Source organism: Rhagoletis pomonella, unplaced genomic scaffold, assembly GCF_013731165.1.
Source record: "Rhagoletis pomonella isolate Grant_MI unplaced genomic scaffold, Rhpom_1.0 Rhpom_scaffold_00003, whole genome shotgun sequence".
In the NCBI taxonomy this organism is placed as follows: domain Eukaryota; kingdom Metazoa; phylum Arthropoda; class Insecta; order Diptera; family Tephritidae; genus Rhagoletis; species Rhagoletis pomonella.
The window spans coordinates 79861273-80005451 of record NW_023458557.1 but is presented as its reverse complement, the minus strand read 5'-3'; the positions used below and the strand labels follow the sequence as shown (position 1 = coordinate 80005451).

General features: G+C 35.1%; 3 protein-coding genes and 2 long non-coding RNA genes across 9 annotated transcripts; 2 read left to right on the top strand and 3 right to left on the bottom strand.

The window, feature by feature from the left end:
- Positions 1–27919: 27919 nt before the first annotated feature.
- LOC118736660 lies at positions 27920–28714 on the bottom strand. Its single transcript, XR_004992760.1, has 3 exons — positions 28610–28714; positions 28250–28441; positions 27920–28161 (listed from the first exon to the last, which is right to left on the bottom strand). It is a non-coding gene; the product is annotated as an uncharacterized LOC118736660 (long non-coding RNA).
- A 1515-nt stretch (positions 28715–30229) lies between these two features.
- On the top strand, positions 30230–108219 carry LOC118735609. 5 transcript variants are annotated; one of them, XM_036465460.1, is made up of 11 exons: positions 30230–30998; positions 63761–64669; positions 104155–104261; positions 104802–104913; positions 104980–105334; positions 105426–105640; positions 105709–105867; positions 105941–106374; positions 106446–106637; positions 106761–107470; positions 107561–108219. In XM_036465460.1, the coding sequence occupies exons 2-11, from the start codon at positions 63960–63962 to the stop codon at positions 107720–107722; spliced, it is 3156 nt and encodes a 1051-aa protein (XP_036321353.1). In that variant the 5' UTR covers positions 30230–30998; positions 63761–63959; the 3' UTR covers positions 107723–108219. The 5 variants fall into 5 exon arrangements, with proteins under 5 accessions (XP_036321353.1, XP_036321350.1, XP_036321354.1 ...); XM_036465457.1 differs by having other exon boundaries at positions 106446–107470; XM_036465458.1 differs by lacking the exon at positions 30230–30998 and adding an exon at positions 47954–48717 and having other exon boundaries at positions 106446–107470.
- LOC118735610 lies at positions 93398–98046 on the bottom strand. The gene is made up of 3 exons (XR_004992619.1): positions 97613–98046; positions 97221–97524; positions 93398–94223 (listed from the first exon to the last, which is right to left on the bottom strand). It is a non-coding gene; the product is annotated as an uncharacterized LOC118735610 (long non-coding RNA).
- A 3303-nt stretch (positions 108220–111522) lies between the features above and the next one.
- On the bottom strand, positions 111523–112706 carry LOC118735608. Its single transcript, XM_036465456.1, has 2 exons — positions 112691–112706; positions 111523–112628 (listed from the first exon to the last, which is right to left on the bottom strand). Exon 2 carries the CDS (start codon positions 112503–112505, stop codon positions 112008–112010), a length of 498 nt encoding a protein of 165 aa, XP_036321349.1. The 5' UTR covers positions 112506–112628; positions 112691–112706; the 3' UTR covers positions 111523–112007.
- A 4038-nt stretch (positions 112707–116744) lies between these two features.
- On the top strand, positions 116745–119058 carry LOC118735607. The gene is made up of 4 exons (XM_036465454.1): positions 116745–117190; positions 117244–117743; positions 117813–118351; positions 118828–119058. The coding sequence occupies exons 1-4, from the start codon at positions 116984–116986 to the stop codon at positions 118959–118961; spliced, it is 1380 nt and encodes a 459-aa protein (XP_036321347.1). The 5' UTR covers positions 116745–116983; the 3' UTR covers positions 118962–119058.
- Positions 119059–144179: the final 25121 nt, after the last annotated feature.

Sequence of the window (144179 nt, the reverse complement as noted above, 5' to 3'; positions counted from 1 at the left end):
AGCAATTTTTGGGTAGTTTGAACTAACAAATAACAGCAAACTTAAAAGTAGATAAACACGCAATTCCACAGAGAGAAAGATTTTCGTACAGCGAAGGAGTTAAGCCAACTCAAATTTAGATTTGGGGTCACTCGACCATAATCTCAAGCCACAATTCCCCTAAACAAAGCACCTACATATCTGAGATTACGTTAGGTTAGGTAAGGACGCAGCCCTCCAAGGAGCTCACTTAGACATTGAAAGAATATCCATTGTGGAGCTACCAAACAGAAAAAAAGGTTATACTAGAACGGTAAAGCAGGTAATCATTTGTGCTTAGCAAAGCGATCTAGAAAATTCCCCGAACAATTACGAAGTAGGACCCGATATGTTTAAACCTGAGCTTCGCAAAAGCAGGGCAGCCGAGAAGGTAGCGCTGAGATTAATCCACCTCATCATCTTCCAGACTGCTGTAGGTCCGCAGCAAGTTCCCCGTCCGAACCCCCACCAAAATCGAGGGTTGTCGCTAGTAAGCTGGAGAAGGTTCCGAGACCGCCCACGATCAACTACCGGCCAAAAGGAATTTGCAAAATTGCATGCCGTACTTTTGCCCCAGAGTTCGCAAAGCCGACTAAAATCGCATTTGTCCAGGCGGAGACCGCAGGTTGCCATAGGTACCCCAATGACCAACCTTTCATTGGTGATGGTAGCGGTACAGCAGTTTCCTGCAATGTAGGTGTGGCCGGCACCAAAGTCAGTTTTTAATTAATTATCTATCAGTCTGATGTAGAAGTAAGGCGAGGCAATAGAGAAAGGTATCAGCCAATTTTGACCTTACCATCAGCGATTCCAGGGCTCTGATCGCCGCTTGCCTGTCAGAACGGTATTATACAAGTGCGCAACCGATCGGCTCCCTATTTATGGAAGTTACATCTGCCTGGAATACGGTGCAGAAATCTTTTGCTCCAGAGACTACCCCTCTTCCATGCGTCCCTTGGTAGAATATGTATTGAGAAGATTGCTCCTTGAGCTAACTTCGGTACACACCGATCAGTTTCTATCCGTATGAATTTGTATTTTCCTCAGATAGCCGAGTCCAATACTCCGGAGAGAGGAAGAGAATGCAGCATGCTCCAGCCAAATGGCGAGAGTACCACAGCAGCTTTTCCTGCAATGTCCACTCCACTGGTACGATTCCTAGCATCACGTTTAGAACTTGGAGTGATGCGAGTGCCCCACTACATAATTCCAATTAGGGCAGCCCTTTGCACCTGTTCCAGCCGCTTGGCTAGTGTGGACCTTTTTAGTGAGTTCCACCAGACAATAACTGCATACAGCATAATAGGTTAAATGATGGTTTCATACAGCCAGGAAATAAGCTTGGGGGAGAGACCCTATGCAACCAATGTCTTCCTCACTCGCCCCTCGATATTTTGTCCTCACTTTAGCTTTCTGTCAATAATTACTCCCAAGTTTTTGACTTCATTAGAAAGCGCAGTTGGCGTGCCACCCATCTAGGGTAGCTGGGAATCAGGCACCCTGTATCTCCTAGTGAACAATACGAGCTCCGTCTTGGCAGTATTGTGAGCGATTCCGCAGCTTGCTGAACAGTTTATGACCACATTTAAATTCCCCTGACAAATATCATACAGCGTGATCAGAGACTTACCTGCTACATCATCAACATTGGCAATTACCCGACAGCCTCTCCTTAACATCTCCTCCAGCATGTCATTAATGACAACGATGCTGACGAAGGAAGGGAGAACGTCCCCTAAACCACCGAGTGCGCTTTATATATATAGCACAGAAAGTTAAAAATGTTCGATGAGTTCAGATCAGCTAAACAATTTAAAAAGTAATTGTTGAGGAATTCGTTGCGCGGCCTGGAAAGGATGGAATAGTGGCAGAGATAATGTTCGATGCGCGCCACTTCTTCCTCGTGTCTGCAGCGGCTTAATCGTTGATTGGGCATCCCAACGGCTTTCTGTGTCTGCCCACAAGGCAGTATCCGGTTACTACTCTAGCCATTAGTCTGATGGAGATTTCTTTATACAAAACAAATGTTGCCTTCTCATTAGGTTTGGGGGCTAACTATGTATCAGTTAGTGGCGGACCCACGGGGGGGTGTTTTAATACATAGACGCCATATTATACCTACATATGCGCCATATTAAAACAGGGCCCGTGGGCCCGCCACTGACTGACACGTAGTTTAACCCCCAAACGCCCTACTACTAGTCTTTGGACAACAGTTAATTAAGCATCAAATTTTATACCCAACTTTAAAATCTTTAAAGCTTCTCGTACGCTTACCAACTAAAGAGATATTCATTTTTTTGTTTTTTCAAGAAAATGTACGTTTTTCAGCCACTTGGGGCATTACAAACTTAAGTGGCATTTTCCACTGATAAGGTCATTGATGCTGTATTAAAGTAAAATGTGTACTCGTATATACGTAAACAGAAACATCAATACACATGTGTATGTATGTATATACATACATATTAGTATATAATGTAAATGGAAACAATAACAATAACAAAATCAATTCCAAGAATTTTATGATTACACAAAAACTACCAAAGTTACTCTCCATAACCTGAGGCCGACCAACAACAGCTGCTTGTTAGATGTACATACCTATACTACTTTTATATACATACTTTATATTTACAATATGTATGTACATATTCACCTTATAAATATGTATGCTTATAAGTACATTACTCGTATCCTTAGTATCATACATACATATGTACATATGTACATAATTTGTCTAATATATATAAATATGCGCCTAGTTTGGTGTGTGTACTTATGTACAGCTAAAAAAATAACAAACACAAAAGGCACAGCGCAAAGTCCAGCCGAAGACAAAAGAGCGATTCTGCGCGTTATTGACCCCACACAATACTCAATGGCGCTTGACACAAAAGGATGCCACATTACGGGAATTGAACTTTTCTTCACAAGCCAAAAACTTTGAGTTAGCTACCATAGCTTTGAAATTTTTCATCAAATTAAGTACACGTATTAAAGACATAAAGAGAAATCAACCTACCAAAAAGAAAAGCGATAGTTGATACAGAATAGGGATGGGTAAATTCGACATTCGAAACTTCGATATTCGATTTTTGATCGAATTTTAACTTTGTGTTGCTAAAATTCGGACAAAATTGAATTTTTCTAGAAAAAATCGTATTTCATCTTTACTCTCAACTTTCTTCTTTCTGATTAAATCAAAAAAAAAATCTATGCCAAGAAAGAATAACAGCCAAACTCAATTTTAAAAATTTTTTTGTAAAAAAAAAGACTTTTTGTTGAATTTTTATATTCAATTTGTAGAGACTAATACGTTGTTGGCCTGAAGCTTTAGCCTGAAAAGACCCCTAGTAAATAAAATTTTCCGAAAAATAATTTTCGAGAATATATCAATCCTTAAAATTAAAATTTTCTACGAAAATATTTTCCATGAAATTTTTTTATATGTATATGTCTTAACCTTTAATTTCGCTAACCATTTTTCGACTTTTTTGAAAACTACTTAGGCCGAGAAATGAAAACTTTATTAGGCTATAAAATAAAAATACGAGCTAACTTTTGCAAATCCATCGAGTTCTTTACTACTGGATTGGTGTTCTTTCAAAAAATGTTAACAAAGTCCGGTTTGGTTTCGGCTGTCGCACAGTGTAATTTGAGTTTAACTTTTTAAACAGGTGGCCACTCTCCTCAAGCACCTAACTGTTTTCTTTAACTAAATTCGATTTTTCAAACAGGTGGCAATCCTCCTATATGTAGTTAAGAACAAAGTTTATTCAAAACCAATTCGCTTAGTACCTGTATTGGGGAATTTTATTTAACTTATTAAATAATTTGAATTAGATTTTCTAACATATGGCATAAAAACTAAAACCATATTGCACATCTACAAGGCAAGCACTTTCATTTGACACATTATTTTTAAAAATCAAACGAACAATACAGGTTTTATGACTTGGTGTTAAATATTTAACGCAAATAACTCCGAACTCGATTAAGAAGTTTCACTTCACAAAAAAATTTGGAAAATTCGAAAAAAATTTTAATCACATCGAATTTGCAGCACCAAATTTCGAATCGAATAACCGAATTGTTGGGCAGCATGGTTCGAAATTCTGAAAAAATCGAATTTCCACCCCCCACTACCCATCCCTATTTATTTCAGTTCAAAGTTCCTGCAACGGTTTTCTGTCGCCACTTCACTAAATTATATTAAAATTTAATGGGCTATAAAACTGCGTACTAAATAAAAATTCCAATTAATTTGAAAAAAATTAAATTTTAAAATTTGGGTAAACCCAAACCGTTAAAAAAAACGTTGGAAAATGTATCACTAAAATTATTTTTGAATAACGGAATGGAAAAAAATTTTAATCATCGTGTGCACCTTGCAAATTTTCACACTGTGCATGCGTTGCCTCTTTGTAGCCTGATTGCTCTGTTACGAGATCTAAAAACTTGTATGGAAGGACCTCGAGAAAATTTCTCAAATTCAGATATCTTTTACAAATAAAGTCATTTATTTATAGAAACCTCTTTAATGAAAACCTACGTAAATAATATTTTTTTTAGAAACAAGTACATATACACAATTTGGACATCTCGATAAGATTTGGGGGATGTGTAACTCAATACCGTAAAGCTTGAAAACCCTCGAAATTCCTAACCATTCGCCAATTTATTAGATTGTCTACTTCGAACTGACTACTAGCTTTTATCAGCTTCGACTCTGTTTTTGAGCTTCATGTGTCGGGGAAGTCTATCATTTGGTTGAAGAACGCCCTATCTCAGAATTCGGTTCAAAAATGCCCTTTTTCATCTGCCGATTCAAAAACACCCTACCTCAGCACACTTGCAATATTCATATTTTCGGTGTTTTTGAACCGAATTCTGAAGTAGGCTGTTTTCAATCAAATTCAGCAACAGGGCGTTCTTGAAAAGTTTTCTGAGATAGGGCGTTTTCGTACTGCCTATTTACAGAAATGTTTCGACACGCAGAAATCAAAAAACGTTGTGTTGAGTAGTGATGTGACTTTCCTCATATATGTAATACTTCTATATTGGCAGTAAGCTAACTTCTCAATGTGTAAGCATTCCGAAATCAAAGCGAGGCAGTCTAGTACCATTTTTGTCAATGTATTGTGTACTTGAGTGCCGTTTTTGTATATGTGTTGTGTACATGTTTATTTATAAACGTATCCCTGTAGGGAAACCCCGAACTGGTGAACCAAATTTGTAGTTCCGTACTAGATCTTTATCGCCAAAAACGAACCAGTCCGATAGTAACTAGATCGCCACCAGTTCAAAATCGGCGATATGTGGTACTTTTAAAAAACAATTTTAGAAATCTATATCTAAAATGACGAATTTAGTTCAAAACTATAGAAAAAGGGATGCAGAACGAACTAGATCTCATCTGGCGAATTTTGAACTAGTTCGAGACTACTGAAAAAGGGATGCAGTGGGGGGCTTGTTTACATTAAATAGATTTTTGCTTGGCGGGTTTTTCGTTCAAATACGCTTTCAGTCTGCACGTCGCAGATGCTTTTTCATAGTTTGGTAATACAAAACTAATATTTGTGTTAACATCTTAACATTTTGGGACCTTCTGGAATATAACCAATAACAGTCAGCACCTCTGCAAATTCAGCTACAGCCAAAGGTAAGTAAATGTGTTTTCAAATGCAAAATTAAATTTACATTCATTCAAACAAATTTGATTTCAGATTGAAAGTACATTTCTCTGCAAAAAATTGAAAATTGCTACCATGGTAACCCAAAAATAAAACATCTTGTTACTTTTTTCCTTTACAACTGGTTCGAAACTATAGAAAATGGGGTACAAAGCGAACTAGATCCCATATGTCGAATTTAGGACTGGTTCTGAACTATGGAAAAGGTAATGCAGCGGGGGACAATTTCCAATTCCTATGACATCGCTGTGTTAAATTCGCCAGTTGTTTGCATGCAAAAGAGATTTATCGCGAACTAGTAGTGGTTCTAAATGTACTAGAAGCGCTCCAGTTCAAAACTAGAGATTTTCCCCACAGGGATGTGTTCCATTTCTTTCGTACGTGTTTATTGATATATCCGTACTGTAGTGTTTTCGGACGGTACTAGCTCTTACTGCCAATATAGGAGTATTACATATATGACTTTCCTACAATTACAATGTGCGACAAAAACAAAAAAAAATTAAATCATACGAAACAACATACTTACGAAACTAGGGGCCAAATATAGTAAGACTGCATTTTTACTTTTTCTCCGAGATAAGCATCTTTTTTTTTTAAAAAAAACTTTGAGTCTTCAAGGATACGAAAATTCAAAAAATTACTTTAAAAATTCAGTGCGGTTTAGAATAACAATATGGACACCAAATGAAAGAGAAAATCCTATAGAATTGAAAAATAGTAAATTTTTTTATGTAAAAGCGAATAGGTATTAAATTTCCTTTTTAAAAAAAGTTAAAAGGACAATTTCAATCCCATCTCATCCTTTTGAACCAAAACATTTAATTTTCTTTCAAACTTACAGAATTTTCTCTTTTATTTGACACCAAAATCGTTATTCTACATTGCACTAAATTTTTTTTAATAATTTTTGAATTTATCATATGTATGCTTGAAACTTCAAAGTCCTTAAAAAAAATTCTGACGCCAAAGAGAAAATCTAAAACCGCAGTTTCATGAATAAATATATTAATTTTTGTGTGGATAAGTGGCTTTCCCTTGCTTTGACATTCGATTCAATTTACCTATCTGGTTAAGATCTAATTGCGGCATTCTTTGATATTTAAAATAAAATAAATATTTCATAAGTCTGCAGAGAATTGCAGACATGCCGTATGCGTATGCTCACAGCCCGACTTGAATGCAATATTTTTCACTTCCAAATTTTAAATGAAAATACACTTTAATATGGGAATGAAACTAAAATCCCCTGGAAAACTTTTCAGCATCTTCTTCTTCTCACATAACTTCCCCAACCATAAATGCATTTGATCATTCCTGTCTAAACTGTCACATCATCAATGCCACCATCACAGTGATTTTGCATAAACGCAATTTTTCGGCGGCAATGACATTGATGTCAATTTATGAAAGAATCTTCCGCCATATTTTAATATATCATAAAACATTGTATTTGTAATGTGACGTGGCAAAACATGCGGCGGAACACCTATAAAGGGGGCTTAACCACAGCAAATATGATTACCACAATTTTTAGCCATTGACAACACTGAGCTTAGCGGTTAGGAGGGAAAAGGCGCGGAAGCAAGCGCAGGCAGGAGCGTGGCACTGCCTTGAAGCGGGCGCTTTCGGAGGAATGATGAAGATTTTGTTGTCAACTCTTTATCTAGAAATAAGTGCTGGCTTACCGCACATACATATGCATTAGGCTGACTCACCAGAAAAAAGTCGCGTTTTTCCACCTGAATTATAAAATTTATAATATGTATGTTAGGGCGGGTCAATATGCATGGCAATTTTTTTCGCGCATGCGCGTAGTGTAACTCTAAGCCAATTTGTAGAAGAAACCATGGGCCTAAAGTCAATTTGGAGTTTGCCAAATTGCGAAATAGGTTTCATAGCATTTTGCGGTAGTGTCGTAAAAAGTGCTTAAATTTTTTTTAGAAACATGCTTTAAGGAGCTTTTTGATATGAGTAATCCATTTCTGCATTTATCTTTTTCTAAAACTTCCACCAGAGAACGTAACAGTGAAAATTTTCACATTTTCTGAGAAACCTATTTTCGCAAATTGGCAAACTCCAAATTGATTTTAGACCCATGGTTTCTTCGGCAAATTTGTTTAGTATTACACGCAGAATCCTTCTATGCTATACGCGTATAGTAAAAAAAAAAATTGACCCGCCCTAATGTAAGTATTTAAATACATACTTCCGCCAAAATATTTCGGAAAAATATTAAGATTTACGTGAGCTTGCGGATGTGAAAAGACCTCCAAAAATCGAGTTTTTTATAAATTAAATTAGTTTTCAAAAATATTTTTTTTTTCCAAAAATTGCCATCAGATGATAGAAGAAGTCTGCATAATGTTTGAAAATTTTGGCAGCGGAATCAAAATTATGAGATATTTGAAGGTATCTTCAAATCGGTCCAGCTTTCGTAAACCTTAATATTTTTTCAAAATATTTTGGCGGAAGATTTTAAATACAAAAAGTTGTAAAAATCTGACGGAAAAACAATACCAATATTTTTTTTTGTGTGGAGAGTAATGCACACTAATATATGTACATAATGAAATATTAACATGCACATATGTATGTTTGTAGGAGAGGAATGTCGTTTTAACCGTGGAATTGCAGGCACGCGCATATCATCCTTATCATCGTCATCATCATCATCATCAACGGCCATCAATCGCAGTGACAACGCCAACGCGCACATCAACGGTGTTGATGATCATCATGTTGACGCTGATGCTGACAAGAGCAACAACTATTCGAATTTCCTTAACTACATTAACAGCAACAACAACTAACTACAACCGAAACGTAAATCACCTTGGCGCAAATATTCTGCTGATTTCACTTCGACTTCTTCCGCCTGGCTGCGGGCACAAGGCATACATACGCCACATACGCCAGTAGCACTAGGCAAAGGGGTTGCATAGAGCATGTGGCATCAACAGCAACTCCTCCAAATACGCGCACACACACTTACAACATATCACTGCACAGTTCATGGCCATATTTGCTTGGCTGTTTGTTTCCCGTCCAAATCCCTTGGGAGCAACTAAGGCTGATGAGGTGCTTATTGCTGGTACTGCTGCTGCTGATGAGGCGACTGGCGGTTGGTTGCTGGCTCACTAAATGTGGTGGCTGTGCCTTATTCGCATGGCATTTGCCGATGACAAGCGTTTGCTGTATACTAAGTAGATACTCACATACAAACACAAATATGTATGTTAGCTGGAAACTGTGTGGTAGTAGGTCTGTTGATGATTTGGTAGATTTTGTTGATTTGTTGGGCAAATACAAACACACATTCATACATCCTTCGCAATACCATGCGATGCAACTTTTCCTCTGGTAAATATTTCGACTTCCTTCTTTGCTTTTAATTGAGAGGGTGGCGTGTGGGAGCTTCTATGTATTAGGTCGTTGGCTATGGAAAGTGAAAACGGCGACTGAGCTAAGATATTTGACAATCACTTGCGCTTATGCAAATGCGTATGGAGGGAAGTTTATTTAAATTACCAAACAGCTGGTAGATATGTAGTTAGCACTACATTTGGTTAAATTTTATGACTTTAATGGGCTGATAGCACTTCGCTTGGACAATTTTCTTTGTACCAGCACTGGTGGCATAAAATTATACAGAAAACTGAGAACATTTAGAAAAAAGGGAGAATGTTTTTTTTTTTTTTGATAAAATTAAAACGAAAACGTTTTTTGAAAATATTGTTGAGACTAATTTCACTCTATTACAGCTGCCATGTAATGGAGCTGGTGGAAGAGAAACTCCGTCGCCGAGTACTGCAATTCACCCCGGTGGACGAACGTCTCGCCACAATCCGCATCAAAGCAAGATCCATCAACATCTCGCAGATTTGCGCCCACGTCCCGACGGAAGAGATGGACGAAGTGTCCAAGGATAGTTTCTTTGAGCGCACATATAAGACCTGCCCCCGCCAAGATATCAAAATCGTGCGTGGCAATTTCAAAGCCGGGATGGGCAAGGAAGAGAACTTTGGAACCACCGTCGGAAAATCCAGCCTCCACGGCGAAACGCCCGACAACGGACTGAGGCTAATCGACTTCGCCGGTGTCCGAAACATGCTAGTATGCAGCACTAGGTTCAAGCATAAAAATATCCATCAAGTTACGGGGCTGTCTCCAGATCGAAAAACGAAAAGCTACTGCCACGTTCGACAGCACTAAAAGAAGTTGCCTATACGCGGCGATAACTGAATTTAGCATCTCCGCGAAACTGATAAAAAATCTCCTAAGTAGTTATGCAGTGTTACCTTTAGATGTAGCAAGACAGTCAGCCCTATCGTTTCCTTCAAACCATTCATGTCCCGCAACTCACGACTGCGTTATGCTATTGTGGTCTCCCAGGTGAGCGGCTGCCATATCTTATTAGGGAGGTTTTAAGAACTCTCACCGGATACCTGACGAGTTACTGCAGATGAGGTCCCATCTACACAAAATAGGACTGGCTAAGGGGACGAACTGCAGGTTTTGTGAGCTGGAGCTGCAAACCGTAGAGCATATATTATGTGATTGCCCGCGTATAGCATGACATATATACATATACACGATGGACAACAATTATCATCTCCATTCAGAATCTGGAACATGACACTCTCCAAAGTGCTCAAAGTTCAATAAAAGCCCAAGGTTGGAGTGACTTCTTAAGGGTTAGTGCAATAGATGTGGTTAGGTCGCAGCGCTATATGCGCTAATAATAATTATTCTAAGATTTATTCGTCTTAGCGAATCGTCCCGGTCCGGGTCCTAACAAGGCACATCGCTTCCTACACCTATCGCATTTGTTGTTTGAAGTATAAGGAAGGGAAATTATCTCAGCACTTACTACTCAGCTGCCCTGCTTTAGGTCGGCTATGCTTTTTAAGCACCTCGGATTATATTCTCTTAAAACACCCGATAAACTTCCTCGGGCGGACAATAGTTACCCGCGAAACTTCAGCAGAAAGAAAAGAAGAATTCCAGCAAAAAAATTATGTTCAATGGCATCAAAATTGCCAATGCAAGTAACGTCTAACTGTGCCCTCGCAGGAATGCGCAACTAAAGGAGCACATTGACATTAGCGAGTTAGATGGTTAAAAAATGTACATACATATTTACATAGATAAGAGTATCGTAAAGTAGCGCTCATCCGCTTAGTTAATACCTGCAATCTTATGTCTTCACAACCTTCCACGTCTGTAGCGTTAAGTGTGAACTTGCAACATGCCGATATTGTGTCCATTACATGCGCTGGTATTTACATGACACATCATCCCAAGGCACTCCTCGAACGCCTCACTTCTCCGTCAAGTACAGGAACTTGCCACAAACGCGCTGTCACATAAAAATCAGCGAACACATTGCGCAAGCAGATATGTATTTTCAAGTGCTTACAAATGTGGCAACAGCATTGTTAACGCCATTTACAAACGCAAAAGAAGCCACAGCGCGTTTTTCAAGTCCAGATTGACGAAGCCTAACAAATGTGACACGAATGTGGCATGTTGTTCGAAGATTTTCCACTTAGCCGTACATATGAGAATTTGTTGAGCGCAGCAGGAGGCGCGTGCCGCATGCCACATATGCTTTCATATGTACTTATTTGTAAAAAAAAAAAAAAATTTACACACATCTAACAAGCGCCAAGTTTTAGTTGCAAGAACGTTGTGGCAAGTGTCGTGGTAAGTGAAATGTTGTGCGCTTCTGCTTTGTGTAAACTTTTTACTGCCCCAGGCGGCTGACGCATCGTAGGACTAGCAACAACATAAACAGCATGTGGCAAGAAGTCTTGTGATTTAAGTTCTTACATATGTTTGTATGTACATTAGGGTGGTCCAAAGAGTGTAAAGTGGGAATTTTAATGCGCTCGCTCACACCCTGGGATTATTCTGTACCGGAAAAAATGTAGCCCTGTTTTTGTGTTTTTATAAGATCAAAAAATATTTAGAGGTCGCTTAAAGTTTCCCATGTATTTTATATGGGAAAAACAAAAAAAAAATCGTAGAGATGGTACAGAGTCTTTGAAAATCTATATTTTTCAATCGGAAAATTCTATTTCTCTTCAGGAGACTCTAATTAATAATACACCAATGTTTGGTTAACCATTTTTTGATTCTGAAGAGAGAATTTTCCGATCGAAAATATTTATTTTCAATGATTCTATACCACCTCCTAGAAAATTTTTTTACGTGCCATGGGTCAAATATAATAAAACTACGTTTTTAGATTCGATGATTTGATAACTTCATTCCAAAAATTATTTAAAAAGTACACTGCAATTTGGAACAAGAATATGGGTATCAAAGAGAAAATTCTGTAGAATAAAAAAAAAAATTATAAATTTTATTTTTTTAAGCTAATCAAGTTAAAAGGACAAGTTTAGTCCTTAAGGTGTACATTAAAAAATAAATAAAATAAATTCCAAAATTTCAATTAAATTTAAGGATAAAATTTTAATAGGATATTTTCAATATCTACTCGTCCCTATGTACAAAAAACATTTAACCTGTTTGAATTCCATCGAATTTTCGCTTCAGTTTGATTGCACTGATTTTTTTAATAATATATTGAGTTTTTTGTGTGTAAAATTGGGCGCTCTGAGCGACCTCTAAACATTTTTTTGATTTCAAAATAAAAAATCAGAAGTTTATTTTTTCCAATATCGAACAATCCTCGTGGGTTAGAGCATTAAAATTCCGACTTTACTTTTCTCACATGCATGTTTGCACAACCCTAATGTACATGGATATACATATGTGTGTGTTCCATAGTTTGCATACGTGTGCTGCTCCTGTCTCTTTGGCACTTCTTATGCGTCGAAAGTTTGTCTATGGCAAGTGAAAAACTTCAAACGCGGAAACAGGAAAACGCGATTTGTCAGTCGGCGCGAAAGTCAATATGCATGCCACACGCTTTTGGATTATGTACATTCATACATGTGTTTAACTTTTTCTACACACAAACACACACATACTATGTAACTTTATACATTCGAATTTTGTATGCCATGCTTTTGCCTTTGTGGCGGCAGCGCAACTTCGTGGCTACATAGAAAGTGTGCTTTAAAGAATTGCAGGAAAATTGATATTTCTGTTGACAAATGTGGCAATATTAAATATTATGAGTTCAAGGGTTGCCTTCTGTGCAAATTTGTATTTGTTTGTGTGCAACTGTCTTACTTAACATATGTTTATTGACATTTGTGACATTTAAAAATTGTAAAATATTACAAAGTCAATATGGCGTGTGACGCATTACAGCTGCTGCTCTGGCATTGGCGTTAGCAACTACTACTGGCTTTCGTGGCAGGCAATTGCCAGTCTTAGCTTAGGAGTAAGTGATTCACAAATTTTTGTACCCAACGCACTATATATTACTAAAGCATTAGGATATCTACTATATTTTCATATAAACGTGGCTACGCGAATAGGTGGAACTATTTACAAAGGTCAAGGGTTCGGGTAGCGCAAGTTTTTAAATTTTTGTATTTCATTTTATTTTTTTTGAGATTTTTTTTTTAAGTAAAACATACTTCTTTTTTTATATTAATCTTAGGCACTTATTTTATTACTTTTATTATATTTTAATTTTTTTTCCTTTTTACTTTAACTTTCTTTTAATTTTTAGATTTTACTGTTTAAAAAGAAAAATATTTTTTATTTCATTAAATTTTTAGTAACTTATTTTATTTTATTTTTGTTTTTTTTTTCTTTAATTCTTAGCTTTCTTTGTTATAAAAAGAAACATTTAATTTTAATTTAATTTAATTTTCAGAAACTTTTTTTATTTGTTTCTTTTTTCAATAAAATTTCTTGAAGTTTATTGTTTTAAAACGAAAAGTATTATTTTATATTTAGAAACATTTTGATTTATTTTTACCTTTTTTCCTGGATACTCGGTATGATCTCATGCAAGGGTACCTGAACTTGGTCAAAATCTGGTCTTCTAGCTGTGGACTCGCTAGTAATCCTGTGAAGACGGAGCTCGTACTATTCACCAGGAGGTATAAAGTGCCTCATGCACAGCTTTCCTCATTAGGAGGTGTTTCCCTTGTTCTTTCTGACAGGTTCAAGTTATTGGGCGTGATCCTGGACAGGAAGTTATCATGTAAGCAAAATATCGATGAGCGAGTAAAAAAGGCATCAGTGGATCTTTATTGCTGGAAAAATGCTATAGGGAAGAGACGGGGACCTCTCTCCAAAAGTGATATATTGGCTGTATGAAACCATAGTCTAGCCAATCAGGGTATTTGGGGCCATTGTCTGGTGGAATTCACTGGAAAAGTCTACTCTTGTTAGGAAGCTAGAGCGCGTGCAAAGGGCGGCCCTCGTTGGAATCAGCGGGGCGCTGCGGACCACTCCAACTCTAGCGCTAAATGCTATACTCAGCGTCGCACCTGTTGACATCGCGAGAAAAGTAGCGGAGGTTCGCTCAGCCATTAGGCTCAACAACTCTGGGTTATGTTTGAACACAGCACACGGCCACTCGACGATTCTCAAAAGTTTTGACTTCCTACCGGAAGAATTGGACCGGCTTATTCCAAGGCTGGCCCCAAACGCATCCTTCTCCACACACATTCCTTCAAGGAGCGAATGGGAGAATGGCAGTCTCTGGAATAGGGGTACGGAGAGATCGAAGCTGAACGGGAGAGTCGGAGGAGGGGTCTACTATCGGGAACTCGCGAAAGCGCTGGGATCGCTTATGGTACGATCGAAACTTTTCGGGGGATGCCTGACCTCTCTCTCCTCGGAATAATTTCAAATCAAGCTGAATTGAGTACCAAGACACAGTTACATAACTGGAAATTGCAGGGCTGATAAATTGGCTAGGCAGGAAACCCTCGTGGCCATTCTGTTGGCAACCTGTGGCCAGCTTCTGGGCAGATGGGCTCACAGTCGGCTCAGCGAGCGCTGGGCGAAAACCCTGACATGCAAAGTTGCAAGGTCTTTCTGGCCGGTTGCCGACCGCGGGCGATCAAGGGAGCTTCTGCAGCTGGCTAAACGCCACCTCTCGATTCTCACAGATGTACTGACCGGACATTGTCCTTTAGGAACCCACGCGGTGCGACTTAATATCGCCACAGATCCCTATTGCCACAGCTGTTTGGAAGATGAGGTGGATTCATCCCGGCATTCGCAAGACTAATCATCAGCTGCCTGCGGAATTTTGTTCTGAGCACCCAGCGCTTCTCTTAGTTTTTAACACAGAATATCTTAGTTGCCTGTCAAAGAACCTGTGTAATGTGGTAACACAATGGACAATCTAATTAATGTCTAAGTGAATCCCCTAACCTAACCTACCTTTTTTAATATTTTTTTTTTTTTATCTTTAGTTTTTTTTTGGTTTTGAAAAGAAAAATTTTTTTTTTATAAATCCATTTTCCGGAACTTATTTTATATTTTGCTTTTTTATTGAATTTTTTTCTTTTAATTTTTCAATTTTATTGTTGTAAAAAGCAACATATATCTTGTAAAAACAATTAATACTTTTAAAATATTTTATGTTTGAATACAACCCTGTGTAATTTTGACATTTAGAAGGAGAAAAACCGCAGCTAACTTTAAGGGGAATCCGGTTGGAGGAATCGAAGAATAATTATGGCTTTTTGGATGCAATCTTAGACACTTTGAAATAAGACAAACATACTTATCAAAAAAAAGCTCTTTTTAGGCATCCAGTTAAGGAGAGGTAATTTATATGCATGTATGTACATCCCACAGAAAGGACCCTTGACTTCTGGTGTACAGGACAAGAATTTTGTTAGTGAATTTTTCTGACTTCTTATATGAACACCATTCTGTTGGTCTTGGTGGCGTAATTTCATTTCGACTAAAACTATTTGTACTCCACAGCATTCCGACTAGTTTTTCATCAACTTATCTAGCCGTAATCCTCTCTCGTCTGTTGGGTATACGATGAGCTGTTGGCCGTATTTAGATTTGGGTTTCGTTTTTGTAATTTTTCTTTCAATTAACTCATTCCACTTTTTATAGCAGTCCAGCACTTTAAAATTTTATTTGCACAAATAACTATTTGCGCTGGCTCATGTTGCAAGTTAGCGCTATAAGTATGCCTGCATCTGTATGTAGTGCTTCTTCACTGGAGTTTAGGGTTGCGGCGAACGTCCTTCCACTTAGCGTTTGTATTTCACTTTAAAGAGTTTCAAATTTTTTCGAATTTTCAGACCACTCCCTGCCAGCTACATAAGTTGGCAGCAAACTCCATAGCCGTTGTTCTCCTTGAAGTTTTCCAAGTATTTGCTTTGTTTTATTTTTTATTATTATTTGATTTATTTTTTACTGTCGTTTCGTTCACGCTCAACGCACCAATGCGCCCGTAGTCCTGTGAAGTAAGACATATTTAGTATATTTTTTTTTCAAATGTAGCAAAGTAACTCTTTGCAACTCACCGATGACTTTGTCTCCCAACTCTCACCGCTGGCACCAAGCGCCCCACCTAACCTAATGCTTTCAGGCGTATGTGCCTAAAGTACGCTTCAGTCCTTCAAAATTCATCTTCAGCGTTCACGCTCACTACCTTAGCGACGCCACTCTTCCTGGCGGTACCTGTGCTTCCTGTGTGCGCTCGCTCAAGCACCGTTACAGCGCTCAGCGTCTGTGTGTTAATTTGCAGCAATTGCACCGAAATCGAAATCACAGCTCAAAATCTAACACCTAGCAGTCAGCCGTGAGCCGTCAGCGGCAAATAAGAAGAGTTTTCATGGCCTCTTGAATGTTTGGTTACGAAGCGAGGATATTTTAATTGCGTACATCTCATGCCCAAGCAATACACTTTGGATTGGGTGCGCGCCCAACCACGTTAGAGCGACCACCTACACGGGTAGCGCCGCCGCGTTCTCTTCTCAAGCGCGCGCGCACTCACGCAAGTCACTTGTGCGTCCAGTGTGGCGTGGCGTGAAAAGTGGATCCTTGTGACGCAGGCGAGTTTTTGGGGAGGCTTTTGCTTTCTTTTTTTTTGCGTTTTCTTTTTAATTTGCACCCAGGCCAACCAACCAAGTCAGCCAGCGAGCCCAGTCAGCCTTTCCCCAATTTGTGCCACGGACGAACGCGCTAACTGTTTGACTTTGTGGTGCGTTGCGGGTGCGCGCTGCAAGTGGAAAGTGTAAATTGCATATATTTTTATTTTTTCTTAATGTTAAGTCTTTCTGTATATATATGTTTTTTTCTTATTAAATAAAAATCCGTAACTTTTCTTGTGGCAGCGTCGATTCTTTGAGTACTGCCTGCGCTACACACACACTTAAGGCGCGCTCGAGCCCTTGGCCAGCGGCAATAGTCGCAACTTCATCAGCATGCAACACTTGCAGTCGCAACGTTAAGTGTTCTAGCACCTAATTTAATTTTTTCAACTACCTTTGCTGCTATAGCAAATGCTTCTTTTCTCTGCTTTCACAACTCAAAGCGTGCCTGTGCGAATCCTTTTGCAATACGCGCCCGCTCGCGCTACTCACAAAGTAACTATAAGTGTTGCACCTTTCTAAGTAACGCTTCAAGGCGCTCTTCATAGGCGTGTAAGCATATGTGCGCGCGTGTGTGCGCGTAGCTAATGCACGTTAATGGCCTTAATAAAATGTTACATTTATTTTATTTTAATTCAATTTAATTTAATTTGCATTGCACGCCACTCGAGCAACTCCATTAGGCAGAAACGTGTCCATGTACATGTCAGCCAAAGGTAGGCATCATCTTCATCATCGTCGCCCAGCAGCAGCCAGTAGCATCTACAGCCACTCACACTTACCCATGGGTGTATGTAGCACCTTACTTAGTTGAGCGTCACAGCAGCGTGTCACACGTTTTTCAAATCAAATTACCGTTCATCATCACCCCACCTGCTTGCCTTGCCGCCTCTTCAACACTCTTATTGACTTAGCGCGCGCTCGTAAGTGTTGCAAGCCGAGAAGGCGTCTCGCCTCAATGGCCTCACATGCATGCGTGCCACATTGATTCTATTTGCATTTTCAACAGTCCTTTCGATAACTTCATTCAATCAGGCTATGTATGTATGTACGTATGCGTGTGCGCGGCACAGCACTGTTGTCACAACACTTCGTCAAATCGTTAAACAAAGCCCGCCACAAAGTGTCAAAAAAGTTCGAGCAGTCATAGCAGTGGAAACGCAATCTACTTTTTTTGTATGGCCTGCGCGCCCACCCACTTGCCGCTTACTTATTATCGGCTGCTCGCTACTTTGGGGTGCGGGGGGCGTTCAAATTGACCCACCTCCACTATTCACTCCCGCTCACCATGCACGCTACGCACTCTACGCATTTCCCCCCAAACTAAATCAATTTGATTAGATTTAAATTTAAAGTGGGTTGATCGTACGCGTACAAGATTTTTGTGCGTGTCGAGTCACGTGCCATGTCGCTCATCGGAACGTATGCTAGTGTGCAAGCGTAAGGTTAGCTACATGCGACCCACGGCTCAGCATGTGGCCGATGTTTTAAAGTAGTCAGCCAGTTTTAAGGCGCGGCTGCTGCGCTGTGGGTTCTGTGGTCCATCAACACCAAGTCGCCTTAACCGTTGGCGGTTAGCTGCTGGATGAAGGTTGTTTCAACTATTTGCCTTAGTTATTAAGTTGTCCGCTGCAGCTTGCCACAGTGAGTTTAGCGCATTTAACGCTGATTCGCTGGTTGGCTCACCCACTGACGTGATTCGGTGAGTATGTAGTACGTGGTAATGTGGCGATAGCGGAAATAATGTTTGTAGCTGTCAACAGATATTGGCAAGCAAAAAGCGTAGCAAATCGAAAGGGGTGCTTAAATGCAGATTTATGTGGATTTTTAAGATTTTTTCGGAGTTACTGTAGAACATATGGTTCCGTGAAGCTTTCAACCTTTTCGCAAAATAGTTCACCGCTACCTCCTTCCAACTACTGCCTCCTGTACACTCATACCTAGAGGAGATGTGCGTGGAGAAAGCGTTAATTTTTACCAGTCGAGTATTTTTATCTTCTTGATCTATTCTATGAGGAATAAAGTCGAAGCCTTCAAGAATACCAGATTATTCGAATTCTGAGTGAGCAAGTACCTTGCCTACGATGGCCACAGGCGCCAAGTTGAGGATGATGTTAAGTGCCAGAGTGGTAGTAACCCTAGGTGCCTAACTAAAGATTCAAACTCCTGCTTTGTAAAGTTTCCAATCCGAATGTCAATGGACTACTTCAGTTCATAAAGATGCTCCGATCAAGTATCAGTTTGTCCGGCTACTCCCCACATTAGCATCCGAGCTGAATTTCCTTGCTAAGTACATATCGTTAAAAAAATACTCGAAAGGACACTGGTAAGATTACACGCTTGGGCAAGAAAAGCAGTCAAAGGCAACAGGTGCAGAAGTAACGAGTGCACTAGAATCCTGCCCGACAAAAATGCTAAACGCTATCCTCAATTTTATCCCTACCAATCTTCTCCTCAAAGAAGTAGCAATGAAATCGGCGATCAGACTTATATCGTCAGCTCCGTGAGAAACTAGACATGGGTTCATCACCAAAGAATTGCACTTAGGAAGGACTTCAGGTATGGTATGGTAGCCAATCTTGACTATAATCTACATCGTGAAATTACTATTCCCATCTAAAAGGTTATTGAGAAAATACAAAGTGGCCGATAAAGAGGTTGTCTTTCTATATACCGACTGATCCAATATGTATTGCGGTGTAGGAGGGAGCGGGAGCTTACTTCGAAGAACTCGGTGTAGCTCTGTCCCCAAACAAATAACAAAACATATATTCTGAAAGCCAGGCTGGGGGGCTACTTCCTTCAATTAAAAAATCTTAGCTATTTAAGGATTGCAAAATGGAATTGCGCTCAATGTTTCAATCAAACGTCCCCAACATTGTCGGGGTTCTCGAACATAGGAACATAGCTGGCAATGGGCGGGCTGATGAATGCCTAGTCAAGGCAGAATCCTGTTTGGATGAACCCGAATTGGTGGCACTGGGTTATCCTCTTGGAATAATTCGAAGAATTTTCTATAGATTTTCTTGCACTGACTAAAAACAGGTGGTCGGATATACAAACTTGCAAGATATCAAGTGAACTCTGGCCTGAATATAGCAGAGTAAAAACCTTGGATCTGCTTAATAGATCAAGTACAGAAGTGGACGCAATTGTAGAAACCATCACAGACCTCTGCCCCTTAAGCAAACCAGCGGCAATAAAAAGACTATGGTGGTATTTTTCCACCATATTAGTGCTCCATACACTTTTAAGGGTTCGACTATCTGAGTATAAACCCAGAAAGTCATTTTGGAATTCAACCCCCATGTTTTTTCCATGAGCTATTTAGTGGCAAACAATGATTTCGTTGATATTTGACCTCTTTCTTTAGGCGAATCATATACTACGTTTATACGCACAGAATAATCGACTTAATTGAAAGCGCATTGACACCGTACACATTTCGCTCTGGTGTTTATACTTACGGCAAACAATGATTTCGTTGATATTTGACCTCTTTCTTTAGGCGAATCATATACTACGTTTATACGCACAGAATAATCGACTTAAAGCGCATTGACACCGTACACATTTCGCTCTGGTGTTTATACTTACGGCTTTATATCGGCATCAAAGTAACCGTCTTCAAAAGCAAACAAAATTAGCTTTTTTCATTTGACATTTTATAAGTTACCATAATGGAAAGTGATAAAAATCTAGTTTTATTCGGCATTACAAAATCGTGGCAAAGAAAAAGAACGATTATTATTAATCAGCTTTTAAATACTGATGCGATTATTTGGAATTTGAGCGGAACAGCTGATCTCCAATTCGCTTTGACTGAGAGCGGTGTTTATACACTCTTTCTAACTGTCTGGAGAAATAAACTACCGATTTGAAATGGAGTGTGAGCCAAAACACTTCGCTCTTTCAAAGCGAATTGAAATTCAGTTTATACGTATGTTTTGAATCGCGGCGAAATGAATTAAAGCGACTTATGCATGCGTATAAACGTAGTAATAGTCCCATCCATGTTTCGATTTGGAAAGCAGGACTTCCTTTTAAAGTGACACTTCTTTAGCGGCGGCTGGTTGGTTGGGATTAAATTGGCAAATTCAATGGAAATTGCACACGGAAATGGTTGGGGCTGAAACAAATGCTTCTTGTGTGTATGCACATGGTATTAATTCAACAAAAACTTGCTAATAATAGGTTAAAAAATAACTTAGAAAAAGGCCAATACAAAGTGAAAGTAAAGGTGATTACGTACATAGATAAAGACAAAGGTAAAAATAAAAACAAAAGCAAAGATGCGTAAAGGTAAAGGCAAAAATGAAGAACAAGGTAAATTTACTTTACTTATATAAGGGCAAAAGTGAAGGGGCATATGTAGATGAAGAAAATGATGAACATTAAAGTAAAAACAAAGAAAAAGATGAGGATGAGGATACTGATAAAAGTGAAGGTGAAGATAGAGGAAGAAAGATTAAAATAAAGGTAATTATAGAGAAAAAGATATAGAGAGAGACACAGAGACTCAATCTGGGAACTATTTTGGGATTTTAGAGATTTTCGAGATTCTCGGGACTTATCGATACAATAATCTATACTTTTATCGGTTTTGTTATCGATATTTTTATCGATTTTGTTATCGAAATTTTTATCGATAATATCTTCAATTTTGCTATCAATTTTTTCCAAAGTTATCGATATAATCGATATTCGTATCGATATCTTAATCGTTATTTTAACGATTTTGTTATCGATATTGTTATTGGTTTTGTTATCGATTTTGTTATCGATATTTGTATCATATTTGTAATCGATCTTTTTATTGTTTTTGTTATCGGTTTTTTATAGATTATTATTTGTCGATTTTGTCATCGATATTTTAATCGATTTTTGTAATCGATTTTGTTATCTATCATTTATCGATTTTCTTATCGATATTTTTAATAGATATTGTTTTCTTTATTTCTATCGATTTTCCAATCGACTTTGCTACCAATATTATTATCGATTTTTCTATCGAAATTTTTATCGAATTTGTCATCGATTTTGTTATCGATATTTTTATCGGTTTTGTTATCGATATTATAACACTCCTCCCTGTGGACAGCCTTTCACTGCAGTGTTGCTGAGTTCCTCCGCTCATAGGTTCGCCTTAATTGTCCTCTGGGTAAGCATATTGTCGATACATTTGACTATTTTTGGAATTTTCACCTCTATTGGAGAGTGTTACTTCCATGAATTTGAAGGTAGCATTTTCAAGGTCCCCCCCCCCCCCCCCCCCAATGTCCACGAATGAGCCTCTGCTTTGCCCTTTGATGCAAAACCATTTTTTTACACCTAGGATATAGTGATGTGCCGAAATTGTTGATTTGCCGTTTTGATATGCATATTGATGATACTTTGTGGAGAGCGATAAAGTACTACCGCCTCGCTTAGGTTGTGGTCCAGTAGTATTTCCAATGCTTTTTGCATCAAAGATGAAAGGCTAATCAACCTGTAAAAATATTACCTTGATTTCCCTCCAGCTACTCGGAATATGTTTCAGTGTCGGGCAAGACCTGAAGATTGTAACCAAACCAGTACCGAGAATATTCCGTCTGGCACCGGAAACGACTTTAGAGCCGAGTCTACTACACCTACTTTTTCAAAGTATGTATGTCATATACATACATATGTGATTGTAATTAATTGCGCGCTATAACTTCAAAAACATAACTCAACTTTTTTGCCTCCAGCCAACTTGCTCTGCATACATATGAAGTTTCATTGCCTTGCGAGTGGAGTGTGTGGCCCAAACATTTAACACCTCATAAACTTATATTGTAGATATTTTCCCCTTGAATAAGAATCAACCAAGCATCCCTTGAATATAAATACATTTGTGCATACATATATGTATATGCGGTAAGCCTTAGTCTAGCATCTAGCCTTCACTACGCAAGAAATTCTAAATCAAATAAAACCATAATTTTATGAAGAGATCCTTTTTCGCACCATCTAACCAAAAATTCTACGCATAACTAATTCTGAGCAACAACAACGAACGAACGAGCGGGCGGACTGATGGACGCGCCAGCAAAGTGGAATTGACGGCGAAGCGCTGCACTTCAGTGATTTTTCATAATTTCATAATTTAAATCAAATCAACGCGCAAACCTAACAGATAAACAAATAAATAATAAAATTTGTGTTTGGGTGCTAAGATGCAGACGAGCGGACGAGCCCTGTCGGCGATGCAGACACGATTTGGAGTAGCTGCAAGCGAAAGCATTAAATCAGCGATGCTTAAAATTTAATTGGACATGAAAAGCATATGCGTGCAACAGTCAAAAAAACAAACGCACACATACATATCTACATATACGCATTTTGCGCACCCTTGGCTCAGACGCCCACGGCAGCAGCAGAAGCAGCACCCAACAACAAGCCGCCGAAACCACAAGAGAATTCAAAACAGATACTGATTTCCTCCCCAAAAATGTGAGAAGGCGAGAAAGTAGTGCAACATCAGCCCGGATGGAGGGAGGAGTGCTGGGTAGGGGAGACATGCAGTTAACAGCTAACAAACAACAATCAAACATGAATAAATAAATACTCGTAAATAGACTTGAGTAATTCAATTTGCAACCTAACGATACACAACAACATCAACAACAACAATAACAACAACAAGAGGAACAACAAATCATAAACCGAGCGGGTCGTCTGAGCGCTGAGGGTGGCTTCGAACTGCTATAGTTGCACATTATGCACAGCCAGTCTGCACCCCACACACACACACACACACACATACACCAACAACCGCAGCATAACAACAATAAATTACATTAATTCGGTTGCAGTGGCGGAAAGATTTTTGATGTTTTGCTACAATGGAAATTTGAATGCAAAAAAGGCGCAAGTGGATGCTGCAAGTGGCCGGCTGTTTTGGTCGTTGGCGGCCAGTGGTCAGTGTAAGGTGCTCATACGTCGCGTTGGACACGTTTGCTGTGCTTTGTTGTATGAAGTTTTACTTTGTTGTTGAACTTTCTACTTAAAAGCCACGCGCTTTTACTGATTGTTAGCTGCCTGCCTTTTTAGTGCCTTTTATGTGGATTTTGTATTGCTGAGCATCTTCAGTCATAACGACGGTAATAATGGCAACAAGAAAATATGTAGCAGTGGAAGCGCCACTTGAGCATTTCACTTTTATGTTATTCTTAATTTCATAAAATATGCTGACTACTTTGAACAAAATGACCATCGTGGTTGCCGGCCATGGCGTTTAATAGCTGCAAAACGCTGTGGGTAAAGTTGGTAGCGAAGCAGAAAATCTGAGTTATTAAGTCTAAGCAGCGTTTAGACGGCAGAGAATACCTGCCTTTTTGATTAGGGAACGGAGTGTAGAGAGTGTGGGCTTGTGTGAATGGTCATTTCACGCACGAACATATCACTAATTGGAGCTTGATGAAAAGGAGCAAACGAAAAATATATCAAATTAAATTTTGGTCTGAGAGGATTTTTTTTTTTTTTTTTTTTTGGAAAAATGGTACAGTAAATATAATAAAATAAAACCCGCATACACTTGTTCGAAGGCTGGTTGCCAAAATGTATCTCAAACTTGCAGATTTTCTAGTAAAAACCCATCTGCTTACACACTTACTCATTTTAACCAGAGAACGTATGTATATGAATATACGTGAATTCGTATACGTTCTCTGTTTTAACTACCAAAGCATATCGGCGATTAGCTCTTTCTGACCCTAGCTGCTTCCTTTCTGTTGCTGCGGCTGATTACCAATGTTTTAGTTCTTTTTGCTATGCTCAATCCGCCCAAGAAGGTTTCGTCAAGAGGGTTCTGAATCGGCAATCCGAGAACGCAATGTTCATAGGTCCGGTACATAATGCTTCTGGTATCAGGTTTGTTGAGTTGGAGGTGTATGAGTAGAGCTGTTGAATAGCATGATAGCCAGTGGCGGCCACTTCTTAGCGATGAGTCAAGTGCTTAGGTCTGATCCTGGATAGAAATCTGTCGTCGAAGCCAAACTATTGGGAAAGGGGAGCTATTTGAAAGAAATGGCGTCTCTCGCCCAAAGTAATTCACTGTCTCAATGAAACCATAGTTTAATCTAACTGGTTCGGCGGAGGCTACACTCGCTAAGCGACTACAGCACGTACAGCAGACTGCCGTAATCGGTATAAGTGGGACACCAACAACCACTCCTACACTAGCGCTTAACTTCAAGCTGAACATTACGCCTGCAGATAATGTATGCAGAATTTTCGCAGCACCAGTGTCCGCTAGGCTCAGGGAAACCAGTTGGTTAACTGGTTCGAAAACTGGACACTCTGAAGTTCTGGCGGGCTTTGTTTTCATTTCTAATCACATAGATTACTGCGCCTCAGAAATGGCTTCCAGTAGCCCCGTTTCTACCTACATTCCCTCATGGGAGGACTGGGTGGGGCGGGATGTATCAAAACTTGAAGGCCGGGTTGGTGGAGTTGTCTTTTGTCGGAAGCTCTCCATTAAGGGAGGACTGGGTGGGGCGGGATATATCAAATTTGGCGGCAGGGTTGGTGGAGTTGTCTTTTGTCGGAAGCTCTCCATCAAAACTATGTTCGAACTTCGGAACTTCCGCCGCATCTTTCAAGCGGAAATAACTGCCATCAAAGAAGTGGTAGACTTACTGGTTAGCATATACTCCGATAATCAGGCGGCTATCAGTGTCCTGAGCGCTATGATGGTGCCCACGAAACTGGTCCAAGGAATGTCTGAGCTCAGCGAGCGCTGGACAAATACTGCCCGGCCAGTCAAAGGAGCTCCTTGTGATTTCCAAGCCGCAGCTCTCGCTGTTAGTGGGGGCTCTGACAGGGCATTCACGCCATAAGGTTGAGAATTCTACCTGATTCCTCCTGCATCAGCTGTCAAGTGGATGATAATTTCTTTTAATTTAAATTTATTTAAATTTTTTTTAAATTTCTTTCTATTAAACTTCCCCGGCCTCGCGAGGCTTAGTTGGAAACATTTTGACTTGCACTTCCTGACAACTCCGGATGAGCACTCCGGCAATAAAGTTAGCGGCATTCGTTATTTCGTAATCGGTTCACGGCGACCGAACGACTGCAAAATTGGTCTCCACTCAGTTTTCATGGTGTCCAAGTGCGTTCTTGTCTGGGACAACTACTATTACCTAACCTTAAACCGGAACGAAGCTGTGTTGCGGTGCTTATGGGTGACTGTTGGCCTCCGAGCAGCATGTAGTCGTTGCGGGTAATACGGCTCGTCTTGACAACATCGCTATCAATGTTTTTCCACACCGCTCTATGTCTTGCCCCATTGCACGGAGTATCTACGTACTCCTCGCTTATCCCACACCGACCGAGCGATCGCCTTTTAAGTTTCTAGCAGTATATTTTCATAAACTGACCAGATACTGCCGGTGGTATGCACTAAGAAAAAGAAAGAATTTCTAACGTGACTATCCTTGGTTCAAGTGCATAAGGTTTCATGGTGAAAATAATTAAGTTTCTGGTAGTGAAGAAATTGGAAAGATCAGAGAGGTAATCAGTTATTTTACCGCAATGGCTAATGATGTTCGTGTTCAACGCCATAATTGCATAATCGTCTGCATAGCTCACTAAGTTAAATAAGTCGGGCAGAAAATGCCACCTTAACGGATCACTTGTTTCAATCTACGCTACTTGGACTTAAAGTTTTGATTTTCACTGACGATTGCCAAAAACACAGATACTTCGTTATCCACCGGAACGTCCGACTTGAAAGCTACGAGTCTGGGATGTACTGATGCGTTCCCATGGCTAACCGTAGCAAATGTCTTTGATAGAGCAACCTATAGTAGAACGATGGTCGACGTTCGCTTAGACCTTGTTTATCTCTGCCCCAATGGTGTTCATTGCTGAGTTGCTGCTGCGCATTTTCTGGAATCATGTTGTTACTTAGAGATGCTTCTTTGAACTGGACAGGAGAAACGTTTTCATAATTTTTGGCCTTAGAAATGCATCTATTCGATTCTCTGTTCCCTAGCTTAGGAAAGGGAATTATGTTACCCGTTTTCACCATCTCTTTTGTGATCAGGGTAGACAGTGATGCGAATGGGATGTCTTGGATTCCCGCAGGTCCTATTTTTTTCGGATGTGCAATGGATTTCGGGCTCAAGAAGCATTCGTATACCCCGATCACTCACGTCTTCTAGTTAGTACCGCCGCTTGTGCAGGGAAGTATTGAAGTATTTTGGCAATCCTGCTGGCTGATTTATTAGCTGCGTGGCCACATGAAAGTGGCTTAAGGGCATTGAGTTTACGGTCAGTGTATTCCGAATCCCACGGAGTGTTTATGTATGTATGTACTTATATTTAGTTTTCGGAGAGGATGGAAATCATGTTAAACTAACAGAAGGCCATGGAAAGTAGTTATTGCAACGGGGTCAGATCAGGGCAGGAATGTTTAGAGCTTTTAGTGTGCATTTAAACCTCTCAGCGCTCCCATCATATTGACCTGGCTGGATTCAATAAATTAATTCCTTTCCAGGGAGCACACAGCCGATTCTGAATAGTTATGAGTTTAAACTACTGCAGCTCTCTCAACTAGCTTATGCTGAGCTAACGCGGGTCACACGAGACTACTTTGTCTTGCCTAGAATTGGCAGTGTTTGACCGCCCAAGACAGCGTTCGTGGAGCGAGTGCTTATAAAGATACTAGTTGCCTCATTGAGGATATCTTTTAAGATCTGACTGTAGTTCCGCAAACTCCGAAGATTACCGCTTAGTTTGGCCTTTAAGATCCATGAGATGTTTACTCAAATACATACATTGAGAGCGGTTGATGTGTGAAGCTACTTAAAAAAAAAACGAAACTCTTGTTCCGATTTCGGTCTGAAGCTTGATCTTCACACATAGGGCCTCATGCTTAAAAAGTGAACTTAAGGTCCGACTCGATTTTCACTACGAATTCTTGAATTTGAGCTCACCTCATCAGTGCAAGAATGAAGTCTGAGCTTAAGCTCATTTTTTATGCAAGAAGCCCATTGACTTACGACAGGATAATCTTCGAGTGAAAAATGTTGTCGAACTCCTGGGGCTGGATTCTTCTAACATATGCGCACTAAAAATTATGTACGCTCTTCATTTTGTGAATCAGGAAGTGGATGAAATAGTTTTAACTGTCAAGAATTGTGTATACTTCTCTTCTGAGAAAACTCACAACATTTTATTCGGTCAGTTTTTGGTTTGTGAGTTTTGCACTCGGTGTACAATGCCTTTTCTAACTAATTTAGCTTGCTTTATTCAGAAATTAGTGCCATCTATTTGTCCAATGCACCTGACTGTGATTATTACATTCTTCTTTTTCGAAAAATCTCCATGACAAAGCCGTAGAAATGAGCCCTTGGCAACTTCGGAGGTTTTCATTAGCTCTGCTGCTACCGTTGAGACTGGCGCAACTATTTTTCCTTTCGTCGACATCAAAAATATATAATATAGTCATCATTTGCAATTTATAAAGGAAAATACATAAATACTTCGATTTTATATACATACATATTTTTAAAGAAATTAAAAAGAAGTCCCGCAAGTACTACCATTTCCATGTTAATTGCCATTAAGGAAAATCACGACACTTCACGCTTGTGCCCATTAAATATGTACATATGTATAAGCCACGCCCAGCCTTCACAGCATAGTCAAATGCCTCCAACACAAGAGAAGCGTTGGCGCTTGAGCAATTCACAGCTGTAATTAAGAAATTGCAAAAATGACAATGAAATCGTCGAAGAGGAAATGCAACCACTTATCGAAATAAGTGCAATTACAACCTTAAATATATATATATACAAATATGCATACGAGTACATACTTGCATTTATGTATATACGATTGCATACACTCACACCTACATACATATGCATCTCGTCCTCCAGAGTAGTCTCTTAAGTGGCACGCTACTTTGTGCGTGTGTAGAATATACCATCACTGCTGACACTTCTATGTTGCACACATTTTTATTGTTTCCTTAATACAAAATTTTGTATAAATTGTTAATCCGAAAAATGTGCTAAATACCCTATGAAGATGCACTTACTCCGTCGGTGGCCAATGTACCTACGCCATTATGTGCGATCAACCAACTGTGTGTGAAAGCATCACCTTTTGACGCCGCTTAATCTAGCTGGATTAGCTTTTCCGTGCATTCCCCAATGATAGCGCGTTGTAAATTATTTGCAACCGGTTGGTTGTTTGGTTGCTGGTGGGTTTGTGGGTTTGTGGGTGGGCAAAGTGCCAGCCAGCAACTAGCGCGCTTACACGTCGCCCACCAACTAATTTAGCTAATTGCAGCGCCGTCTGGGATTGCTTGTGTTATGTAAGTGTTTACTTTTAACACATTGGTTACACATGAAAACACAAGCGGGGCGCGCGGTGTCCTTCCAGTGGGAAATATTCAAAGAAGCCGCATTTAATAGAGAAACAATTAAACAGCTGATGTGTCAAAACAAATAGAGGTAGAATAAATACTTGCAATTTTGTCAGAGAACTTATAGAATTCATATGCTTCCTTATTGCACTTCCGACGCTGGCACATTCATATACAAATGAATTTCCGTTGTTGCCTTCAAACTGCTAATACTTTCAGCAGTGGCAGGTAAACTATTCGCTTTTAACAGTTTGGATGGCACTAGATAGAAGAGCACGGTTTGTGTCGAACCTAAACTGTTTCATTGGAGACATCTGAAGCTAACTAGTAAACGAGAGTTGCCGTTGTTTACCAAAAATGCTTCTCGCAGCGCCCTCTTCTAGCAACGTCGACATTTAAATTTATAAATTTTTAACGGCGAACAATGTCGGTACAGCAGCGCAGAAAGAACCTGGTAATGCAGTAGACGGTAGGTGACTACGGTGCACAGAGTTGCATTATTAGTATTGCAAAACTAACGATAATCAGACCATCGATAGGATTTCGTATAATTTTTTAAATTATCGGTAGTATGGAATAGTGTTTTTGCCCAATTTGATATGCACATTTATTTAAACTTCCAAAATACATTCGAAAATTGTAAAGCACTGGACGCATTTTTTAATTTGTAACGGTTAAGTTAAAGGTAAAGTAACTAAAAATTTGAAATGATTTAAAATTGACAACAATCGTTGGTTCTTGGTGAATTTAATATTTTTCGGTTTGATATATATACTATACCATAAAGGGTATTAACGGAGCAAATTAAAATTTTAGAACAAAAAACCTTTGTTTTTATTTACAAATAAGTGGTTCTTGTTTACCTTATATTTACAAACAATGATGAGTGGTAGTGGAGTTTTTCTTTATTCTTTTAGAACCTCTTCATATCAATAGCTAAAAAAATACTATTTCTACTTATATGTATGGACAAGAGAAATCCATCAAATAAAAAAACTTTCATAAATAATGAATCACATGTCTGTCGGACTATCGATAGTGACTAAAAACAATCTATCGTGCCGAAAAAAAGGCTATCGATAATAATTTTACAAGCTCTAGCGTTTTGTGCCAGAGAACGTAAGTTAAATTTTACGTTCTCTGTATTCACGTCAATAAAAAAATATTTCCGTCTGCGTCAGCTAAACAATCAAGAAATTAATTAATATTTACATAGCACGCAATTCAATGGTTTTTTAATCGTCATAAAAATTACAAATTCTTTATAGTGAAATTCGGATAGTGATCTCTCGCAATGTGCTAAATTCATTTGTATATACGCATGTGCCATGTGTTTGTGTATACCTGTGCGCCCGTGTGTCTCCGCGTTCGCGTCCAATTCGGTGTATCTATTGTCGTCGTCCGTCCGTCCGTACCGTCGTGCAACCCGCACCATTCCCTCCAGATGCGATGAATCATACCATTTCGAATGAGTATAATTGTAAAAAATGCTAAAAGGCAACTGAAAATAATTCTGGCGGTCGCTACACAAACAACAAATCGAGAATCCAATTAGTGCAAACCAGGAAAGGAAAATGCATTTGAATGCAGTGTGACAAGGTAAACTGCGATTTGTGAATGTACAGCTTCAGTAGGTGAACTGCTGGTAGCAGTTGTAGCAAAAGTCAGCGTAGTAACAAATGCATTTGAATGGAGTCGTAAGTAAGTGCATAGCTACAACGGCGCAACAAAGTGCAAGGAAGCACATGTGGAAGCATTAGTAACCGAGTGAAAGTCATTAATTTAACGTGCAGTCAACAAAGCATACAGGCAGCTAAAATAATTGGACTTCATATTGGTGCCGCGAGCAAAAATGAAAATGGTCAAATTGTTCTTCAGGTAAGCAACATCATTTCAACTACATATGCAGGTACTCATTTATTTCTCAAACTTTATATGCTTTTGTTTATATGCCGTCGCACCATGAACGCTATGAAATTGTTAAAATCATTATGAATGAAAAGCGCAGCGTAAATAAAACCGCAAGCACCATTAAAAAGCCGTATACTACAAGCATGCTTTGGGAATTGGCGACAACTTCCAAGCCTACACACCGCCTCCCATTCTCAAAATGCTGTAGCTGGTAAACGGTTATACCGGTGCTGAAGCACTACTCTCAGCTTTGCGCTACGTTCTCTGCGAGTGTCTTCAGTGAATGTCGTGTTGTGGTTGTGCTTCTGCTGGCTATGGTTGTGCGTGCCTACGCGCTGCTCCGTGCGCTGGTTTATTTTCGTGAATGACGTAATGCCGTCAGCTAACAGCGAGCAAAGTAGTCGAACAACAAGCAATCAACCAACCAAATAGCCAAGCGACGCAACCCAACGGACCCAACAGCAAAAGCAACAACCAACAAACTGGCGCAATGATCCAACTAGCTATTAAACTAAATCCATGTATATTTTGAATATAAATGTTATGAATGTACACAAAGAACAAAGCCAACAACAAAAAGCGACACAAGCATGGGGCAAAAATGCGGTTGTCTTCGGTTGGCGTCTGACTTTTGCATATATATTTTTGGTTTGTTTTGTCGAACGAGGCTGGTTTCTTTCTTTTGCAGCGCTTAGTATGTAGCACGCTAACTCCTTTTATTGTTATTTGTTTTAATGTTACTGAAGCGGAGGCGCTGCAATGGCTGTTGTGTGGGTCGCCCATAATTTTTGGCTTTGCTCTTGCCATCATCGCTTTTCTTAGGTACTTCCTCGTTCTTACGGTTCCTTGCAGTTTGTGGTTGTGGAAAAATCGCCTGAAGTTTTGAAATTTGGTCAATGACCTACCACAGGCTGTTCCTGACGTGTTCTGCTGCTTATTATTTTTACGACGATGACGTAGTTAATGCTCCGGCAGTTAGATATCGATTAGTGGGTAATTTGTGGTTTGGTAGAAGGGGTATTTGCTAGCGTGGTCCCTTTTGCTACTTTATAAGCTTAATTTTTGATTTCACAACTTAATCATCATATCATATCTAATTGCATTTGTCTTAGTAATTCATTGATTTACTGATTAGTGCAAATACTGTCTATTGCCTGCAATTAATGTTGAGCTCATTTGATCATTGTTTAAAAATACTATATAATTACTGTGTTTGTGAAACTTTCCATAGAGACATTTTGCAGTTTGCATATTAAGCTCTTGCAGTCCAATTCATTCGTTGGTGCAGTATACGTTTAGCTGTGAAAGTGAATGGTGTGGTAACAATTAAACTAGTTTGGAATAATTCTTTGGGAGGATTTATGGTATAAACACTTGAAGGTGAGAAGTATCTAAACTAAAAGAGTTGTACGTCTATGGAGTGATACATCATATTCTCAGCTCATCGGAAGGATCAACCAACCAACACCAACAAGAATTACTTGTTAGAACAGTCGGGTCCACGTAACCGGAACGTCCCAGATTTGTATCTGGCCAAGGCCTGTCATTCCACTATCACTACCCAAAAAACTCTTTGGGGAATTTGTATGCTGTTACAGCAACAAGAATTATTGCATTTTTTTTTTAATATTTAATAAATCTTCAACTAAAAACAAAACTTTGCTCATTTAGAGACAAAGCGCTTGCATAATAGTTGGAATTTTAGGTCCTACGATAGTGTAAATCGTCATAGGCTGTGCTATTGTATAATCTTTGAATATCTGGTTTTTCCAAATTGAAAAACTGCTAACCATTACTTGGTTAATGAACAGTCGCTACTATATTTGATACACTTTTAATTTTTATTACATCACAGTTTCTTTAGATCTTTCCCCTTGGTTGAGAGCGTCTTTGGTGAAAGATGGGTAGCGAGTGTAGGGTCTGAGCAGATATTGGCAGTATTGTCGGGACTGTTTTCGCATGTGTAAAGAGTCGCTGACCTTCGGTCCGATCCTTCACCTTTAGGGTTTTAAGCTACTGCACAATAGATGCCATTACTCTGTGTGCTGAGTTCACCCTTCGCAAAAATTATCGAAGTGAGGGGGTCCTTATTTTAAGTGATAGTCAGGCGGCACTCAAAGCTCTCTCATTATTCGAGGTCGAATCCTTAGTTGTCCCTAGAGTGCACAGCAAAATACCAAACTAAAGAAACAGCGCTGGCGGAACACTATGGGTCATCGTTACTCTAAAATCTTACCAGGAGGGTACAATCTGAAGACAGGTTACTCATGGGTCTCTCTAAGAGCGAATCTCAGAATTACCTCACGCTTTTTGACAGGCCGTTGTAGGCTGAGGAGGTCACTTGTATAATCTAGAAATCTTGTCAAGAAATCTAATTTTATTTATTCACAATCTAGAAAATATAACAATTTTCTTACAGACTACGTACAATTAACAAAGATCAATTCAAATAATTAAACAACCCAAACAATAACAACATAAAATAAGTTTTTGATATTGAAAAGTCTACGTCTAAAGGTTTTGGAAACAGATTCAAGGTTTTTAGGCCCTAGGAATTGGGGAATAAGAGGCATATAAGGTAAATGTACATAATTCCGGTGTACCAATGATTTTTCTGACGATTTAATTTTTTTGCGTTAAAACTACCGAATGCAAATTAAAAATGTTACCTTTAAATCGATCAAATAAGATTAGTTTCCAATTATTGATAAAAGAAAATAACTATAATTACTATTTATATTAATAAATGTAATGACACCTTCATATATTTCTAATTACGTGGCAAATATTCTCTGATGTGACTAATTCCGGCCATGCAATAAATATACAGATTTCTTGTTATAAAAGGAATAATATCTTTGTTATTGAACTTAAAAAATAATAATTTTAATGTAAACAAATCAAAATCTGTGTTTACCAAAAAATTGTAAATATTTGTTTGTAGAAATGCTGTTTTTAAGAACTTGATCACAAAAAAAAGTAATTCCAAGATAATTTTCAAAATAAATAATATTCAATGTTATTAAAAATTATTTGACGAGCTCCGAACTTAAAGAAAAATGTAAAATCAATGGAATAATTTTACAATGCAATAGCAGTTCTTTTTCTACCAAGTACGTTTGAAAACTTAAATCATTAAATGTGTAAACTCCGCGGCTGTTGAGTTGTACTGGTGGTTCCAATCTTCTCAGGACATCTGAAGCGTCGTAGATGAGCTGTTGACGACGTCATTTTTTCCTGATTGGTCATCTATTGTACTCATTATCAAGGTACGGATTTTTAGGACCTAAAAACCTATAAAAAATGCAAAATCAAATAGCGAAGTTGGCTGGAAAAGGCACTAGAAATAGCAAAAAAGGCAAAAGAAGGCATTAAAAAAGGGCAAAAACTGAAAAATAACATTGGTTTACAGGAAAAATATTCAATGGACGCTACTATTAAATTCCTATATAGAATTGCTCGCTCATTCCGTTAATTTTTTATTCTATAGATAAGTTTTCGAGATATTTGGAGTTTATCGTTATTCAACAAAAAAAAAAATCACGTATATCTTACGGACCAATTGACGTCTGACGCACTACACTTTTCGAAATCCTAAAAGTTAACTATGGCATTAATTGTAGCTTTTTTGTTGTAAATTTGTTGTGGAAAGAAAAAATTTGTAGCTTTCGTTTTGCAGGGTTGTGGTCAGCTGATTAAGTCTTGGGACAACTTAACTAGTTTTGGCAATTTTCCTTTTGTTTATTTAATGTTTATCTTTTTTTATATATACCTAACCAGCGCCACATAAATCCACATTTCAAACTTGGTACAAAAATTATGAAAATTGAACAAACTTTAACATTTGCTCTCAAAAATTGTAAACTTTTTATTTAGAGTTTTTAGAAAAAATTTTGGGTATGCAGTTTGTAGCTAATTAAATTTTTGAGACACGGACGTGAATTTCTAAATTTTCGCTCCTTCGGGGATCTTTAGGATCCGAATGGATATGGCGTTCGGGCTTTGTTATGGATACCTCGGCCATAACAAGTAAGCGATGGTGGCAAGAATTATAGAAAACAAAATTGTGCTTTCCCAACAGCGATGTCATTTCACAAGTAAAAGTAAACAAAGTCGAATAGGAGTATGAAAGAAACGTGGTTTCAATATTTTAAATTGTAAAAATATATGGCTATGAAAAAGAATTAATAAAGAAAATGTTTATAAATAAATTTAAAACACATTTTAATATACCACGCTTCTATAAATGGACTAAGAAGTGGAAAATAATATTTCGCAGTCCCATCGAATTTGTTTTGATAACTTTTAATTTTGAAAATTTGCCAAAAGTCATTATAAACCATTTATGAGATAGAAAATGAAAAATGTGGCCTGCGAATTATATTTTTCTACTTTTTTGTCCGTTTATAGACACGTGGTGTAAGTACTAAACAGTTTACCTATGTGGTTTTATTTATTTTGTACTTGTCTGTATAAAATGTCTAAAAATAATTCAACGATATTCTGATATTTATTGTGTTTTATCACACTGGCTTTATTTTCTCTTACAAATACTTAACTGCTTCCGGCAAGGTAGATGTTTAGACTAGTTTTACTAATTCTATATTCTTTTAATGTGTTCCAGCACGTCTACGATTTGCAGGTTTTGCAGGATTTAGGCCAAAGTCGTTCCCGTACGCCAAAAATTCTCTATCTGGGAACACTCTCGTGAGACTAACTGAGCAACTGTTCCCAGAATGAAGTCCGCAGTTTTTCTTCTGGCAAATTCATGAAAAGTGTCAAACGATAGGCAGAGTTGCATTAGTATTCAAAAAAAAAAAAAGACCGCGGTGAAAGCAAATAACCTTACATTTGTTAAAAAATGGAATTAACAATGAAATATTCCGATATATATGCAATTATTATTAATTGTATAGATTTAATAGTTATTTAGTGATCTTTCAGCCAAATCAGTCTTGTACTAATTACAAGTAAACAAGCCAAATGACGTTTTTGCTGGAAAAAGTACTTTTCGCGTTCCCGTACACTTCTGCATCTGTTCTCCTGTTACTCTCACTTGAGAGAGTAAAATTCTAGTTTGCCATTTCCACAGGTTTTAGTCCGAAGAATACTGGAACAATTTGCTATGATATGTACCGTCGAGGTTGATGTCTAGGCTAGTTTTTGTATATTCTATGTCTGGACAAACAAGATTTTGAAATGATAAAAGCGTGGTAAAAAAAAAACGGAGCTTTTTATAAAAGTTTTAGTGCATTTAAAGTTGCTGGGGAGTTGTTTACTTTTACTTGACAATTGTCAAAACCATAGTAGTGATTTGATCATTTACGATCTGCCTAAACTTGTTGTCAAGATGGCAAAGTAACCTAAACTAAGAAAAATCAAAAAATTAAAACCCTCAAAATTGTTTCATAAGCGCTGCACGATTGTGCCCCAATATTCACATAAAGTAAATGTAAGATGATATCTTCCCGCATCTCAGATATGTAAGTTGAGCCAGCTAATGGTTATGAAAATCTGAGAATTATGCTTCTGCTCTACGACTTAACATTTTAGGCGTGCATCCAGCCACTCCCCCAAATAATTCCGTTTTTTCAGCCTTAAGAATGGGATGACCTCTGTAACACCTTTTATATGGCAATACACATTATGACCTCTTTTAGTTCCTATGCATATATTAAACTCTTGGAGCAGAAAGATAAAGAGCAAGAAAAAATACAAAAAAGAAAACCGTTTCTGCATATTTCCCCACTGATACGTCAGCCCATTTTATCCAGATGACGTCAAGCACCACAAATATGTCAATGTTTATAAAACCTGATAACCAATTAAGATAAGCGAAAAATTATCGCTTTTGTTTTATACTGTACTGATTTACTTTGTACTTTGCTATCTTGTATTAAAAAATAAATATATAAATATGTATGCCTACTTGATGTACTATCAGTTGCATGCGAAAAGCAGGAACAGCCATTCAATATTTGCTCTTTCGCCATACACTGTGGAAGATAAAGATATCGGGCAACAAAGAACTTCACGCAGTGGTTTAGTAAAAATTAAAAAAAAAAAAAAAATGAATTTAAATGTGAAGAGGGTCTCGGAAACAAAATAAGTCAGGAAATGATTGATTTTTAAGAATATCGATAGAAAATCCAGAGAACGATTTCGAATTGATATTAGCCCTTTTCGATCTGGAGAAGTATTACAACAGAACTTAGGATGGATATTTTTATGTTACTTCAGTACACAAGAGGATTGCTCACATAAACAATGTGAGCGTGGCTGAACGTCGTTTTAATGGATTGGATTCCGCTATTTCTGCCTGGACAAGATATTCATTTAAATAGCCATTATGGAAGATGAAAAATGTATTGGGCTTAAAGGGGATCCCACTCTCATCTTAATTCTCTGCACTTGGAGCTTTTTTAACTTCCGTCTTAAAAACGATTAATTCTATAAAGTGGTCGGCATGAAAGCATCTAATTACACAGGTCCACAAAAAAAAAATCAATGAAAGGTGCCTTTGACCAAACCTAGTCTGTTATACGTTTTTGGGGTCGCTGAACACGAATCTGAACACCTCAAAAAACACCTCGGATTTTCTCTGCCACGTAAAATCCGAGATGTTTTTTTGAGGTTAGAAAAAAATCCAGACGTGATGGAGCAAAACGGACTTCAGATTCGTGTTCAGCGACCCCAAAAAACATATAGCAGACTAGGTTTGGTCAAACGAACCTTTCATCGATTTTATTTTTTTTTTTGTAGACCTGTGTTATCGAGCGAAGATTACAGAAATTAATCAGCTGTTTACTGTTTTCCACTGAGTAGATGTATCTGAGAATGAACAATCGAATTTAACGATCGATAAATTAAAAATCGATTAACCGATTTGAATTTTTAATCGTTTTTGTAAACCGTTTAAAGAAGCGATGTTTTCTAAGTATCGGTTGTTAATCGATTAATCTCTATAATATAAGACGTCTTAGCGAAAAATTAATTGCGGAATTACTTCTTTATTTGCCTAATGCCGATTTTTTTTTAATATCTGTTAATCGATTAATTCACTGTTTGTTTGCCGATTTTTAATAGATTTTTCCCAAAGGTTAATATTCTAATATTCTAAAGAAACCGATTTTATTGAAAGTCTTTATTTATTGATCGATTAATCGCTTTTTACATTCCGACTACCGATTTTCTTTTTTGATCGGTAAATGTATTGGCTCTTCGATTTTATATTGTTTTCAAACTACTTAATCTATTAGTTATTATTCAATATCTTTAAAAGTAGGTTGTATAACGAAATGAATAAGGAACAAGAGTTTACGGGACGTGCTTATCCCAGCGATTAGCGACTAACCGTTAAACTTTGTTGCTTTTCCCATTTCACCTAAGAACAAAGGTGGTACATATAAAGCACAATCCCCTTTTTGAAGTAAATGAGCATAATATTTTGTATTTCTAAAAAAATATCTATAAAAAAAAAGAAAAAAAAAATTATTATAGGTCAGTGAAAACGAATAGTTTTCTATAAATGTCCCCAATGTCTTTGAAAACGCTATTAAAAGATTTTTTGCTTGCCGATTAAGGACTCTATTTTCTAACAAAGAATGGGTTCATCGACTTTTTGTGTGCCGATTGAAGAATCGATTTTTTCTATCTATCAACCGATAAACCAATAGATATACATATACTGTCGGCAAAAAGTATTGGCACAGCAAATTTTTTATAATATACATATGTAAAAATTTTTTTCTAATATTTTTCACCACTTTTTTATAACAATATGGTTAATTCTACAACTAAAAACATAATTCCTAAACTTTGTGCAAAACTCAGGAAAATTCAGCAGATTTTCATACAAATATTCAACTTTTTAATCAGATTTTTTAGAACTTTTTTTGAGTATGGAGATTTGTAGCCCAATCGATTTTATTAAAATAAGGTACAAGTTCTAAGTAGCTATGAATTACCGTTGTTTGTTTGGCAATTTTTTTTCACGCAGTCTCTTCCATACAAAAAAAATTTGTTGGAAAGTATTTTATATGGAAATGCAAAACACCTTCAAAAAAAAAAATTCTCAAAAATCAATGCGATTTTTGACTAACTCCGAACTTGCAGTTTTTTACTAGAATTTAATGAGCTGCAAAACTGCATACTCAAAAAAATTCTAAAAAAATCTGATTAAAAAGTGTAAAATTTGCTGAATTTTCGCGAGTTTTGCACAAAGTTCTGGAATTATATTTTTATGTTTTCTGTTGCAGAATGAACCATATTTCTATAAAAAATTGGCGGAAAAATATTAGAAATTTTTTTTTGCATATATTATGAAAAATTTGATGTGCCAATACTTTTTGCCGGCAGTATATGTATCAATTGGCACCTTTTATATGGTAATAAGTTCTACATATTGATTAAGTATATTTTTGGATTGTTTAAAAAATCTTCCAGCTATTAAAGCAAATTAAATTTATAAAATAAAGAATTAATGTTTTATACTTGAAATACGTTGACTTTATCAGAAAATTAGTTATTAATATCGATAATCGATGTAATAAACAGTGAGTGTCAGTGAAAATCGTTTAGTCTTTGTAACAGGCCGATGTCTGTACATAATAGATATTAAAGAAAAATTAATATGGTGGGTTTTATTAGCGCAACAGAGGCCAAATAAACAATTTTTAGAATATTTGTCTGTCTGTATTTATGTTTGAATGCTGTATTCACCGATGTATTTCTAGAGGTCTAACTTAAAATATAGAAAGCGAAAAATAGAGAGTTGCCACCTGTTTAAAAATTGTAGTTTAAGTAAATTAATAAGATAAAGTAAATACGGCCAATACGGCTGTTAGAAGAAAGAGGTTTAAGAAGACTTACAGCAGAAAATATTTTTGTGGAAAGTTACCACCTCTTTGAAAATTTTAATTTAATAATATTTGATAAGATTAATTTAATCAATGTGGGTATCAAATTGAAAAGGTTTAGGAAAGTTTACTGCCGGAAATATTTTTGAGGAGAGTTGCCACCTCTTGGAAAATGTGTATTCAATTGAATTGATAAAATAGATGAAATATTACCAAAACGACGGGTATCAAACAACACAAAACTACTTTTAAGGCGCAGTGAAACACGCTGGGTATTTGCTAGTTTTTAATAAAAATATAATTCACACACACAGCAACCAAAACCATAAACTCAAAGTTTCTAACTTTGTAACAAATAAAAAAAGTAAAATTTTCATCAAAATTTCACACTTTTTATGCAGAATTTTTATTTGTGTTGGTATGCAATTTTATAGCTGTACGCTTTTCACTGACATTCACTGTAATTGTTGGCATTTCTACATCATGATAATCGATTTAACTATAGTCCTCATTTCTAATTTTTTTTGTTGTTGGCGAGATTTTCACAAAATATTTCTCTTCCAACTCTCAAATCGTCGTCTGGGAAATATTTCTCTTGCTTTCAATTTCCCAACTTATACATTTCATTATTCCATGACAACACTTGAAAGCAGTGTTGCCACTTTGTGAGTAATTCCTCAAAACGTGAGGAATTTCGGATGCGCTTGAGTATTTTTTGAGGAATTTTCTCTCGATTTATTTGCAGATAACAAATGCAACCATGTTTTACACAACAGAGTTGTTAAATCGCTCTGCAAATTTTTGAACAAAAAGCTTTCTGAAGTTTTATAAAGAGCGAAATACACCACACCAGCGGCTTGTCAAAGCATTGTTCAAACCTACTTTTCTCATTTCGCCCTAAACCATGCAAACATGACTCAATCAAGCAAAGAATTTTAGTTTTCTTTTCCGGTTCATTCATTTTCATTCGGTAAAAATTCCATTGCGAATGAGGCGATTTTATCATACACAACGTAAGTAAGGGATTTGATCAAACGTCAACATGGCGGCCAGAAAATCAAAAAAATTTTGATTTTTGTTCACATTTCTCTCAAACGGCTTGTCAAACCTTCAAACAGCCCCATACACAACATAAATAGCTTTAAGCAAAGGGATATTTCGCTTGCATTTGCTGCTAAATTTTCAAAGTGTTATCGATAACTTTTCTCATTCCATCGTTATATTTTGAACTTGCAAAATATCGGTAACGAATGGAGAGAACACGCATTGTTCGATCATAAGTTTTTGAATTAAAAGATTCTTCAGGTTCATATAAGTTTCCCCATTTAAACAAAAAAAAAAATTATATCTGCATTACTCATATAGCCCTTTTCTAATACTTCAGTAGAACGTATATTTAGTAGTTTAAAAATATGTGTAGGACTGACTTGAGGACCTGGTTGAGCACTGATATAGTTGCAGCAATATTATATACAAACCAAGGCATAAAACATAACGGTGATACTTTGTTTGAACTGCAAGAACAAATGTACCAATTGAATTGGAGATTGTAATTAATTGTTATACTAAGTACCTCTAGTATGCAATAATCATATCTGTAATAAGAAAATTTTGAGTAATTTGTTTGGATTTTGAGGATTTTTAATTTGTTTTTGAGGAATTTGGTAATTTTTTGTGTGGCAACACTGCTAGAAAGTTATGTTACCTTCAGCACTGCTGAATAAGCTGAATAACAACAACAACAACTTCGTGATTTGAGCTTTTTAATCTATTGAGTTTGCTTTTATTGGTGTTGATATCGTTAAACTATTTGATGGCAAAATTTCTTGTGAATTTCTAAAGAATTATCAGTTGCCGTAAAAACCGTTTACAAAGCACACTCACTGGTCAAGAATGTGCAAAATATTTGTGTTGCAATGCAAATATGTTTGCCAAAAATGACTTAATAATCGTAAGTTATTATAATTCTGCTGGTAACGCTAACGAAGAAATGACTAGGCAATACCAAATTTCTAGGATACCAAAAATGATTCATTTATTTTTATATTCAAATCAAATTCGCTGGAATCACCGCGCTACTAGCGGTAGTCCTTTAATGACTTTCACTGTCAAAAAATATTCAGAAGAAGGGGAAAAATTCCAATTGCATTAGTCAGCATGATCGATAACAAACCGATATTTTATGTACATATATCTACCTCGTTTACAATCGAATTTGTTGCTAACTGCCCGACATAAGTATGTAATATTCTTTGTTTACATAAATAATTTTTTTATTTATCTCATTGTTCCCATGAATTAAGTAATGTTGACTCAGCGTCAACATCGGAAGACTCACTCACTCGACATTCAACGATGGTTGATCGGTAAACGTCTGGTCAGTAGATCATTCGTTCCGACATTCGTTCGTTGCAACATCACGCGCATATATAAACTACGCTAATTGTTGTTGCTTAGCAAGTTTGCAGGTGATTCTGGAAGCGACATTCCAGCGCTCGAACTTACTCATCGCTGGCAGCACCAGCACCACCACCACCACCACAACTCGCAGCGGCGGCGCCATTTGGACAACCAACACTCGACAAGTAGCCACAGCTATCGACACTGACGTCTATGTTAGTAAATATTATTCATTTTTTTCTGCACTGTGGCGTCTTCCTAATCACATTTATTAGCTTTGTATGCACGCGTTTAGCTTCGTATTTAAATGACGCTGAGCTACTGAGAAATTGAAATTACGCATAAAGTAACCGACAATGAGTTGTGTGTGGCTTGCTTGAATATTCGGGACGTGCCCACTTTTTGGTTGGCTATTAAATTTTTAAATAATTGTCGCAATTAAAACACTTGCATTTGATAGCGACCAGCCTTCGAGAAAGTAACTTCGTTGGCTTGGAAATGACTAGTATGTTTGTACACCTATTGTAAAAATAATAGAAACACGACTTTTTGACCAGTTTTGATCACTAATCACTTGTTTATTTTATTTTTTATTTATTTTTTTTTAAGTATAGTTATATGTATATAGTTAAGTATAGATAGTATGAATGAAAACTAAGTAATTGCCTTTTTTTAGTTTTCATACCTTTTAATTCAATTTTGTTTGAATAAATCGAGTCAAATCGCGTCAAAAGTCTGAAATTTTAAGAAAAAGCAATTGCTTATTTTTATTCATACGGCCCCATATCTAAAGAAAATCAGAATCAAAATTTCAAACTTTTTAATCAAAATTTTGACGTAGTTAATTAAAAAATTGTCGATCATACTAGTACTTTGTATGGAAGAGAATGCGTAAATCCGTCAGCAAAAAAAAAAAAAATCACGCGAGCTTTTTTCGACATACCTTAAGTTACTTTATCAGATATGTACACGCTAAAGTATTATTAAATGCATATACATTTAATTACTGTCTTTTGGTTTTTTACTTATGAAATAATTTTCGCTTTCAAACCCATCTACTTATTATATATTATATGGTAGGTAGGAGAGCTTCTCAAACAATATTCATGCAATTTTTCGTGTTAAGTTGTTAAAAAATAATAAATATCTAAATCCCGGGACTGATTCCGGGATTGAAACAACGAGATCCCGAAAATCCCGGAATCGTAAAAATCAAAAAAATTAGCATTCCTAGTAAGAATGATATGTTGGCATTTTGTAGAAGTGCCTCCATTAGTTAAACAATTACAATGAATCATTGCTTTACTGAGACACACATTAAATGTTGATTGAGCTGAAGTAAATAGAGAAGATGATACATTAAATTACTGGTAGTTAAAAATCAATTAAAAGTTATTTAAATCGTAAGTGATTTACTAGTATGTGCCTCTATTAACAAATTTAAATAGAAAATGCGGCTCCTAAAACTTGTAGCCATTTTTCTAATAAAAATAATGAAGTTTTGTATTGCTATCGAGCCTTTTGCACCACTTTTCTATAACGTCCTGGATTGTATATCCACTTAATACGACAAAAAATATTGGCACAAACCATTTTTATTTTAATTTTTTCCGCTGGCTTTTTATAAAAAAATATGGTTAATACTACAAAAAGAAACATAAACACATAATTTCTAAACTTTTTGCAAAACTCAGGAAATATAATACATTTTCACAATTTTTTTGAATTTATCGCGATCTTTTTTCGGAACTTCAAATTTGCATGTAAATTTATTGAATTCTGCACAAAGTTGATACCGCATAAGTCTAGATCGGAATAGTTTTGGCCCACAAAAAGTTAGAAAACAGCATTACAAATCTGATTATTACTTACGACTTGGTTGAATAATATTTTTAAACAGATTTTTTAAGCTTAAATAGTTTTGTCATCTGAGGGAATTTTTTTTTTATTCTTTAAGAAACTATTTCTATTCATAAAAAAACTCCATCTTTGGAGGTATTTTCAAATCGGTCCAGCTCACGTAAATCTTAATATTTTTCCGAAATATTTTGTTGGACCTCTTTAAATACAATGAATTTTGTAATCCCGGCGAAAAAACCCCAACTTCTTTTGGTGATGCAGTCTAATGAGCATATGTATGTATCTACAGTTGCTAAAACATAAATAGGTACGCGACATTTTAACAAATTTTGGCTATTTTTCACAAAGCCATGTAACTGCGTACCAAAAAAATTTTTGAATATTTATTGAATTTTTCTAAACTCTGTATAAAGTTTGACTTTTGTTGTTTTGGTTGAGGCTTGAACAATATTTTCATAAAAAAATTTACTAGATATAATTTCGAATATTTATCAAAAATCAGCATACACTCAGTTTTGATCGCCAGTGTAGATCATAAAACGTTCTGACATTATTATGATTTTAGACATTTTTTCCTGCATTTTGAGTTCCTCCCCGAATCTTTACCCCATTCTTCGGAGTAAAAATCATTCGCAAATGCTGTTGTTAATCTCATTGCTCTTCTTCTTCTTATCCGCCACTACTTAAAACTACAATCAGCATCTTTAACAATGACAACCTAAAAATCTGTTTCTAATGCCAAAATAACTATGCACATTAGAGTGCATCACCAAAAAAATTTGCGGTTTTTCACACCGAAATTATAAAATCTACTATAAGCAATTTGTACTTCTGCCATAATATTTTGGGGCAAAAATCTCATTAATTTGACTTATTTGATAAAATTTTTAAATGTTTTTATGCAGACCTTGTAAGCTATTATCTGAGGTGATTTACTAGAAAAAAAATTTTTAGAAACCTAATTTATTTATAAAAAACTCGAAGTAAATCTCAATATTTTTCCAGGTGTCATCTAATAATAATAAATATTGTTTTTCCGGTCGAAAACAGCACGGATTTAGTTTTTTTTTATTGGAGAGTGATTCATCCTAATGTACATACGTATAGACAGCCATAGGCTTTGTTTATGTATGTACCCTTCATAATATCCCATTTAGTTTTAGCATGAAATTGAACAAAATATCAAAAAAAAATCAAATCGCATTCTTTAACTAATTCTACGCTTATCAATACCTGGAAGTGACTTGCAAATCGTTTCTTTCATACAAAAATGTGCATTTATTTGCTTGTTGATCAAATTCGACGAAAAACAAAGCGACTTGGAATATAAAAAACCTTCATACATACATACTTATGTACATAAACAAAAAACATCCTTTGTTCCTAATATGGCAACTTGTCGCCGCTTGCTTCCAGCTAACTTGCTTATAATAAGTAAAGCACTTTGTGATACACTGACACTCGGGAGATGAGCTTCCGCATTGCCAAATATGTACATACATACAAACATATGTATATAACTTTAATACGCAATATTTTTTCGCACTATATGCGTATGTTTGTTTTCATTTTTACACTCAACAGCAAAATAAACAAAAATTCTTTTCACACACCACTCCGTAGCCGGCAGTTACCGCTCTCGGCTGCCGCTATCTCCTGTCGGATGTCTACGTGCCGGAGATTGACAATTTAATTTGCCTCGATTAACGTTGAACGGCAATACAATTGAAAAAATATTGAACGCTGGTAATTGCCTTCACTTACGCGCGCGCTGCCGCCGTACGTACAACGTGTCGTATGCGTAATGTACAGTTGCATGTGCATGCGTGTGTTCGTAAAAGCGCTTGACCTTCTCGCAAATTATGCACACTGGCAGCGGAAGTTGTTGAATGGAAATGCGAACATACATACATAAATTTATGTCAATAAAAAAAAATAATAATATTAAAAACAAAAAAATAAAATTAATGTAATAAAAACTTAGGTAATAAAAATGGCACAAAGACACAATTAAACTGACAACAAATTAATCGTAAAGTTTTAAATGAACATCTTAAAAAATTATAATCAAACACAGTAGTATTATCTAAATCAAAACTGAATTAAAATTTTGAAATCAAATAAAATATAAACAAAAATTAAAAAAATATAAAAAAAATTACCTAAATTTTTTAAAATTTATATATGTTAAACTAAAATTTGCAATCAGAATTTTTTTAGAAGCTCGAAATATAAATAAATACATATACATATTTTCGAAATTTCGAATTCTTATTAGTGAAAGCCATGAATAAATTTACAAAAAATAAACCACAAAATTTCAATGCCAAAATAAAAATTGTAGATAAAAACAAAATTGCTAAAAACTGTAAATTCTAAATTTTGAAGAAAATTAATATATAAATAAAATAACGAAAGACATTTAACGGTTAAACAAATAGAAGAATGAAATCAATCATAAAATCAATATAATACAAAAATTAAATTATAAAAAGTAGTATAATTAAAAAATGCATATATTATAAATATGTATTATAGACATAAAATAAAAAAATTAAAAATACAATAAACTAAAGTAAAATAATAGCAGAAAAAAAAACAAATCTTATAAAATTATTAAACAAATAATTAAATCACTAAAGATATTGTTAAAAAAATATTCTTTACCAGGTTAAACAATTTTATATACATATATAAATTTATATAAAAACTTAAAGAATGAAATTGATAATGATAAAATGCACGAACAATAAAAAATAATAAAAATTACATTGAAAATAAAAAATTTTGTAAAATACACAAAATATAAAAAATGCAAAATAAAATTAATATAAAAAAATCATTTAAAGTAAAAAAAAGGACAAAAATAAAATAAAATAAAAAAGAGTAACAAATTAATTTAAAATAAAAAAGACTAAAATATAATGTAAAAATTAAAAATATTGTAAAAAATTAATAAAAGTAATTTAAAATATAGGAGAAAAAAATTATGTAAAATAAAAATAAAGTGTGTAAAATAAAAATGAATAAAAATAATAACAATGTTAAAAGAAAATGATTAAAAAGTAATGGAAAATATAAGAAAATTATGTACCTATAATATAAAAGAATAAAAAATATCGTAAAAGAAAAACAAGGACAAAATAATGTAAAAAGGATTAAAAATAATATATAATAAAAAAGTATTAAAAATAATATAAAATAAAAAAGGATAAAAAAAATAGTATAAAATAAAAATTAAAAATTACAAATTATGCAAAATCAAATAGAACTAAAAAATTTCGCACATTTAAAAAATTATGTAAAATAAAAACAATGAAAAAATAAATTAAAAGATAGAAAAAATATAAAGAAAAAAAAAAACAAATAAAAAATAATTAAACATTTTAAATTAATTAATAATAAAGCGTTATTTTACGTTGAAAAATCGTAAGAAATTACTACGCTTCACACGCCTTGTGAATGCCCCAAATAAAAAATAAATTAATAAATTTAAAAAATTTAAATATTTAAATATACATATAAAAAAGTAAAATGGTAAATAAATCAAGCGATTATTAACAGAGAGAAGCATGCTTGAAAAAACTACTAAATTTAATTGTGTACTAATGAAGAAAGTACATACATATCAAAAAAGAAAAGCAGAATTAATAAATTAAAGTCGAGAGATAATCTTATACATGCATAATTACATACATAAATATATGCATAAGTACACACACTTAAATGATATGTAGGTATACTCATCCATATCTACATACATTTTCACTGTATCTGCATGATTTATTTTCAACTTTTTAAAATTTAGTTTTTCTTTTTCTTTTAATTTGTTTACGAGTGAGCACCACAGGAGCGGCGTCGAAAGAGAACAAGTACACGAATAGGTAGGTAATAGAGTGAGAGTAGGTGGCTGTGTTCAGAGAGAGTGTGCTGTTGCATTTTGCTCAAAAGAAAGAGCATTTTTCATAGACGCTTGATGGCTGGGTAGTGCGTTGTACACCAAATGGAGGAATGGGGGTGATCATGAGGGCTCCCACAGCTGGCACTCTGGGTGAAACGCGCGCAAAAAAAAGCTATGCGCTCCCCTAACTGCTGTCTCACAGTAAGAGTTCTTGGAAAGCTTTTTGCTTTTGTCTACCGCTGCCAGCCAGTAGTTTGCGAAACTGATTGCAGCGCGCACACGTTTTCTGTTCCCTCAGCATATGAGCCGCAGCGCGTGTAGAATTTGTAAAAAAAAAGGAAAAAATTAACAGCATTTGTGGTGACAACCATTTGGCGAAAGCTGTAATTAAAAAAAAAAAATAGAAATTTAACTAGTGAAAGAGCATAGAGAAATTACAGTAGTTAATAGAAAGTGGCTGATAAGAAATGACGGGGCTTATGCTTATAGAAAACTGAGAAATATAATGGAAACTACCGAAATAAGTGAACTGAGGGAAAAATAAAAAATTCGAATCTATGCCCAGAGTAGAAAAACCAAAGGAAATTAAAGCGTTGGCATTCTTAAAATAAAAATTGTGTGGTTAAAAAATATTTCTGAATTCCAGTCGCAGCGCTGTTTTGTCAATGTAAGCACTTTTTTTCATAAAATTTTTTTAAATCTAATTAAGCTATAAATCTGAGTTGTTTACCGATACTTGCATGCAAACATATTTTATAAACAGTCGCAGAAGCAAGAAATAGCAAATGGGGCAGATAAAAAATAAAAACCGCGCGCTTGTGTCCGGAAAAGTAGGGGGACATATATGTACATGTATGAAAAGCGGAAATCGAAATCGCACAGCAAAAGTATGCATTTAGATATGCAATTTGCTTAGTGTGCTGCGGCTGTTATGGCCTTAACGCGCATACATGTATGTATGTATGTATTTGTATCTGCGGTTGGCTGTCGATTTGAAACAGCGGCAAAGTAGTAGGGAGCAAGTGCAGGGGCCGGACACCCTAGTTAAGCGTGAAAGGCTCGTTTTACGATTTGTTTTTATTTCTCATTATGTATTTGCACAGTGGATTATGTTTATTTATTTGCAAACACACACATACACACAGTTCTAAGCGTGCGGACGACTTAAGTAAATTTGCTGTACTTATGCATATAGTATGTATATAGTACACATATTTATTATGGCGTTGATCATGCTAAAATCTATATGTACAAATATGTGTATCTGCATATTGATTATACCAACTATTTATTACATATGTACATACATAACTTTTTGTAATAGAATATTTTATTTTTCAACTTCATTGAATCACCCACCCAAACACGTTTTGTAGGGTACCTAACGGCGCGTAATCAACAGAATCTTTCTCTGTGTATGGGTGTGTGTGTGTATGTTTGACAATTAATTTATCCGATCACAACAATTGCGATACACGCGCTAAGTATTCACCAACTGTTTGCTTGTTGATGTTAATAACTATTAGGGTGTGTCAAATGATTTGCGATTTCAAATGTTTAGATATGTCAGTTGTCAGCTGTCATTTGTCAAAAGTTGCAAAAAGCTTGTTCAGCTCATCGAAGTTTGATATCAAACTGACTCAATTACTTTTGCGGTAGGCCAGTAGTATTAAAAGCGCAGAAAAGCCTTTGTTGTCTTGCAAGCAGTTTTGCCATTTTAGCCTTGTTATCTGGGTTTAGCCAAATAAGTAAGGTTTCTTAACTTAAAATAAAATAACTAAAAACTAAAAAATATAATGACAAATTAACAAAAAAATATTTAACGACAAACTAAAACAATACATATAGAAAAAAGCATTATAGAAAAAAAAATAAAAAAGAAATAAAAAACAAAATGTAAATATAACTAAAAACTTAATTTAAAGTTAAACTAGAAAAAAATTAAATAAATATTAAAAGAAAGTTCTTAAAAAATAAACTAACAATAAAACAACAAATCTTGATGGTACAGTGATAGGAACTAAACTAAATTAGTATCGAAGCACCCTTGAGGTGTATCACATTTCCAACAAAAAATTAACTATCGATGGCCACAGGAACCGGTCTAAAGATATCCGATAACATAATGAGCCTTATCCTAAGTTTAACTCGAAAAAAAAAATCACCCGAAAATTTTTCATCCGCCCATAGTAAATACACGGAAGCAAAACGTGAAAAGTGAACCGGTGCGGGGAAAATGACTCTTGATAACCATGAATATGAATCGATAACCTCCTCCTTTTTGCAGTCGGTTACAAATAAAAAATATACATAAAGTGAAAAAAAACAAAATAAAATGAAATGAAAAATAAAAGAAAAACAAAATAAAATGAAAAGAAAAAAAAACTACAATGAAATGAAAAATAAACTAAAATGAAATGAGAAATAAAATAAAATAAAAAGAAAAGTAAAATAAAATTAAATTAAAAACATAAAAATTGAAATACATATAAAATGAAAAAAAATCGAAAGTAAAAAATAACAAATAAAAATATTTTAAAAATTAAATGAACCAAAGAAATTAAATAAAAAAGTAGAAAAAATAAAAAAAGGGAAAAAGGTTAAAGGGATATTAAAGTATCAGAAAAGTGTACAAAAGGAATCATTTACAATTAGAGAAAAATTAAAAATTTAACTAGGAAATCTTCAAAAAAGTTCAAAATAAAAATAAGAAATAAAAGGAAACAATAAAAAATAAATTAAAATAAATAAAATAACATAAAATAATATGGTAAAATAAAATGAAAAAAATACATAAAATCAGAAGTAAAATAAAATTTAAAATAAATAAATAAAAGTATAAAATGAAATTAAGATGAAAAAAACAAAAAAAAAATAAAAAAATAGAGATATCAACTAGTAATTTTTAGCAAAAAAAAAACCGACTTCAACTCCCATATAAAAAATATATATATATATATATCTCATGATCCACTGATCTCAACCAGATTAGTATGGGACCACCTCTGAGACACTACCTTTCCGACGCAAAAAGAATTATCGAAATCGGTTGACGTGGTCCAAAGTTATGCGGTAACATACATAAAAAAAAAAAAAAAAAAAAAAAAAAAAAAAAAAAAATATTCCGACGAACTGATAACCTCCTCCTTTTTTGGAAGTCGGTTAAAAAAATAGTTATTAAAAATCCAGCATAAATAAATAGTAAAGAGATTAAAAAAGGGCAAATAAAATTTAAAATGTGTGCAAAGGGAATTATTTAAAAAAAATTTATTAGAAAAACCAGACAAACTTTCAACATAAAAAAATTTTTTAAAATTATAACAATAAATAAAACAAAAATGAGAAGAATAAAAGAGAACAAGAACAATGGAAAGGAAGATGAAAGGTATAGTAAAAAAAAACCTGCCAAGTGATAAAACATTAAAGCGCTAAAAATAGACGAGGGAAGAACATTGGCTATAAAGCAGGTGAATTGGATAGAAGAATTAAGATTTAAAGAGTAGAAGAAAGTACAAAAAACCAAATAGGTATATGCTAAGTTATTTTTTTTAACCCTTTCAGCTCCTCAAGCTTACAAATAAAAAAAAAAATTAATTTGTGGCCAAATGAACGTAATTTCTGAATTAAGATAAAGTTCATTCACAAGAGCTAACTGAATAATATTTCAGAATTTAAGATAAACGATAGTCCAGTTTTTCCACCCCAATAGTCATTCCACACTGAATGAATAGACTAAAAGCTTACAATCAGCAACAATTGACTGCTATTACTTTGTTATTGTTGCTATAAGTATGTCGAAATGCATTATTTGCAGGACGCAAACATCTTCCGGATTTGAGTGCGAAAATCGTTTCACTCTACTCAACACCCACCACTGAGCACTCTCGAATGCCTTCGCAAGTTCCCTGGGCGCGATAGTAGCAAATTGTTTATGCGTGCGATAATCACGACAATTCACAACGACAGCAAAAACACAATCAACACCCAACGCTATCTTTAAACAAATACATATGTATGTACGTACATATGTGCAAACATTGTATGTAGATATGCACTATGCTCAAGCAATAACAATGAGAATTGTTGAACAACTAACGTAACGTACGCATACCAGATAATCGGAAAAAATTTAACGCTAATTAAAGTCGCAGCTGTGAGTAAGTGTATTGAGATTTTTGCTAGATTTTTATCTCTATATAGTATCTAGATACATATGTATGTATGCTGGCTGCTATTTATGCAAATCTATGCGCACCTGCATGCCAACATAAATTCGACACATGTACCTGCATAAATACATAAATATCTACTTTTTAATGATTTCATTTTTGCATATGTATTTCAAGTGTGCGATTTCGTCACCACTCCACCTACATATGTATGTAAATGTGTATGTATGAACGCTCGCGATTCAATATTGGCACTTTTATACGAAAATTTGCAACTCCATATTTGCTTAGTTGCCATGGCACTACTAAGAATGCTAGAATTCCTCATATGTGTATGTACAGTTGTCCACAAAATAATAGCAGTGCGATATTTTGACCAGTTTTGGCTATTTATCTTTTGTTTATACACAACAAACACCATTTAAATTTACATTTTAAAGTCTAAATTTTCACAAAAATTTCAAACTTTTTAATCAGAATCTGTAGAAAAAAGGTTGGTAAGCAGTTTTGTGCAAGTTGCAGGTTGGTAAAAAACTTCGTTAATTTTAGAATTTTTTTTTTTGGTTGAAGGTGTTTCACGTTTTTTCCATACAAAGTATGTTCGACAATTTTCTTGTATATGGGCACACAGCTAGCGAAAAAAATTGTCAGAAATCAACGGGATTTTTTTGGCAGCTTGAAACTTACGACTAGACTAGAACTAAATGTGCTACAAAACTGCATAACAATATTTTTTTCGAAATATTCTGATTATATAGTTTTAAATTTTGGTGAAAATTTGCAGAATATTTATACAAAGATTGAAATTTATTCGTTGTTTGTTGTATACCCAGCTTGAATCTTATAAAAAATCAATAAACAAAAGACAAATAGCCAAAACTGATGAATATGTCGCACTTCTATTATTTTGTGGACCACTGTATGTGCCTACGTGTGCGTGTTTGTGTACGAATGTATTTGTACTTTTTTGTTTGCAAAAAATTTCCTACTGCCCCACGTTTGTTTTTTGTTTGGTTTTTGTTCTTTTCTATTCAGTGTTTGTGTATTTTATTTTATTAAATTTATTTTTGCATTGGCGGGCGAGCATGTGTGAAAATGTATTACCTCATCGCTTGTTCGTTTATTTAGTTCGCTCGCACACTTCACCCACCGCTCAGCCCGCCTCTTCGTTTATTCACACAAATTGGATTACAATCGGATTACGTGTTGTGGGGTTAATAGTTGACACATTAGCGGTAACTAGGCACAATAATGAATTTGAAATGAATTGAAAAATGACTTGTATTTAGTTAAAGCGAGCAGCATTTACATGTATAGCAACAAATACTACAAAAGTGGTAATAAATATTTTGTATGTAGATCAGTAAGCAAGATCAAGAAATTAATTTGACATGTGGAATAAATTTGGAACGCAAAAATTTTCGGAATTTTGTTTCTGAAAAACGTGCGTTTATGGGTACAACTATTTATTAAATAAATTAAATGAAGATTGATATTCGATAAAGGCAATACATTTGATGAAAACATACGGGGTGCGCAAACGTCTCGCGGCGCGGCGGGACACGACGAGTTGTGGCGCGCGGACACGCAAATTTAATGTTTGAAAATTTTTTTCGTAGGAGAGGGAAATGCTTTATGCACTGGCCGGGGGCGCTAGTCTCTATACTACCTTCCCCGAGTGTGGGACTCCCACCGAAGCGTGTTGGGCTACCCACTAAAACCCAAACTCCCACCGCCCGCGCAAGAATCCCGCATCTGGCACCGCAATTCTGCATGTCTTCAGCAATAATGTCAATTGATTTTATTTCGCTTTTGAAAAGGTAATAACGTCAATTGACTTTATTTCGCACCAGTATGCAAAATAGTGTCAATTTACCTTATTTCCATTGATCTTGTTACCTGTCACCTCTGTCTTTATTTTTATCTTTATCCTTATCTTTATCTATATCTTTATCCTTATCTTTATATTAATCCTATTATTAATCTTCACCGTGCGGAAAGAAGTTATACTTCAAAAACTGTTCCTGTCATTTGAAAATTTCCTCAGAATTGTCATTGGAAACCTGGCTCATACCGAATCGTCGTTTTAAATTCCCTCTTTTTTCTTCTTCATTCAAGAATCGTCACTAAAATTTGGGCTTATCTATTTAGAACAAAACGATAACTCTTTCTCTTTCTGCGACTCCGTACTTCACGAAAACTCGATGCAGCCCAACACTGCAATTCTGGGCCCCTCTTTATTACCTGGGACTTTATAATATGTAAAAGTTTCTCGATGGATTGTAGAATATCTCTTCAGCGGACACTTCCTGTACTTTTCCTCACAGTAGATCCAGCCGTTCTGAACCACGGTGAGGAAAGCAAACCCAAACCACTTTTCGAATGCACATTTGGCAGAAGCACTCCCTTGGTCGTTGTCGTGGGCATTTGGATACTATAGAAAATATTGAATTTCGACGCTTTCGAGAAAACTAGGTGTTCGTCAATAAAGTTCCGTCCAATTTTCGCGTTATCCTGCCCATTTGAGGTAGTTTTGTTGCCACCGTGACGCTTACCACGCATGATTCTCGCAGTCGTTTCGATGACAATGTTTTCTTTAAGTTTCTTCCTAAAGAACTCGGAAATTTTGAAACGAGACGGTAAAGCCCCATACCTTGTGAGCCAACTATGCTCCCAACTGCTTTTTCTAAATATTCTTGAGCTCGGTATTCTCCCAAGAAGCCTGGTTCTAGCATTATTTTTTCGAAAAATTTTGCCTAAGGATGACGGGAACTCCTTCCAAAGTACTACTTAATACTTTTTCCCTGTCGAGAGGATTTTTTCTCAAACTTTAATTGTCTTACTGAGAAAGCTAAATATAATGGCATCAAAATTTTTCTGAAAATATTTGATTTTCTTGCTAAATTACCCAGCTGAGGTTATAGGGGCAGTGATGGCTCTTCTTGAGGAGCTCGGTCAAAGGTTAACCGTATTTTACCTTATATACATAGATAGATAGATGACTAGGGTAATCACTGCGACCAGTAGGTCTTTTCTTCAGCCTAACTAAAAATTAATTGAGTACAACCGCAGAAAATATAAGTATCTAGGGCTCTTCACCTAGGAAAAGTTTGGTAATTGGTGATCGTCGTCCCAGGAGGAGCTGTGGCTCGCATTCTGTTCGCAACGTATTACATCTTATCACGGAACTAGTGATTTGGTTTAGCATCGCTTCAAATAATCAAAAGCCTTCACTAATTTCGGCGGTAAGCTTAACGGTCAACGCCCTTAAATTGAACTTTCCTTACAATAAGGTCTGAGACTCCTATGAAATCGACAGATTTTATTCATTTTGTCAAAATAACATGAAGCTTAAAAAATTCCAATACTTGGACCATTATTCGTTAGCTCGGAGTAAACAGCTGTTAAGAAGCCAAGGCACATACACTTTCTCTTCCGCGTATTTTTCGCGTTTTTTTAGGGAAAGCAATTATAGACATTAACAGCAGTTTCTAAGAACACTGGCAACCTTTATTTACCTTCACAGTTTTGTTCTTAGTTTAACTAATCTATATTTAAATTTGATCAAGTGTTTTTAGGCAAGAACTTTCATAAATATTCATGCAAATTTTTGGTTTTTTCCTTTGTCTTCTTTGACGCTGTTATAGCTCAGTTTAGAAAAGAGGCTTAACTTCACGCATATACATAATCTTCATTCGAATAACTTATCTTCAACGACAGCGATCTATGGCGTCGAAGAAGAATTTTGGCATGAGGTATTCATCTAAAAGTGACTTTTGACGGGCTACATCTGTCACTTCCATTTCAAATTTGATTTCATTCTATCGGCTTATCTCCTATTTCAAGCTACAAGAAGTTGCGTCACTTTGAATTCTTCTTTGTATACGAACAAAGTGCTCTAAAACCTTCATAGTTCAACTATTTCATTGTAAAAGCCTGTTTTTAATTCCAAAAACACAATACTGTTTATCTAAAACATTAATTTTGCCCCCCCTAATTAACAAACCATCAAAACATTTGCACCTTGAAGTTGAACTTGACCTAAAACTTGTAAGATACAATGTTTGCCGTTTTTCTTCTTTCAAATACTTAAAAGACATTTATTTACCTAATTGGATATTAGAATTAATTGAACATGATCCCTTCCACTAAGCCTGATAAATATGAGATTAACTGCTACTAATACATATTTTGAATTTGTAAAAAAACAAAAAAAAAACAGAAAAACCAACAACTATGGTATTGCCTCTTTTGTGCGTTTTAATAGCAGCATACTTATCCATTGACAGCGAAACCAATTCCGGCTTAGTTGAGCGAGCACACGCTGTGCTTTTGGGTGTTGATTGATTGCACGCAATTAAACAATGACAGACAAGTAAGCTCGCCCGATGTTTGAGGCGTAATATACCCTGTTGGGAGTTGGGTTTTGAAGTAAAAAATAAAACCAATGATCGAATCGCAAAAGGCATCATTGTCTGCTTTGACACAAGTTTGATTCTGACGAATACGTATTTGATAAGGTTGTGCATTTCTTTTCTGATAATGTAAACTTTTAACGTTTGCAAAAGTTTTCCTGTAGCTTTTTAATAGGAGATGATGTTCTCTCTTACTCTTAGATTTCTGCTACTGGAACATTATCTCATCTACCTACTAATCAGCTTCAATGATAAGATGCTAGGAAATTTAGTAGAATTCTCGAGAGATATCAAATATGACCACATTTTCGCTTTTATAATAGCCGACCGATAACAGCAATACTATGATTGAATATCTGTCGTAAATATTTGAAGAACATGTCGAGTATGCTGACTTCTATTGGAGGTAGGGTGTGAAATATGATCGATATTTTTGCAATATTTCTATAATCGATGTTATTTCTATTACAATCGCTAATGTTTTCGTTTTCGCCAATTTTACTGATATCAGTTTTCATCACCATCGTAGTCGATATTATTCTCGTGGTTTGTCTGCATTATTATCATTTACGGGTTGTTTGTTGTTATCGATATTCTTTTGTTTAATTTTTTTTGTTATCTTATTATGTTTTTTCATTTACGGGCGGTCATCGGTATTTTTTCGATATATCGATCATTAGGGATATTGTTTTTATTATTATTGTTATCGATTTCTCAATTTATTAAGTTTATCATTTACGTTGTAGTGGATGTCGTAATTTTTTAGATGTTATCGATATTTGCTTTCGATATACATATCTATAATTTTACAATTTACAACGATATCTGTTGCTATCGGCAACGCTGTTTATATTGTAGCTTTTATCGTTATCGATATATACATATAAATAAATTTACTACCCTTGCGGCAATAATATCTTTATGATTGTCGATAAGCTATCGATTTTTTTATACTTTTTCATATTGTATGTGTTGTTATTATGTACGTTGTAATTGCAATCCAATATTGCTTTCATTTCACTCGTTGTATATAACTTAAGCTATGGGTATCGGTACCTTTCTACATACTATTTATGTATCTATCTATCGCCTTTTTAAATTTAATCGATATTTTTACCGTTATTGTCATTGATATGCCTGCCGATATTTTTATCGTTATCGATATTTATCGACTTCGCTCTGGTTGTCGATATCGTTGTACAATTTTTTATTTTTATAGTTACCGATATTTCAAGTATTTGATTTTTTATTTTCTGATCTCATTTTTAGGTACAGTAGGTCTACTATAGCTGTCGAAATTGTTATCGATATCTATCCATAACGATTTTTTCACATTTTTATTAATCCACTATCGTTATCGTTGCTGTCAACAGTGTTCTTGCTCATATTTTTATCGTTATCGATATTTATCTGCTTAAATCTTATTAGCGATATCATTCGTTTTTTATTGTTTTCGTTATTCTTGGCTTTATTCACAAATTTTTTCTACTCCGATCCGATAAATCTAAGAGCATAAACAGACGGCTGCGTTGATCCGGATCAACTCGGGAATCAACTGCAGGTGATCCGGATTAAGTCCGAGTTAATCCGGATCACCGCTGCCGTCTGTTTAAGCTTTAAATTTAAAACTTGTGCAAAAATTATAAATACATATTCAACAAATTTTCGCCAAAATTTCAAACTTTTGGTTTCGAATTTTTAGGTATGTAGTTTTTAGCCCATTGAATTTGAGTATATAATAAACTGCAATTTTCAAAATGCCGTTGATTTTTGGATTTTTTTGTTGACGGTGTCATGCATTTTCTTCCATACAACATTTGCTCCAAAATTTTTTTATATGAGGAAAACGCACAATACCTCTTCGAATTTTGGACACAAATTTCTAACGCAATTTAAGTATCTCCAGAGTAGAAACTTCATGATATTCTCATGTGTAGATTTAAGAATGAATTGGTGGGGTTTTTTATGAGTTTGTATAACTCGCATGAAGGAAGAGTGGCTAACGCACACCTATACCTTCACCCAGTAGGTCAGCTGTACCAAGGATGTCAGTAGAAGAGGTACGAGATAGGATGCCGTAGAAGGGATAAACAAGTTTTGAATGGTCTGTTCAATAACTTTTTTTTTGGATTGGGAACAGGAAAAAATTTTACTCATATGCCGTATTGTACATAGCAGTACATACTCGCACTTACTCCTACATGGCGTATGAGTAACATTTTTCATATTAAAATTTTTTCGTATTGCAAACTTAAAATGAAAATATCTTGTAAAAATGAGCTGATCTAATTTTATCGCCCCTTTAATGTAATGAGCTACAGTCTTATAAAAAATTTGAATTAATTAATTAAAATAGGTAAAACTGGACACCTGTACATGGGGCGTTCCTTACCAAAATTGGACGGGGCTCACACTTCATGTGTTTGATTTGTTTCAGATTTTTAATGGATAAACATGAATAATAAATAAATATGAAATTTGTGCTTGATTAATACATTTTTAAAAACTTTACAGCACAAAAACAAAAACAAATCGATTTGATAGTTTTCCAAATATCTCGAGAACGGGGCGAGGAAAAAATTTGAAAAGAATCACACATACACACATCGACATTCTCTATGAAAAAAAAAATTTTAAATTTGTTTTTTTCTTGAAAATTTTTTCACATACAAATTTTGTGATAAAAAAATTTGTTTTTGAAAATATGTCATCGCAAAAAAAATTTAAAAAAATCGCAATGGCCGCTCTAGGTATTGCGTAATATTTAAGTATCGTATTATGCGGTGCACTCTACAATAATTACAAATTTAAAATTTCTTTTAGAATTTGTTTGAGTATGCAGTTTTGTAGCCTATTAGATTTTTGTGTAATAAATTGCAAGTTTTAAGCTACTGCAAAATTCCGTTGATTTTTAATATTTTTCATGCTGATGGTTTTTTGCACTTTTTTCTTATGGAAGAAAGTGCGTAAAACCGTTTTCAAAGGAAATTAAAAAAAAAAATAACGCCAGTTTTGCAATTGCTCAAAATTTCATATTTATTTATTATTTATGTTTATCCATCAACCCTAAAAATTTGAAACAAATCAAACACATGAAGTGTGGGCCCCGTCACACATGAAGTGAACGCCGCACATACAAAAGGCCTATTGAAAAAAGTTCCAACTGGGTCATACGACCATACATATGCGCCAGCAAGTGTGTAGATTTTAAAATTAAATATGTGTATAACTATTAATAAAGCACAATAAAATTTGAAGTAAAAAAATATAAAAACAAATACGTATAAAATATCAACAAAACAAATGACAAATAGCCCAACGGCAAATCAGCAAAACAACGTCAGCCAACCATCCGAGCATGTAGTGGAGAAAGCGAGATGTTGTAATTTTCGCTCCAATACACTTAGCGGCGCACAAAAATACGAGTATGTACTATGTCTAATTTAATTCGCATACAAATAAACAAAAGATGATGAAGATGACACTTTACACGAAAACAACGTAAGCAAGCAGCAGCAACAACAATAAGAGAACTTACTCACCTTTGCGGTTACAGCTATGTAAGTGGCGCTGTTTGATTTAGCCGTGTTTTTTTTTACGTCAGCAGCAAGATTAATAAACAGGAAAATAACAACAGCAACTAAGTCTTTGCTTACAAAATTGTCACAAAAAAAAAAAAAAAATGTTAAAGTAAATTTAAAAAAATTAACCACAGCACTTATTTGCTGTTTAGATAAATTGTGGTCGCGTCGTAAACAAAATATTGCGGTTATGGCTGTTATTGTTGCTGCTGTTGTTGTTTGTACTGCTGCCGCTAGCTATGTTGTCAGTTTATTGTCATTTACTAAGCCACTTAAAAAAGTATTGCTGACGCCTCAAGAAACACACATTCAGTTAGGGTCAAGCGCGGATTAAACAAAAGCAGCCACCAACTGCGCAGCGATTAAGCCTCGGAAAGCTTCAAAGAGTCATCCATCCTCTGAGCAACCGGCCTGCAACCCACATTCACACCAACCACCACCAACCGGTCTGCTGTCAATCACTTTTAGCTGCCACCGATATATGCGTCGCGACGCTCAGTTCGGTAGCAACAACTTTTTTCTTTCATTATTACTATTTATTTGCGCTGGCTAGCCGTTGGCTGCTGGCTGTCTGTTGATGGTTATACTTTTGCGCTTGATACTCTCGCTAGCGCAAATCATTCGCTCATCAGACTTCGCCGGCTACGCGCGTATAAATTTCTGTAAGCGCAATCCAGCTTAATTTCGCCGATAATCTTTGTGCTTCTTCTTGTTCTTCTGCGACTCAAAAAAAAAAAAAAAACCAACTTGAAACGCGTTCGCTTGCTTCCTCTTGTACGGCATTTATCGTTTAAATCGTTTATTTATTTTTTTCTCGTTGCTGCTGGTGTAATTGTTAATTTGTGCGCGCGCATTATAAAAATTGCTTATTTGTTGTCGTGTGCTGTTTTTGTTGTTGTTGTATTCGTGATTAGTGTCTGTACTCTACTATATATGTAGCTTATAGCTAATACCTTTCGTTGACTTGAATTTGTTTGCATTGTGCACCTAGTGGTTGTTGTAGCTGCTACCGCTGTTGCTGTTGTTGTTGTTGTTGAAGGAGGACGCGCGCGTTTTCTTGTGGTGTATCATTTCTAAATTTAACAGCCAACCAGTCGTCGATTTTGTTGATTTTTTTTCTTTATTTAATTGCTGCTTGCTGCGGGTATATCTCTGCAATCGCAATAGCAATAACAACAACAAGTGATTGTTGGTAAAGTGTTTGGCGTTGGTGTGCAGCTTGATCTGCTTGGTCTTTGGCGTTTGCAGCAGAGGCCGAGCGAGGAAAGGCTAAGATGTGAGATTTTTTAGATTAAAGAAATAAGAGTTCCATAATATTTTTTGGCAATTTTTAATTGCTTAAGATTTTTCTTTAAAAAGTTTCAACTCGTTTTTTAATTGGACTTTTAATACTTTTTTTAATATTTTTTAAATTTTTTTGTTTGTAAAATATTTATATTTTTTAATAGATATATTTATATTTTTTAAATACTCGTTAATTTTGAGCTCCACACCGGAATAAATTATAATAAAACGGCCAAAATCAAAAAACTAATCATATTTTTTAAATATATTTATTTTTTTTTTTAATATTTATATATTTTGATATATTTTTATTTTGGTTTAAAAAAATTTTTTAAATTTTTTTATATTATTTTCAATGTTTGTTTATTTTTTACTTTTATTTTTTTAGTTATTCTTTTTTTATGACTCACTTTTATTTTTTTGGTTTTTGTTTAATCTGTTCATCTCTTAATTAATTTTTAATGTTTTCAAAATATTTTTAATTTGTGTGTTTTCAAATTTTTTCACATATGTAGAATCTCTCACACTTTTTCAAACGACTTAAAAAAAATATAAGGTTATATATGTATCAATGCATCGGAATATTTTTATTTTTACGTATTTATTTATGTATCAATGCATCGGAATATTTTTATTTTTACGTATTTTGTATATGTTTTTTGGTTAATATTTGAATGTAAATTTAAAATTTAAAATTTGTAATGTATATGTAAAAATTCACGTATTTTGATCACTTTACGTAGGCGACAACAGAAAACTTTTCAAGAACGCCCCACTTCAGAATTTGATTGAAAAACGCCTTATCTTAGAATTCTATTTAAAAACGCCCTATCTCAGCACATTTTCAATGTATTTTGAGAACTAGAATTAAAAAAAAAAATAATAAAAAATTTATGAAAATAATTTTAAAATTTAACCCTTTTTGATTTTGAAAAGTAAAAAACTAACAATTTTGAAAAGAAAAACAAAAAACTGAAAAAATTCAAATTAAATTATAACAAAATAAAAAATAAATATGTAGGTAATAAATAAAATAAAAAATAAAACTAAATAAATAAAAAGCAATACGTCAAAAATTAATTAAGTTAGATACGTAAAAAGATGAAAGAAGAACCAAAACCATAAACTAAGAAATAACTTGATAATTGCAATATGAAATAAAAAAAATGTTTATTTAAGAGATAAGAAAAAAAAATTTGAAAGTGTAAAAAATAAAACAATTTAAAAAAAATATTTACAAAATGTATTTGCTTAGCTCTTGAGAATACATATGTACATACAGCTAAAATTAAAAATGTTTGCATAAATGCAGGCAGGGTTAAAAATTCTGAGTAAAAAACGGTCATCGCCAATTTAAATTCTTTAGAACAAAGAGCACTATTTTTCCACAGAGCAAAGCTTCATTTTATTTTTTATTTCATTTTCGCAACAGTAGCCGATCATTTTGTGCTTTAAAGATATCTAGGCATAATTACGTTTAAGTGCAAGACTTTTAAATTATAATTTATATTTCAACTACACAACTTTTACATTAAAAGATTTAATTGTTTCAGCCATCTAAAATAAATCATAATTAGAAATAGCACAGCTATTAATACATACATACATACACATGTATTTATTTATATCCTTTCGCTGGCATTGCCTCCACCAGCTTAAATCTAATTGCCGGTCGTAGGCATTTCAGCGAGGAATGTCGCAAATTCACAGCTGGTCGAATGTCGACAGCCCCGCCCACAATAACGACGCGCATGTTGGATGTTCTTAGGCAAAATTGTGCTGACTTTTGACGTTTTATTAAATTTATTTATTTTTCACGCTCCAAAATACACAAGCCCACAGCCATACATGCATATGTACATAAATAGCTGGGGCTAGAAATAGTAGATAAACATACAAGAAATTTATAACAAATATTTATAACCGTTGTGTGCGTGATTTTATCTTTTAATTATTTTCATTTGTATGCGTTTTTGCGTTTGAAATTTTGCCAAAAATATTTTTGATCTTTTTTTATTTTTATTTATTTATAAAAAAAAATAATTTTCTTTCTTTTGTTTTTTCTTTCTTTCTTTCTATGCTTTTTATGTCGTCGTCCGTCCTACACATTGGAAATACAAAAAACACAAATAAACGACAACAATCCACTTTGCAAAAACAATATAAACAACATATCCTCCATCCCACACACGCTTACTTCACCGACAACAATAAACATTTTCCACCATAAAATCGAAACAATTAAATACAAATTTACGCAGCTCACACAAGAAATGTAAGGAAAATGTCAACGACACCATTATTAAGTGAAGTGTGAACAGAGATTGCAACACAAAGTAACAAAAACGCGAAAAAAAATCCCAAAAGTGCAAGTCAGTGCGAGTGGCCGCCCAGTAAATCAGTCAGTCAGCAACACTCTTCCAGTGTCCGTTTTTCATCAGCGACCTCGTGAACAAAACGATGGCTCTACATGCCACCAATTCATGCAACAGCAGCAACTGCACCGCCGCTATGACGAACAACAATAAAACGCTCACACCTACAAAAACCACCGTTAAACTGGTAAATGGCGCAAGCAGCGCCGACGCTGTTAGTGGCGTTGTCGTTGCGTCCCAAAATAAGGCAGGTGGCAGCGCTAAGAGTTACAATTTGAGCAATAATGTTGAACAGCTATTCAATTCAGCCTTGAAGGCATTGCATTTGCCACAATGTGTGGGTGGTGGTGCTGCTGCTGCTCCTGCTGCTGCTGCTGCTGCTGCTCCTGATGGTGAAGAAGGCGTTATTGATGCCAAGAAGGCGGCAGAAAAAGTTAAAATAAATGGTGAATTGGTGGCGACTAATCAGCGTTTGGAACGCATCACAAGCGGCGATGAAAATGATGATGATGAGGACACTGATGCTGATGAGGAGGACGAAGAGCCGGAGGAGGAGGAGGGGAAACAGAGAACTCTGCAGCTGCGCTGCGTCTGTCCTGTACCGCACCTCCACAACAACACCGCCATTAACAATAATAGCAATAAGAATAACAAAAATACAACCATGACCGTTACAACTACCTTCCGCAGCAGCAGCACCTCGGCGCTCATGACAGCCGCCCATATGCGACCACAGACGCTGAATGTGCAACATATGCATGAGACGCCATCGGATCAAACGCAGCTATTCTTTCGGTATGTTTTTGTTTGTTTATTGTTTTAGCTCGGATTTTTATGTTAAAAAAGAAGCCGAAAAATATGTACTATCATATCAACATACATATAAGCAAAATTTATAGACTCGCATGCACTTAGCTTATAGCAGGGCATCGGAGCGGAGCAGAGCAAAGGAAAACGGAGCTAAGGGCCAAAGGATTAAAGCTGGAGCAAAGTGCTGAATAAATTCATTTGCTTCTTAGCTCCTTAAAGAAAAATGTTCAATATTTTGTTTTTGTTATTTCCTGGCCTAGTAACGATTTATTTTGAAATATTTATATTGTCGTTTTTCCACAAAAATTAAAAAAAAAAATCAGTTAATAAATTTACTCAAACTTTAATTTTTCGCCACTGAAAACAACCATAAATTTCCATTCAATTTTAGTAATTAACTTGGCAATTTTTTTAAATTTTCTTTTGGATACAGAAGAGTTATAGATGCATTTCTGCATTAAACAGAAAATTTTCAAAAAAAATTCGCCTAAGTTTTTCTTGGCGGTCAGGGCTAATATGTGAATAAAAAAATAAAAAAATATTGGGAGCAAGAGCGGAAAAAAAAACTTTGCACCGAAGCCCTGGCTTATAGTACTTAAGCGGGTACATATTTTTAGGCATATTTTTTGCCATAAAAATCGAGCTCTATTTTTTTGATTTGTATACTTATTTATTTATTTATAATTGGCTAGTTTAAGTTTTGACTTTGAAAAAAATCAAAAAATTTTATTTTTTAAAATTATGGGCTATTTGAGGGTTTCAAAAAAAAAATTTTAACAATTTATGTTTTTACATTTTCGACTTTTAGGGGATAATAAGCTCTGAAACCTTTATTTTCAAAAATTTATTTAGATCCTCATTGATTTTTTTTTTGGCGTAGCAGTATGACAATTCCGAAATTTATGTTTCTGAAAATTATTTACCCAACTTTCAGTTGTAAAATAGAGGCTTTTCATCTGAGAATAATGATTTTTGCGGTGTAATTGTAAAAATTCGTAAATTTCTACATTTGCTAATGTGCTGCCTACTTTTTGTTCTTACAAAAAAGCCGAAATTAAACATTTTTCATATCATGGAAAATTTCGGCATTCTGTTTTTGTTTCCGAAAATGTATGGATTACTTCTAGTACTTATTTAAATAACGGGTTTATTATGAGGGGAATCTTTTAGGGCCGAATCGTAAGAGAAGCATTTTTTATAGAAATTTTTGAGGAAATTTGTTTTTTTTTTTAATTTGGACTTACTAATTTCGGTGGTTCAAAAATCCAAATTTTTTGAGTTATTTAGATAGGATTTCAAAATGAGTTTTTTTTTAGTATAATTTTTTCATATCTCAATTTTTTTTATCGCTGCTAGTAACAACCGCGTGATGTGTTTAATCCCATTTTCGTTAATTTTTCAATTTAAAAAGCACAAGAAAATTTAAATGATGAATTGATGAAAATAATAAAAGAGCAAATAAAATGATAAATTAAAAAATTAAAAAGTAAAAAATAAAACAAAAAATATAAGTGAAAAGTAAACAACATGAAAAAATAAAAAAGTTCCTAAAAAATGAAAATAAAATGTTTCTAAAAAAACAACCATAGTTTGTAAAAAAAAAATGAAAAAAAAGTTTGTAAAAAAATACAAAGTTTCTAAAAAAAAATAAACAAAAAGCGGAGATTTAAAATTAAAAGAAACTACATATGGGATATTCCTGCGGAAAGTCTAACGCGAAAAATAAATTAGCCGATTTGGCTGCTTTTTAACCGACTTCCAAAAAAGGACGAGGTTAGCAGTTCGTCGGAATATTTTTTTTATTTTTATTTATGTTACCGCATAACTTTGGACCACGTCAACCGATTTCTATAATTCTTTTAGCATCGGAAAGGTAGAGCCTCAGGTGGTCCCATACTAATCTGGTTTAGATCCAATCTTTGGATCATGAAATATATATATATATTTTTTTTTAAGTCGGTTTTTTTGCTAAAAATTACTTGTTATAATATATACTGGTTATGTAAGCAGAAACATGTTTGCCAAAAATGGTCTCGTTAGGTGGCGCCAGGGTCGAGATATTATGAAAACCCGTATTTATGGTCTGATTTGATTCACATACACATACAAAAGCTTTTATACAATTTTGTAGTTGAAGTCAAAGTCCACTTCGGTTTTTTGTAACGTCCCGCCAGCACGTAAGTTTACTAATATCTTTAAACCGATACTACCAACAGTTGTAATTTTTTTACTGAGTAAGGGGCCATTTAATTGCTATGCAAGTCTAGAACAACCTTTTAAAATTTTTGACTTTTTCAATTCTTGTTATAAAAATATAGAAAAATTAAAAAAAAATTTATTAAAAAAATATTTGTTTTTTATTTTTGTTTTCCTTCTTTTTTTAATTTTGCTTTTGATATTTTTTCGTTGAAGTTTATATTAAAACCTTACGAAAAGTAAACACAGTTCATTTTTAATAATTTTTAATTACATTGCTTCGAAGTTGCTTATAAATATAATTTGATCCATAGTACATTTTTTTTTTTATATAGTTTGAAAATCTAAAAAGATTTTGTTTTCTAAAGTAAGAACGTCATTTCCCTTCTATTACCGAAAGTGTTTATATGAAATCACCTCCTTCTTAGGCTTCACTCCGCCAACGTACTCTTCATTACTGCGCTGCCTACGCAATACGCTCTTAAACTCTCGTTTTTTTCTTCAGCTCCCTTTTGTTATGTATTAAAACCAACAGCTCAATAAATAAAATAAACAAAATATAAGCCATTTCTCATGCGAGCCAATTCTTTTTTTTTTTGCGCATTTTGTTGATTTGCTAAATTTTATATGTATTTACATACTTCTTTATACCAAATCGTATTTTGCATTGTCTACAACAACAAAAGAGCCGAAAGCAGCAACAATAGCGCGCTGCTGAATTTTGTCATCGCTATTTTAAATTTAATTCATTCTTTTTTGTTGCTATTTTAAATATAATTTTCGCATACCCATTGCTTTTTTGCTTTCTTATTTTTGCTGTCGAATTGCTTTTGTATTTAAAATAAGTTTGTGTTTTTTTTTTCAGTTTTTATACTCGAATGTGTGCAATTACTTTATGTTTTCATTTTAAATATTTTAATATTTTTTGTAGTTGCTGCTTGCGCTGCAGTTGTCTGCGTTTCATTGAACTTGATCTTTAAATCGCACGGGCACGCGTTTCTGCTCCGGGGCTATATACATACATATATACACTTACAGAGTCGGGCAGCGCTAACTAGCTGTCTCATACGCGTTTCGCATACAAAATTGATTGATGCCACAACGGCACAACGAAATATTTTGTAAATGATGAGTAGTTAAGTCAGTTAGCGGTTCAATTTGTTTTGCTGCGATGCTATGCGCCATTGTCGCGTCGAATGCGGGCGATTGTTTAGTTGTTTATGAACTAAAATTATTGATAATGTCTGTTGAGAAGAATGTTGATGATATGGCGTAAACGGACAATTTAATATTCTAGCCGCGTTTATTGCTGTTTGACAGCTGCACCGCCATCAACACCGGCAGCAACACTCACGCGCTCAACTCAGCTAATCGTCCAATGATGGTGGTGATGACAGCGACAAGTGGTTTGTATGTACATCTTCCGCTGTGTCGGTTTAGGCTTGTATCGTTCTTGTTATTATTGTTGTTACTGTGCTTGTCGGCTGTTATGAAAATATGTAGTTTCAAGCATTGCTTTATGAGCTCCTTCATAAGTAAGGATTGTTTAGTTTATAACACTACACTTGATTGTTAATTTGAACTTTGGAATCGGTTGTTGTTGCGATTCATTTTTGTTTTTTGAATAAGTAAGTAAATAGTAGCAGCACGAACCAGCATCATTGTCACGTTTCTCAAAGGTAATAGTTGCTGTTTTTGCTCAAAATATGCTAAAATAGGCTGATTTTGATAGAAAGAAAAAATCGTCTTTTTGAAAAGAACCATTTGGTCTAATTTTTAAGATATTTTTTTTTTTTTTTGTTTTTAATAAAGCATTCCACACAATTTGTAATGCTGCTCGGCATAGCTCATTCAACTGCTGAGACTTTAGAATAGGCTACCCTAGAACAGAGTTTTTTTAAATATATTTCTATTTTTTCATGAACTCAAACTCACGCCGATTAAATGTTGCAAAAGCTCGTTTACGTTGTGATCGATGCCTTTTATGAGGCTATCGATATATTATCGATAGTTTTGTTTTTTGTCAAAGCTATTTTTTAAATATTGCTTTTTCGCAAAACTTGTTTATACATTTTTATCGATAACATTTACGGATTTTTATCTATATGTAAGTACCAGGTTGACCGAGCTATGCCCGGAGTGCATATAATTTTTAAAGTTTTCAAGATTTGGAAGCTTTAAAAAAATATTTTGGAAATAAACAAAAAAAAGTAGGACTTCGATTACTATTAAGTAAATTTTTTACTCCAAAATTTAAGTGGCAACCCTATTCCGAAATACGCTGGAATGAAAGGTACATATCTTGAGCGTCTATGTACTGTGTATACATAAAAAAATTTTGATTAAAATTAACAAAATAAAAATTTGTATTGCATAGAAACGTGGCAACCCTGATGGAAAATATTTTCTGACCAAAGCTCTTAACAATACCTTTCATTGGATATCCATATTGCGATGTTTTAGATAAATTGTGTAGAATCGAAAATAAATGGCAACCTTACACTATTATCCTAAGAGATAACATTTTGTATATAGGTAAAGCATTGTTTAAGAACCTTCTCTTGGTACCCATGAATATCTAGTAATATTTTGCCTTTTTTTCCTAAACAAAAAATTAAATAAATATGCGATTCAAAATGGGTGGCAACCCTATTAAAAATATTTTTGAATCAGGTATCTTTCAAATACCTTCCATTTAATACCGATATTATGATGTTTTAATTAATTTGTAACTAATTTCGAATAGGTGGCAAACTTATACGAGTCTTCTCGGAGATAATGCCTATTCAGATAACCTTAAAATCCAAAATATTATCGGTGTACAAAATTTCATCAAACTCGTTAGAGCCGTTTCTGAGAACTCTATGCATATATATATATACAAGAATTGCTCGTTTAATGTAATAAGGTATCTATAGATCTTATCGATAAAATTATACAATTCATCGTTAGAATTTATAGGTTTTATCGATAACATATATAGATATTTTTCATAACATGTATAGATTTTACCGATAACATGTATAGATTTTATCGATAACATTTATAGATTTTATCGGTAGTGTTTATAGATTTTCATCGATAAGAGTTATAGATTTTATCGGCAACGTTTATAGATTTTATCTATATCATTTATAGATTTTATCGATAACATTTATAGATTTTATCGATAACATTTATACATTTTTTCGCTACTATTTATAGATTTTATCGATAACACTTATAGACTTTATCGATACCATTTATAGATTTATCGAGAACATTTATCGGTTTTATCGATAACATTTATATATTTTTATCGATAAGAGTTGTAGAATTTCATATATTTATAGATATTTATCTATTTTTATGTGTGGCAAAACTTTTGGGAAAGAGGAACGATTGAAGAAAAATTTGACTCACCCGCCAACTCTTGATATAGTTTGTTAATATAGTTACATACATCTTAAAGCCTCTAGAAACAAGTGCCGATTGACATCCATTGTATGCGGTGCGCGTTCATTTCTCTTGTGCCTCGCATGTAAATGCCGCATATTTCGGTTTATAATATATTTTTAACTTTGAAAAATTCGCCAAGTTCTGACTTACCACTTAAAACCAGATTAATCTTAAAAAAAACAAAAGATAGGTTGCAAGTGTTTGTAAAATAAAATGTAGCCTTTGAGCTTTATTATCAATAAAGAAATTGAAAAATTTTCGTTTTTTACACAACTTTTCAGAAATATAAACACAAGTATATTTACGTGCGAATGTAACGTTAAAGAAACAAATTTTGATCATTATCGTTATCCATATTGCATTTACGAATCACGTTAACCTAAGTTCAACGCTCGGCTCTTACGATGGACCTTCTTCTGCTCGACCTAAATTTTGTACTCTCAAAAAAACATTCACTGAGGCCTACCGTAAAATAAGTCAAACTAATAAGGCGCACAATAAATTTGTATTATTTATCTTTGTTTCTCTATTACGCTGTAAAATATGTATGTACAATGTTGCATTCAAGGCTTTAATCGCCTTATATGTATGCGCGTCTAACATTCGCCAAATTTTGCGTTTTGTTTACCGCAGCAGTGACCTCGTCATTCGCCGCAACTTGACACAATTTCAAGCTACATATTTTGTTTGGCATCTTGGCAATAAATAGTAAACATTTTCTTTTGTTTTCTTAAATATTTCCAAAAACAAATTTTTTTCCGCAATAAATATATTGGTGTTAGACTCCCACGCTGTAGTATATGTGTACATACATCATTGCAAAAAGAATGTCATACATACACACATACATATGTATGTACATACATTAGGGTGGTCCAAAAATGAATGTGGGGGGGGGGGGAGTAAAGTCAGAATTTTTATGCACTCACCGCCTGGGATTGTTCTATACCGAAAAAATATACCCATATTTTTATACCCGAGCGCACTGGTGCACAAGGGTATATTAATTTTGTTCACATAACGGTTGTTTGTAACAGCCAAAACGAATCGAGATAGATATAGACAAATGTATACATAAATGATCAGGATGAAAAAAGAAATCGATTAAGCCATGTCTGTCTGTCCGTCCGTCTGTCCGTCTGTCCGTCTGTCCGTGTACACGATAACTCGAGTAAAAATTGAGATATCTCAACGAAATTTGGTATGTAGGTTTCCCTTAATCCAAGGTAGGTTGCTATTGAAAATGGAAATTTTATTATATTGTACAAGTAATTGTGAATTTCTGTTAATTTATTTGTATAGTTTGCAAATTGTACGCTTTGATTGAAATATCAAATGTTGCCGCGCCATCGCGGTTCCCATTGTATTTCAATCAGTTGTGAAGTAAGTACACATGTGCCTAAGTACACATGTACGTACATATGTACATATGTATGTATGTATGTATGTACTATGAATGTACTCACATATTTCTTATTGCTCGTGCACAAATTTGTTAATATGTACATTTTGAATTGTTGCGCATTTTTTGTTGAACAAATCATTGGAGCGCGCACGAGTAAATAACAATAGTAATAACAACAATTGTGTTGGTGCTGCGTGCGGTTAGCTCCTTTGATCGCGTCATATCCGAAACCAGCGCATACCTACATATCTACTAATGGTGCGACTGGCTAGTAACAGCGTGGTAAAATCGCTTTGTACGGGTATATAGGGAGGCGCGCCTCTACATACATGCATATGTACATACGTCCAGTTGATAGGCTAAACTGCTTACGAAAAGAACAAAACAACTGCAGAATCAACAGCAGCAGCAGCAGCGGTAATAGTCACACATCCATTATGCCAATCTTCGATACACTCATTATTCAATTATTCATGTGTCGCAGCACATTTGGCATTTTAATTTAAATGGGAGTTGTTGTTATTTGTTGTAGTTGTATTTTGTCAGCATTAATTATGTCTTAATTTCTATATGTACATACATACATATGTATACATTTTCTACCTAATTCAATTTATAATGGATCTTTAGAATTTGCATAAGAAACCGCGAAGCAATAAATGTTGCTCATACGCCATGTAGCTCTTTAGAAATGGTTTCCTCATATTTCCAGTTTATGCACTTACATATTTATGTATCTATGTATGTATGTATGTGTGAAGTGAATCTATAAAACGCAACGGCTTAGATCATCCTTAAGCTGGAAATCTATATAGGTAGGTACATATACCCTTGTGGTCAGCTGATTAAGTCAAGTGGCATTTTGACTAGTTTTGGCTATTTTTCTCTTGTTTATTTCATTTTTAATTTTTTTTTTATAAAAGTCTAGCACTTTACCTAACTTTAAATAAAATAAAAGTATATTTTAAAGCACTTTCGTCAACCAAACTCATAAGTCATAGAGTTGCATATATATTATATATGTATGTAAGTACGTAATAACAAAAATTTTAAACAAAAATTATAATTAACAAAATAAAATAAAAAAATGGAATTATAAATTTAAACCTTTTATTGAAGTTTTAAATGAAAATAAAAATAAATTCTAAAAAGTACAAAAGAATATAAAAATATATTAAAAATTAAGTGGCAATAAAAAATATGTATAAAATATTGATAAATACAAATTTTATAAAAAAAATAAAACTAAAAATTAGCAAAAAGTCTGATAAGGAAATATGGTGATCTCCGAAATAGCACCTATAGCTTCTATCAAAATGTAAATTATTGTTGTTTTTCCACAAAAATTAAAAAACGGCCTCTAGCTAAATAAAATTGTTCAATATTAATTGCTATAAAGCCAATAAATAAAAAAAACAAGAGTAAATTTTCAAAACATTTAAAAAATTAGGTAAAAATTTAAATATGGGCAAAGTAATTAAAGAATTGATAAGTTAAATAAAAAAATTTAAAACCATTACATAAAAAATTCAATACATAAATTAAAAAATAAATTGAATAAGGTTCATTAATTTGGTGACTTATAATGCAGTTCATAATGTAAAAACATATTTTTTTATTTTACCCATGCATTTAAGACTTTTTGTTTTGTCTTCTTTTTATTTGATATTTTTTTTTTTAAATTTTGATATTTTCTTTTTTTTTAACTTTAAGCTTTTTTAATATTTTAATTTTCTTTTCTCTATGTTTTATTATTTGTCTGTTAATTTTGTTATAATTTTTTATTATACATATGTAGTTTTAATTTTCTTTGTTTAGTTTTATTTATCTGGTTGTAATTTTTTATCAAGTTTTAATTTTTTTAATAAGTTTCAATTTTTTTAGCTTGTTTTAAAATTGTCATCAAGTTTTAATTTTTTTTGTCTAGCTTTAATTTTTTAGCTAGTATTATTTTTTTATGATGATGGTTTTGGCGACGTTTTAAATTCTTAATTTGTTGGTTTTTGCCGGCTTGAGGTCAAATTTTTTATGGAATTTTAATTAAAAACACAGGTTTTTTAATTTAACTCCAATATATTTCGGTTACACCGCGGTAACCGTCTTCAGGGCAAACTATTGACAACAAAAAATACGATGAAAAATTAGTTTCTTTTGAAGTGGTCTCACTTTTTCCTAGCATACCAATACAACTAGCACTTGACGTAATTCGGGAAAAATGGACAATGCTAAAAGAGCACACAAAGATACCAAAGCAAATGTTCATGGAAATAGTAAAATTTTGTATACAAGAAAATAGATATTTCAAATTTAATGACACGATATACACACAATTAAAAGGTATGCCGATGGGATCCCCCGCCTCTCCAGTCATTGCAGATAAATTTATGGAAGAGCTTTTGAACAACACAATTAAGAAATTACAACGAACACCGAGATTATTTACAAAATATGTTGATGATTTATTTGCAATAATAAACGAAAATGAAATACAAAACACACTTGACGCACTAAACTCGTTTGACAAAAATATAAAATTCACAACAGAAGTAGAAGAGGACGGAAAATTAGCTTATCTTGACTCCATTATAATCAGAAGAGGAAACCAACTAAAGTTAAAGTGGTACAAGAACCCAACATCATCAGGACGAATCATCAATTTCAATTCAAAACACCCAAAGACGATGATAATGAATACAGCAATCAGCTTTATACGACGGATGTTGTAAATATCAGATGAAATATACCAAAGAGAGATGGAGAATGAAATAAAAATATTATTAAAAAACAACGATTTTCCGGAACACATCACAAAAACACTAATAAGAAGATCTAGATTAGAAAACCATCGACGAATAACAAAAAAGCCTATAACATTTAAATCCATAACTTATGTCCCTCATTTATCAGAGCGCTTAGCAAAATCAGGCTTTCACAATAAAGAAGAAATAAACATAGCCCATAAGCCCATAAGCGCTTAGCAAAATCAGACTGTTACAATAAAGAAGAACTAAAAATTGCCCATAAGCCTACAAACACATTAAAAAACATATTCAACATAACCAAATCAAAAATACCAAAAACTGAAAAAAGTAACGTAGTTTATAAAATCCCCTGCAACGGCAGCAACAACGAGTCTTGTAACAGCGTATATATAGGCACAACAAAATCCAAATTAAAAACAAGATTATCACAACATAACTGTGATTATAAACAAGTCAGAATACAAATTGCCAAAAAACAGCCCTCATGGCCCACTGTGCTACCACCGGTCACTCTCCAAACTTCGACGGAGCAACGATTCTCCAACAAGAGCAACACTATAATAAGCGCTTTATCTTAGAAATGCTCCATATAATAAACACACCGACAAACATAAGACTGAACTACAAAACGGACACAGATAATTGCGCTCACTTATATAGACATTTACTGACAAACAAAAAAAAAAAAACAGTACAAAACTCCTCGTCACACGGAGCAGACGTGTAATCAATGTATGTATGTATTTAGTCTAATAGTTACGAAAATTGTTTATATTATGTTTATATGTATTTACGTATTTTTTGTTGTCAATAGTTTGCCCTGAAGACGGTTACCGTGGTGTAACCGAAATATGTTGGAGTTAAATTTAAAAAAAAAAACCTGTGTTTTTAATTAAAATTATTTTTTTTTTTAGTTTAGACTTTTTTCTACTTCATTTTTTGGAATCTTTTATTTTTTTAATTTTTTTTATTTTTATTTTATTTTTTTATTTTTTCCCCCAATATTTTTTTTTTTGCTTTTCCATTCTTTATTTGGTTTTGAATGTTTTAGTATTCGATATTTTAAAAGTTTTATATTATTTTAATATCGCTTATTTATTTCTGTTATTTTTCATAACCTTATTTTTTGCCTTATTTGTAGCTACATATTTATATATATATTTTCTAATTTCATTACTTTAAATATTTCTTTACCTTTTTTTAAATGTTTGTACATTACTTTTTCTTTATTACTGTTCTTTATTTATGTATTTCATTCGCAATGCGGCCAACCACCCAAGCACCAAGCACCCATTTGTTTGCCCTCTAAAAATTCAAGGTTTCGCTTCAGCTCATTGGTTTTTGCGGTTAAACGCTTGATGTGCGCAATTTTATTCTGCTGATTTTATTTACATATATATTTTTTTTTTTGCTTGTACGCACGCATACATAGATATGCGTATGTTTACATGAATATTTCTTTGCTTCTTCGATAAATTCCACTTTTCAACCATTTTCCTCGCATAAAAAATTGCTAAAATTTCAAAAAAAAAATGCATTCTTACCTCCAAATATTTTTAGCAAAGATTTGCTGAGTCAATATTCTTACACCTTTTTTGTAATTTATTAGTACTTTTATTACTTCTTTCCAATGTTTTTTTTTTTTGTTTTTGTATCTATAGTGGTGAACTTTGCAACTCATGTGATCATCGCTAGCCAAAAGTGAGATCTCCACCTCAAAAATTAAATGAATTATTTTTATTTTTTTGATACAATTCAAGAATGTCACGCAGTAAACAAAATTCGCTGACGTTTGCAGATTTGTGTAGTTAATTATTATTATTTTTTTTTTTTGTATTTTTATTTGTGCATTCAACTTTTTCATTTGTTCAGTTATTTTCACTTACACACTTCACATGCAACCACTCGCGTATACATATCTACTTTAAAATGTTTTTATTTTAAACATTTTCCATGTTTGTTCACAGCGTATAAATATTTTTCAGGCATCTCAGTGCAAAAAAAAAAAACATTCTCACTTTCAATGAGTTGTGTTAATTATTACCTAAAATGTTTATATTTTATGCGCAAATAACAAAAGCAAAGTATTCATTTTAGTTCGTGCACAAATATTAGCTGAATCGGTTGGAGGCGCTTATTTGTACGAGTATGCGCTCTGATTTATGATTTGTTTTAATTTTTCACATTTTTTTGCTTTTACTTAAAATTTACTCCAGCTTGCTGTGCTAATAACCTGTTGCTGTTCAGGCAATCTGCCTAGGGCTTCCTTTTCGCCTTCAGCTTGTTTATATTGGCAGATTTTAACTTATTTATGTCAAACAGTTTCGCTCTATATAAATATTTGCTCTTACTTGCATTTATTTGTTCGGCTTGCATTCTTGTGATTTTACGTACACAGTTTTTTTGTTTGTTCTGAGGCCACCTGTGAATGATTGCTCAAGGATTTGGACTGCTTTCTTTTTGTATTTTGCAATTTTCTTAATTTTACGTGACCTTTTTAGAATTCCGAAAAATATTCTGGTGGTTAAATAATGATTTAATATGGCCTCTTAGATAGGAATGAGCTTATTTTGAGGTGACTATTTTTTTTAGTCATTCCTCCATGGACTCATTAGTCTAGTCGAGCTGGAAATTTGTCACCCGCCAAATTAACAAAAAGTTGACTAAGGCTTATTTCCTCACCTAAACTGCTTTTTCTTTAGGAATGATGTTCTGAAAAAGTGATTTTTACTAATAAATATTTAACCATTTAACATAGTTAAATTTATAAAATTGTATTATACACGTAAATGTGTACAGACTTACAACTTAATCCAGGCAGTGAAATCAGCAATAAACAGGACTTCTATTAATCTTTTGAAAAGACGGGCCCTCTATGTTCGAAATTAATGATTTCTTTAAGCTCTAACATGATGATTCTCAACTGGAGGGAAAAGGTTTTTCACCTTGAAAAAGGGATGATTCTTACTTAGGAAAATCTTCTGCTCAGTTAGCGAACATGTTGACTTTCAACTTGAGAAAAGTCATTCTTAACATTAGAGAAGACTGTTTTTCAATTTGATAAAAGGTTGGTTCTCAACTTGAGAAAGGGCTGGTTATCGATGAAAAAAGTAAATTCAACTTAAGGAAGGAATGGTGCCGAGTATGTATTATAAAAAAAAAACAATAATTTCAATTTCGATTGATTTTTATTGCTTTTGTGTATCATACATAAAAACATACATATGTAGATATGTATATACTTGAGTCCGGTTATAAACAGCCTAAAGCCATAAAGATGTCTTGTATTGAATATATTTATAGAGACACCTCTGCCCTTCCATAAGAGCATACAATTAATAAGCAACGCTTAGTTATCAACATTTTGCAAAGGTGACAAATTAAGAAGTAATTAAGAAGTGACGCTTTGCAGTATCAAACACCATATGCAGTTTATTTTTTAGTTTATAGTTTATAGTTTATATCTTTTTTAACTTTAAAATTTGTTAAGTTAACATTTTTTTGTTCAAATTTTTGGAGTTTATTGTTTTTTTTTTTAGTTTATATATTCGTTAGTTTATAATTTATTTAGTTCATATTTGTATGTTCTATAATCTTTTATCAATTTATACATATTATTTAGTTAAATTTTTTGAGTTTATAATTTTTTTAGTTTTTCATTTTTTTCGGTTTATATTTTGTAGTTTAAAATTTTTTGGTTTAAACTTTTTAGTTTGTAATATTTTTAGTTCATATTTTTTAGTTCATAAATTTTTAAATTATAATTTTTTTAATTTATATTGTTTTTAGTTTTTATGTTTTTATTTATATAATCATTTTTTAGTTTATATTTTTTAGCTTATAATTTTTTAATCCAGTTTATAATTTTTTTTCACTTAACTTTTTTTTAGTTTTTTAATATTTTTAATTTTTATATTTTGTGGATTTATTAGGATATCATTTCTTTTGTTTATGATTTCTTGGTTTATAGTTTTTATTTTATATTTCTTTAGTGTAATGTATCTTAATTTATAATTTTTTAGTTCATGTTTTTTAGTGTCATTTATTTGAATTTATATTTTGTTTAGTTGTTTTTTTATTTATTTATTTTATCATAAATAATTATATAAATTTTTATAAAATATTTTGCTTTGTAAGGCTATCTGCACACTTGTCTTCCAATCATAGTTGCGTTATCGTCTCGCCCTGAAATTTTGGGCCGAGCACATGCATTTCAAAGGAGATCTGCACACTTGTCGTTATCGGCTAGTTATCGGCAAATCGTAGAAGATGCAGAAACGGATAAGTACGGCACTGTCGTTTGCTAAACGTTGTGCACGCGTTGTGTGTTTACATTTTATGGGGAAATATTAGCGAAAAAGTTGATATTTGCATTGAAATTGCAAAAAAAATTAGTAGTTTTTGCATAAAATCTGTGGAAAATATTAAAAAGTGGACAATTGCATTAAAATTCAATAAATGTTAGCTCCAAGTGAATTTTTAGACGCCAAATGAATTGAAATATCACGACCGAGTGTGCGAAAGTGTAGTCGTCATGTAATCGTTGCATCAATGTGCAGAAAGCCTAACTTTTGCAAAATATATGTCGTTTTTGATCTCTTAATTTTTACTATAAATATTTTTATATTCTTTTAAATTTTTTGTTAAGTTGATATATTTTTATGGCCTTATTCATAAAAAATAAAGTAGGTTTAAAGAGCTCTATAAATTGACGTTTTCATACATTTTTCAGTTAGTTTATAAACCTTTTTTAAAGCTACTTTATTTTTTATGAATAAGGCCATTAGTTTATGATTTTCTTTTGGTTTGAAATTTTTTTAGATTATAATTTTAGAGATCATTTTTTTTCTTAGACTTTGAAATTAGTTTAGATTGTAATTTTTTTAGTTTATAATTTTTTAGTTTATAATTTTTTAGTTTATAATTTTTTATGTCCATAATTTTTTAGTGTAAATTATTTTAATTTATAATTTTTTTAAATTAGATGTTTTCTATTTTAGAATTTTTTAGTATATAATTTTTAGTGTAAATTATATTAATTTCTTTGTATTCTTTTTTTACTTGTTTTATCATAAATAATTGGTACATTTTTTGCTTTATAATTTTTGTAAAATATATATTTTTTAATCTTATAATATTTTAGTATATAATTTTTTATATTTTCTGTGCTGTTTTTATTTATATTTCAATGAATTTTTTATTTTTGTCATAAAATTTATATTTTTTAACGGATTATTCCTTTTTTTTTTTTAATAATTTTTATAGTTTTAGCATTTTAAACTTTCTATTACTTTCTATGCCCCATTGCCAACCGCTACGCAAACACATTTGCACGTGAACACGCAAAATACGAGATACGCATAAACAACTCACTCTCCATAAAAAAAGTTGAAACATGAAATATCTTCAAAAGGCAAAAGATAAGTCATGACATCATGCGAAAGCCATCGATTGTGCTAATTACTAATTTAGCAGCATTTGACGAAAAACAGTGTGTTTATTATAACGATTTAGTCAGCGTGAATGGAGCGATTAACACATGGCAATGTGGCTGGTAGAAATATATAGAAAAAAAAAAAAAACAAAAAAAATCCAGAAATGGCTAAATGGCGCAAGTTGTTTTTAATTTTCCGCTGTAATAGCTATAAATAATATGCTTTTTTCATATGCGCAAACGTGGAGAAATCGAATAATCGGACATGAGATCGTGTTGCCAGCAATAACAACAACAAAAGAGAATATAAAAGAAAGAATAGTTTCTAATAAATCCAATAGTAGTTATTATAACAATAACAACAACAAAATTCTTACAAAAAAAAAACAACAAACATAAACTACTCAACTAGCAACTAGCAAGTAAATGTCCACTAATTATTTGCAAATATCTAATTGCGACTGATGACTCGTTTCGACCCTACCGTCACGCCGCGCTGACTTAACTGACTGAAGTGAGAGTATGCATATGCAATACAATTTAATTTTTAAATGTTAAATGAGAAAATTATGGTAAGTTTGTTGATGATTACATCGCTACGCTTCACTTCACTTCACTTCACTTCACTCATAATTATTCCAACGCTGCATATTACTTATTAGTAGTGTAGCTGTGAAGCTTCTTAGAAATCGCGGAAAACCTCAAGCGATCAGTTGCATTTGAACTTTTGTTAATGCAGGTCAATCGCTTTCAGTGACACGGAATTTGCAACAAAGCAAATAAATCAGCGCAATTGCGCACAACATTCCCGCATATTTGGAAACAGCGTCATCCAATTGAGTGAAAATCGAAAACAAATACGCCAAACCGGCAGGGCAATTAAAAACAAAAAAAAAAAAAAAACGCTTAACGCTCGTTAAATAAAATGAAATAAATATTCGTTGTCAGCCATTAACCCCAAAAGTTGGAAATTTGAAACTGAAGCGTGTCAGCAAGCATTAAAATACTAAAAAAAAAAATTATACTCGTGCTGGCTTAATACATAACTACTCGCATGCAATTCCAAAAATTTCGTAAAGTCACATATTTTACATCATCGCCGAAAATTTAGATACTTACGCGACCGGCGCCCTTTCGTTGCCAGCCAACCGCAAACCGCTTGACGTCCGCATGTCGACGCCTGACGCTTGGAAGCTACCAGTTAAAAGTTCATTAATTATCTGTTGGTTTGCTGGTTTGTGTGGCCGCGGTGAAGACTAGATAAGGAAGGGCTAGACGTACGAAAATAAGTAAAAGGTAATAAATAATCAATCAGAAAAGAGTGTGCGAATATCTTATGTCTTTGTTGAGGTGGCTGATGGAGATATGGCTTAGGCTTGATTTAGTCGTTGTTGTTATCAGTGGGCTGAGTCTAAAAATTTATCCGCTGAAACTTTGAAAGATTTTTTTCTAGATAGTAATTTCGTTTAGTACTTAATTGAGTTGAGAAATATTTGGACATTTTCTGCATGAAGTTTTTACCTGCTTATAAAACGCTCCTTTCAAATCGAGCTTTTGCTGATTCTCAACCTGAAAAAAAAATTATACAAAATCACTTGAAAAACAACCGGATTCTCAACTTGTGCAAATACTTATTCTGAACATCAGAAAATATTGATTCATAACTTGAGAAAAGGCTGATTTTCCACGCAGGATACGGAATGATTCTCAAATTTCCTTCGAGAAAAAAATATGATTTACCTAGAAGGAAGTAAACTGATAAGCAACCCAGATTTTTCTTCTTTTAAAAAGTTGTTTATCCTCTAAAAGGACTAATTTCCGATCGGAAAAAGGCATGTACGGTTCTCTTTTTACTCAGTCTTTTGAATCCTTTCACGCACGAGCTAAGTTTAGTGAATGAATGGGCAGAGGTATCCACGGCAAGGAGCTGTCGCTAAACGAAAATCTTACGCTTCCTGACTATTTTTCAGAAGAATGTAGTCGCCTTTAAATATACGGTCGATCGGCTATTTACTTGATCGACACAATTTAGCAAAAAGAAAATTTTGTATTCTGATTGAAAATAATTTAGTTTTGGCTGTTGTGGTTGTTTCCCATAGGGTTGGTGTATGATGTGTTTTGGAACGAATTTCCGTAGCCCTTGTCAAATTTGGCTTGGAGGCAAGCCGATTTCGCTGTTGCGCTATATCCAATGCCATCGTCGTCATTGACTCAGTCGGTTCTGAGCATTATGTACACGACAGATGACTGCCTAAGCAGTAAACCCCCAAATTTTTATTTTCGTGCTGAGAAAATCGTTGTTCCTTCCAAGAAGGGTATTGCTCTACAACTTGCGGTTCCAAAGCACCAAGAGCTGCGTTAAAACAATTATCTATATTGCTACTTTTCTTTGCTCAGCAGTAGCCTTTCAGGGCTGACATGAGCTTAAGCTAAGTGATAGCTGGACTTTGTCGTTCTAATATTATTCGCAATACTTCAGATCTTCTCTTTGCAGCATTAGGCCGACATTTAGATAATTTTGGTTTCGCAAATCGGTTACACATACTTTCTCCGTTCTTCATTCATTCGTAAAGAAAGGTCTTTGTATGTGTAGTTTCTGAGTTCAAAGCTCTTTTTTCCTGCCTGCATATCATGCATTCTTGAGGTCTCGTCAAAACCTTTTTGCTTTCAAGGGTACTTAGAATCATATTTGCCTGTTAAAACTTCTAATACGTATTTGTAGTACCCAGAGCTCTGCGGTTCGTCGTTGCTAATATGGAGCCGTTTTCACAGTGGCGAGCTAATTAACATTCAGCTGTTGAACCAAATATAACTCGCACTGCGAAAATTGTCTTTAATTTCCTTAGCACACAAAATTTAAATACCTGTCATTTAGACATGAGCGAGTTACTTTAATGGTGCTTCCAAGTGAAAAAAATACTCGGTTAGGAATCTCGTATGATGGTCATACATATGAAAACGTGCCTTCTCATCTGAGTCTGGACGTATATGTCTCTTACCGACAGCGGGCATTGGGTTTACCATTACCTGCCATTTTATTATTAACTACAACCATAAAATTTTAGGAATAAACGCTAAGGCTATTCTATTGCGATTTGGGCATTACTGTCCGCCAATCTGGAGATTGAGACTTACGTAGCTTCATTAGTACTAATTTGCTTCACTTATTTAGAGATACTCCTTGAAGATCGGAAGCTTGCAGAAGGAACAAGATCCAAATCGTTCATTTCAGCACATTTACATAACTGCTTTCGAACAAAAACGTTGTGTGTTTTAGCTGTTAATTATTAATGCCCTTACAATGTGTTCAGATAGCCAGCTAAATTGAGCAATTAGTAAATATAATAAATTGCGGTGTTCATTGATTACTTTCATTTCATTGCAGCATTTTTTTGGTGGAAAAGAAAAAGTCATTAATTAACACCGCTATTGATTACACATATTTACTAATTGCTCAATTTAGCTGCTAAACAAAACAAAAACACCCTACTACTTCTGTTTCTGCTTGGAAAATTCAAAAATAATAAAAAAAAACTTTTATTTAAAAGAATGCAATATTGAAGCTATAAATATAAAAAACGCGAACTGAACTCAATTTACTTCGCCATTAGTTAGTTATGTTCCTTTCCTTTGAGCAAACCTTAGAAAGTGCTTGTTTTGATTTTTTACTATCGCGCCAATGCTTATTCTATTCTATATACATATCCACAACTGCTTCAACAGTCCACTTTCCCACATACTTATGTAACAATCAGTTTTCGTTAACCATTACTTCAATCAGAAAGCGTCCATCTGCTACAATGGCTTGGCGCCTAAAAACTAAGCCAAAAAAACAAATCAACGGTGTTTCCTTGGCGATAAGATTAGAAAAGTTATCGCTGCGATAACTATGCCATTTACACATCAACGTACAGTCATGTGAAAAATAATAGGAACACGACATTTTGATCAGTTTTGGCTATTTTTCTTTTGATTGTTTAATGGTTTTTATAAAAATACAGCTCATTATCTAACAAAAACCATATACATAAGTCCGAATTCATAATTTTGTAGAAAATTTTGAAAAATGCAAGAAATTGTTACAACAAAACTTTTTATTAAGAGTTTCAAAATTTATATGAAAACTCAAAAAAAAAAATTAAAATATTACAACCATAACAAAATTTGTATAAAGAGTTTTTTGAAAATTTCTTAAGTATGCAGTTTTATAGAGTTCTTGTTGATTTTGTATACTTTTTTTTCGTGTTATTATTTTGTTGCATACAAAAAATTATTTCGAACATACTTCGTATATAAACGCGATTTCTCAGCCGCTTGAAACTTGCACTTTCTTGAGCTAGAATTTATCGGGATATAAAACTGCATGCTGAATTTTTCTAAAAGTTCTTAATAAAAAGTTTTTTGTTGTAAAATTTTGAAATTTGGACTTATATGTTTTTTTTTTTTTTTAGATAAAAAGCTGAATTTTTATCTGAAAAATAGCCAATCCTGGTGAAAATGTCGTATTTCTAAAATTTTTCACATGACTATAGCTACGTGTTGTTGTATTTTTCCGAACGAAATTTCATTGTACTTTGCACTGTATTTGTTCTTTGGCATTCAAATTGTGGTTATTCGTTTTGCTCATTTTGTTTTTTTTTTTTTTGCGGCCTCGATTACCACCTCAACCGTTAACTATGTATGTAGCAAATTTCGTTTGTGAGCAGGCATGTTATGGAGTTAGCTGCTCGCGTACGATTCATTTGCGCACGGATGTACAAGCAAAGCGGACGCTTTAATTTTAGCCACTCGAAATAAAATGCAAACAAAGCGATATTGATAAAAAATAAAAATAAAATTTGGCTTATATAAAAATTTATGTGTTATCATATGAAAGAAGAGGAAGAACTAGTTTTTGAAAATCGGCGTAAAATTCGCAATTTTTATAAAATACGTAAAAAAAACTAAAGTGTGCGCGTGAACGTTTATGCCCAAATTTGTGTATTTATATTTCTGTAAGTGAGTGCGGCGTGTGATGTCATCAGTTGCTGCGTTTGTTTGGTGAAGACCTCCACGCAATCCAACACAACTATATCTAAAAAGTGCTTTGAAAGCAACAATTGGCGGCTGACGAAACGACCAATCGACTGCATGACTGACAGCTCCATATATAGAGAGCCAGCGAAGCGAGATAAAACCAGATCAGAGCAACCAACTAGTCAGTCTCATCATCGATATATCAACATAATTAAGATTTGCGGCCGCTATACTATATCTATAAGCATTACCGCCATTGTCGCTCGCAGTCGCGGCACCGTTGTCAGCAGCCGTCATCATTGAAATCATCACCAAAATAAATGTTGATGTCACGGCGACGCGTCGCTTGTCGTCGGACAAGTGGCGAAGTCGTCAACACGCGCAAACGCAAGCGCAACCGCTCCAAGCAGGCGGCAAAATGCTACGCCGAAAGGTTAAAGGGCAACGGCCAAAAGTGACGACACTAACACCGACCGCCACCGGCGCTGTAATGACTTCGTCGACCAGCAGGACATGCAGTGTCGGTGGTATCATTAACACCACAGCGGCGTGCATTTGGAACCGGAGCAGTTGTGACGACATGACGCGGTGAGTCTCAGCGGACTGGCTGACTGTTTTTGTTTTTTTTTTGTTTGGGCTTTGGGGAGCGTCTGGCAATGAGGTGGCTTGCGTGCGTGCGCGCTAGTGGGCGTATGTTGCTATTTTAGGTTTATGTTTTCTTTGAAGGACGAATGTTGGCAATTACCGCGCCTTGATCTAAAGTGTGTCTGCTTATTGCGTTTTACCGACGTTTTTTTTTTTTCTTTGTGGTGTTGAGCAACACAGTCAAAACTACAGATGGGTAAAAGCTGTGTCCATTAGCTTTTAATTGATACATTTCTTACTGAGTTTGTTAAAATTACTAGTAGGCATCGCTTCTTTGCTCCACAAAAATTTGGTTGACATATTTAGATGCAGGCATCCAAGGAAACGGTCTTTAAAACTTTTCGAAAACATTAAAAGCTATAAAAAACTACAAGGAATACCTAGAAATGTTTTATGAAAATAATACATGTGCATTAAGCCGTATCACAACATATGAAATAAAAAAAAGTTTAGCATGTGTCAATTTCATTTTAACACTTTTGTATGTTGAGAGAAAATTTTGGCTGTAAATTTTTTTTTTTTTTTTTTTGCACCCGCTCAAAACCGCTAAATCGCGTTTTTCGCTATAACTTTCTTATTTTATATCCTTTTTTTTTTAATCTTTATGTCGCTAAAAAGGTCTTGCTCAGGACTATAATTGGCCATTAAAAGGTTTTGGCCTTCAAAGTCGTTTTAATTTATACCTTCACTAATTTTAGAATTACTATCGCTAGATTTTTATTTTTATACTATAAATCTAAAGCTCTCGATGGATGACTTTGCATAAAAAAAGATTTAACCCACTCTCTTTCGCTCTTTCATACAAATATTTACATGTACGAATATGTAATCATTTTAACGCTCAAATCAATCAATTACTCAAACCATCAATCAGTCAGCCGTTTTAATTGAACAAACGTGCAATAATTCAATTGATAATTTTTATCAACGCGATTTGTTGTTATTCAGTCGTGCTTTTTGTGTTTGCTGTTGTGTGTCGATTTTTGTTATTATAGTAAGTATGCAGTTGTTGTTTGTTTGTATTTTCGCTTTTGATTGCTTAATTTGGTGCTGCGCAAAGTATATATGCATAAATCGTAAATGGCTAAAAGACGTTGGTATAGGCAAAAGGAAAAATGCAGATACTTAAGTATAAAAAAATAATAATGTAAACCAAATAAAAAATAAAAAAAATTATCTTTTAAATTCTTTTGGAAAGTTCTCAAAACACTTTTTAATTTAAGGAAATTAGTTGTGCCTTATTTTACTTCCAAAAGTCAGCTCTATCTCGCATCTTTCAAAAGTCTTATCGACAAAAGTAAAATAACTTTTTTCACAGCCTTTTTTCATGGGCTAACATTTTATCGGTGATTTAGTACAAATGAAGATCTTTTAAACGGCGTTATCCATTTTTTTATATCTCCTTTAGTTTCCGAAGTATTGAGTAAATACTATCGTTAATTAAGTTTGTAACCACAGAAAATCTAAACGGGACGTAGTCAGATTTAATATTCTAAGCTACAAGAGGAACTAAAAAAATTGTGCTAAAATTAAAAATCGTAGATGTTTCTGAATGCATATAAATACAACCTAAATGGCTGAGCTGTTGAGTCTTTTGTGATGTACAGGCTTTAAAGCATCGTTAAGTATGGTTACCTTGGTAATTCGCCACCGTTTGACATAATTTTATAAGACGTTTTATGCTAATAGATCGAAGGCTCTTTGTGATCTAAGTCCAAATATTTGACGGAAAATTTTTCAAAACAAATTCTATTTGAGAAAAATTTTAAGTTCAGTTTTCTCAAGTAATTAGCTTTTATAATTTATTTCCCCTTCAAACACATTTTTTGAGAACAAAATTTGTGTTTAAAGGCCAGGCAAAGCTAAGTAGTTAAGATAACGGCATTAAATACATTCAACAATTTTTATTGAGCTCGAGGTCGTTTTTAATGAAAAACTTATTGTGGAAAAGCAACAATAATTTTGAAAAAATTGTTGAAGTGATAGCTATTTCGGAAATCACCACATTTCCTCATCAGACTTCTTTCAGTAGGATTCGATATAATTGTTATAAGGCCATAAAATAATAAAAAAAAAATAACTTAAGGACGAGCACAGTTTTCAGTGATTATTTTTACAAAATTAAATTCTCTTTAACAAAACAAGTTTTCTAGAAAAAGTACTTTTTTTGAATAAAGATAATTTTTTTGGAGCAAAAATAGATATGCATTGTAATCTGGAATGATATACAATACTCGTATCTCGTGAACAAAAAATTATTTCGCTATGATTTTTAAATTATAAACTTTTTGAACAAAAATGGTTTTTGAACACAAATATTTCATACTTAATACCCGCATGATGTTTTTTTTTAAATCCTCAAAATGTTTTTTTCTATAGTGTTACAATGATTAGTTTTATGTAATAGTTTTTTTTTTTTATTTTTTCAGGAAAATAGTTTTTTGGAGAAATTATAGCGATACAAATATTTTGGCATTTTTTTAAGATTTCAAACTATAGTTCTTATGCCAGGTTGCACCAATCAATTTTAAATTTATCAGCCTGTTAAATTTTAAAGTTACACAATTTAGTTCGGAAAATTTGTCATTTTAAATTTTTACGGTCTGATAAATTTTTAAATTGGTTAGTGATACTGGGGTTCTATATTTTAAAATTCTTCTTGGTCCAGTATTTCGTGAACGAAAAAATACGTTTCCCGATGATTTAAATTATAAATTAGCGTAGTAAAGTTATTTTCAAAAAAAAAAATGTTGCATTAAACTTTTTCAACCAAAAATGGTTTTTGAACACAAATATTTCATAGGAGTAGCCTGACGATTTTTTAATACTAATCAATTTTATTCTATAGTACGTATTTAATTGATTATGAAATTAACTATTGTTTTGGAATTTGTTTTTGGTAAATTTTTTTTTTCGATGTTTTAGGGAGACATTTTTTTAGGATTTCAAACTATAACTCTGAATATTTCGAAAAATTTCAGGAATCAATATACATATTTTTCCTAAAAAAAATCCAGGGATAAATTTTATGAATTTGGAATTTGTTTTTGGTAAATATTTTTTTTGGACTTTTTAGGGAGACGTTTTTTTAGGATTTCAAACTATAATTCTCAATATTTCAGTGTATTTTTTCCTAAAGAAATTGCAGTGATAAATTTTATAAAATTAACAGTTTTGAGCAAAAATTATTTGTGATGCGATATCTACATAAAAATTTTACATTATATGTTGTTGTTAATATTTTTAAATATTTCTGAAAACAAAGTATTTGCCCGGAAAGTTTTTAATGAGTTCAGTTAAGAAAAAATTTCATAAGAATTTTTTTTTGGAAATTTTTTGGATTTATTAATATCCACGTTCTATGCTTATATTTCTTGTCGAAATACATATTTGTTTTGAAAACATTTTTATTTTAAAAATTTATTGGAAACAAATGTTTTTTATGTTTTTTTTTTTAAGTACAATTTCTGTGATTTGTTTTCGGAAATACATTTTTAAATTTTTGTTATTTGTGGGTAGATAGATATTTTATTGAGAAAACATTTGTTTTTGGGAAAACATATTTTTAGGGGATTTTTTTTATTGCATTTTTGGAATTTTTCGGAAAAGTTTTCGCGTTTTTTTTTTAATTTCAAACTATGTATAATTGTTAATATTTAAAAATATTTCTATGAAAAACCAAAATATTTTTCCAATTGAAGAAAGAAAAGAGCTTGGTATTTGAAATCATGGCAACTTAATGTTAGCCTAGTTTTCAAATGACCACAATTACTTCATTAGCACTCCATTGCACTTCGCAGAGTTCGCTACATTGAATATAAATTACTTCGAAAACACTTGCAAAATGCACGCAAATGATTCATACATATGTATATTCTACCTTCATTTATTGACCAACAAAAGCCAAAGTTTATAATGAAACAAACCATTTGGCCCAAATTGCTCGAAATAAATTGCTGCAGCCCACAATTCAGCATCTGAACAAACAAGTTACACAACAAAGCAGCCAGCAGCGGCAATAGCAGCAAACTAATGAAGCAAGAAATCAAACAGCAAACAACAACAAACCAAGCAGCCAGCCTATCAGCCAACTGCAATGTAGTCAGCACGTCTAAGCAACAGCTGTTGGCCGGCGGCCCCCCACTGCAGCTGCAACTCCTGCAACTATCTAAAAGAACCACCGCTGCGTTTCCAATCTGCATAACTTTGCCCCGCAAACTGCTCGTCTTGCACTGCTTGTTGTGAGTTGCCTTGCTCACTCGTGCTTGTCATCCGGGAGTATAAATCTCCAGCCAACCATCCAATTGCTGTTGCTGTTGTGTTAACTGTATACTTCTCCACTGGCTGCCATTCACCTCCACCAACAACAGTCGTTATACAAAACACCACCGCTCTTGTTGTGGAGAGCTATAGCTTCAACGTTGCTCCACTCCTCAAAAGTGCTATGTGGACTATACTCGTTTTCTAAAAACACAACCATACACATTTATTTACGAATATTTGTATTTATTGTGGCGCTGCCTGTTGTTGCTGCTATTTTGTTTAGGTTTCGTAGTGTAGTTGCAGTACATACCCTGTGGGAAAAATCTCTAGTTCTGAACTGGTGCGCTTCTAGTACATTTAGACCCAGTACTGGTTCGCGACAAATCTCTTTTGCATGCAAACAACTGGCGAATTTAACATGGCGATTTCCTAGGAAGTGTCAATTGTCCCTTTTTCGATAGTTTCGAACTAGTCCAAAAGACGAAAGAAAAAAATATCATGACTTTTCAATCTTTTCGGTTCTTCCGTGTGCGATTTTAAATTATTCTCAAAGAATTGTTTTTTTTTCGATTTGAAATTAAATTTGTTTGAATGATTGTAAGAAATGTACGTTTAGATACCTTTGGCTGTAGCTGACTTTGCAGAGGTGCTCGCTGTTATTGGTTAGATTCCAGACGGTTACAATATGTTAATATGTTAACACAAACTTTTATTTTGTATTACCAAACTATGAAAAAGCAACTGCGAAGTGCAGATTGAAAGTGCATTTGAACGAAAAAGCCGCCAAACAAGCACCCGCTGCATCCCTTTTTCTATAATTCCAAACCAGTTCTAAATTCGTCACCTTAGATATATATTTCTAAAGAAAAAAGTGAAATAAAAAAGTTTTTTTAAGAGTACCACATTTCGCCGATTTCGAACTGCTTGGGATCTAGTTATGTACTATCGGACTGGTTCATTTTTCGTGATAAAGATCTTGTACGGAACTAGAAATTTTATTCACTAGTCCGCGGTTTCCCTGCAGGGTAAATACTCATAGCATGTATGTATGTATTTATTTTTGTTACTCGCTCCCCTCCTCACGCTCTTAGCTGCTTGACTGCTTCAGCTTGTTGGTTGGCTGGCTCGCAGACTGGTTGTTGGATCCGTCAGCACGGTCGCGGGTTGCGGTGGGCTTGTAGAATCATTTTTATTATTAGTTATGACCTCATCATCGATTATTTTGCGGCTGGTTCCGATTTAAGCAACACGGTCGTACGGTTGGTTGGTCGGTCGGCCCCTCAATCGGCGAGATGGGTGAGAGAAAGAGCTGCGGCGCGTAGGGAGGCCAACCATATCGGCGGCTGTCTCTCGCCTGCACCACGTTGTCGTGGGGCACTCGCTCTCTACCACAAATTGTGCTCTACCACTCAGTGCTCCTACAAAAGTATAATTATCAGGTAGCCTCCACAGCTCACTCAGTCGAATCTTGATATGCGAGCTTCATGATTTGTACTCTTGTGTCGTACTTTTTTTACCTTCGTTTTAGTTTACCCGCTTGCATTTTTTGTCGGCGACCACTGCACAAGTCTCGTTGCCTCAGTGATTGTCCCAAATGCAAGCTGTAAGCAATTATTGCTTCCGCTTGTGCTGAAATACACGCCAGTCAGCGGGGCAACATTGAGTGAGTTGGCCTGGCCAGTTGGGACTTTTATGTGGTTGTTCGCTTTGCAGCTGTAGCCTGTATTTGATATGCTTTGTAGGAAGTGAATGCCAACAAACGACCCTGTAGTGGTCGTCGCCGACAACAACGTTGTTGCGAACCACATGCACGAAGATGTGGCGATGCGGTGTTCCCATTGGCTGTAGCTTGAGCGCTATGGTGATGCCAGACTATGCGCGCAGTTGTGCCAATTTTTGCGATTTTGCTGTAAAGTCATTTTGTCGATACTCTCAGCGCGGAACTCCATACCAAGCATTTAAACCGTTGTGGCTTTCAGCGCTTACGCTGCAATATAAAAGTTATAGCCGGATAAAGCATCGAATGTTTAAATAGCTAAAGAGCATTTTGTGGAGTTGTACTCTTAATGCTGCTTTATCGGTCAGGGAATTGTGTCTGCACTTCGGCTAAGGCTGCACTTCATATTCAGAAAAAAAAAATTTTTTTATGTTCGTTGATTTCTTCTTTTGATTTTCTAAAAAAACGCATACGAATACTATTGCGCGGGCTTGGGCATAATGGTTGACGAGGCTTCAGTGAAAAAATCCTTCGACTCGTCACCGATGGATGGACAACGAACGCAAGGGCGCCCACAAGCAAAATGGAAGAAACAAATGCAGAAGGAAAAAATGTGTTTACGTCGTTTCTTATGTTTTCTTACGTGATTTAAAGTTACACGTTTTTTATTTCCTTTTTTAATTTATTTAATGACTAAAGCACTTAATTATGTTTACATTTTTTTTTTTTTCATTTTTTATGTATGAAAATATTTTCGAAACCTAAAATTTTTCTTTAAAAGATTATAATTGCACTTGATTTTATTTATATGTATTTCCTAAATTTATTTAAATTTTTTTTAAGAACTTACAGTGTTATTACAATATTTATGTTTGTATTTTAGGTTTTAAATTTTGGTTTCAGAAATCGTTTAGAAATATCAATAAAATTTTTAATTACACCTGTTTTTTTATTACCTGAGTTAATTGGTTTTTTTTGTTTTCTTAAAATATTTATAAGTTTTTTTTTTGTATTTTACTCTTTAAATTCTGGTTCCAGAATCGTTTAAAAATACCAATGGTACATTTTTTTTTTTTAATTATTGTTTTGAACAAATTTTTTAATGACCTCAAGCTGAAATCGATTATTTTTTTATTTATTTGTAAGGTATTTTACAATCAATTTCTTTTCACAAAAATGACTTTGAAAGCTATATGGGTATACACATGTGAAAACTATTTTATTAAAATAGATTGTTATTATTTGTTAAGAACATTATGGCACTGAAGGTTTTTTTAATTTAACTTTTCCACTAATCAATTTGTCCTTAGCTTTTAACCCTCTTTACTAAAAGGGAGAAATTTAAATATAAATCAAATTTTAAAATATAAATTAAAAATACGAACATTAAAAAACCAAAAAAATATATAAAAATTAAAAAATGTAAAAAGTAAAACTAAATATAAAAAATTAAAAGTTAAAACAATGTGAAATAAAGAAAAAAAGTTAATCCTAAATAAAAAAGATTTGAAAATTAATTAAAAAATAAAATAAAATATGAGCAATGGAAAAAAATTTTAATAAATAAATAACGGAAATGAAAAAATAAACAAGAAATAAAATAGAAAGTTAAATAATATTAAATTAAAAACTAAATAAAAAACAAATAAAAAATTACAAAAAATAAATAAAAATAAGAATAAAAAATAAAAATAAATTAAGAAAAATAAATAAAATAACAAAAATAAAAATCAATAAATTAAAAATAAAGGTAAGCAAAGAAACCATACAAAAACTTAAAATAGTACTTGAAAACGAATTAAGATAGAAAATTAAAAATTTTGCAAAAACCATTAAATTCTTCTTTCCGCCTCCGCTCGTCTCAGCGCTTTAGCAAGCATTACATTTTATTTCATTTCACACTTTTACATTTGGTAATCGGTAACAAAATAACCAACACGCGTAGCAGCATAAAAGCATCAAGGGGCCGAAGCTAAACGAGACCCTTTTAGATCTGTGCATACATTCGCCGCGCATACACAATCGCAATCACCTCGGTTTCACCAACTCTCGCCAACCACGAGACGCCCTCGCTCCACTTATGATTATTTGTGCTTTGGTCCATATGTACACTGTTGTTGTTGCTGTTGTGTTTAGGATTTAAATTTGTTATATTTTGGATTAGTTGGTTGCTTTGCTTTGGCTATTGAAGTTTTTTCTTTCATAAAGTTTTTTTTTTGTTGTTTTTTTACTATTTCACTGCTTGTGCCGTTCAATCCGTTCGCTTTGCAGCACTTACCTCAACAGAACAGCAACCATTTAGCGTCCCACACAACGCAAGAAAACAAATCGAAATTCAAAGTTGCCAAATTTAGCAACTTGCCACCGAGTGAGTGAGTTTTCCAGCACGCCGTGGCCGCCGAAGTCAGGTGCGTTGTTGTTACTATGTACGTATACTGCTGTGCGTTTTTTTTATGTTTTAATGGCTGATTTAAATCTTTGGGCAACTTGGTTTTGTTAGCTGATTGTTGGTTGTTTGTCTAGTGCAGTCGCCGTTGGCCGCGGCTGCTGTTTCGCCTACTGCTGCTGCAATCATGCGTAGGTGGTCAATGGCCAGCTGCTATGCCATCATCAGCTCTAAAGCGCTGGCTGCTGAAGTAAACGCGCACTTCGCGGCGGTTTTGCTAAAGTAGTTGATAGATATTGTAATTAGTTTGGAATCTCAATTGATTTTATGCAAAAGGAAAATATCTTTTAACCACATTTGGTAGTTTGGGGAGAGGAGCGTACAGTCCGCACAATGGCGTTGTGGTGGCAACACCTCGAATGCCAGCAGCAATTTCTCTTCTTGTGCATACCTATTTAAAGTCAGTGACATAACCGTTGATTTTATTTGCTTTATTTTTAGATTTGATAATTAAATTTGATTGGCTTCTTTGTTTGGTTTTCGCTTTAGTTTTTTATTCCCAGTCAGATTTGCTTTATTTTATTTTATTTATTTTGCTTTTATTTATTTTTTGATTTGTTTTTGATTAATTGTTATTGTTGTTTTCAATAAATATAAATTAATTTTTTTTAAAAATATGTTTTTATTTATTAAATTATACTTTTTTAATTAATTATTTTTTTTACATAAATTATATTTTTTTCTCTGAATTGCTTTTTCAATAAATTATATATTTTTTCAATAAGTTAAATTGTTTCAATAAATCATATTTTTTTTCAATTATATTTTTTTCAATAAATATATTTGCTTTTAATTAATATACATATTTGTTTTCAATAAATTGTATTATTTAAAAAAATATATTTTTTCGAAATTTCATTATGCTATTTTTCAATAAAATATCGCGTCAAGGACGTTAGCAACATTTTTTATAAAATTTTATTTTTGAAGCAGAAATGTTCCTAGTGCATCTAGATGCATTTCTGCATTAAACATAAAATTTTGAAAAAGATGTCCCTTGCGTCTTTTTGACGGTTAGGGCTGGTTATATGTATTGGTTTTCAATAAATTATATTTTTTTTTCAATGAATAATATTTTTCAATAAATGATAGATTTTTAATAATTAAATTTTTTCAGCGAATTAATTTTTTTTTCAATAAAGTACATAAATTTGTTTATTAAAGTATATTTTTTCAATAAATTATATTTATTTTCTTCTTCTTCTTATTTGGCGCTGTAATCGCCTAAGCGATTTTGGCCGAGTCCAAAACAGCACGCCAGTCATTTCTCTTCTGTGCTAACTGACGCCAATTGAAAATGCCAAGTGAAGCCAAGTCCTTCTCCACCTGGTCTTTCCAACGCAGAGGAGGCCTTCCTCTTCCTCTGTTACCAGCATCGCGGCCCGCGTTGAATATTTTCAGAGCAGGAGCGTTTCTGTCCATCCGAACGACATGGCCAAGCCAGCGGAGCCGCTGAATTTTAATTCGCTGCACTATGTCTATATCGTTGTAAAGCTCATACAGCTCATCGTTAAATCGTCTGCGATATTCGCCATCACCAACGCGTAAAGGTCCGTAAATCTTTCGCAGAATCTTTCTCTCGAAAACTCCAAGAGCCGCCTCATCAGATGCTTTCATTGTCCATGCTTCCGCGCCATACACCAGCACAGGCATGATGAGTGACTTATAGAGTGTGATCTTTGTACGACGAGAGAGGACTTTACTTCTCAATTGCCTACTCAGCCCAAAGTAGCACTTGTTGGCAAGAGTGATTCTCCGTTGGATTTCAAGGCTGACATTATTATTGGTGTTAATGCTGGTTCCCAAATAAACGAAGTCGTCTACTTTTTCAAACTTGTAACTGTCAACAGTGACGTGGGTGCCAAGACGCGTATGCTCTGACTGTTTGTGTGCTGACAGGAGATACTTCGTTTTGTCCTCGTTCACCACCAGACCCATTCGCTTTGCTTCTCTATCCAATCCCGAGAAGGCAGAACAGACGTAGCCCTTGTTTTTACCGATAATATCGATGTCGTCGGCATACGCCAGCAATTGTACGCTCTTATAAAGTATTGTGCCTGAGCGGTTCAGTTCTGCGGCTCTTATTATCTTCTCCAACATAAGATTAAAGAAATCACACGAAAGGGAGTCCCCTTGTCTGAAACCTCGTTTGGTATCAAACGGCTCGGAGAGGTCCTTCCCTATTCTGACGGAGCTGGTGGTATTGCTCAACGTCATTTTACACAGCCGTATTAGTTTCGCGGGGATACCAAATTCAGACATCGCGGCATAAAGGCAACTTCTCTTCGTGCTGTCGAAAGCGGCTTTGAAATCGACAAATAGATGGTGTGTGTCGATCCTATTCTCGCGGGTCTTTTCCAAGATTTGGCGTATTGTGAATACCTGATCTATGGTGGATTTTCCAGGCCTAAAGCCACACTGATAAGGTCCAATCAGCTCGTTGACGGTGGGCTTCAGTCTTTCGCACAATACGCTCGATAAGACCTTGTAACCTATGCTTAGAAGGCTAATTCCGCGGTAGTTGGCGCGTATGGCGGGGTCGCCTTTCTTGGGCAGAGCACACTTAAATTCCAGTCGTCGGGCATGCGTTCATCTGACCATATTCTGCATACGAGCTGATGCATGCACCTCATCAGCTCCTCGCCGCCGTACTTGAATAGCTCGGCTGGCAGGCCGTCAGCTCCAGCAGCTTTGTTGTTTTTCAGCCGCGTAATCGCTATTCGTACCTCGTCATAGTCAGGCGGTGGGACAGCTACTTCATCATCATCGACTGGGGACTCGGGTTCGTCTTCCTCACTACTTTCAGCGCTGCTACCATTCAGTAGGTTATAAAAGTGTTCCCTCCACAATTTAAGTATATTCTGGACATATATATATATTTTAATAAATTATATTTTCTTATAAATTTATGTTTTTTTAAATTACGTTTCTTCCGTTTTTTTTTCAATAAATTATATATTTTCCAAAAATTGTTTTTATTCAATAAATTATATTTTTCATTAAATATTATTGTTCCATAAATAATTTCACTCATTTTTTTAATTTTAAATTTATTAATTTATAAATTTTTTTATTTTTTTTTTAATTATTAATTTTTGTCTTTATATTCCATATTTTTTATAGCACACTTCTGTTTTCTTATAGTGAGATGTCTTTTTCGTTTTTAATAAAAATTATTTTTTGCTCATTTAAAATTCCCATTCACTTCGCTTACCATTTATTTATAATTTGCTGCTGTTGCGTCAATAAGTTTTTGTTTTTGTTGCAGCCGATTGGCTGCACTTATTTTTCGATGCATTTTTTTTATTGCTACTCTATCGCATTTTTTTGCTATTTACTTGTTTGTGCTTGCGAATTCTTTTTTGTTGTTATTTCACTTTTATAGCTCCATTTTCTTGCTCCTCTACTGCTGCACCGCTGTCACATGTAAACATATTTATTTATTTTAGCTTTAGTTAACTGTCACCGTCGTAGAGTAAATATGCTATCACCGCGCAACGCCTCTGTATAAATAAATTCTGTAAATGAATGACCTTTTCGTTGTATTTTAGTTCCCATTTAATTGCTGATAAGAATAATTTTAATAGTAGTATTGCGAATACATACATAGCGCTGCTAGATGTTGTTGTTTGTTGATTTCCTTTTTGCACTCGGAGAAAAAAGTGTTGGAAGATAAGCATTTGTGTTTCTTCGTTTTCTAGCTTTCATTCAAAGTTAGCTTAAGATATTCATTCCTAGTCATTTATCCAATATATCAGTATTGCTTGAATGGAAAAAAGAATACAAGAATTCTTTTATTAGAAAAATAACAAAAATAAATCAGTTAATTGTCAAAGCTAATATGTAAGTCGGCATTTTTTCGCTATGACAATTTTGATGCAGTTCGGTACGTTTAAAGGAGCTCTGTTGAACGGCATCAAATTTTCCAAATCGCAAAAATGCTGACATCTTCCCTTTGGTAATTACCCGACCTAAATTCAGATTTTTTATGACGAAACCATTTTTAAAATGAGCTGTTTTTACAATTTTCTTGCTCGAAAAAATTTGTGCAGTTTATTTTTTAAAAGAATTATAATTTTTTTATAACTTAGTAATTTTTTATTTACCAAAAGCGCATCGAAAAAATTTAAAATACTTATACATGTTATTGTTTTTAAACATAATTAATGCAGACATTTTTTTTTAATTATTTAACGGCCTTTTAAGGTTATTTTTTGAATAATTTCTTTTTAATTTTTTGAAACACTTTTTTTTTTGTTTTTCATCCTTTTGGTTGATTTTTTTTTTATTTGGATGTATTATTTTTGATTAATTGGATGATTTTTTTTTATATCCTTACGATTTTTTGAAATACCTATATATTTTTTATACATTTTTTATGAATTACTTATGATTTTTATATATATATATTTTTTGTAAGTTTTAATGGTTTTATTTTTTCTTTTTTTTCTTTTTTGTCTATTTCCTTTATATTTTTTTGTGATTATACTTTTTATGATTTTTTACTTTTATAGTATTTTTTTTATTGTATTTTATTTGCTTTAATATTTTTCATAATTTTTTATACTTTTTAATGCATTTTTTGTTTTTATCTATTTTTTTAGTTTTTGTGATTATTTATGATTTTTTTATTTTTGCTTTAATATGTTGCAATGATTTTTTTACTTACTTTTGCTACGTTAATTTTTTTAATATTATTATTTAATTTAATATTTTTCTTTTTATTATTTATGTATTTTTTTTAATTTTTATATTTTTATGCCTTATTTTTAATTTTTTATATTTTTTAATATTTGAATGAAATGTTTTCTCTATTTTAATTAAAATTTTTTTTAAATATTTGAATGATTTTTTTTGCTTTTTAATGAAATTTTTTACGTTTGAAATACTTACTTCTTATTAGGGTGGCTTCAGGCGTGTTCAACTAAATTGCTAAAGAAATTAAACTCTTCGAGAGGCATTAAACGAATTTTCGTTGGTTGATCTATTTTTGAGATCTATTTGATTCTATCTGAGATTTATCTCAGCTCGACCTAGATTTTTAACTTCAAAACCTGGGGATATGAATATTTTGCTACTTACTACAATATACTTACTCAGATCCTTAGTTTAAATTTATTACCAGATATAATTCTTATTAAAACTTCACACACAGAAAAATGCAATTTTGAGCTGAAGGGGGTTGTTTATTACATCAAAATCCAAAACTTTCTGAGACCGATCACTATCGATCACTTTGCTGATATGTATATAGGCTGCCTAATTGAATGAGCATAAATTGAATGAAAATCTTTATAAAATGCTAAAGTATTTTGAAGCTGGAAATTGCGAAGGCGCGAAGGTGACCACGCCTCCCATCATACTGGAGTAAGCTATCAACTTTCAGTACACCTGGAAAAAACCACTCCCCACTTACATCATATAATACTCTTTCTCCTAAGCTCCTTGGTATTTTGCAGGACGTTTAAAATGAACAAATTCAAATAGCTTTTTACAACTTTTTTCTATTAACTTCTCAGCAAAACAACCTGCATGACTAAGCTGTTTTCCCTCCGCCGCCTATTCGCATGCATCATGCGCTTTTAAAGCAATTAATAATTTTGATTGTCATGTTTTCAATATTAATTCACTCAGTTACAGTTTATTGCACTGTGCTTCCTGCTCTTCATACTCGAGTCATGAATTCAATTTGTACATTAATGACTGTCAACATTCCCGCTGATGAATCGAGGTGACGTCTCGCATACATATTTTTATGCATCATAGTTCATAAGAGCATCACAACACTTTTGCTACTAAAATAGGCAATAAAATGATTGTCTCTGGCGTTTACGTTTCGGTTAAATGTCATTGTCAGCTAGGCGGTTCTATGGGATGAATGTACCACCCATTTTTTTTTTTTTTAAGTACCCAAGGTGAATAAGTATGACTAAATGCGAGAGGCCAATACACTTCCACATATGAAATATGGGGTTTTAAAATAAAAATAATTTGCAAATGTTTTTGCATATGAATTTTCAGCTCTTTTTTCAAATGTTCTGCGCTTTTATAAACATATTGTAGCAATTTTTCTAAGGCCGTAAACAAAAGAAACGTGTAAACACTCGCAAGATGGAAAATTGATTTTTATTTTTTTTTGTCTGCGTCTAAGTGATGAGCTTGATTGGCGGTTAGTGATGGTAGACTGCTGTGAATGACCGCCAAAGAAGCATTTTTTGAGGCTTCTTAGGTCATTTCCATTATCATACTTGGTTAAAGAATTATGCGCCGCACGGCTTGACTTCTGTTTGTATAAAGGGTGAGAGATTTTTTTTTCGCATTCCATTCCTTTTCATTAACAAAATTAAATATTCATCAAAAAGCCGTGGAGACCTGGAGTAACAGTTCTTGGCTTAACAGTTTTTAGAGCCTATGCTCCCGAGCGCTAGCGACGAGCTTTTTGAGCTTTCAACGTCTGCGCAAAATCGAATTATCTATGTGGACTCGCAACAGAGTAAAAACTCTCTCTGATCACTACTGGAGAATGCCACTAAAGAATAAATCCACAAAGAGAGGTTCTCCTCTGAGCCCGTCCATACCAGATTTGATTAAAAGCTTTAAAGGGTATTTCCCGCGGGATATATTTTTGGTCGTGATTGAAGTAAGGTAATCTACTTTTATTTTATAGCAAAGTTGACCGCTTCACATAATCGCTTAACAAGATTTTTTTTTAAGCTTTCTATCGTTTTATATTAAAAAATATCGCAAACAAATGTGGACCTCGACAAAGTTTTTTAAAGCTTTCAGTACAAGCTGACTTTGGTCGTCAGTTTTTTACGAGTATGGTAATGACCGGATATTCATTCATATGACATCTTTAGAGCTTCTTAAAGCGTTTATTTTCAGTTCAGATAGGGCGTTTTTGAAATAAATTCTGAGATCGGGATTTCTTCGATCAAATTCTAAGTAGGGCGCTTACGAACCAGCTGCCGAGATGGGTGGAACTTCCACTCCGCCGTGGATTTTACGAGAACATTTATAGACCAGCCACGATCGAAAAGAGCTTTTACTCTGTGTGCCTCCACATAAAAACTTTAGAAAGCTTTTAAAAGCTACTGGCGCACATAGGTACGTTTTGGTCGTGACTGCTGTAGACGGTTTAAGAGTAGATAGATAAATAGATAGGTAGATATTATTGCACCGCGATCTAGTGTTCCATCTACTCTTCACAGTACTAATTCTAAACCTAAATCCCTGATGAAGTTCAAAAGCAATTTTGGAGATAGGGATTGAATGTGCTTAAGCTGTGGCCACATTGAGCCTAAACTTCTCTCACGTCTTGACAAATGTCATATGACCATATCCCCAGTTGCCCTCTTAGCCTGCAGTGTCCTGTGAGGATACCTGTTATTATTCTAAGCTTCTCGTTTTGTTATACTCTCCCAGTAAACTCTTTGCCTGACGCATTCCTGATGAACTATGCCACTTTAAAACCCTCTCCCTCCTAAGTATTGCGACCCACTCCTAGGAAGGCCAACTAGAGTGATGGCTGCTGCCTCTCTTGCGCGACAATCAGGCGCCTCGTTGCCTTCCACTCCCTTGTGGCCAGGTACCCACGCTAATTTGCAGTTATTGTGTCTACCAAGGGTGTTAAGCTTTTCAATGCACTCAAGCACCAATGACCTTACCTTTTCCAAATCCCTCTCTCGCAATTTTAAGCAGAGTAAAAGCTCTTTCTGCTGAATACTGGATAACTAAGAAGAGAAAATAAATCATTTAAAATCGCTTAAATTAGCTAAACATTCATCATAAAATAATTTGCGTCTGCCGTTTTTAGGATTTATGAGCTTTTTTTTTGTGCCTTTCGAAACGTTTGCCTCAAATATCGGTAAAAATTCTTTTGCGCAGTGCATGCTTTTATTTTTTCAGTCATTTGCCTATGAGTTTCCATGTATATACATACATATATACAGTTTATTTTGTACTTTAATCGCTTTTGCAAAAATAACATGAGCCTTAATTACCGCAAAATATGGCGCATTTGCTGATTTTGCGACAAGCTAATAAAATACTCAATAATGCTCTCAGCCCACCGCAGCCTAGGCAAAGAAAGAAAAATTATCAGTACGCTCTTAGAATGCCTTTTTTTACTTTTAAGCAGCGCCACAGTATAGCGCCAGCCACTTACGGGTTCACGTGGAATCGTTTACGAGGTTTTTAATTTTTAATTTTTGCTGCTGACGTCCACTTCACCAGCTAGGTTCAATGTCGCCTTCTGGCTGAGCTCCCTGCGTTGAATGCAAATTTACAATTTTTTAATTTTCTAAATTTGCTTGTTGTCTGTCCAAAGTTTGCATGGTGGTTGTGTGGTGTCGTGTTGGTTGTGTTGTGGCGCATTTCAAAACCGTTGGATGATTTCATTTCCAATTTTCATTCATCCGGCATCATTTGCAACACATAGAAAACAATAGAAAAAAATTGTTTAGGCGCTTAGCCAACGCTAGCTTCCTACGCCTCCTTCGACCCTCTTTAATCGTCTTACTTGCGCTCGTCAGCATTGGTGCTAAAAACATTTTCGCTTGGTAATGATGCAATCGGCGGCAGTGTGCAACGTAAAGTCGAACACCAGGCGTACTGGCTGTCAACGGTTTTGGCTTTATTCGCTGTTAGTTTTTGGCTGTGGGCTTGTTGCCTTCCCCTTTTCTTCGATGTCGGCATTACCAGTTGGCTGCAATGCATTTGTGCGCAATCGCCAAGCGGTCAATGACTTGGAGAGTAGCTCTGTGCAATTAATGGTTGAGACCGTTACAAATCAGTGGAAAACAGAGGACAAAATTGTCAATTTGGGCGTCGCAAGCTGCTTTTTAGAGTAAATAAATTATAGTAAGCTGCTTAGAAATATTTATGTGACAAAAATTACATTTTATACGAAAATTTCCATTTTTATGGCAATACAAAAACACAAATTTTAAAGCAAGACATAAATTGAATAGTTGCGCGAATTTCATAGCGCAAGCTGCAATTATATAAATACATAAGGCGAATTTTGTAGCCAAATTAAAAATATTGAGCAAAATATATAATTTTCACAAAAATATATGTACTATACATACATATGTATGTATGAATGTATGTACACTTATATAAAAAATTTAATTTTAGATATAACAAAAAATAAATAAATAAAACATTTTATTTCAACGGTGTTTATAGCGAACTAAAAGTTTCAAACCAAAATGAAAATTTTATAGCAAAATTTAAGTTTCATATCAAAATTAAAATGTTATAGCAAAACTAAAATTGTATATCGAAATTTAAATTTTATAGGAAAATTAAACTTTTTTGTAGCACAATTAAAAGTTAATGGCGAAATAGAAAATTCAAATTTTATGTCAAAATAACATTTAATAACAAAATTAAATTTTTAAAGCAAGTTCAAATCTTATAACGAATTAAAAAATTATAGTCAGTCTCTAATTTGATAGAAAAAAAAAATTTGTATAGCAAATAAAAATTTTTATAGCAATCCAAAATGTTTATAGCAAACAAAAATTTTTATAGCAAACAAAAATTTTATTGCAAACAAAAATTGCGTGGGAAACAAACATTTCATAGCAAACCAAAAATGTAAAGCAAATTCAAATTTTATAGGAACCAAAAAGTTGATGCCAAACAAAAATTTGATGACAAACAAAAATTGTATAATAAACAAAAATGTTATAGTAAACGAAAATTTAGTAGATAAAAAAAAAAACATTTTATAGTAAAACAAAATTTGATAAGTACATATGCACATACATAGAATCAATTTTGGGAAAAAAATAAATTGTGTCACATTATTTCTTCAAACGCTGAAAGAAATTTTTTTGCAAGCATAGATTTTAGAGAAAAGACTAAATTTACTGCTATACATAGTATATTTGCATATTCCATCTAGCAACATTATTAAAAAATTTCGGAGAAATAAAATTTTCATGGCAAAATATGAATTTTATGGCAACATCTTAGGTTAGTAAAATTTGAGTTTTATTGAAAAATATTTTTTTATATAAAATAGTATGGCAAAAGTAGTATTAATGGCAAAGTATTTTATTACACTCAAATTTAATGTAAAGAGATAATTTTTTCGAAAACACTAATTTTTTAATATTTTCATCTTCTATTTACAGAGAGGTTCTAAATGCTTGGCGTGCCAAAGCGCGTTGCAATGTGGTGCCCGCGGAACGTACACAGGAGCTCTTCCATGAGCTGAGTTTTCATCCAAGTGAAAAGCAAAGTGAGTGATTGGAAACTTAAAAAAAAAAAAAACAATTCCTCGCTAAATTTATATTTTTAAGAAAAGGATAGGAAATACCGGTTTTCGAGAGAGAACTAGTCCTGCTATAGAAAAAGCTCGAAACGGTGACGGAGTTTATTTTCGAATTGCACTCAAATATTTCAAAGGCAAAAAAGACATTAATTTCCAAAATTAAATATTTTTCATGTACATAAATGTAAAATTAAAATCTCTAAAAATCTTGAAGTTAAAATTTTTCTTATAATTTATTTTTGCATTTTTAAATGTGTTGAACATTAAAGCGCATTTTAAAATTTAAATCCAAAATTTCAAAACTTTTAATATTTATGTTTCTTACTTAGTTTCTGAATTAATTTTTTTTTTTTACACTAAAACATTACATCAATTTTGTTTTTATTTCTATTCAAATATTGATTCTAAATAACCTGTGGCAAAATAAATTTGAGTGCATTTTTTCTAACTAACTTCACTGAACAAATTTTATTCCGTAAATAACTTTTTCCTAAATTCTCTTTCCAGTTAGCGAAATGCTACAGACAGCCAAATTATTGGCTCGCAAAAGCAGCCGTCAATCGAATGGTCTCACCTTTGGTGAATTTTGTGTGCTAGCAGCTGATCTAAAACGCTTTCGGTGAATTTGCTTAAACGATATTCCCCTAAAAAAAAAACAATTTAAACTCTTTCTTCTTCTATTCAGCGCATCGACATTCTCGCCATCGATCTGTGACAAAGTGAATCTATTAAGCTCTCTACAGCCAGAAAGTAATGACAATAGTCGTGCTGGTGGTGGCCTCTTACCCAACACGGAGGCCAATAACAGCAGCCTGATGTGCACCGCTTCGACATCAACGGGCACCAGCAGCGGCAACGGCACTGAACTACGTAGTACAAAATCCCTAAGTAATGTCGAAGACTGCAAACGTAAATTGTCAAAAGGTGATACATCGGCACCGGTCGAGGTGTTCCTAGGCGGTTCGTGCAACCCCACCACCTGGCGTGCCGATGTAGCGATACCGGCGTTGAAAGAGCTTGGCATTTCCTTCTATAATCCCGTGAGTTGCTTACCTTTAGCATGCAATTCAATGTTTCTAATTGTAATTTTGTTAATTTTAAATTTCTGCTTTCTTTATCTCCATCTTGCAGCAAGTTTCTGATTGGACGCCTGATCTCATCGAGCTGGAACATCGCGCCAAAGAGAAGGCGCGTGTTTTGTTCTTCGTTATGGATTCGGAGACGCGCGCATCTGCTGGTGCCATTGAGGCGGCACATATAGCGGGTCAAAACTGCAAGCAGCTGGTGTTGGTACTACATCCATATAAACGTAATCAATCGATTCTTAATGAGCAAATATCCCAGCAGTAAGTTACATACAAGCAACTCGCATAGACGCATTTTTTAATTGCTTCCATTTTTTCCTGTTACACAGAGAATACATTGACCTCCGGCGCAATCAGCTAATACTGAAGGAATTGGTCACACGTCGTGGCCTGCCAGTTATGGATGATATACCATCGGGTCTGCAGCGCACCAAAGAAATTTTGGCTGGCATTAGAGATCCACCCTCGAATATAGCATCGATTTTAGTGTAAGTTGAATGATGAAGCATAATATAAAAGATTTGTTAATGCAATACTCACTCTCCTCTATCCCACAAGCAGTGTAGTACGCGGCGCATTCGATCGTGTTAACCCAGTGAACGGCATCATTACAGTAGCACAATGTCAACGCGCTCTCTTATATTTAGGTTACGCTCAGAGTCTAGTTAAATTAGACAATTTAAATAAAATAGTAGCAGCTCAACGTGAAACGCTTGAAACGTTAGAAAAACGTAGTACAAAATCGAGTGCTCAGCGAGATATCAGCGGCAGCAGTAGCACCAAGAAGAGCGCATCGTCCTCGTCCACATCATCGTGCAGCTCAGATACGCCGACCGCTTCGGTAAACGAATCGGCTGATGTCGATTTTGATTTATTCTGCGTGATTTCCGCTTATCTCTCGGTGCTGCAGCAGGAGATACAAGAAAGTGGTTGCATTTCGCCCATAAAGGGAACGAACGTACCACCACCGCCCGTCTATCTTACCAATATGCAAGGTAAGCGCTAGCAACGTTCATGTTTGCTATGATAAATATAATATATATTCCATTTTTCCCCTTCCACACAGGTGATGAGAGCAATTTTGCCATCAGCTATTTCACTAGCAAGAACATCTCACGCACCTCAAGTCAAACTAGCGTACCCGGCAACGATGAACGTCACAGCAGCAGCGATTTGTTGAGTCGCAATCGCGATAGCGGCACTTCCTCGCCACAACCATTGGATCAGCCACTGAAATCTCGCTCGGCCGCTCACTTAGGTAAAGCAAAAACAAAAATACTTGTTAACATCGAATCTATAGAAACAACCGAAATAACAACAACCATCCAAACCGCTCATACACCACCGACACCGCCTAATACTTCTACTACTACCGCTACAGCTTATCCGGGTTTGAGCACAAACACAACAACAGTACAACCGCTTACGCAAATCAACGCCAATGCCGCCGCCCAAATGCACTCAGCACTCGCGGGCATGGATGGCAGCAACGTCACAGCTGACGCTGAGGAGAGTGATTCGAATGACTCCGTGTTCTCATCGAGCAGCTCCATTAATTCGGTAAATTGTAATTATGGCGGCGGTGAAACGCTCACTTTCTCTGGGGTGGACTTTCGTGACGTTTACCTTGGTGGTAGTTGTTTTTTGCGCACCAAATGGCGTCAAGATATCGCTATGCCGTACCTGAAGAGCAAATGCATCACTTTCCACTTGCCATCGCTGCACGAGAGCTTGCAACCATCGCAACTGGACTTGCCCGACAAAGTATTTGAGGATGCGCGTCAGCTGGGCGCACAGGAGACATCACTGAAACGCACACGCCGAAAATATCGCGGCGCAGCGCTGGAGGAAGAGGAGGAAGAAGAGTTGACTGTATCAGAAGAAACATACAGTTGGGCGTTGCCGCCGATGCGGCCATATCTTTTCAACCCCTCGCTGTTAGATGCCAGCCGGGTGTTGCTGTTCGTCATCACCAATGAGACACGCTCGCTGGCGCCAATGACGTTGGCGGCGCATTGCATTGGACTGATGTACAATGTGGTTTTAGCTGTGCAAATGCTGCCCGAGGACTGTGTGATAAACAATGAAAAGGTGAGTGTGTGTGGAGAGGAGGAAGAAATGAATGTTGAAATCTTTTTTGAAGTGTTTAAATAATTTCCTTTTTGCGCTTTCTTCTTACAGCTCACGCCGGCTGCTATCAAAGATTATAATCGCGGTCGGTCGTATCTAATTGATTTGGCCAAACGCCAAGGTGTGCCTGTGTTCAACGATTTGAAGGCAGCTTTGGAATGTACTGTGGATAAGATAAAAGCGTGTAACTCCAGAGGCAGTCGTTATGATTGAATGAGCTCTCATATGCATATGCAGTTGAATCACCTGTAAGCCTTAAAAAGTAATCTGTCTACAATTGAACTTTGACAGCATTTAGGGTGAGACGCTCCAAATACATACATAACTATACATACAAACATAAATACGACGAGTACCTACTACATGGGCAGCAGATTTTAGCAGAATTTTTTCAACAACATATACTATATTTAGAATACATACTATCGGATCCGCGTAAATTCAACTTTTACTTAACTACATTTGTAATAGTTTAGTGTTTTTATGTTTAAAATTATGAAGCTTCAATTCTATGCATCATAGTTACATAGCGAATAAGTGAAGATTTAACCCATATACGTGCATAATGTACGCGACAGATGCCTTAACCGTGCGCCAAGCTACTAATTCGTACTATGTAAGTCCTTGTTTAATTTAATTTAATCACTATCTAATATAAAAAAATAGTACATACGATTATCGTCCTGTAGTGCATATATCGGCAATGTAAACACAAACAAAAAGCTAAATCAATTTTAAACTTACGACAATTTTACATACAAATAGCATATAACATAATAATAACAATAAATCTAAATCTATACATAAAATTAATAATAATATTAACCACCTAATGCCTAAAAAAAAAAAAAATAAATAAATATATACATAAATATACCTACCTTAAATATACAATTACCTACTATACATACTAGCTTAGTAATCGTAAGCGTGATGATGTTTGCTAATAATAAAAAATGTAAGTGTATGAGTTAACACAGAAAATAATACTCATTTCAATTAAAAAAAATCGATGATAATACTCGAAAGTTTTCGCAGCTAGTTAGCGTTTCAATATATTTTTTGTGCTCTCTGGCGCCGTTGGCTAGACAGCGAAGGCACAGTGATCTAATAAATATCACCTTAAATATGATATATTACTGAGAATTCACACAAAATTACACACTTCTAAAATGAGACGGTTTTAAGCATAGAAAATCAACCAAAATATTGTTGAGTTTCAGTAAGATTATAAATTGGTTTCTGAACACTGGGCCGTATGAATAAAAACTAAGCAATTGCTTTTTCTTACAATTTGAAACCTTTTACTTAAATTTATTTGAACAAATGAAGTTATTATTCATACGGCCCAATGACACACCCGTAACCCATAGGCAACCCTTTGCTAGAAATCCGCGAGTGAATTTTGTCCACCTAGCTTGTTCTACCCGACTCACTGTTAGTCGCGGGCGCAGATTCTCGTTGTATGAAGTGGTGAAGTGAAAAGATTTTTCATCACTTGGCATAAAACTTCAAATATTTACATATTATTCTATCTAATGAAGAATAAATTAGTTAAGTATATACAAGTTTTAATTTTTGAAAGAGTTATGGATGGACGCAGGAAATATTGAGCATTTTGTTCGAAGTCGTTGTTTTTATTTCGCTATAATTTCCTAGATTTTCACCGGAGTTTTTTTAATCAAAAGCCTTTTTAATAACAAGTAAATTTTAAGCAAAAAACAATGCCGACTTCAGTTCTCATCTACGAATTTAAGATTATCTTTAATTTCTTTATGATCCTATGTTCGGATGTAAACCAAATTAATATGGGACCAATTGTGCGGTAACACCTTTCCGTTAAAAAAAAAAAATGAATTATAGAAATCGGTTAACGTGGTCCAAAGTTATGCGGTAGATACAAGAAAAAAAATACAAAAAATATTCCGACAAACTGACAACCTTCTCGTTTTTGTGAAGTCGATTAAAAAATAAAACAAAACGGATTAAAACAAAAAATTTTAACTGAGTGCGACGCTATTCTATTCATTTTATCACTTCATGTAACGAGAATTATCATCCCGTAAGATAAGGAAATATCTCATGAGACTTTGGAAATTGCGTTTTTAAACGGTGTTCACATGATGCAATTTTAGAGGCGATTAGTTGAATCAAAAGTTGGCTGCCCCCCCCCCCCCCCCAACTTTATTGGAAGCGATTAGTTGAAATGCCGTTCACACCAGGCGATTGTTGCTTTCAACTAAAAGTTGCCTGCAAAATCGCCTCATATAAACACCGTATAACATACAACTACGGTCAAAGATTTTGCACCCAAATTAAAAATAGTGTTCGCAATTTATGTTTATGTATTTATTTTTAATTTTTGTCTAATAAAGTGCAAGTTTCAAAGAGCTAAATATTACCATTGATTTTGAGAATTTTTTTTTTTTGTCAAGGGTGTTGCGAATTTTCTTCCATAAAACGCATAAACAAAATCTATTTTTATATGGAAAGAAATGCGCAACAAAACAAAAAACTTGCAAAGTAGGGGAAATTGAGAGAGCAAAGTGACATTTCATTTTGAGGGGAAGCTGCTAGTTTCTGCTGGAAAAATTTTTGCCCGCAGCAATTTGCTAACAGGAAAACAGCTGATCAAAAAGAACCAAGTGCAGAAATCATGTATATACCTATGTAAACCTCTAGGTAACTTTAACACAATCTCGAAGGCGTAAGTAACGCCCATTGTTTATGTCAAAAGTAAAAAGGTTTTAATACTTTTGGTAACATTTTCTTCAAGTGTGTTACAACAGTGCGCGTATGTAAATTCGGCTATTTGCGCGGCTATTAAGTAAATTTGTGTCTGTGTTCATAACTTCGATTTTGATACACTTTTTTCGTTCCACATAAATCGATTAATGCACTGTTTACCTAAAACCATAAACAGACGGCAGCGTTGATCCGGATCAACTCGGGAACAAACTGCAGTTGATCCGGATTAAGTCCGAGTTAATCTGTATCAACACTGCCGTCTGTTTAACGACCACTGCCAATTAAGTTGTTCGATCTGCTATTAATTTCGGGAATTACCCCATGTACGCGGCACACTCCTAATTCGATTTGACAGTTATCGTTGCTTTTCCATTATTTTTTCTATCTCTCTTTGCTTTGATTTGTCTTTGTCTGGCTTTGACAGCTGAGTTCGACAAATTCCCCATAACATTTTGGGCCGGCAACGAAATATTTCGCTCCCAATAATTTATATGGCGAATTAAGTAAATCGGTCCATCACTGGTTAGCCAATTTTGAGTGAGTGAGCGCATTATGACTGATAATGTTGGAAATGTATTAGAAAATTGTATACAGGGTGTCCGAGAACTCAACGTCAAGCCGATACGGGGTGACAGGATTGATTGCAACCATCATGAGAAAAATCAGAAAAAAAAATCTATCCCATGCAGTTTGAAAATTATGGGCATTTAAAAAAAACCCAGAATTTTGGTCAAACTGTAACCATTTTTCGGTTATTGTGGTTAATTTTTATTATTTTTGTTAATTAAAACTTTGGAACCTTAACCCTAAATAACATTTCTAGAACCTAAGTCAAAAATAATGACACAATTGCCCCAAGTTTTCTAGAATTAAGACTATTTGTTAAACTACGAATTTAAATTTTTTATAATTTGTCGACTTTGAAAGGCCCTCCTTTAAAAAAAATGTACTAAAGTGCCTTGGCAAGTGCCAACAAAAGTTCGCGCATTTAATCAGGATTGTAAAATGGTACTTGTTAGTTTCATACTAAAAAAAAAACGAGTAAAAAAATAAAAACCTCAAGTAACCCGATTTTTGCTAACCCATTTTACTCAGTTCAAATGTTTTTTATTCGCACAAGCTCTTGGTAGGTTCTTAATTTTACGGCAAAATGATGAAAGAGATGGATAGTGGACATGTTTGCCATGAGCGAGCGAGACAGATAGTGACGCCACTTTTACCAAAGTCAACAAAAATAAGTAAAATTAATAAAATAATGAAAAATCTTGACCTAGTTTAGTTTAGGTTTATTGGAATAAAAGTCAGATAGGGAAATAACATTTCTTATTACAATAAATGTTCAAATTGCTACACGCCCTACATCTTCTTAAAAAAGATCTACCTATTAGCCGGGCATATCCTCGAGATTGGATGTCCTCAGCAGCTTGAGAAATTTGTTCACGCAGCTCGGCTACGCTCTCAATATGCTTTGAATAAATTTTTCTTTGAAAACGCCCTAATAAAAAAAAAACAGGGGATTTAAATCTGGGGGAACGGGCTGGCCACGAGATAGTGCCTGAACGGCCAGTCCACCTTCCCGGATATTCTTGGCCAAGGAAATCTCTTACTTGCACTGTGTAATGCGCTGGGCAGCCATCTTGTTGATACCACATGTGGCGACGATCTGTTAGTGGTATGTCCTCTAACAAAGTTGGTAAATTTTCTCGTAAAGAATGTAGGTAATTCGTGTCATTCAAGTTCTCAGGCAGGTCTAAAGACCCAATAATTTTGTAGATTCATCTGACCAGAGAATTTTTTGGATGAATTGGGGATTTTCATTATGCCTCTGTAGCATTGTTCTACAAAATGAAATCCTTTCAGGATAATCTCGAGGAAGAAGACTTTGAACTCGTTGTACGTGAAACGGATGCATTTCGGCTCTTTGTAAAATACGATGTGCTGTGCTTTTGGGTATTCCCGTTCTTTCTTCAATTCCACGAACGGCAATACTTGGGTCATCTGCGACCTCTTGCAGCACTTCTTCCTCGTAAGGAAAGCGAGCTCTACCTCCAGCCCGTATTTGATTCGGGAAATGGCCGCCCTCTGTGAGTGAACGGTGCACATTAACAAACACGCTGTGATCCGGATAGCGCTCTAAATTTGGATATCTTTCCCGATAAAGTCTAGCGGCGGCACTTGCGTTGCATCTGCATTCTCCATAAATGAGTTGCATGTTCGCATATTCTTGTGAAGTGTAGCGCGTAGGCATGGTAGATAACAAGGATGCCGACACAACAGTCCAATTCCAAAAGAGAGAAGCCAAAGTTGCCGATATGTAATCAACAAGTACAATTCACAAAAATCCAAGTCCAAAAAGCCAAAGTTGTCAGTACTAAATAAACACAAGCGAATACGGAAAGGTGCGCTGTATACGAATGTGCGAAATGTACTAACTGCTGTGGTGGCGTTAAGGCTCCGTTATGCATACTTGGCATGGCTTGAGAGCTGTCACATAAGAAATCTGTTAAATGAGCCTCGCGTGTAATCGGTTATCGAACGCACAGCACTACATACGTAGAAGTCTGTTGGTTTTTGATTTCTACGTAAAAATGGTATAGCAGTGCATGCAATGCCAAGTATGCATAACAGAGCCTTTATAGCTGTCTACTTTGTTGCTAGTTAAATGAGAAAAACTGTTAAGCCCAAAATACAATAACGCAGTGGCAGTGGCAGCGGCAGTTTTTCGAAATCAGCTGTTTTTTAGAAAGTGTGGTGTCCAATGAAGCGACTCACAATACAGCAGTGGCAGCTAGCAGTACTGCTCAGTTTAGCCCAAATTCTAAATTCACTGCCACTGCCTTCATCGCAGCAAACTTCGCATGCTGAATTTGACATAAATGAAACGCAGCCAACATCTGTTGATGTCACTGAAGCCTAAAAGGCATGATTCAACAACTACAGGTTGTAGCAATCGTACAAAAACAACGTTTACCGTTGGTATGAACTCCTTGTGTCATCAACATCTTCTTTATCTATTCATATTCGTGTGTATATGTATACCCTGCATACCAGGATTTCATAGAATTCTGAAAGGTTTCACAATTTTTTTAAGAATTTTCTTTAAGAAATCATACAGATATTTCTTTACTAGTTCTTGTCAACCGCTTCATATGTTTTTCTTTACAGATTTCTAAAAGAATCGTAACAAATTTCCGACACTCTTAAAGATTTCGGGAGCATTTGTTTGCAGGGTATATATATACGTATATGTGTATGTGTACGCGGATATGTAAATAAAGCAAAACAGACGATAATTTGACACAAGCGTGCTCATAAGAAGAAGCATAGCTTCTATCGCTATCACCTGTAATTGATGCGCCTTGCCTAAAAGGCAACAACAAAAATGTAAACAAACAAAAGGGAATGTCAAAAAAAGCAGTCACTGACAACGCCGTATTGTGTTTGCTGCGGCATTGACTGCCAATAGGTTTGTATAGTAACTTCTCCAGTAAAACATTGCAGCCAGAGCGTAAAAGCAAAATAGAGCGTAAAATTGACAAGAAGAGAAAACTAGCAGAAAAAGTTACTGAACGCAAAACTAGTAAAAACTTGCAAGTGAATAGTTGTTGCACCCTTTTGATATTCTGCTGTAAACATTTTACTATTTATAAATCAGTTTTAAGCTCTTTGCTTTTCACACAAGCACTTACACAGTCTAGTACTTCATTAATATTTTGATTTCCACTCATTTTAATTTTGTTTGTGCTAAACCAACTCAACAAATGGCGGCTTTTGACATTTATTCTTCTTCTTCTTCTGCTAGCTAATTTCTGCTAGTCGAAATTTCACTAGCAAGAATTTGCAGCTCTCCCGTGTTGTTGCGCTCTCGATTTGTTGCTCTCCTGCAAGTTTTTTGGGTTATCATACACTTTTCCAGTAAAAATTTGCAGGGTCCAGTACAAATTAGTACTGACAATTGGTTATTATACAAACCTAATATTAGCAGTAACAGCTGATTTTAAAAACTGTCACTGCCACTGCCACTGCGCTATTGTGTTTTGGCCTTTAGTTTTGCAAGAAAATCACCCTCCAAAATGTTACTAGGGAGTCGGTAACGTCGATAACTATGTTTAACCGGAGATAAGTGGTAACCAGACATTGAGTAACCGGCCCTAAGCGCCGGTTGCTCAAAGCCTGATTGACACTAAACGTCGATAACGATGTTAATCGGTGATTAGTGTCAATCAGGCTTTGAGCAACCGGCCCTAAGTATGCAATTTTATACCTTTTTTGTCTATTATTTTCTTCCACACAAAAAAAAATTTGGAGCATACTATGTATGGATGAAAATGCGCTACATATATAAATTAATCACAAAACCGATCAAAATTTGTTTTAGGGCCGGTTTTTCAATAGACTGATAAGAGCCGAATAGCTTTTATTCAACAGATAAAAAAAACTTCCAACGTCTGAAATGAGAAGGCGCATTTTCTGTGTGAACTAATTGCCTTGATCAAAATTTGAGCATAAATGCAGAATAGCTTCGATTCCCAAATTAAAAAAAACGTACGGGGATCGATAGAGAACATTGAGTTGAGTATAACGGTATATTTCTTTTCTTGCGGAAACAAAAACTACAAAAGTTATTAAGGGTCAAAGTTCAAATTAAACTATTTTTTAAATAAAAAATTCTTAAAAAGTAAAATATGGATTTTAAAAGTTTTGACCTCAATCGGTAGGAAATTTAGTTCCCTTTAATTTGATATACATACTTTATATATGCCTTGTTTAGTTTTCACAAAAATCTAATTAATGTACGCAGAAAGGAATTCCGCTTCCCTTCTGCGGCAACACAGATAGGAAAATTCTACTTAGGGAGGATTATATTTATATCAAATTAAAGGGAATCAAATTTCAAATGAGATCAAAATTTTTAAAATCCATGCATTCGTTTTCAAAAAATTTGGATTTAAAGAATTGTTTAATTTGAACTTTGAGTCTTAATAACTATTGTAGCCGTTATTTCCGCAAGAATAGAAATATACCGTTATACTCACCTCAATGATCTCTATCGATCCCCATATGTGTGTTTTAATTTGAGAATCGAAGCTATTCTGCATTTTTTCCAAAATTTTAATTCATTGTCGCGCCAAAATGTCATAGAGCACAGACGTCAAATCGAAATGTCACGCAACACAAATCTTGGAATTTGAGTTAGCTTTTTACGCACGCCGGTCAATTTCGGTTAGTCCCATACAAGATGTATATGCATGAGAAATTTTTGACAGTAAACTGCCGGCGTGCGTGAATATTAGGTTGGCCTGTAAAGCTGAAATTAGTCAAGAACGTAAACCTACCGGTACGTAAACCCGAGTCAGCTGACACCAAAGTCTTACCAAAGCGCCATGTAAATGAAAACTCAACACCGCAGAATTTTTCTGTAGTTGTAGCCCGTAGCGCAGAAATCTGCGGAATTTAGATTTTTCCGTGTCAGCTGATTTCTCCTTCTTTAGATGGTTGCCACTTCGTCAGTTTTGCAGATGGTAAAAAAGTTATAAGTTCCTATTCGAAATATGTTTAAAATATTTGAAATTTACTATTAAATAAGGTTTTTGTTGAAAACTAAGTAGTTTATATTTAGTTACAATCTATTATAGCACGAAAAATTGTGGTTGAAAGGTAAGTTTATGAAAAGGCATTGAAGAGTGGCAACAGTGTAGTAAGCAACACTGAGGGCTCCAGTAATCGACAAAATTCTGCGTATACAGACTGCGTTTAAGTATACGTTCTGCGTTCTCGACTAATTTCAGCTTAAAGCTGCAACTAAATGCAACTCCATTTTTGCATTTAGAATCTAAATTTAAAAGCAACCCTGTGATCTTCCAAAATTTCCACGATTCGAACATGGTTTAATGAGAAGAAGTGGCAACATTGCTTTTTCGAGTATACAGTCGCTAGCTGCGTTTCAGTGATCGCCGATCGAGATTTCATTTATTATTTTACATTATTTGGATAAAGAAAAGTTACGCAAATTAAACATCGATATGATGCTGATAGAAATCTGGATTAATTTGTGATCAACTCCGTTTGTTTTGTTTCCTAATTAAGTGTGGAAATTATAATTGACAGCACCGACAAATGAATATATACACAAACAAATGTTTGGTTATGGTTAAAACAATTCAAGTTTTTGTATTGAATTTTCGGTTTAGAATTTATTTTTTCCTTTTCAGTAGGGATTTTTGGGCATTATCTTTTCCGTGAGAATTTATCATAATAGATACGGATCTGAATAAGCGACTGGAACACGGCTGTTTGTCAAAAGCATACGATTTCGAACTTGCGTAAATGTACATTTGCTAAATGCGATAGCATGAACGCTCTTCGAAAACATATGTTCGAAAGTGCTAAATGTTGCATTTTAAATGCAGCAAAAACGCTGTATAAGACAGATCGTGTCAGCTGACTCGGGTTTACGTATCGGTAGGTTTACGTTCTTGACTAATTTCAGCTTAAGAGTAAGCACCAGTAACTCAGCACAGTGCTGAGTTACCCACCTCTATACCCGTGAACCAAGAATACATTAGCGGCGTAAAAACTCTGGCATATCTGATTCAAATTCCTGGCAGGCATGCTGAGTTAATTTGTATTAGGTAGCACAAATTCAAATACGATTTCTACCCCTGACGGAGCACTTATCCGCATTTACTAGTTGCCAGCTGATTTGATACAAATTTTGAACTCAAAATGGAAAGGAGGGAAAAAATACGAATGGCAGCTGTTTTATTGGCAAAACACAATTTCTTATTTAAAAAGAAACTTCACATTCTTCTATTAAAATTATTAAATAATATGAAAATAATTAATGGATTGGCCAGCATGAACCTTAACTTGCTGTGCCAAGCTGTGATTGTTACACCTCCTGATATCAGAGAAAGGCAGCTGTCGAAATTGGTAAGCATACCTTTCATTTTCATTGTATAATAAATATCCGGTATTCCTTTAAGGAACGCAATGGAACTTTTTGGGAGCGTGATGTGCCTTTAATGGACGAAAGTCGTTTCAAAGAAAATTTTCGAGTCAATAGAAATACGTTTCGAAGAATTTGTGAGAAAGTTAAAGACATTGAAAAGGTGGACAGTAATATGAAGCCATGTATTCCACTTCATAAAAGAGTAGCTGTCTCACTATTCGCTTTGGGATCAGCTGCGGAGTATAGGACTGTTGCAAGTCTCTTCGGTGTGGGACGCAGTACTGTTGGGGAAATTCTTTTGGATTTTTGCCAAGCAGTATGTGAAAATCTTTCTGCTTCCATTAATTCCTATCCTCCTAATCCACAAGAGATAAGAAAAATTGTTGATGGATTCGAACGCCTAGGATTCCCGCAGTGTTTTGGAGCTGTGGATGGCTGCCATATAGAAATTCAACCACCAAAAAAGAGTGCAGTAGACTACCAAAACTGCAAGGGTTGGTACTCGGTGATCTTGTTAGCGAGCTGTGACCACCGGTATATTGAAATTTGCTTTAAGCTTATTTACAAAAAAAAAAATTTATGAAACGTCTCAATCTTCTCCAGATCAAAATTTACCTACATAAACATTGGTTCACCTGGTAAAAACAACGACTCTGATGTTTTCGAAAATAGTGCATTAAAAAGATATCACGAAACTGCGGATATTTTTAACCAGAATAGCAAACGCATATGTGGAGTCAATGTACCCGTTTTCCTTATAGGCGATTCGGCTTTTGGGCTCTCGCGGTATATGATGAAACCATTTCCATATTCAGCGAATCAGTCTTATATAGAAAAAAATTTTAACTACGAACTATCTAGATGCCGTCGCCCTATTGAAAAAGCATTCGAGCAACTTAAAGCTCGATTCAGAAAAATAGGTCGACGCTTGCAGGTCGCACCAAAAAACGTAAATATCATAATTAGAACGTGTTGTATATTGCACAATTTTTTAAAATTGGAAAACGACGAGGTCTATACCGCTTGGAGGCAAGATGCCAGAGAAGACTTAAATGCCAGAAGTCAGCCATGTCATACTACAAGAGTTGGCGAAAATGATGTGAACGCATCCGCTATTAGAAATGCAATAGCCGAGAGTTTTCGTAAGAACCAATATAAAAATCCTGTAAATATTGAACCCGAATCCATTTTCAAAAAAAATCAAAATATGATTTTATATACATTCAATTGCTTTTTTTTTATTAACTCATTAATAGCTATAAAATTAAAATCAGAGAGTTTCTGCAATTCACTTCCGAGTGAATTTCAACCCCATTAAATTTGAGTTCAATGTGAACTTTGTTAAAATTAAATCGGAAATTTGCAGAACCTGCCTGAATAATTCAGTCTTCCCTTCTTTTTCAACAAAACTGATTCCAACTATCCACATTTCCTTTTCACATTTTGTCTATTAAATTTCTCATCAAGCCTAAAAATTCTTTTGAGGTATCATTCTGCTCTCTTATGGCAGCAACAACCTCGTTTGTCAACACCTTCGTATCTTCCATCACACTCCTCAATATTTCTGTATTTTCATGCATAATTCTTATAATTTCTTCCGAAATATTCCTTCTTCCAGGGGAAGTGGATGATGTATCAGGAAGCGAGAGAGGTGGTGATGGTGGCGGCAGTGGCACTAGCAAGGGTGACGATGTTGACGGAGCTGGTGGTGATGATGAGCGTACTGATGGGGTTGCTGATGCCAGCGACTGAGAGTCTGCGTTTAATAGGCTGTCCTAAAAAATTAGTTTATGGAAATATTTTAAAAAACACAAAATACACTTGACATGAAAAAACAAACCATTGAAAATGATCCACAGACTTCCGCATTATTAACTGCTGTTCCTTCAATTATTCGTTCTATCGCCATAAAATGCTTCCATGTCGATGGGCTTCCTGCCGACGCACCCCCTTTCTTTTCATTTCTGCAAATTTATCAAGCAAATGAGTTGTGCAAGTTATTTATTTATTATAATTTACCTATATCTTTGTGTTAAATTCCTGATTTTTACGTGTATGTCCTGCGCAGTGAATTTTCTATTCATTTCCCGAGAAATTCCAGCATAAATGTGCCGATTCCTTTTGGCTCGCCGCAAATCAGCAGCCCGTGCTGCCCACAATTTTAGTAAAATTTTATCGTCCAGCTCGCTCCAAACAACTCGCTTCTTTATTAATGACATCTGAAATTGACAAATACAAGTCTTTATTTTGTAATTGTCTAAATTTTACACAAAATAAATAAAAAAGAAACCAACCTTTGCTTGTTTTTCCTTATTTTCCTTTCCTGTAAATTTTTGACAGTAGCAAACGCTACCAGAGAACGTAAATATACGTTCTCTGACGCTACTTTTCCCATTCACAATAGTACTGAACTAGTGATGGCACGATTAAACGAATAACCGATTATAATCGGTTATTTTCATTCGGTTAACGATTTAATTGTATCGAAATTTTCCTTTCGATTAATCGAGCGATTAACCGTTTAATTTTGATAATAATCGACAAGAAATCAACAAAAACTGGCTACTTTACTCAGCCAAAATGAATCAAAATTCCGTAACAAAATTGGCATTCTTACAACTCAAAAATATTAGCAATAATATGTGTCCATTCTACCGGGTACATACATATATATGTATACTTTTACTAGTTGGGAGATTTTTTATATTCTCGTATTCTGCAAATTTTTTAAACGATATTTTTGCAAAAAGCGCAACACAAGTTTAACCTAACAACTAAACAAATAAAACAACTAAAAAAACACAACGCAGGTATCCACATATTTGCATTTTATTTTCCATATGCGGTGTTTCGCATTTGCTTCCACACGCTTTTTTATATGGAAGAAAATAAGCATCACCGTAAAAAAAAATTGCCAAAAATCAACGGTAAGTGATACTTCAATTTTGCAATTTTTTATGCAAAAATTTAATGGGCTTACATAATAATAATAATAGATTGGCGCTACACATATGTTAGTGTTTGGCCGAGCTTCTCCTCCGATTTGTGGCGTGCGCCTTGATGTTGTCACACAGTGCGGAGGGACCTACAGTTTTACGCCGACTCCGAACGGCGATTGTAGTTTTATGCGAAGCTGTTTTTCATGGCAGAAATATACTCGGAGGTTTGCCATTGCCTGCCAAGGGACGACCGCTGTTAAGAAAAAACCTTTTTTCTATATTTTTGCGATGTTGCTTTGACCAGGGTTTTAACCCAGGCGTTACGGAGTGGAAGCGCGCACTGCTTACCACTACACCACAGCGGCAGCAATGGGCTTACGCATACTGAAAATCTTTCTAAAAATCAAATTAAAAAGCTCGAATTTTTTGAATAACAAAAATAATTATTGTGATGCGCTTATAATTTTGACACGGGGTGTATAACGGATGGTGTACTACTTAACATCTTTTTAATTATTGTTTCCCTCATTTTTTAGTTTTCTTGATTGTTTGCGCACTGAATTCATGGTCAATTTTTATTACTTATACCATCTTCTGACCGACATCAAAAACATGTTTTCGTTGCTAATACTATGTTCTGACCGACATCGAAAACATGTTTTCGTTGCTAAAACTGGTTTTCGACCTAAAATTTGTGTTGTCGTCAATGTAAAATTTGTCAAACGAAATCAAGTTTTCGCTGAAAACCACTTGAAAACTCACGTTCCACTCATTCCAATCGGTGTCTGCACTAGTTTTTTTTCGATTATTTATCGAAGTGGAAGTCATATTTTATCATCTTTAATACGCCATTTCGGTTTTATTGTTAATTGGCTGACCAAAATAAAATAAGCATGGAAGTAAAAGGTTGTTGATGAAAATAAATTGAAGGAAAAGCATTTTGGTTTTATATTTGTGCAGCAAAAACGTAAACAAAGGATGTAAGAAATGTCAACGAAAACACCAACAGTCGGTGTGAACAGCCTTCAGCCCACAATCCCAAAACTCGTTTTCAAAGTGTTTTCGTTGTCGGTCAGAACATTGTATAAAACTGGTTTTCGACCTAAAACATGTGTTTTCGTCCGTGTAAAATCTGTCAAACGAAAACCAGCTTTCGCTGAAAACTACTCGAAAACTCACGTTCCACTCGTTCCAATCGGTGTCTTCACTAGTTTTTTCATATTTTATCATCTTTAATACGCTATTTCGTACTTATTGTTAATTGGCTGGCAAAAGTAAAATAAGAATGGTAGTAAGAGGTTGCTAATGAAAAGAAAATGTGGGAAAAGCATTTTGATTTTGCTTTTGTGTAGCAAAACTGCAATGCGAGGATGTAAGAAATGTCAACGAAAACACTAACAGCCGGTGTGAACAGCCTTGAGCCCACAATTCCAAAACTCGTTTTCAAAGTGTTTTCGTTGTCGGTCAGAACATGGTATTAGTAAATGGTTTTTATTATTTTCGATTTTAATCGAAACGACCGATTAACCGGTTAATTTCTTACGATTAATTGCAATTATTAATCGAATGCTTTCGATTAATCAATTAACCGATTAATCGATTATTAAAGTTTTTTTGCCATCACTAGTTACTGAACTGCCAAATGCGGCAGCATTGCCATACTAAAACTCGCAAAACAGTTAAATTATCTTGCATCCCAACAAACATTCAGGTTTAAGCTCAACCAGCTTAAGTTGGGAACTGAGGTATTTTTCAAATCTCCAACGTTGTTCAACAGTACCTCAAGTGGAGGATCATAGCGTTCTCAACAAAAAGAGCATTTTGTTTTGTAAGAAAATATGATTGTTTCTCAAGTTCAGAAAATGCTAGTTTTCAACTCGAACATTACATATCTTATTACATTAAACGAGCAATTCTTGTATATATATATATCCATAGGGTTCTCGTAAACGGCTCTAACGATTTTGATGAAATTTTGTACACAGATAATGTTTTGGATTTTAAGGCTGTGTGCGAGTACGTCTAAATTGCTACCTAAATAGAGAAAAATCCTAAATCACTGGACAGTGTTGGTAACGCAGTGAATAGGAACAATTAGATTTTCTGCGAGCATACTTTTCAACCTAAATTGAACAGTCAAATATATTTGAGCGAGCGATTAAGTGAACAACGATTTTTTGATGTTTTAAATAATTTTTATCATTGCTATGGCACAAAAAAGAAAATATTCAGAAAGATGTAAGTATAAATTTATTTGATTTTTGCATTCAGATAAGTATATGTGTAATTCGATGGATGTACATATATTATTTCGCAGGGTCAGAAGAGCAAACGGATTCTTTTATAGATGCCAGGATGGAGCATTCTCCTTTTTTGTTGCAAATTTATTATATTGTTAAATAGTCACAAAGCTACCACAAAATTATTCATTTTATAGATATATTTATTAAAAGCAAACAAATTCAAATTCCAAAACAAACAATTTAGGTTGTCAAACGAACTCGCACAGTTTTAGCAGCTGTTTTCCTAAATTGTAGCAGTGCTGGAAATTTCCAGTGGAATGTTAGTTTACGTACTAAAATTTAGTTAAACTCGCACACAGCCTAAAGTTATCTGCATAGGCAATATCTCCGAGAAGACTCGTATAAGGTTGCCACCTATTCGAAATTAGTTACAAATTAATTAAAACATCATAATATGGGTATCAAACGGAAGGTATTTTAAAGATCCCTAATTCAAAAATATTTTTAATAAGGTTGCCACCTATTTTGAATCGCATATTTATTTAATTTTTTTTTTAGAAAAAAAGGTAAAATATTACTATTCATGGGTACCAAGAGAAGGTTCTTAGACAATGCTTACCCTGTACACAAAATGTTGTGTCTTAGGATAATAGTATAAGGTTGCCACTTATTTTAGATTCTACACACTTTATCTAAAACATCGCAATATGGATATCAAATGAAAGGTATTGTTACGATTATCCTCGAAACCTTGAGGGATTTCCCAAATATACTCGGGCTCGTATCGCTGGATTGTTAAATAAATGCTAACGATGACCGAATTGTAGTACAATTAACTTTATTGTACAACAAACAATTTTACAATACTTGCTAATACAGTAAAAATACTACAATACTTGTTAAGGCAATTACAACGCTTTACTGAACTTGTTACACACAATTAAACTTATAGCTTGCTTATTCGCAATTCGCTTCTCTGCTCACTTTACTTGTAGCTTGCTGACTTGCAACTTCGTAACTAACTCACCTCGTGGTGGCGGCGCCCTTATATACCTGCGCTGGCACTTATGGCAACTCTAGAACATTCTGAAGTTTATCGCTCATTCTCTTTCTCTCGCTGTTCGCAGTGTTCATCCAACTTGACGTTTCTCTTTGTGGAACATTCTACGTCATTCCTCGAACATTCTGCCTATTTCTCGTTGTTCGCTTTGTGTTGCCGCAGTATTCGCCACACTGCCCTCCACCTAAGTCTGATCGTCCCGATCAGACACACTTGCGGTTCCAAACGCTGCAAGCCTTTCCAAGTGGACCACCTTCATCTTGTTTCTTGGTCTCCCAACGGTCTGGATCCGATACACTACGTCATTTAGCCGTTTTACGACCTTATACGGACCTTCCCAGTTGCATTGTAGTTTTGGGGACAAACCTTTCTTTCGTTGTGGATTATACAGCAACACCAAATCTCCTTCCTGGAAACCCTCGGAATTCATCGCCTTATCATACCTGGCTTTCATCTTGTCACTCATAATTTGTGTGCGCTGTCTCACAAGAGCATGTATCTCTTTCAGCTCCTCTTCCAGGATGTTTGACGTCTCTTTTCCAATCCTTCTAGCATCACCAGTCACCCCAAACTTCAGATCACTAGGCAAACGGAGCTCACTGCCGAATATTACCCTTGCAGGAGTTTTACCCGTTGTTTCATGCACTGCTGACCGGTATCCCATCAGGAACAAGGGTATGCGGACATCCCAATCTTTTTGATTCTTGTCCACGACCTTCCGCAAATGCTCTTCCAGGGTTCGGTTGAACCGTTCCACCATGCCGTCTGATTGGGGATGAAGAGCCGTCGTTCGAGTTTTCCGGATACCCAGTATCTGGCACATCTCTTGGAACACTTCCGACTCAAAATTTCTTCCCTGGTCAGAGTGCAGCTCTATAGGTACACCGTATCTCGCAACCCAATTGTAGGTGAATACCTCCGCTACTGTTTTAGCTTCCTGGTTTGGAATCGGGTATACCTCCGGCCATTTGCTAAAGTAGTCCATAATCACAAGGACGTATTTGTTTCCCTGTGCGCTCATAGGAAATGGACCGGCTACATCCATGGCAATCCGCTCGAAAGGTGCACCTGAGTTATATTGCTTCATCTGGCCATGACTTCTGGATTTCGGCCCCTTAGCTGCAATACACTCCGCGCAGTTAGCAATCCACTCTGCGACCGATTGCCGACAACCAACCCAATAGAACCTCTGCTTAACCTTTTCCAGGGTCTTCGTGATTCCCAGGTGCCCTCCACTAGGACCATTGTGGAATTCCTTGAGTACATCCGGAATTCTTACCCTTGGAACTACTATCAGGTTGCGGGAGCACTGGCCATCTTCGCTTTCCCATACCCTATGCAAACAGCCAGATATTAATTTTAAGCTGTTCCATTGTGCCCAGTACGCCTTTGCGATGGGGCTTTCCGCTGCCATTTGCTCCTTAGTTGGCCTCCTGTCCACCTCCAGTCCATGCATCAAAAGCTCCAGATCTGGATCTTCCTGCTGACACTTTCGTAGCTGTTCTTCCTTCCACTCTTCCGCTGGTGTTATTGTCGTTAGACGGACGTCTATAATGTCCTCTTTTCCCTCAGCTTTTGAACAGTGTTTACATTCCAGGCTACATGGGCGGCGGGACATGGCATCAGCATTACCGTGGACATTTCCCTTGCGGTGCTCAATGGCGAAGTCATAACTTTGCAGTCTCTCAATCCACCGAGCTAGCTGTCCTTCTGGATTCTTAAACTGTAGTAGCCACTTCAGCGCTGCATGGTCCGTTCGAACTCGGAAACGTTGCCCATAAAGGTACTTGTGGAAATGTTTGACGCAGTCCACCAACGCAAGTAGTTCTCTCCGAGTTACGCAGTAGTTCCTCTCTGGTTTTCCAATCGACCGGCTATAGTAGGCAACTACCTTCTCCTGCCCATCAATTACCTGTGACAGTACGCCTCCTATGGCATAACCACTAGCATCCGTATCCAAAATAAACGTTGCCCCTGGAACGGGATACGCTAGCATAGGTGCAGTACATAGTCGTTCCTTCAGAGCCTGGAAAGCCTCCTCCTGCTCCTTGTTCCACTCGAAGGCTCTATTTTTCCTAGTGAGCTCGTGGAGGCTATTAGCAACGCTGGCGAAATTCGGAACAAATCGGCGGTAGTAGGTGCATAGCCCAAGAAAACTTCGTAGTTCGTGCAGGTTCCTAGGTCTTGGCCACTCCTTTACTGCTTCTATCTTTTCCTTCGCAGTACAGATGCCCTCCGTTGTCACCTTGTGCCCTAAGTAGTTCACCTCCTTCCTGAACAGTGAGCACTTTTTAGGACTTAGCTTCAGACCAGCGCCAGCTATCCTCTGGAAAACTTCTTCCAAATTGTTCAGGTGTTCCTCAAAGCTTTTACCCAATACGATAATGTCGTCTAGATACACCAAACATGTTTTCCAATGTAGTCCTTTGAGCACATGGTCCATAAGTCGTTCAAAAGTGGCAGGAGCGTTGCATAATCCAAAGGGCATCACCGTGAATTGCCACAGACCGTCTCCAACGCTGAAAGCTGTCTTCTCCTTATCCTCGTCACTTACCTCCACTTGCCAATAACCGCTCTTAAGGTCGAGTGTTGAGAACCACTTTGTTCCAGTCAACGAGTCCAGAGTGTCATCGATCCTGGGAAGAGGATAGCTGTCCTTTTTCGTCACATCGTTTAGTTTCCGGTAGTCTACGCAGAACCGCATTTGACCATCCTTCTTCTTCACAAGTACTACCGGCGAACTCCATGGACTCGCTGATGGTTCAATCACACCACTCTCGCTCATTTCGTTTATTATTTGGCTAACAGTTTCACGTTTGGCAAGGGGAACACTCCGAGGAGCTTGACGGATTGGCCTTGCATCGCCAGTATCGATGCGATGTTTCACAACGTTAGTCCTGCCTGGTTTGTCGCCATTCTTGTCGAATATGTTGCAGTATCTTCGGAGAAGTTCCTTAGCCTTGTGCTGGTATTTTTCTTCCAACCCTTCCGTCCATGCATTAATGTCTTCCGCAATGTCATTCTCGCCAATGGAATCATCGCTTTCAGGTAACTTTTCGCAGTTGAAGATTGCCTCTACCTCTCGACATTGCCCCAGTACAGTTCCTCTTCGGAGTTTGACTGGTGATTTGAACTCATTGAGCACTCGAACTGGGATGCGTCCATCCTTTTGCGTCTTAGCCAGGGTTTTACCAATAAGTACGTCCGGTGTAGAATTTTGTGTTGCTTCAACAACCCACAATTTGTTTGTCCCACAATCTCCATCAATCTTTGCCCACACAACTGCTTCTGACTTCGGTGGAATCTGCTCGCTTTTCTCTAGGATCACTCGCTTGCTGCTGTACGGACCATCATACCCAAACCTAAGGGGCACTTCCATGTTGTTATACGTCATAGCCCTGTTCTTCATGTTGATCTGCATACCTTGATCAAGCAAGAAGTCTAATCCAATGATGACTTCATCCATAATCGCCGCGACTATGAACTTGTGTAACACCGTCACATTCCCTATTGCGACTTTGCATGTTACCTCCCCTACAACTTGGGTGTCCTCACCAGTTGCTGTCCTCAACCTTGCTCCAGGTAAAGGCCTTACCTCTTTAGTGACCAAATCAGATCGAATGATGGAATGTGATGCGCCCGTATCCACAGTTAGTACTCGCTCATGTCCGTCCACATATCCACCAACAGTAACGTTGCTCGCTTTTCTGCCAATTCGCGAGACGGAGATTATGGGGCATTCAATTGCGGGAGCCAGCGCGCGCCCCTTGCTGCTGGCTCGTTTTAGTATAACGACTGATTGGAGTTGGTTTCGTCTCCTTCAGCCCTGCGTTTGCGTCCTGCTGAATTGTTGTGACCATTGGAACTTGCGCTGCAATCGCGGGCGAAGTGGCCTGACTTTCCACATTTAAAACATTTGCCAGAACCATGCTTTTTCTCGCCCAGCAGTTGGATAATCTTCTTCAGCATTTCATTTGTCTCTTCCGGTGCTTCCACTTCCACACGATGTGCTTTGTAGGCTGGTCTACTTAGGAGCGCCGCCGTTTCACGCGTCTGAGCATACGAGATGGTTTCAGCAAATGTTGCCTTTGGATTCGCGTACGTCTCTCGCTTGGTATACATGTCCCGCATTCCGTTGATGAACCTCTGGATTTTTACTCTTTCAAGGTGCTCACCAGATGCGTCTCCAATTGCCAAATGAGCCAACCTTTCGATCTCGGAAGCGAATTCCTGTAAAGTCTCATTGGATTTCTGGCAGCGATTCTCCAGCTCCATCTGGTAAATCTGTCTCCTGTGCTCGCTACCATAACGTCTTTCCACTGCACCCATTAACGCATCATAACTGTTCCTTTCACAATCAGGAATAGTCTGCAAGATTTCCGCTGCAGGTCCTTTTAATGCAACGAACAATGCAGCGGATTTATCCTCCATGCTCCAGTGATTTGCTGTAGCTGTATTCTCAAACTGGAGCTTAAAGACTTGGAAAGGAATCGTGCCGTCAAAGGATGGGGTTTTTACCTTGGGAGCGTTCGTCGAAGTAGCTGGACGATTCAACTGCAAACCCCGGAAACGATCTTCAAGCTCATCCACCTTAGCTTCGACTTTCTCCTGTTTTTCCCTAATAAGCGCTTCAATTTTATCTTGTCGTTCCTCGATTTTATCCTGTCTCTCTCTCAGTTCCGCGTTATTTTTGAATAAATTCTCTTGTAGCTGAGTAATCTTTTCATCTAGCTGCGATGATATGCGTGTTTCCTGAACTTGCAGCTGGGATGAAATCTGTGAGGACATCTTTGACATACGTGTATCCTGTGCTTGCATCTGTGACGACAGCTGTGATGACATCTGTGACATGGCAGCCAATAACGTGTTCATGTCCATAGATGTTGATGAACTTGGAGACTTTTGCTGTTCTTCAACCTTCCCGGATGTCTGCTGCACATCCTTCGACGAACAAGCGGCCTCATCCTTCTGTTCATCCTTTGCGAATGCATCGTCAAGTTTACCCTGGAAGTCGTATTTGTCCACGTCGATGCCTTCTGCTTCCATAGCCTCTCGCAGCCGTGATAGTAACTCCACTTTTCTTCCGGAGGTTGCTAAATTTCGCTTCTCCAACTCCTGTTTGAGTTCCTCAATCTTTAAGTCCTGAATTTTTGCCATTTTCAAAAGTTTATCCTTCGGGATTTATTTAACAATCCCACTTCTGACACCAATTGTTACGATTATCCTCGAAACCTTGAGGGATTTCCCAAATATACTCGGGCTCGTATCGCTGGATTGTTAAATAAATGCTAACGATGACCGAATTGTAGTACAATTAACTTTATTGTACAACAAACAATTTTACAATACTTGCTAATACAGTAAAAATACTACAATACTTGTTAAGGCAATTACAACGCTTTACTGAACTTGTTACACACAATTAAACTTATAGCTTGCTTATTCGCAATTCGCTTCTCTGCTCACTTTACTTGTAGCTTGCTGACTTGCAACTGACTCCACTCCGCTGTGTCGTGGCTCTTATATACCTGCGCTCACACTTATGGCAACTCTAGAACGTTCTGAAGTTTATCGCTCATTCTCTTTTTCTCGCTGTTCGCAGTGTTCATCCAACTTGACGTTTCTCTTTGTGGAACATTCTACGTCATTCCTCGAACATTCTGCCTATTTCTCGTTGTTCGCTTTGTGTTGCCGCAGTATTCGCCACAGTATTATTGAGAACTTTGGTCAGAAAATAGTTTCCATCAGAGTTGCCACGCTTCCTTGTAATACAAATTTTTATTTTGTTATTCTCAATCAACATTTGTTATGTATACATAGTACGCGGATGCTCAAGATATGTACCATTCATTCCAGCGTATTTCGGAATAGGGTTGGCACCTAAATTTTAGAGTAAAGAATTTACTTAATAGATATGGAAATTCTATTTTTTTTTATTTCCAAAATATTTTTTTAAAGCTATCCAAATCTTGGAAGCTTCAAAAAGTATATGCGAACATATAAAAAGGGCAAAATAAAATAACGAAATAGGCCGGAAAAGGCATAATAAAATAGCGAAAAAGGCAGGAAAAGGCACTAGGTATTGCAAAAAAGGCAAAACAAAATAGCGAAAAAGGCAGGAAAAGGCACTAGGTATTGCAAAAAAAGCAAAATAAGGCACTAAAAAAAGACAGAAAATACGATGAACAATCAAAAAATACATTTATTTTAGAAATGTTTATATAACAAGTAAAAAGAGAAAAACTATGACCTAGTTTCATTATGTGAAAAATTTGTACTTTGAATCTTTGACTATTTTATCCTTTCGAGTTTCTAACTCATAAAACTTTAATCTGTATAGTTGTAGTAACATTGAACCACAAGATGCATTTTGACGTTTTCTGGCAGCATTTTCATTCGAATTTCGCGAAGAAAAGCCTTGAATGTACTAAATATGCGCTCGACGTAAGTTGATACAAGTGGAGCCCAATTTAAATATGGAACGTTTGAAACGTTCATATTATCAGGAATAAGGGCGTTTTCCTCGCCCTTTAGCTGAGAAAACGGCTTTGAATTTTCCCAACACCAATTTGGCAAGAGGTCCCTGCGCTTCTATAAGCCGCTTGGGCATGTGTATATTTTTTAATCTTTAAAAAAATAGCGTAAATGCTATAATCACTTTAAAGGTAGAAAAGGCAAAAAAGGCAATTAAAAAAGGCAAAAATAGGCAAATATCTTAAAAAAGGCAAAAAAAAAGGCAACATCAAATGTGTATATATGGAGTCAGGGAAAGCTAAATCGTGGACATCCTTAATCGAATATACTCTATCTCTTTAGCAGAAAAAAAGGCAATTTCCATAAAATCCGCTCCCTGTATATTACATTGTTTCGGTAACGTCGGCAACGATGTTTAACTGCGGATTAGTGTTAACCAGATTTGGTGAAAACGGCCCTTGATCGATAAAGCAGTCGTTATATTTAACCGGAGCTTCTACCTCCGATTAGTGCTAATCAGACATTGAAGAACCGGCCCTAATAGCCCAGTTATGCAACCTTCCACTGCTAGGGCCATTTTCACCATCACTGGTTAACACTTATCCCCAGTTAAACATCGTTACCGACGGTACTGACTCCATTCATTTAACATTGGGTCAGTAACGTCGGTAACAATGTTTAACTGCGGATTAGTGTTAACCAGAGATGGTGAAAACGGCTCTAGCAGTACAAGTATGCATAACTGGGCTATTAGGGCCGGTTGCTCGAAGCCTGGTTGACACTAATCAACGGGTAAACAGTGTTATCGACGTTACCGACACCGTGTTATATGCATGGAGTTGAAAAATATTGTGGATAATTGCTCGTTGCCTCTTCTTCATTCGATCAATTTAAATTTTCCTTTTTGTAATTTTGTATTTGTTTTTAACCAGGTCCTGTTATTCATTGCACCTAAAAGCATGCTTGCAAATTCTATCAAGCCTAAAACCACTCTTCAAAAACTGCACGTCCAGTTAGTCTACAATCAAAGGCAACTTCTTTTTTTACAATTCCCCCTCCAGCACCTAATTTGTGTATGTAGTAGAGGTTTACGCCGACAGGCTTTGCGGCGGCGGCGTGGTCAACTTGAAAAAGAATCGGCGGCGGCGGCGACGCCGGCGCGTCTGCATACGCCGGCGCTACTGCCCATAAGATAGATTCCAAAGACCCATGAGGCTACTAATCTTATCATGTCATCTCGTCAGCATTAGGCACTCGCCATTCCAATTCAGATTACAATTCTATTTAATTCATTCATTGAATTAGTTTTAAATTTAAATTACGTTACTCCCTACTTGAATTAAAATGTTGAGTGTCTGGCGCTGATGGCGAACAGAAGAGGGTCTGAGGTATATACATACATACTCACATGGCTCTACAGATCCGTATGTAATATTTAAATTTAAAGAAAAAAAAAATTAAAAACAATAATCTTATCAACCGTTATCTTAAGTTACGGAGTTCTTACGATTTTTGGCGGATTAAATATTAAAAACAAGGTTGGTCTACTTTTTTCCAAAAGTTTAACCCATCAACTCGAACCAGCACGGGCTCTTTTGACCCACTGTTTAAAAAAATGACTTATAGATGGCTAAAATTTCCACTAAAATATTAAGCGCCAAATTTTTCAGAGGAGAACCGAATGTAATGAAAAATAATACTAATTTTTACCAAAAGGGGGGGAACCTTAACCGTGTGTAGAAAACATTGCGATGCGAGCAGGGCTTCGGAGCAAAGGTTCTCCGCTCTTGCTTCACTCCCGCTCCCCATCAAAAAACTTTTTTATTTATTTATTTACATGTCGAGCCCTAACCGCCAAAACCGTAGGCGACTTTTTGTAATTTAAGTAAATTTATTAACTGAACTTTTTTTTATTTTTATTGAGCTTGAGGCCGTTATTACTGGAAACTTTTTTGGAAAACCTCCAATAAAAATATTTCAAGATAAATCGTTACTAGGCCAGAAAATAACAAAAACAAAGTATTGAAAATTTTTTCTAAAGAGCTAAAGAGCAATTAACTTGTTTAGCTCTTTGCTCCAGCTCCGCCCCAGCTAAAATAGAAGCATGGATGCGAGGAAGCAAAACCTTCCAGGGGTTTAACCACCAAGGAATCCTAACGGAATTTTCACACGGCCACCTAGTACTTGTATAGGTGTGTGGGAGCCCATAATAAAATAGCTTACTAATGTAAAAATTAGCAAAAAAAGAATGTTTGCTTTTTATTGAAAGTCTGTTTAAAATATTAAAACAAAGAAACAAATACACAGGAAACTCAACTTGTCTTTGTTTTATCTCCAATAATTGAGGAGTTAGATGCAATAAGGGCGCTTCTGTTAAAACTGATTTCTGAGATATTGGCGTTAAAGTTTTTGATGTGTTTTAACTTTCTTTTTGTTGTAGTAAGTATATGTATAAAAAAATAGTATTGAAAAGAAATGTCTACTGTGGAAAAAAATCGTTAATCGTAATAAACGCTTTCGATCGCAAATATGTTACCTATGTTTTTTCTGAGTTACGCTATTTTTGGAAAAACAAAGGAGATCATATTCTTGTCCAGTGACCCAAATTATGACAAATAGAACTCCTTTAAAAATGTAATTTTCATTTCGTAAAATTGTGTTTTTATACGAGAAGTATATGAAATTTTGTACAAAATTCCTTAAGCGCCGAACGCCGCCGCCGCCGCCGCCGCGCCGATATTTTCGTAACTCGGCGGCGGCGCGTGAGAAATCACAAAAAACGGCGGCGGCGGCGGCGTGGCTCGGCGGCGTATACCTCTAGTATGTAGTAAAAGAAGAAACCATTGCAGCAGCATTAAACTGTAAGTTTGAACAGCAAAATACACAAGCTAAAACACATACATACATACGTTTTACGTTGCCCATTTGCAGGACTACGCATTCCATTCCAGCGCCGGCACATCCATAAAGCAAATATATTTCGCCAGCGGCAACGTTAAATATTAATACAATGCAGCTTCATTTCATTTGCCTTTTGTCTGATGGTATGTGTATTGTAATGTATATTTCAGCGTGTCCTACTGACTTTATTGTAACGATTAAGTGGCGCGAGTAAACATTCTACAAACTTACATATGTATGTATGCATGTGTATGCACATGGTAGTTGAATGTCCTGATTGCCGCGGAACGCTGCCACATTTAGTAGTGTCGTTGATTTGCGTTTGCGCCCAGTGCTATACTTGGTATTTGTTACAGATATGCTCCACTGCCACAATTACTATTCTGCCAGCAACCACACTTTGTTCATCGTCAGCACCACTGCGTATGAGTTACTGAGGAGGCGCGCGCACAACATCAAGTCATAATGTAGCAATAGTTACGAGCCCATAAAAATCTGTTATCGCAGTTACATAAGTACCGCAGGGCAACAGTAAGACGCCGCTGCTAGCAGCAGCAATAACCAGCGCGACAGCCCTTCATTGAGCTTGTCGCTAAAAGGTAAGTAAAAGTGAAATTTAGAGATATTAAAGTATATATACATATATGTACATATCTATGGTCATAAGCAATAACCGCCTAAGTCGACTTAAGAAAGAATTGAGTTATATATGCTATATCGTATTCTGCAACTACCATTCCATTTGTATGTGTGTGTGCTGTATTACACGCTTCGCTCTACTTTGGCTTCCATTTGCTTGCGTTAAAGCCGAGCTTTTTTCCGCCGTTCTAGTAGTACAATAGGGCATATATATACATAGCGTATACGTAATTTTTTATAATAAAAATTCCAATTGCTTTGTTATTTTGTTTAAATGATTTGATGCTGTCGCATCGATTTTAATCGACGGCAATTATGAAGCTCCGCAAAAAGTACTGCCTTGTAAAAGCGTATGATTGCAATGTACATATGTACATACATACATCGGCTTGATTGGTTTCATTCACTCCATTGATCGTTCACTTTGAACTACAGATTGCATTTCGATTGACCCATTTACAAGCCATTTACTGACTGGCTATGGTAGGCTAGAAGTGTGTGTATGAACCTACATACATACATATATGCATGCATATAAATGTACATATAAAATCACATTTTACCCATATTCGGCCGCTGGTCGATTTTACAACCATACATTTTGATGGCCCATATATCCGGAGTTAAGTTTTATTTATTTGATTTGTTTTACAGGAATTAATTTTTGTATTTCTTTAACGAGTGAAGTATAGTTTGTAGGGTGAAATGTTAAATGAAGATTTTAGTAAAGGGTAAAGTAAAAAAAGGGAAATAAAAAATTGGTTATATTATGGGTATTTATAGAAACGCGTAAATGCCTCGTAACCGCGTAAACTATGTAAATAAACCGAGTTTCCATACAAAATTAAGTAAGCTTACAAGGCATTTACGTGTCTAGATAAGTTTCCCTATTACACTGTACGACAATTTGATAACGATTCAAATCAGCCCGGACTTTGCTAATATTTTCTAAAAGTATACATATCCAGTAATAAAACACTCGATGGATTTGCTAAAGTTGGCTCGTATTTTTATTTTATGGCTTACCAAAGTTTTCATGTCCCGGCCTAAGTAGTTTTCAAAAAGGTGGAAAAAAGGGTTAAAATAAATGTCTGAGCGAAGCTAAAAGTTAAGATATACATACATATGTAGTAAAATTTCATGGGAAATATTTTCGTACAATATTTTAACCTATTAGCTGCCGACTTAAAAGATCGTTTTGAAACTTACTTCGTTAGAGGATTGATATATTCTAGAAAATTATTCTTCGGAAAATTTTACTAGTGGTCTTCTCAGGAAAAAACTTAATGCCACCAGAAAAAAAAACTAGTCTTTTTTTTCTACAAAAAAATTGTGAAAAATTGATTTTGGCTGGTATTTCTTCTTGGCATAGATTGTAAAGAACAAAACTGTTGAAATTTAATTCGCTTTTAGTTAATTTTTGCAGGCTTTCCCACTTTTTACTACAAAAGTCAGACAGTTTACAGCTTGGAGTTAATTTGGCGGCTGAGGTTATTTTTCATTTTTCTTCGCAAAAATTAGTTAATGTATCTTACTCCTTTTTTATGTGAGCACGTTGCCCTTTTTTCTTTATTGTGCTTTGTTTTCAATCAATGACCGCCTTTCACTACTGACGCTGTGTACATTTGTACATACCCCACATTGTTGGAAAATTCTTTATCTCTCAGTGAAACAGAAATCCATATTTTGAAGTGCAAACGAAAGCTTTCAATGCAAAGAAGCAGGCGTATTGAAAGATGGTGGAGAATTCGCTTTTCAAAGAAAAATGCAAAGTGTTTATTGTTTTGCGCTATCAGCTGTCACTTGTGGCATCCATATCCTTACTACATACATATGTACATAACTGCTGCACGTTGCAACTGCTGCTTTGTAACTACATTGCCACTTAGATGTGCAGAGCTGCACTTGAACGCATTCAACAGCATTATTGTTGTCAGTTACTTTTGAAATCTTCGCTCGACAGCTGCAGAAAGAAGAAACAAAAGCGTAGCATACTTTTTAGAGCAAAGCGTATTTAGGTAGGCAGTGGGATTTAGTGGCTTCAATAAAACTTTTTCATATTGCATTTTTCGCTTGCATATTTCTATTTGAACATTTTCTATCTGCTATTCTCGGCTCTTCGAAAGGCTTTTCTCACCGCTTTTATTTGGGTTGCAATCGTGTTTTTGTTGCAACTTGAATTGCAGTAAAGGTGTTGGTCGATGCATTGCATGCCTTGTGCTTTTATTTGCGATATCTCTATGAAGGGATTTTGGTTTAAGGGTCAAGATGAAATTTGCATAAATAAAAAGCGGATAAAGTAAAAAAAAGTATATGTAAAAATATTTTCGAGCCCAACGTAGTTGCCAATTTTTATCGCCTTGCATGCTAGCTGGCGCCTGTGTTAAATAAACGCTGACCACTTTATGCCAAAATATCAATATTTATTTATATGTACGAGTATAAACTATATGTCACACAAGAATTGTCCACACTAGTAAACTTAACCAATAAACTTAACCATGTCCGAAATGCTGAACCATCAAACATAGTAACTTGTTAGTATTTTGGCATTTTAATGTGGCACCATTAAGCTATGCACTTCAACAATAAATTACCATACAAGTAAAGTATACATACATTAGGGTGCATCAGTCTCCACAAAAAAAAAAATAAAAATAAAAATCGGTTCTCTTTTTCCATCGGAATTATAAAATTTATTATATTTTAAGACTTGCGGCAAAATATTTTCGAAAAATATTAAAAAAAAAAATTCATACCTCCAAGATTCGAGTTTTTCTTAAATGAAATTAGTTTTAAAAAACATTGTTTCCAAAAGCCCACCTCATATGATAGAAGGGTTTAAGTATAAAGAAAGATTATACCGATTTGAAAATATGTAACTCCAAAAATCGAGTTTTTCATAAATCAAATTAAGTTTTTAAAAATATTTTTTGTTTCAAACAATCACCTCAGCTGATGGAAGGTCTGCTTAAAAGTTTAAACATTTTATCAAAATAATAAAATTTTTGGAGGTGTTTAAAAATCGGTCTAGCTCAAGTAAAGCTTAAAGTCTTAAAATGTAATAAATTTCATAATTCCGATGGTAAACAGAAACTTTTTCTGGCGAGGCACTCTAATGTACATAAAAAGTGTTAGCAAGCACCATGGCGACGCAGTTTATTAAGACGTTGACCGTCCCCTTTGAACCCGCCAGCAAAATTTTCTGCTGAAGTTGTATACAATTCTCGAAAAAAAGTGAAAGAAAAATCAAACAAATTGTGATTGAGTTCATTTGGCCATTGGCGCCGCACAAACACTTGGCAGACATATGCACATAAATATCTACAAAGTCATCGTGTCGCTTTGCTACAAACACTTTGATAGCAAACATAAACATATAGAGACCCTGCAGGGAAAACAGCTAGTTTCGAAGTAGTCTGCGTTTCGAAAAATCGTCTCCACAAAAAGTAGTCACTGATAGTCTCAATTCGAAGCTTCGTTACTACACAACTACTCGAAGGATCCCAATATATGTTTTCTGTTTCAAGTGTGAGGCAGCAAAGCGACATGATCACTATGTAGATGCGCTCAAAATCGACCCATAAGCGACATGGTTCTTCAACTAAACTTCAAATCTACAGCCTAAGCATACTGTCACAAAAGTCTCTAATCCATCACTAGTCTTTAAATATCACAACTTTCTGCAGGGAGGGTTGTTATTGAAGACGAAATATTAATAATAATCGCTTATGTTTTGTGCAATATTTTCTTTTGTGGCTAAGCGCAGCTCATACATTCGTATGTGCACATGTACATATGTATGTAGGAATGTTATGTACATATGTATTTTTTTACATTAAAGGAGTACGCACAGCGTCTGTCTGGCGTTTGGCTCACAACGTTGGTTGCTCCCATGCAACGCGTAGACTATGCGGAGACACATTTGTACAGTTCCTAGTCAACTTCTGCAGTGATTTAGTATAATTTGCCTTAGATTTTGCTGTTTTAAAAGCTGTACGCATTGCCAAACATTAAAATGTTGCAATGCGAATTCGCGTTTACTTGACTTAATGGTTCGTATGAAGGCCAATTTAGATGGAGCTAACTTAATCAAGCTAACCTGAGTTGGCGCTATGTCGATTGCTTATATGTCATCCTGAAAAACGCTGCAGTGATCTGGGAGTCTATAGCACTCTCTCAGAGATGCTGTTGAAATCTCCATTTTGGAGCTATCCTTGGGGGATTTCGCCATCGTTTAAACTTCCAGTCACTTGTGTCGGGAAAATACATTTTCTGTGATCTGATAATCCGAGTTACTATACTCCGCCACCACTCTGTCGAGCGTGAAGGAGTGACCCTTACAAATCGTTTGCCGATTGTTACACGCACCAAGTCGTAGAGTGCTTTTAATTGCGACACTTTTGACGCATAAATCCTGGACATGTGTGTCTCTAGCGTCGCCTGAGGCGTTGAGTAAATTGCTTTCGTTATAAAATTTATAAGACTTTTTTTTTTTTTGTAATTTGGCACACGCATTGGAGCTGCATCACGGAAAGAGCAAGTAGAATACATACGTATATACATATTCTTAAAGATTGCTAGCCAAAAACCGACTGCCACACCCAACATCCGGCAAAGATGCACCAAAATAAATTACTTTGTTGCACTTATGTATGTGCCATATGTATGTATGTGTACATGTATATATTCTTACAAACACAAATACCTATCTATGTACATATGTCCGCACTTAGTTAGCTCTTTGACTATGCCGGAAATGAAAATTAAAGTTTGCATATTGCATTTGTGGTGGTGGTCAGTAGCTGCAGAGGCAGCAGCAACAGCCGCTCAGTGGTTGTCTTGCTCTTCTGTAAAGTAGCGACAAGTTGGTGACGACTTTCATGTCTTTGTCTAAGTATGTTTGTCAGAAACAGCTTAGCATGGAAGATGTCTTCAACAGCAAATCCACTCGAATCCATGTGCATGGCATGCATGCAAATGGCTGGATGATGTGTGAGGGCCAGGCCATATTTGCTGAACAAACAATGCAATTATTATTCCAATAGTGCTGGCGAAGATTGTTTTAGTTTAAAGCTACACATACATACATACATACATGCATATGTATTGCTCTTTTGCGCCTCTGCCTGTTCTTAATAAGGAAGTGTCCAGTTCATTGTTAGTTCGTTAAGATTAAATTATATCTGTAAGGTATGCAAACACACATCCGCTACAGGCAACTCCTTCTAAGTAACCTTTGTATGTACATATGTACATAAGTATGTATCTGTGTAGCTGCTTGGCTACAACGACGTCCATCTCTCTTGCAGCACATTCACGTTCATGCCCACACCTGCACATATGTATTTTCTTTGTACGCCCTTATTGCCTTTATTGATAAGCTATATTGCTGTATTGATATGCTAACTAAGTTGTACTAGTTCTGGCAGCTTCACTGTTAGCCTTCGCCACTCAAATTGCATTAAAATTTAGCAAATTTCGCATGCAGTTCGCGTTCATTGAAGAATTAATTGTAGTTGATTGTGTGTTAATTGTGCGGGCCATACGTGTCAAGTGAAGTATTATTTTCTACGTGTTTTTGGGTATTACGACTGGGTGAAGGATGTTATACATATGTGGGTGGAGATTGTATTAACGCTGTTATGAAATGTATTCTAAATATCGAAAAAATATCGTATGCTACAAAAACCAAATTTTAGAGGAATGTGTTTTTTGTATTTTTCTCTGCTGCGGTGGTGCTACCAAAGTTTAGATTTGCTGAGATAGTTGAAAAATATAACTAAACGCAAGATTTTTTTTTTTTTTGTAGAAAGGTCTCCATATTCTAATTTCTTAGAACATGCATATGATCATTTCGCCCACAAGAAAAAATTAATTGTCACATATTTAGTACGATGAAATTTACAGTAAATTTTTGGGGCAGCTATTGGGATCTAAGCCATAATATTTGAATAGGTGATGCGTTATGGGTTGTAAAACGAAGCTGAATCAAAAAGTGAATTTCGTAAAAAATGTGATATACGATAATTTTGCGCAAATACGCTGAAACTACTGGCTTCCAAAACGAAGCAAATATTTGTTTTCTCATGGCAAAACATAATATACAAAAAGAAAAAAAAAGATAAAACTAAAAAAAATGAAATAAAAAAATTAAAATAATATGTAAAAAGTATAAAAAAAGTTAAAATAATTAAAACAAAATGCCTGAAAAAATTTACGTTTAAAAATATACCTTTGGAAACATATTTAGAAAAAATGTTAAAAGGAAATATTTTAAAATATTCAAAAAATATGTTCACAAAATTTGATGCAAATTATGGCTTTTCTAGCCCTTAAAAATCACCATCTGCTATAATTTTTTACTTGTAGACTAAAGTCCTAAAAAGGCTGAGGGAACCTATGTAGCCGTGAACATTTCTTTAGTCCTAAAAAGGCTGAGGGAACCTATGTAGCCGTGAACATTTCTTTAATATATTTTTTCAATATTAACAAATTTTTGTTTTTAACATTTTTTAAAATTTTAACCTACACTTTTGTGCGCTGTACATTTTTGTATCGAATTTAAAGAAACACATGTAAAAGTACTCATCTGCTTATAGTTAAAACAAGTAAACAATTAAAAAAGTAGTAAAAAAAGTATTAATAAAACTAAAAAAGTTAAACCAATTTAAAATGAAAAAAAAAATTTAAAAAACTCTGGGAGAACGATTCAAGATATATGTACATGTGAAAACATGTTTAAAAAAATTTTAAAAGGAAAAAATTTTAAATATTAATATTTAAAATATTGAATATCCTAAAAAAAAAATTTACAGAAATTACGTTTTGCTAGCCTTTAGAAAATCACAATCTGCCATAACTTTTAACTTATACAATAATGGCTCTGAAAGGGTTAAAAGCAACCACTCTTAAGTAACTTATATTTTTGTGCACTGAAAATTCATTAGGTTATCGATATGCTGATCTATATTACTTGTCAATATTTTTATCGATATGTCCATTGATATTTCTTATCGATATGTTTATCAATACTTTTCTGATAGATTTGTCAGCGTAATTATCTAAACGTTTTTGTAATTGAGGATTACTAAAGGCGTAGTGTACTCAATAAAAGTGTAGGCAATAATAACCAAATTTTAGTATTTAAAAAAATGCTAGCTTTGTCCTTTTAACACAAGAATGACCTTATTTCTTTGCTTTGCGCCAAGTCCATACCGGTAGTACCTGTCCGTCGACGAGAAATCACTACTCATTTAAATACCTTTTATTGTATAGAACCTACCAAAGAAGCTCCACCCCTTCCAATCCTACTTTTCTTATGCACAATCTCATTGTGTTTGCTCCCTGCTTGGCTTCTACCCTTCTCACTAACAACTCGCAAGTGACTAAAGCTCATTGGTGCGCGCCCAACGCGCTCAATTTATGTACTTTAGCTGGGTATTTGAATAAATCTACTTCGGCGGCGATGCAAATGCAAAGCATTGCAATCTTCTCATTCCCTAATTTCCTGTCTGATTACGCTTTGCAATGTCTCTGCGCCAGCGTACTTTGAAGTTAAACAGACAGCAGCACCACCGACACCGACACAAACATAGTTGCCTAGACAGGCAGTCACACTAAATACCTGCGTACCCACTCGTACCGTCAATCTGCAAAGGTGTATAAATCCACAAAGGCACCGCCAACCAGCTAAAAGCAGTGAACCGATGAGCAATTCAATTTGGCCAAGTAACACGCGCTGCACTGGCTCGATTGGCGGCGGCGAGTCAGTTTGGTATAGAAATCCAATAAAATGCGTATTAGCTGCGACACATCGGACGTTTATTGAAGCTTAATGCCGCGTTGCGTATCCGCCGCTTAAATCCATTAAGGTGCCAAACGGAACATTTATTGCGGTGCACACAGTAATGCTTCCTACGTTGGCACTTCCACTAGTGCGCTTCTTCACCGCACTTAATCCACTTATAGTCAGGAAGAGCAGATGTAAGAGTTGAGGGGTAGATGAGGAAGTAAGCTGGGTAGAGTTTTGGGGTGCAGGGTGGCGCAGCGCATGGCATCACAGTCATTTCAAGAAAATGACTCGGTCTAAGTAAATTCATTCCAGCGGTCAGAAGGCAACAATCAACTAAATGGCACTGCCATTGGGTGGTGCATTTCGCTGGTGAGGGGCTGTCGTCGGCTTTTTCGTTTGCTCTGAAGTACTTTGGTAAATTTCCTGTCGTTTTCGTCTTACGACAAAATGCTTTTAAGTCCTTTATGCAGATGTGCTGCAAGAGGTGAAGCGTATTTGCTTGAGTGAATTGAGTTCACTTTTTCTAAGCTGCGCAGATTTTGTAACCTTAAAGTAGTTTACTGGTGTGTAGTCTTGAATATTTTTTTTTATATATTTGATTTTGATACTATAATCTGCTAAGTAGAATTGAATACAAAATGTTTTTATATTAGTCACGCGAATGGCGTCTGATTGAACTGCAGCTGGTTCTCTTTGATTGACGACCGCAAAGTCAAATCAAGTATATAGCTATAGTTGCTGTAAAATTGGAGCTCGAGATCCTTTGCGCTTTTCCTGTACAAGTAATTACCACGAACTTATCTTCCTCCCAGATGTATTTTGGCAGTAACTATTGACTGCTAGTTGTAGCAAATATTGTTAGACTTAGCTCTTCGTATGGCTACCTCCTGCAACGGGAGTAACTCCACAAATGTTCACTTCTTTGCTTAGATTAATTCCCTTAAAAGACACAGACGTCTCTGCCCAAGTCCAAATTATGCTCTTGTGACAATACACCTGAATTCTGGGCTTGGTCAATAATCTGCACTTGCAATTTGGGAAATTATTTGAAGCAGTAATACCTACAATAGGAAGGAGAGCGATAGGGGACCTCTTGAAATGAGAGTATTGGTGTCGAATAGATTATAGGAGAAACACATTCGCCATGCATTTTACAATATTTCAGTGGATGAGCGATTCACCTTAACCCTCATTTAACTGAGGCTCTCATTCAGCTCTACCATTTGTGCCCCTTCCTCCGAAACAAAAGGTTGAAGATGAAACCAACTTGTACGGCATGGGTTTATATTGGACCTGTCAGGACCGTGAAGTAATGCTTAGCCAGCTTAAGAAGCTCCTTTGACTGCCTGCGCAGGAGTACTTCGTAGAAAAACTTCGTGCTTTTCGCCCCGCAGTTGCTGGCGTACTATAAAAAGCCCATCTATTCAGAAGCAGTACACAGGTTGCTATAAAAACCTATATACCTTCCCTGCCAGTGGAGGGGAGGCAGGTGACGTCGAGGTGGTCTGTCTAGAAAATTCATCAGGCATGCAGTTTCTGCAATGTCGCAGAGCCATGGAATCCAAATCGGCATAATTTAGATGCAATACGAGACGTCCGGAAGAGGTCAGGCATTCACCGACCATACATATTTACACTTTTAATCGGTACTACACCAGTGCGCCGTACTAGTCTACTACCTCTTTTACAAAACCTATGAACTATCACCTCTTGTATTTACTCAAAAATCCCTGAGCCTAAGTCACAGAAGGGATTGCGGTTGGCTTAATATCGGGTACCCCTTGTTGAAGTTGGTGGTAGAGAAGGAAATAGGTTTAGAATCGCCTTTTGTCTTTGAACACCTAAGCAATTATGTTAGTTGTTTCCGAATTCGTATTTGGGTATGATATAAGCACTTTTATGACAGAATTTTATTTTGCAATTCTAGTCCGCTCTAGAGATTTACAAATGTATATACATACATACATAAGTATGTAGGTCAAAGAGCGGCCCTAGCCAACTTTGCGTGCTGCTCTACAAAAGTGAAAAGTCTATCAAATATGGTACGCTCTATTAGAGTCAAGTGTAAAAAAAATAAAATAAAAATTTTGCAACTTTAGGAAAAAAATTGTTTGTGTGATGGTTGCCAGCTTTTCTAAAAATAAAATGTTATTAAATAAGTACATACAAAAATACTACAATATGGGTGCTAAACGAACCTCCTAAAAAAGCCATATTTTGAAAGCCTTTTTAAAGAGAAAGTTACCACCTATATACAAATTTTCAAATATTTTGGAATGTAAAAAATAAAACAAAATTATCTTTTTTGATTTTTTTTTTTCGAATTCGGGTACAGTATAAAACTATTGTAGAAGCATTTTATAATTCTGCTCTGAATTATCAGAAAAATCTTGACACTGGATTGCTTAAAAGTTGTGCTGCTGTGAAAAAAAGTAATACGCCTGTCAAAAACTTGACACATTATTAGTGTCAAATGAAGAAAGAATGCTAAAATCAGGATTGCCGCACTTTTAAAAAATTAACATTAAATACATAAATAATTTTGGTTAATCTACAATGTAGCTCTCAAATGAAAAGTTTTTGCAAATGCCTTAATCTGAAAGGCATTTTAAAAATAAAGTTGCCACCTAACTAAAATTTCATAATTTAACAAAAAAAATTTAAGTTAGATAAAACATTAAATTTATGACGGCAAACGCTAAGTCACATTTTTGGGTAGGGTTGCCATCTCTCAAAATGATGCAAAAATAATGTCATTAAAATAATTATTTATCTACATTACTGTACATTTATAAATAAGTATTAGATATTCTCATGCGGGTCATGGCATTCTTTACGTTTTCCGCTAGTGGTTGCTTTTCGACATTTTACGCTCGATAATTTATTGTTTTGCATAACTAACCGGCGTAGCCTGTAGTT

Bases quoted from the DNA above. Each gene is read 5' to 3' on its own strand.
- LOC118735609 (XM_036465457.1), top strand. From the start codon at position 63,960: ATGGCTCTACATGCCACCAATTCATGCAACAGCAGCAACTGCACCGCC. The intron at 105,641-105,708 runs GTAAGTTACATA...CCTGTTACACAG, and splicing joins AATGAGCAAATATCCCAGCA to AGAATACATTGACCTCCGGC. The intron at 105,868-105,940 runs GTAAGTTGAATG...TCCCACAAGCAG, and splicing joins AATATAGCATCGATTTTAGT to TGTAGTACGCGGCGCATTCG.
- LOC118735607 (XM_036465454.1), top strand. From the start codon at position 116,984: ATGGAAAGGAGGGAAAAAATACGAATGGCAGCTGTTTTATTGGCAAAA. The intron at 117,191-117,243 runs GTAAGCATACCT...TATTCCTTTAAG, and splicing joins AAAGGCAGCTGTCGAAATTG to GAACGCAATGGAACTTTTTG. The intron at 118,352-118,827 runs GTAAGAACCAAT...TCCTTCTTCCAG, and splicing joins TGCAATAGCCGAGAGTTTTC to GGGAAGTGGATGATGTATCA.
- LOC118735608 (XM_036465456.1), bottom strand. From the start codon at position 112,505: ATGCCTACGCGCTACACTTCACAAGAATATGCGAACATGCAACTCATT.